The 143,269-nt window shown below is 48.2% G+C and overlaps 3 protein-coding genes across 3 annotated transcripts; 1 reads left to right on the top strand and 2 right to left on the bottom strand.

Annotated features, from left to right (window-relative positions):
* Nucleotides 1–7,455: 7,455 nt before the first annotated feature.
* Nucleotides 7,456–57,264, top strand: XDH (xanthine dehydrogenase; the record flags this gene model as incomplete). The annotated part of the gene is made up of 36 exons (XM_084235834.1): nucleotides 7,456–7,497; nucleotides 12,271–12,328; nucleotides 14,776–14,872; nucleotides 16,050–16,158; nucleotides 19,545–19,671; nucleotides 20,586–20,647; nucleotides 23,369–23,437; nucleotides 23,747–23,833; nucleotides 24,324–24,465; nucleotides 27,164–27,256; nucleotides 27,776–27,927; nucleotides 29,189–29,282; nucleotides 30,597–30,706; nucleotides 32,739–32,923; nucleotides 34,306–34,480; nucleotides 35,046–35,129; nucleotides 36,525–36,694; nucleotides 37,183–37,306; nucleotides 39,078–39,197; nucleotides 39,638–39,734; nucleotides 40,551–40,675; nucleotides 41,395–41,528; nucleotides 41,921–42,008; nucleotides 43,134–43,220; nucleotides 44,032–44,223; nucleotides 44,422–44,567; nucleotides 45,374–45,455; nucleotides 45,945–46,040; nucleotides 46,612–46,740; nucleotides 47,380–47,454; nucleotides 49,951–50,003; nucleotides 51,655–51,769; nucleotides 52,813–52,878; nucleotides 54,144–54,332; nucleotides 55,493–55,669; nucleotides 57,214–57,264. The coding sequence occupies 36 exons, from the start codon at nucleotides 7,456–7,458 to the stop codon at nucleotides 57,262–57,264; spliced, it is 4,002 nt and encodes a 1,333-aa protein (XP_084091960.1).
* A 28,609-nt stretch (nucleotides 57,265–85,873) lies between these two features.
* LOC311172318 (small ribosomal subunit protein eS1-like) lies at nucleotides 85,874–87,428 on the bottom strand. The gene is given in 3 exon segments (XM_084235648.1): nucleotides 85,874–86,361; nucleotides 86,663–86,877; nucleotides 86,880–87,428. Coding segments are annotated over 3 exon segments (792 nt in total). The 5' UTR covers nucleotides 87,352–87,428; the 3' UTR covers nucleotides 85,874–86,256.
* A 9,186-nt stretch (nucleotides 87,429–96,614) lies between these two features.
* On the bottom strand, nucleotides 96,615–125,121 carry EHD3 (EH domain containing 3; the record flags this gene model as incomplete). Its single annotated transcript, XM_084235187.1, has 6 exons — nucleotides 96,615–97,142; nucleotides 99,686–99,850; nucleotides 100,585–100,997; nucleotides 109,448–109,545; nucleotides 115,295–115,471; nucleotides 124,895–125,121. The coding sequence occupies 6 exons, from the start codon at nucleotides 125,119–125,121 to the stop codon at nucleotides 96,615–96,617; spliced, it is 1,608 nt and encodes a 535-aa protein (XP_084091313.1).
* Between the last annotated feature and the right edge of the window lie 18,148 nt (nucleotides 125,122–143,269).

The following is a 143,269-nucleotide window of genomic DNA, read 5'->3' as shown; positions in this document are numbered from 1 at the left end:
GCATTAAGTGAGACCTCTGTCAATGAGGTGGTTTCTCCTTGGCCTCCAACCCCTGTAATGGGTAAAAGCATCTTCCTGGGTGGCACCTAGCCAGGGAAATCTATTCTCTGCTCTCTGTTCCTATGAGAAGATTCTTGAGTCAGAGGGGCTCAGGTTCAAGTCCTGGTTCCCCCTTACTAGCTGATTTTGTGTGAATCAGCTAATCTCTCTGCACCCACACAGCATCCTAATATATAAAGCAAGAAATTACACCTATTTCATAGGGGTATAATAGAAGGGAAATGATATCTATGGAGAATGCCCAGCTTAGGACTCTGGCACATATTAGCATCTTCATCAGTCTCTGTCATCTTCAGAATGTCTTCCACTTAGAGGTCATTTAACCTTGGCCAGTAGATTAGCCTCAGAATTGGAGCATTTATTGCAGCATTTATAGAACTCTAAACTCTCTTAAGAGTGCTTAAAGTTACTTGGCAGATCAGTAGGGAGATGTGATTGTTTTAGTTTTCCCATCATGACAAAATGCACTGAAATAAAGCTGACAGTAGAAGCAGTCCCTTTAAATCACTGCATGAGAATTAATCCCCCTACTGTGATCATGTGCATGTGGGTGCATGTGGGTGCTGCTCATGAGATTGAAACTCATGCTTTAGATAGATGACAAATATTACACCATAACACTTTGGGATTGCTCAAGAATGGCTAACATCCAAAAACCAACTGGCCTGCAAGGCTCTGGAAGGAGGGATAGACCTCTTCGACAGCTATGACCAAGGAAGGACAGGATGGTTCTATCAGCAGAGGACAGCACTTTTCAGACACGGACCAGATCACCTACAAGGGACTCATATTGGAGGGAAGACTATGCATTCTAGTTCATTCTAGTTCCCATGGTTCAAGGACAAATTTGTAGTTCTGGTTCAAGGACAAATTTAGAGTGGAAATATCAGGTGATTTTCCTGTAGACTTTCACACCCTGAATGGATTTCCCAGAGGTTATTATCAACCCTGGTAGGTCTGAAGGAAGCTCTCCAGTTTCCATAGATTAACTATTTTAAAGATATCACTGTGGAAGCCATAATATGAGTCTGAAATACACATCCTCACTCTGATAGTCATACTTAGGAGGGCAGGTAGTGTGCTTGGTTCAGTTGCATTGGCTCAGGGGTCATGGATTACCTATAAGGTACAGTGAGGATGTTCTTTAAGCCTCTTTGACCCTCTAGTTAATCATTGCCTGGCACAGTGTCTGATTCATGGCAGAGCCTTATTAAAGCAGATAAGTGAATGGACATGAGGATGGGGACACTTCAGGCTGAGGACCTTGAGATGAGACCAAAGCTGCCTTTGCTTGCAAGAGCCCATGATTCTCAGTGACGCATTTGCACATGCAACTTTGCATGTGGGTTAAACCAAACATGTGAGCAATGCTTCCTTTTCTTTAACTAAAACCAGGCTCTGTCATTGCTGTTATTCATTCATTTGTCAATAAATAGCTTTTGAATAAATGTCTCTACTATGTCCATGCAGTGCCTTGCCCTTTGGACACTTGCTCTGATAGTGAATGTGATACTCCAGTAATGCTTCTAAGACTTAGTCTACTAGATGCCTCAATGGACAAACCAGAAATCTCAGAGTAGGCCTTTCTATTCCTTGAGTTTTTGTGTGCTTGCTGTACTGACCCAGACTGAAGTTCACACCCTTTTTTTTTTTTTAAAGATTTTATTTTATTTATACAAGAGCTGGGGTACAAACCAGATGCACAGGAGGGTGAGAGGATTCACCAGAGACAGAGCAGGGAACAAAACAGGCAGACTGATGAAATACATTGCTGAGGGGAGCAGCGGGCGAGACAGGAGAGGTCTCTGCTGCACCATGTGGGATTCTCGCTGGCCAGCCAGCATTGAACCCGCGCTGCAGAGGCTGTGAACAGCTTCACAGTGCGGTGCTCAACCGCCTGCGCCACCAGGGAGGCCCTGAAGTTCACACACTTTTAGTTTTGACATTGTGTCTTCTTTTGGATAATCCTACTTTCTTGATTCTAAAAGGATTGACTTCCCAGATGTGGGTAGAAAGTCAGAGGTTAATATACTCAGAGTGGCCTTTATGCTGAGGAATCCTACTAGCTCATTACTTCACATGGTTTAGAAGATTATTTGGGAAGGAGCTGATGAAGGAAATTGAATGATGCTAAGAATATATAGAATTATGGAAAAAAGTTGGTGATAGGTAGAGAAGGTTTAGGCATTTTTGAAAACTCAACTCACTCCTTACATCATGGGCTCAATTTAATGAACTTTGATTGATTCTTTTTTTAATAAATTCAAAAAAATATTTACTTATGTATATAAGAACTGAGGTACAGGCCAGAGGTGTGGGGGGTGAGAGGATTCACCAGAGACAGAGCGGGGAACAGAACAGGTGGATAAACTGAAATACATTGGTGAGAGGAGCAGAGCAGCGGGCCAGTCAGGAGAGGTCTGCTGTGCCATGTGGGTAGCTCCCTGGCTGGGGATCACTCGTGCTGCAGTGGCTGTGGGTAGTTTCATAGGTTGCATCTTAATCCCTTGCGCCATAGGGAGGACCAACTTTGATTGATTCTTAAAGACCTGGCCCTGTGCTAGGCACCAAAGATAAAGCAGTGAGTAGCTCTGCTCCTGGTCTGAGGGCTTCACTGTGCAAGCATGAGAGAGAGACTTTATGAAGCAGAAGGTTGGAGTTCTGCTGGACGGCGAAGATCCACAAGTGCTATGCCAGCAACCCTGGGCTTTGTGCCCCCAAGTTGTTGAAGAACCATCAAAGAGAAGTCTTCTCTGCTGGCGAGTAGGTGACAGATGTAGAAATTGGCACTTGCTGTGAGACAGTGGCAAGCCAAACTTTCTGATCCTCATTCTCTCTGATGGAAAGGAAAGATGATCATAATGTCCCTTCCCATCTCTCAGGGCTTTTAGAAGATCAAAAGAGATCTTACTATGTGAAAGAAACACTCTTCAGGTGTTAAGAACACTTATTAGGACTGGTTAGTAATCTAGATGTCTAGGAGAACAAGGCAGGACTTGGGTGCTGGGCAGAGGTGCGCTGAGAATATAGTGACGTCTTTCATTCAGATTGAGTCTACATAGGAGGGACACTAGTTTTAGAAAATACAAACAAATCTCAGTTAAAAAATGTGAGCAGTGAAATATTTTGAAAGGAAAATGTTTTCCTTTTTAGGTAAAGTTTGTTGTGAGGAACATAAACAAGGGATGCCTGCAGGGGACAGACAAGAACACACATCTAGATGCACAGAGAGGGCGTGAGCTGCCTGGAGGCACAGCTGCAGAGTTGGCTTCAGGGCTGGTAGGAGGCTGCTTCAGGGAGCACTGACTTCCCAAGCTCTGAGATGCTGAGCTGCCCAGGGGTATGTGCTCAAAGCAGTAGAGGTCTCCCAGCTGTCAGCACAGCCCTGACCAGGCATTCCGAGAACCAGCGAAAGCTCCCCCCCAAGACCTCTTCCTCCAAGGAGCACTTGTCCTTGAGAGAGCTCACTCTATTTTCACTTTTCAGTCTTGTGATCTGGAAGTGCTTGTCCAAGAGGAAGGTGCTGTGTCCTGGAGGCCTCTGGGTTTACCTGGCTTACCTGTGGAATTTGGGACCTCACATGCCTCCTCAATGCAGTTTATAGACCAAGGTGTTCCTCAGGACAGTGGAGTAAGTTAATGGAGTGCAATGAAATTGTAAGTCAGTCTATTTCAAGACCATAAAATCCCAGGAATTCAGTCTATTTTTGAGAATTCCTGCCAGTATTGAAAGCATATATGGGAAGTTTTCTTCAGCCTGGAAAAAAAAAACAAACCCTGCTTATTTTGACTGTTACCTGTTGTGCCCAGCGTCGACCAGTGCAGCCCCCAAGGACGCACAGACAACCGCTGTAAGAGCACAAAGGAGTTTATTACGGGCTCGAGACCGGGCCCTCGACACGCACCGATGTAACGGTGGAGGTCGGGAGCCCTGAACAAAGGAGACAGGGATTTTATATAGGGATACAAGTAGACTTCTAAAAATTAAATCATGTTGGCAGTCATTCATTAGTTACATAGGTGTATCATTCATTGATTACACAGGTGCATTTCTTAATAATGGTGGGTACACAGTTATTTTATGGCTAGTTTGACCCCATCAGTGGCCTGCATTGCTCAGTTCTATTTTATGGCCAATTAGACCCATTACTGGGCTCCACTGTGGCTGCCCATCAGAGATAAGACCAGAGTGGGGTGGGGGTCATAAACCCTCTTTGGAATGCAGGCTAATTAGTCTTGAGTAAGCAAAACTTGAAATACCAAGATGGCGGTTATACACAAGATGGAGGAATAGTGGCTAAGTCTCACATTACCCCCCACTTTATAACATCTTGAAAAATTCACCAAGAAATAGTTGTCAATATTTGGCTGAGTAAGAAGTAATCACACTCAGTCAAAGTTTTTGTCAAATCTCAATACCAAGGAAATAACAAGCAAGTGGTAACAGAAATAAAATCTGATGACAGCTTAAGCCCTTACTGAAAAATTATCACTTTCATTTTTCTTTCTTTTTTTTTTTTTTTATAGAGGCATGCTTTATTTATTTGTTTGCTGGTTTGTTTGTTTGTTTGTTTGTTTTTTTTTTATACATGCACTGGGTACAGTCAGAAGCGCGGGAGGGTGAGAGAATTCACCAGAGCCAGAGCGGGGAGCAGAGCAGGCAGGAGGACCGAAGTACACTGCTGAGGGGAGCAGCGGGCGGCAGGAGAGGTCTGCGCGCCTTGTGGGACCCTTCTCCGGTGGCCGGGGAGCAGCCAGGGATCGAACCGGCGCCGCAGAGGCCGCGGGCAGCTTCGCAACCCAGCGCTCAACCGCTGCGCCACTGGGGAGGCCCATCACTTTCATTTTTCAAAGGTCCACAGTAACAGAGGAATTTCACCTCCAGATTAGAGGAGGCGGCTGAAGATTGGCCAAGTGGGGAGAAATAAATCATGTACATTGGACAGCATGTCTCACCTGTCTCGTTTAATTCCCACCAAAATAGATTCTTACAAAGTAGGTGAGTCACCCCTATTTCGGAGATGAGGATACTGAGATCAAGAAAGTAATTTTTGCCAAAGGTCCCATAGACATGGGGTAACTTGTATTCACGCCTAACCCCCAAGCCTGAGCCTTTTCCTCAGCCTTCCCCTTTATCTTGAGGACTTCCTGGGACTTTGGCCAGACACTGGAAAGGAAGCAGTGATGGGCTTGCAGAGCCCAGTAAATCAGTGGCTTGAGGAACAGCTCACCAGGGAGAAAGGAACCCACCCCAGGCCAGCTCCTCTCCCTCCCGCACCTCCTTCCTTCTCTGGCGGGGTTTCCCAGTCTTGGCTGTGTTGGCATTTAAACCAGATTAGCCTTCACCATGGAGGGCAGTCCTGTGCATTGGAAGGCTCTTAGCAGCGCCCTGGCTCTGTCTACCAGATGCCAGTAGCGCCTCCTGTTCATGGCAGTCAAACATACGCAGCCATGGCCAAATGGTTTCTAGGTGGAAAGACCCCCTAATTGTTAAGAACCACCATTTTGGGGCCTCCCTGGTGGTGCAAGGGGTTAAGATGCAACCTATGAAGCTGTCTGCAACCACTGCAGCACGAGTTTGATCCCCGGCCGGCCAGGGAGCTACCCACATGGCGCAGCAGACCTCTCCTGACTCGCCCGCTGCTCCCCTCAGCAGTGTGCTTTGGTCAATCCGCCTGTTCTGTTCCCCACTCTGTCTCTGGTGAATCCTCTCAACCCCCCACACCTCTGGCCTGTACCCCAGTTCTTGCATGTATAAATAAATACATCTTTTTTTTTTTTTTTAAAGATTTATTTATTTATTTATACAAGCACTGGGTACAGTCAGAAGCACGGGAGGGTGAGAGAATTCACCAGAGCCAGAGCAGGGAGCAGAGCAGGCAGAAGGACCGAAGCACACTGCTGAGGGGAGCAGCGGGCGGCAGGAGAGGTCTGCGCGCCATGCGGGACCCTCCTCTGGTGGCCGGGGAGCAGCCGGGGATCGAACCAGTGCTGCAGAGGCTGCGGGCAGCGTCGCAACCCAGCGCTCAACCGCTGCGCCACTGGGGAGGCCCAAATAAATACATCTTTAAAAAAAAAAAAGAACTGCCATTTTATGGTGACGAACCTTTGCCATAGATGGAAAGATTTGGTAGAGATTTAGTGCTAAAACTAGTATCACAGGGACCCAATTGGGGTGATTGGTCACCCTGCAAGTGGAATTTCATTTCCTGCTTGAGTAGAGACTGCGGTGGAGAGGGGTATTGTATTGATAACAGGTTGGTCCCGGGAGTCTGCATTTTTTCTTAAGCTACTGCTTTACCAAGCTCATCTGCCTGATGCCCTTATCTTCCCTCATATCCCCCAGGGGTCAGGGGAAGTGACCAGCTTCAGAGAGGCTGGCTGGATAATTGTGTGTGTCCTTATAGGCTGAGGAAGCTGAGAGAGAATGCTGGGGTGTGTCGGGGGTGGGTAGGATGGGTCGCTGTGTATAGGTCTATAGAGATCTCACCGGTGCTCGTGTGGGCAATGTGCTTATGTCTTTAGGCCGGGAGTAGTGGATACAGGATGAGGGAAGGTTTTCAGCTGTTTTTATTGGTGCATGTTTTAATGTAGTTGGGATTTTGCAATATTGTTATGAGTCATTCCGACAACTTATCAAGGACAAATAAAAAAACCTCAAAAATAGTTTATTATCATGTTGTTGGGGATACATTTGTAATAGCAATAAATATCTTGGTTCTTTGCAAGTTTACAAAGCTCTTCTGAGGTTTATCATTTGTCCCACAGCCATCTGCTCTTGCTGAATTCTTATTTCCAGCGTGGTGTTTGCATGCTCTTTCCCAGCTGAGTTCTGGGGGTGATAGTGACATGCTGACATCAAATGCTCTGCTTTGCTTGGGCACTTTGCATCCTGTGGCCTTGGTATCCCCCGGGCTGTGGGAGAAAGTGTCCGTTGTGCCATCGCAGAGTCTGGCTGCATCAGACCTGAAGGGTTAACGACAAGTGGAGACGTGGCCCATGTGAATCAGCTCTGCTGCTGGATTCGGCAGTGGCCCTACCCTCTTCTCCGCCTTCAGCAAGTGGGAGGACGAACCAGGCTCAGGAGGGCAGTGCCTAAAACACACAGCTACCTGGTGCCCAGGTCCGCTGGCTCATACATGCAGGTTCCTTCCTCTGTGCTCTTTGACACAGGGCTGCGGGTTTGATTTGCTGTGTGTGGTGGTTTCTTTTTCTTGATTATGCAAACTGGTGGCTTTTGCCAAGAACTCTCTGTGCCCTGAAGCTCTCAGCTCTCCCATTGGTCCACTTAGTTTCACTATATTGAGAGGCATATTTTCAAGTTGCAGAGCAGTGGTAACTGCCAGTGTCTCTTGGGAGCCAGGTGCCTCGTGTTCGGGGACCTCAGCCGGTGACAATGACAGCTGACGAGTTGGTTTTCTTTGTGAATGGCAAAAAGGTAAGCAGGAGCTGACATTTACCTTGGGCTGGCTTCTCTGTGCCCTGGGAAGAGATGTGTGGCCATTCTTGTCTTCTCTCATTGTTTTCTCTCCACTCTTACTTGTATTTCTCTCTCTTCTTTCAGAGGTGTCACTTTCAGAGGTGCATTTGGGGTAACACAGGGTGGGGAGAAGGAAGACTTCTTGGGGTTAGGACACAGTCCAGATACTCAAGGGGCAAAGGAATATGGAGAAGGAAAGAGAGGAGGGGTGTCAGTGGCTCCCTGACTCCTTACCATGCCAACTCCCTGCAGTGGGAGAGACCCTGGCCTGAAGCTGAGAACGCGGGCAGGGCTCCAGGTGAGATTGAAGGTCACCCACCAACCTCTATTTATGTGTTTAATTCTAAGGCTTGTGTTGCTGTCTTTATTGAGAGAGGAAACAGAAACACATTTTTCTTGCTAATATCAGTGTATAAGTTGTACACAGCCTTTGCTTGTGATATTTCATACATAGAATTGTAATAGCTAATTTGTGTGAGGAAATACACTGACATCTTGTGGCAAGCCATGATTTTGCTTTTCACAGAGAACCTGCTTGCCTTCCCCAATTTAGACACGTAAATACTGCAAATCTCTCACTATGATAAAAAATTGTCCAACTTCATTGGTGTACAGGGATCTGGGGGGCAGAGTGGCGTGGAAAGGTGCAGAGGGGACTTGTGATCTGCTCCAGTCCTTGCAGCCCACACTGGAAAGGTGAAAATCTTCTTAAATTTTAAGGCAAGTGCAAGGAGAGAGGGTGCAACCACATCACACTGTCTCCTTCCTCCACTTGCTGCCTTCCCCCCACCCCCTCTCTCCAGCACCCCTGCTGCTCCAGCTTCCCATTAGGGAATAAAGGGGATTTAAAGGGTAATCAGGCTTGCACATTGTAAATGGCCACAGGGCACAGCATGAGTGACAGAAGTGCCTGTGGGACCCCAAAGAAGGGCTATTTTCTTTTGAAATTTTGGCATTTGTAAGTGGAGAAACTGGGTGATTTTTTTTTAAAGATTTATTTATTTATACAAGAACTGGGGTACAGGCCCGAGGTGTGGGGAGTGAGAGGATTCACCAGAGCCAGAGCGGGGACCAGAACAGGCAGACTGATGAAATACACTGCTGAGGGGAGCAGCGGGCACGGCAGGAGTGGTCTGTCGCTCCATGTGGGACCCTCACCCGTGGCCGGGGATTGCACCGGCACTCCAGAGGCTGCGGGCAGCTTCGCAGCCCAGTGCTCAACCGCTGCGCCACCAGGGGAGGCCTGAAACTGGGTGAATTTTGAGGCAATTTTCAGGAACTAAAATGTACTTCATAGGACAGCTAATACATCACTTGTCAGGGTTGTGCTGTTGATTGGTGAGAGACCGCATGAGCCAGCGCACATCAGCACTACAAGCTGGTTTTTTTTGCACTACAAGCTATTGGACTCAGTTTGAATGGAGTCACCAGAGGCACTGGGGTCAGCCACACTCTTCTGGTTCACAGCTATTTCTCTATGCCAGTTAATCTTCAGGATTGACATCTGGCCCCTAACCAAGAGGCAGGGCACAGCTTGCGTTGGTAGTAAGACTTTTGCATTGAACATTGCAAATAACTGTCTTGCATTCAGCCATTACATCACACGCATTTAAGAAACAGTCTTTGAATTAGCTTTCTAGAAGTGTTACTCGAAGGTATCGTCTGTGGAATTTTTCTAAGCAATTATTACGTTGGGTGAGCACTTGGATTCAGTGACTTCCAAGGCCACATTGTACACTATGGTCAAATTGTTTATTAAGTCATCAATTTGTGCATAACAGTATAAGGTTCTGCCCTCTTCGAGATGGGTATGATGTATTGTATCTAGAAAAGAGCATTTTAAGGTAAATCTGGTGAAGGTTATTTTCCAATGTATTTTATTTATACTTTAGGAAAGCAATCCTATACCTCTAAATCTATCATTTACATCATTGGTGTTGTAAACCAATGTTACCTCAATAAAAAATTTAAAAAAAGAAAATAAAAATTGTAGATGGCATGATCATGTCTAACCCTAATTTCTCTGGAAGCTTCTACTCCTGCCAGTTCCAGTGATGAATTGCGTGCTTGCAATTTAAGGCAGGCAATCTCTTGAGAAACTACAGAAAATTGGAGAGACAATGTGGAGAGTGATGAGTTAAAAGTAGAGCTATAAAACCACCACTAATCAAGGAAGACTGAGCAAGGGAATTCCCAGTCAAGTCGAGGCAGCTATGAGTAGGTTTGTCCCGTTTCTATTCCAAGATGATCTGGATGTTTTGCAAGGATATTATGCAAGGAAGTTATGAAAGAACTGTTGGAAATCAGTGACTCCCTCCTAACCGTGTGCCTCCTACACTCCTGTTTCAGTAGTTCAGGACTTTGTCTTCTCAGTGGGGACCTGGAGGGGACCCTGTGGAGGTCACGGGCCTTGGTGACCTTTTCAATTAATTAATTAATTAATTAATACAGGAACTGGAGTACAGGTCAGAAAATCTAAGTCGTATTTTCACTTGAGTCTGAAAACCAGCTTGGCAGAGAAGTAGGAGGGGGAGAGACTGAAAATGAAGAGTAGGTACGTATTGAAAGGGCTTGAAAGGTAACGTGTAGGACTTGGATTTTGTCTCCAAGATAACCCTGAAGACACTGAGCAAGGCACTCTGGTGAGGTGACTGGAGGGCTGCAAGACCGGGGAAAGACAACTTAGGGGGAGGTGGTGAGCTCAGAGGGCCTTCCTGCCATCTACAAGAAAGGTGATAAGGACCTTTATTTTGTACCTTTATGATTTCTTCTCCAAGAGAAGGAAAAAAAAGGCTCCTGGGTGAACTTTATAACCAGGACTTTGAGCTGGCTTGTTGGAGTATAATCATAAAAGCAAAAAAAAAAAAAAATAATAATCTTCCATTGTGTTTTAAACTTTATTCAGGAAGCAAAATCTGGCAATTTCTGACCTTCTTGTTGGCTCTGAGTCAATAAGAAAAAAATCCCATGGCCATTTCTAAATTGCCAAATGCAGTCTCCATTTGGGACTAAAAGGTGAGAGCAGCAAGAAAGTTCTCATTTAATTGGTGCTGATGTAAGAAGAATCCCCAACCCCAGGAAGGTTCAGTTGACAGAGATGCACTATTCCTGCTGCTCTTCCTTGGCCTCTGGTGTGAGGTGGTCCACTCCAGAGACTGGTGTGCCATCAACCCCTGCACTCAGTCTCCCTAACTATTTGAGTGCCTTCTGGCCAGCTCGCTCTCAGGCATGGCCAACCTGAGGCCCTTGGTCAGCTCATCACAGCTTTAGTTCTCCTAAACTCTGGGTCATGCCCAGTCCCACCACCATGTCCAGTTCTTCAATGTGTGTGCCCAGCCTACCGCTAGCTGCTTGGGGGGGCTGGAGCACAACATCCCCTGCAGTCACTAGTGTGTGGCAGGAGCCCCCTTCACAGTTTGAGAAGTGGTAAGAAACTGTTACAGGGCAGGGAGAGGGGCAGCCCAGACCCTGCAAACCTGCCTGCTCTAAATAGGTTCTGCCATCTGCCACATCAACACAAAACATATGAGACTTTAATGGGAAGGAACTTTAATACAATTAGGAGACAATACAGGAAAGGCATGGAATCTAGTTTCTAAATCAAGCACCCAAAGTTACTCGTCCCCTCGTGGGTAAAAGTCCACCCAAGCAGGATGGGCCCAGAGCAAGGCCCCAAAGCCTGCCACAAGTCTAAAGCATCTTCTAGTGGGGACCCACAGAAAAGGCTCCGATACAACCAGACAAGCTTGGATGGAAAAGAGCAAAATCAACATCAAGATAAAAGCTGCCATTGTCACCTCCCCACGGGTCTCACCCACATCTGTGTCACCCAGTCCACGACCAAAAGACAAGCGCAGTTTCTTCACGTGTCTCTAGGCTCCATGCGCCTCCTCCAGGTCTCCTTCTGGCTCCATCCCGCTTCCTTCCTTCCTCAGTCTCCTTTGCAGCTTCTCCTCTCCCTGCTCAGATCCACCCTCCATTTGGGTGGGGCAGGGAACCTGGAACCTCCCCCTTTCCTGGGGACCACCCTGTTACAACACCTCCTCCTCCCTCTTTAGGAAGGTGTGGAACTCACTGTAAGTTCTTCCTAAAGGAACCTTTACCACAAATTCCCTCCCTTTTTCCGGCCCAGTCATCTGAACTTTTTACTCTGGATGATGCGTGAGGCGTGAAAGCAGTTTTCATAGACTTCCTTTGACGACATGCATGGGGAGCTGGCGCCTGGCTTTGCAGGCAAGCTTCTCCAGCTGATTGAACGCCCATTCAGGGGCCCTGGGTTGAGATTCTCCTCCCTTTCGGACATGGGTCAACAACGTGCAGCCTGTGCAGTACTCTGGGAGCACAGGGCAACGGAGGGCTCCCCACTGTCTGAGGGTGGACCAAACCAGGGATCTGCAGGCCGCTTCTCTCTGCTCTCCTGGCTCTCAGGTGTGGTCAGGCAGCCAGAAATGAGAGGACCTGTTTGATTTGAAGAGGAATTAGGCCAGCATGGTGGTGCAGCACCAGATGCTTCTTGGTGGGTCCTGGGCTGAACACTCATGTAGAACTTCAGAGCTGAAGGATGTCAGCACAGCCATAGTTTGCAGTTGATATGGTTATTCTTCTGCAGTTATGAAGACAAGTGCCATAATTTTCATAATTTATGTAGCACATCCCCATTAACTCTACAAATTCTTGGGTAGGCCAGGGTTAAGTAGATCTATATTTTTGTCTTTGTTTTTGTCTTTGTAGGTGGTGGAGAAAAATGCGGATCCAGAAACGACCCTTTTGACCTATCTGAGAAGAAAGTGTATCCTGCCTTTGCAGGGGGGTGAGGGAAAGGCCCATTCTCTGGACCTCTGTCACTTTCTAGTGACCTGTAGGGAGGCTGTGAGGTGAGCGCCGGACTCAGGCTCTGGCTGCCTGCCCTTTAGTTGCGGCTCTGGCGCTCAGCAGTTGTGGGACTTGAGAAGTCATTTGAATTGTCTGGGTTTGAAATTCTTGCCATTGAAGGAAGAATTGTTCCTGATGATCCTTGAGTTCTTTTCCAGCTCAGACTTTAGTAATGTCAATGTCTAGAACTAGGGCTGTAAGATAAGCTCCAAAGGCCCTCTTTGGCCCTGGTCTCTGTCACCCCCAATTAGCAGGGGTGGGGCCCTTCCACACCTTCCCCAAATGACTTATTGCTTAAGAGGTAAATGGCCTTCCTAGGGAATGTTTCTAGCTCTTCCACTGGGGAGGAAAAGTCAGGGGAAGGGGTGTTTGTCGGGAAGGGGCTGCCTGAGGTGGGCCTGCGTGTGGGAGTGCCATCTGCTGCGGAAATGGCGGATGCTGAGAGGCAGGCGGGGTGATCTCACTGATCCCACAGCGGCCCCATTGACAGAGGAGGAAGTGAGATCTGCACAAGGGGCCTACTTCTCACTGTATATTCAGATCCTGGACTCAAGCCCAAAGCCAAGCACTGAAGTTCCTACCCATTCTGGAAACTCTGTAGGGGTCCTTGTCAAGACAAGGCTCAGCCTGACCTCTGTCAACAAGCCCTTCTCATGCCCAGAGGCAGGGATGTCCCATGGCTCATTCCAGTGACATATTTTGGATTGTTTCAACGCCCACAGAAGCCAGCCTGAAATCCATGTCCTTACTGCTTGTTTGCTCACTTTCTGCCAGACAGTGGCTGGTGTTGGTATACTTTGTCCTCCTCCTGTCCGAGGAGGCAGACCTGGAGCCTCACAGCATACGAACCTGGTGGCTTCTTTGTAGAGGGAGAGTCACTCAGTAGAATCGGGGAACTGAGTGGAACTCCATTTCCAACCCATCTACCTGGGAGGTCTGGGAAGAGAGGCTCATTCTCAGAGACCCTTAACAACCATATTAGTTTTCTAATAAAGTATCTGAATGTCTTAGAAGTTCCTAATCATAGCAGCTGACTTGTTTAGAGGTCAAACCTCAAATGAAATCCAAAACTGAAAGCTGGCACATAGGAAATTCTTTGGTTTCTTGCATCCTGTGCTGGGAATTTTGTGTAAGAGACAATACATCATGACTTCCAGAAAGCTCTACAGGTTGGGAGACCTCACTCAACATTGGGTTGTTACCATTTGCCTTTCTTCATCTGCCCCTAGAGTTGTCAGAACAGCTGATAACTGCCTTTGTCTTGACGGATGAAAAGAACATTGAGGACCCAGAAAGCCCTCCAGGCAGGTATTGAGAGAGGCAGCCGCACAGTGGTGGAGGAGCCCTGAATTTGGAGTCAGATGACTGTGTTTGGTAACAAAACCATTACCTCATATGACTCACATTACCATAGGGGTCATTTTGTTTAATCTGCAGGGATATAGTTCTTGCCCCAACTGCTGATCAGATTACTGAAAGATGAAGTGGGCCTGTGGGTATAAGTGCTCTGCAAGCATAGGGTTCTATACCATTGTGAGTTACTAATTTCATCTTGAAATTGAAGGAAGTGACCAGCTGATAATGACCTTCATTACCTCTGTCTTCAGTTGGCAGCTGCTTGGAGGCCTGTAGGCTGAGGGAAAAGCAGCAATGGAGCCCGGTCATCTCAGGGAAAGGGGCGACCATGATCACTCTCGAATAACCCATTAAGAAGCATTTTTACAGGCACAAAGGATCAGATTTCTTTTTTCTGCAATTAAATGAAGAGAAGGCGCCAATACTGGTCCCCAGTCTCAAAAATGTCTTCATTTTCATTTCCACTGTCATATTCTCTGGGCTAGATATTCAAAGGTCCCGATATAGCCCTAATTTTGATCCCAGGGATCTTATCAGCCCAAGAGGGTCGGGGGGAAAGCTGACTTAGCAAGTCCCAGAGCAGGTGCAAGTCTCATGTTAGTCTGAGAGCTTCATTGTATTCTCTGCAGGGGTGGGATGGGAGCTGCCCTCATGCTCAGTCTGTAAGGTGCCTGATTCAGCAGCCCATGTGGCAAAGGGGCCTATAAGACTATGCCTGGAAGACCCCTCCCCAAGAAAAGTCTCCAGGACTGGAGAGCAGAACTTCAGTCCCAAGGGAAGATGCTTGGGTGATGTTCAAGGGGAGTCAGTCCATGCCTTTTCTATCTGTACGGTGGAGATGACCCTGCTCCCTGCCTCCCTGGGTTGCAGTGCAGCCTCTCAGATAAGGAGGTGAGGGGCTCGAGTTTTCAGGGGTGGTGTTACTTGCAGCTCAGTGCATGCACTTCCCAGGAGGCCAGCAGAGACCCTTTTCTATGAGTTCATAATCCTTAACCCTTGACCATACAGTGGGACTCCGTGGGACCAAGCTGGGTTGTGGAGAAGGAGGCTGCGGGGCTTGCACGGTGATGCTTTCCAAGTATGACGTTTTCCAGAACAAGATTGTGTATCCTTTGCCTGCTGGCTGATTGTTCATGTGGGGACTCTGAGGCAGGGCTTAGCTTGTGAGTGAGTGGATGATGTATGTGTGCGTGTGTGTGCACATAGGACCTTCATGATATCCAGGCTCAATTCACACCCCATGAAATCCTTCACGAGGTCTCCAGTGCATCCCAACTGACGTCCAATCTTTCCGCTTTGCACATGAGGCCTTTCACAATACATCCCACATTTTCTACCGGTTTTCTTTCTCTTCATGGGCACGGTACTCCATTTATGCAGCAATAATTGTGCACTTCTGTTGATCCATACCCACCAATTTCTAAGTCTTTGCACAAGCCATTTCCCAAGTCTTGAATGTCTTTTCTTCTAGGAATTTTCTACCTAGCTAACTTTTATTCACTCTTTAGGACAGGGCAAAATATCACCCCTTCTGGGAAACTTCTTTGACCTCCCAAGATTGGGTTAGGTGCCTCTTGCCTCTGTTGGTCCCATAGTGCTCTACACACTTGCCATAAGATATTTAAATTGCATCTTCACACTGGCTTCTGTTTTCCTGGATTGACTACAAGCTATTAAAACACCTTATTCACATTTATTCACCTTTATTTCCTCAGTCCTTAGCAGGGTGCCTGGCATATGGTTTGCACAATAACAGATATTGATGGTGTAAGTGAATGAGTGATGGATAAAGGAGTGGAGCAAGGAAGCTCTGTCTACGAGGATAGTGCCTATGTGTCCAGGGTCTCCCTCTCTCCCCCGGAGGAATGGGAGACATGAGTGAAAGCAGGGAAGCAAAAGTGACAGGAGGTTCTGAAATTGAAGAGGCTAAGGAAGGGGATAAAGGTGGGGATAAAGGTGCACCTGTTGAATCTGGAACCTGCTAGAAACTCTTGACTCAGCCCCAGGGTAAGGCCAAGTAGGAGGTGGCTGATAGTGATCTGGTTCTAGCTGAAAGAACTAGGGTTCACTGCTGCCTGAAGAGACTGGAGCCTCGCCTAGGGGGTGAGCTTCCCTTGTCCTTAGCCCAGAGTCTTGGGTGGAGAGGTGAAGACACCTGTGGAAGAGATAGAACATAAACTAGAGTGAAATGACACAAGCATCTGAAGTCTCCCGCATCCTGCACTTGGGTTGCCTCTAATGACCCGAGTGGACAATGGAATGACCTTAATCTGGGGTTCCAGTCACTTTTCTGCCAATGCCTGCCTGGCCCCCATCTGTTCCTTGCACCATGTTGCCGTGACGACTGTGGAAGGAATAGGAAATACCAAGACCAGGTTGCATCCTGTGCAGGTAAGGTGGGAGGGGAGGCTCAGACCAAGGCTGCATATTTGTGTGGGCTGTTGGGGGCTGAGCATCCTTGCCTGGGCCAAGGAGGCATTGAGACATGACCACAGCCCCCTTCCTCCCAGTGCTTTGAAGGGGAAAATGAAGGTCCCCAAGCTCGGAGCTCCATCCTGTGGTCCAATTGGATCAGGGACCTGGGCAGTCCAGCTGCATAGGAACTGGAGGGAATTGGTGGGAGAAGGTCCTCTTCTTGGTCCACAGTGTCCTTAGGAGCTCTGCCCTCAAGACTCCAGGTGCTCTGTGCTCCTGGTGAAAAAGCCCACCTACTCCTTGCTCTCCCTCAAATGGTAATTCCATTGTATCTTTTACCTTCTACCTACAGACAATATAAAAGTAGGAGGTGAGGCCTCCACCCTCATTAAAATAGTGGTTAGCAAGGGCCGAAGAAGAAACTAGAAACACATGAGTGTCCGACTAAGGCTTGATGGCATCAGGCCACCTGAGGATGCACTGAAAATGACAACCCTGAGGGGAATCTTAGGGGCTTGTGGAAAAAATCAGAATATTCTTAGGCAAGCGGAATGGAGCCCACACGTGAGCCGAGCACCTTGGGAAGGAAAGGCCAGGGCTTCCCTGCAGCAGGAGGTCTTGGGGAGATTATAATCACAGAAGGTGCCAGCCAGGCCCAGGCCTGACTCCTCTCTCGGCCATTTGCCCATCCTCTCGGAGCAGGGCCTCTGGTTGAGCAAGCTGCTGGTGTTCCCTGGGAGGAGAACCTTTTTGGCTACGTGAGGCCAGAGCAGGGTGGGGTGGCATTGCATCACGAGGGTTTCATTTCTGAGCCAGGAAAAGAGGAAATTACAAAACTTGTCCAACCTGCAAGAGATGTGAGAGGATTAATTAGGGCTGGTAATTTCCTTTAAAACAATTAGATGACAGAAAGAATGAGCAGTTTAAACACAGAGATCATGTCTGAATAATTGGGCTAAAACCCTCCCTTTCTAGTGGCACAGACCGTTCCTCCCGATGTTCCTAATTGGACTTCAAATAAGCTGTGAACCTGATTCCACTTCTGATCCACTATCTGTTGGCTCTTGGTTCCTGTGACACTACGCTTTCCTCTCTGCATGAGCACCTCTGGGGCTCCTCCTAGCCTCCCCAGTGCCCAGCATGCTGACCCTGGCTCCTTCCCTTGCCCATCATCACGCTCTTCCCTGTCACGTGAATACTATCCACATGCAAATGCACTTACATGTACACCTTTGGCTTTGACCTCTCAGAGGTGAATAAGCATTTCCAGTTGCCTACTTGACATCACTATATGGTCGTCAAATTTCAAACTCAACAAAGTCTAAGTTTTTGGCTAAATTTTTTTTCTTCTCTTGTCTTCCTCCATCTGAGTCAGTGGGAAAAGCATCTACCTAATTGCTCAAGACAAAAATCTAGGAGTCACTTTTAATTCTTTCATATAGGACAACTCATCCACCCAGAGGTAGTGCCTCTTCTACCTCCAAAACCCTCAACAAATCTTCATTTTCTCTCAGTTTCCCCTCCCATTGCATGGTACACCAAATGGTGGTCCAACCAACTTTGCCTCTTGCCTGGACCCTGGTCCCCTACTTCTGCTCTTGCCCCCTGCAACCCATTCCCCAGCCAACAGCTGGAGTGATTCTTTAAAAACATAGATCAGGGTCTCCCAGGTGGCACAGTGGGTTGAGCGCAGCGCTATGAAGCTGTCCACAGCCTCTGCAGCACTGGTTTGATTCCCGGCCGGCCAGGGAGATGCCCACATGGCAGGGCAGACCTCTCCTGTCTCGCCCGCTGTTCCCCTCAGCAGTGTCTTCGGTCTGTCTGCCTGTTCTGCTCCCTGCTCTGTCTCTGGTGAATTCTCTCACCTGCCCCGTGTCTCTGGCCTGTACCCCAGATCTTGTATAAATAAATAAATCTTAAAAAACAAACAAACATAGATCATATGTCCTGTTATAAGTCCCCTGGAGGCTTCCCATCACACCCAGGATCAAAATCCAGACCCTACCCTGGATTCTGAATTGCTGTAGGACCTGGCTGCTGCCTCTCCCCCAGGCCAGCTCTTCATCCCACTAGGTTTCACCTCACTCACCTTTTTGCAGCTCAACAGGCTTTTGTACCTGCTGTGCTCAGAGGGTTTGCACTTGCTCTTCTCTCTTCCTAGAATACACCTTTCCCTGCTCCAATTCACATTACTAAATTCAACTTCAGGACTACCTTTTCAGAGTGGCCATTTCTGCCAACTCTAAGTGGCCACAGATAGCTCCGGGTCAGGTCACCCTACACTAACTCTCTACAGAGCACCAATCCCCACCTGGAACTTTCTTGTCTTTTATTGTCAGTATTTTAGTATTTTCCCTACAGGACTTGAGCTTCATGAGACTCATGAGGGTCTTCTTCCCTGCTCTGTGCCTGTTGTCTTTACCCTGCCTGGCATATAAGAGGTTCTCAGTAAATATTTGTATATTGAATGAGTATAAATCAGTTCTTGAATAATTTCAATTAAAATAAAAACATCTTCAGTCCAGAAAAAAATAATTCTGGATTGGCATCGATCAAAACACATTACTTGAGGCCCTGCTTTCCTTATGCATTGTTTCACTTAACAGTGACAATTTCCAAGAGGCTATTTATAAGGGACTTATTGTATATGCTGAGCATTGGGGAGATGATATTCTAGCAAATTATTTAATGTAAGAAGAAACAAACAGCAAAGTAATGTAGATGAGGAGAATCTCCCTGTAACAAAAATTTTGCAGGTTTGAATGAAAATTCTGTGACATTCACTGCAAAGCAAATTCTTTATGACACATTTCCCAATTCTTATATCCTCACTGGACTTAAAGCATTGCCTTCACCGAAGAATACATGATATTCTAGTTTGGAATAAAATACATCCAGTGGTTCTTAAATATTGTTTGATTTTGGATTGTGTGGTAGCATGGTTAAAAGAATATGACCCATCTCTTACATCACTTTGTGTGATCTTGGGTAAATGACTTAAGTTTCCAGCCCTATGTGCTCACTGTTCAGTGAAGGGAATGAGGGCAGAAGCCCCATCTGTCTAAGGGTTGCGGTTCTTTGAAGGGACCTTCCTATTGAGAATTGGCACTGGTTGCCTGCCTACTGTATGCGAGGAACAATATTAAGTTACAACTCAGTGGATTCACTATCTCATTGGAACCTCACTACAGTTCTAGATATAAGTACAAGGGTGGTCCTTATACAGACGAAACTTGGCTCAGGGGAGCTAGGTAACCTGGCTCAAGGGTTTGACTGTGACTCCACAGTGTTAGCAGAGACTGGCTGCAGGTGCACCCTGTGGGGAGCTTTGCCATCACAGGTGCCTATGTTATCTGTGTTAGGAGCGAATTGCCAAAAGCCATGGCTCTCAGTGTGGCTTCTGCACCCCTGGCATCGTCATGAGCATGTACACGCTGCTCCGGAACCAGCCTCAACCCAGCATGGAGGAGATTGAGGACGCCTTCCAAGGTATGAGCGCTGGGCACAGCCTTAGAGACAGGACGGCAGCCTCTGTTTCAGTACAGGGGATTTGCTGAGGTCGGGGCAGGGCTGGAGTGGAAGAGTTACTGTTCTTTGGAGGAAAAGCTCAGGCCATCCCAATGTGCTGGCTGAGCTCTGCAGGAATGTGGGTCTTCTCTTTGCTTGGAGAACACTGGATGGTTTGGGGACCTCTTGGGGTTTCCTTGCTTTGGATCCCCTGGTGTTTCCCTGCCCTCCCCCAGTGCTGGCTTGGGGAGCATGGGTGGCTGGTTCAAAAGGAGGTCATTTGGAAGCTCCGCAGAGACTAGTGACATGTCTCCTTCCCTCTCAGCTGTCACCTGCACAGGAATCTGCCGGCATGAGGAAGGTGGTCATGAGTCTGAGCCTGGGCCAGGAAGGAGCTTCCTACTTTACCTTTTGTTCAGGGACCTAGGAATCTAGATCTGGTGTCTGTTCCTCTGAATTGAATAGAAAAGACTCTCCCACCATTCAACATTTCAATCGATCATTTATTCCATCAGTTATATCGGGTCTTGCTGGATGTCAGGCGCTATGGAGGGCACAGGGGACTTGGCTGAATGTATCATCCCTATTATCAAGGAATTCACTGTGTAGGGAAAGAGAGTTTATAATGTGGTTTAATAAGCTCACTGCTAAAGCTATGACTAGGCACCCTGGGAGCACTTAGGAGGGCCACCTGTTTCAGTACAGGTATTCTAGGAAGACTTCCTGGAAGAAGTGATAGATGTTTTGCAGTCAGGAATACAAAGAGGAAGGGGATAGTCAAGCACAGGAAATAGAATGTGTAAATAGAGCATCTAATTGAGCCAGAAGGAAAGCCACAAACCCCTCACCTACCCTGGACCTGTGCTGACATGGTCATTTTCCTTTTCACCCCCCAGGAAATCTGTGCCGCTGCACAGGCTACAGGTCCATCCTCCAGGGCTTCCGGACCTTCGCCAGGGTAAGAGGATGCTCAGGACAACAGCAGCCCTGCTCCTAAAGCAGTAACACCTGGGAATCACAGTCGGGAGGGGTGCCAGGTGCCTTTGGATTACAGAGAAGAAAGACAAGGGGTCAATTGGTAGATCTCCCCGTAGCAGGTACCTGGCACGGCGGTGGGTTCTGCATGGGAACTTGCCTTCCAGGAAAGGCCTGAAGAGCCAGTTTCTGGAAGAGCATGTTGCCTAAGAGCTATCTTCCTCCAGGACATCTGACTTGGCAATTGTCCTTGGAAATTGGCTCACTCAGACATGGGTCATCAGGTGGCATTTAATAACAGCCCAGCCCGACTTGGCATTCACGCTCCTCCTGCTTCCCTTTCCCGCTGCCGCTTGCAGTTGGCATTCTGCTGGGCTTATGAAACTGTTAATTAGATCTCCAATTAGTGTGTGAATCCCTGCAGTGTTCGTGTAATGCTGGGTGAGAAACCGCAGCTGGCGTGCTGGTGTTGATTATATAAACAGACGCATACCTGCCGTCTGCAAGGACGGTGGACTGCCCTTTCCTTTTTTGCCTTAATCTCCCCAAATTTTACCCGATTCCTCAACTGGGCTGATCCTGACTTCAGTCAAAAGGTCTCATCTTAATTGGATTTGGGTTTGGGTGAGAGTCACACTCCTGTTCACTGACTTTAGGGACTTTGAGAGAGTGTCCAAATTACCCCAAAGGGGTGGAGATGGGTCTGTAAAGATGCCACACCCTGGCAAATGTGGTTGAGAATGAGGTACTTGGAGGTGTGGGTTTAAATGAAAATGACTGAAAATTCACGTTTGGAGTCTGCGGATCTGGGTTCAAATCCCATCTCTTCACTTAATAGATGCATGACCTTGGACAAATTTCCTTGTTTCTAAACTGGGGATTATAATAATACCCATGTTACAGTGTTTGATGCTCCTTCCCAGGGTCAGAGTCTTGTCATAGAAATGGTCCTACTGGGTGGCAATCCCCCATCTGGTGGTGGGCCAGGGTAGAGCAGAGCCGAGCAGAGTGCTGGTCACCCCTACGTCTGCTTCTCTAGAGTGCCCTGGGCTGTGCCTGGGAGTTTGCTTCGCTTTTGTTCCTCAACACAACTCCAGATTCTGGGGTGTTTCCCAAGGACTTGAGTTGACATTCCAGCCTTTTTGAGCAGCTCAGTCAGGCCAACAGACCCCCTCAATGCCTTGTTCTGAGAGGCACCACTGGGGCACTATGCTATGCTTTGCCACTGGTACCCTGAGAGGTCCTGAGCCAGTCCTGTTCCCATAGGTGATGGCTCTTCAGCCCTGTATGCAGATCAGGCCACAGTGAGGGATGAAAAGTGGTCGCTTTCTGGAAAGAAGTGCTGGTGAGGCCATCAGGCCTGCTGGCCAACACTGTCTGGACCCAGCATTGGTCTTGATATTGATTATATTGATTATATATTGATTATACCCCAGAGACCCCAGCTGGGGAGGTACCCAGTCAGGCCCCACAGGACTTGACTGATTAGGAAGTAGAGGCCCTTGAGCGTGGAGAGGGCCAATGGGAGCAACTCTGAAGGAGGAGAAGGGGCACAAGGATATGTTTTGATAAAGTAGGGCCTAGCTTTCATGGAGAAATTTTCTTAAAATTAAATTTCTCTGCTGCTTCCAGGATGTTCTATTGTTTCTTTTTTTAAAATGATCAATTCTGTGTTTATTTTATATGATTTCTAACTTTCTACTATTACAGATAATTACATATATAAATAAAAAATTGCATATATTGTTATCTTAAATCCCTTTCATCTGTCATTAATGTATTTGGTTAGCATAGTGTAAATCTTTACACACACACACACAAACACATACAGGAAAAGTTTAGGTTCTTGGTAAATTGATTTCTTATAAGATTCCCTGATTATAATTTATATTGGCCATGTTCAAGAGTACTCTCTCACTTACACCATCTCGTCATTGAGTTTTCACATTTAAAAATCTTTGTCAGTTTACACATTTTTTTCAATGGTTTCAAATTGCTTACAAAATGCAATTATGTGATTTCTTTTTATTTATTTATTTATTTATTATTTTTTAAATTTTATGTATTTTTTACATCATTTTTCATTTTTGCACAATGTATGCATTTTCATCTTGGTTATAGTCTCCATACAATTCCCACCCTCCCACTTGTTTTGATCCTACTCCCCCACTCCCCCCCATAGTGTGTCTCTGGTTTATAGTTGCTTGTTGGTTTTGATTTTTACTTTATTATAATTAGTCTTTTTCCTGGTCCCTTATTTAGGTTTTCTAAATTCCTGCTATGAGTGAGGCCATCTGGTATTTTTCTTTTTCTTTCTGGCTTATTTCACTGAACATGATCCCTTCCAGATCCATCCATGTTGCTGCAAATTGCATGAGTTTATCATTTTTGATTGCTGAGTAATATTCCATTGTGTATATGTACCACATCTTCTTGTTCTATTGTTCCTTTACAAGTTATTTAATCTACATTTCGTTTTACAATTCCTGAGTTATTTTACTTAAACCAAGTGAGAGAAAGTCATTAAAGCAGAGGTCCTAACCCTATCTGTGGGCTGGTGGGGGCAGGTGGGGAATCTGCTGTTCCTGTAGATCTAGGATGGGTGTCGGATTTAGGTTTCACAGGATGTTCATGATCCAGATTCTTTAGCTCCTGGGAAAACTCTTTGAAAATATTTTTGTGCAAATGTTGGTCATCTCTCTAGGATGGTGGATGCTGCGGTGGAAATGGGAGCAACCCAAACTGCTGCATGAACCAGAAGAAAGACGACACGGTAAGTGGCCCTTTTCTGCCTGGGAGCCCAGGAGCCAACCTCAGGTCCAAGGAGCCCATGAGCTCCCTGTACTCACAACAGTGGTGGCCACAAGCAGAAGCAGTTCCCTCCAGACAAGGAGGCAGTGAATGTGCACAAAAGCCTGTGGGCCACTAGCCAGTCCTCCTTGTCCCTGCTGCCCAGGAGCGGCCTGCCCTCCACCTGTCTGCGGAGGGTTGGAAACCAGCTCGCTGGACAGAGGGCTGGGTTGGGCCCACAGTGTTTTCAGGAGGAAATACTACACCATCGATCTGTTCCCTTTTCCAGCAGATCACTCTCTCGCCATCTTTATTCAACCCAGAGGAGTTCATGCCCTTGGATCCCACCCAGGAGCCCATCTTCCCCCCAGAGCTGCTGGTAGGTGATGCCCCAGGGAAGGACACAGCCAAGTTTCTGTGCTGTGAGTCTTGGAAACCTGCTTTATTTCATACCCACCAGGACCCGATGTCCTCCTTGTCCATTAGGGTTCAACCTGCACTTCCTTCCTTTCTGTCATGCCCAGAGGTTCAAAGAACCTGGACAGCTCAGGTCACCTTGTGGTGGGTGACCTTCAGCAGGTCTTATAACCTTGATCCTCAGGCTCGTTTGCCTGTAAGAAACGAGGTTGCTAGTGCCTTCTCTACCCAGGTCTTTCAAAAGTGAAGTGCAGTCATGCTACGTCAGCTGCACTGTAATTCCTGCCTTGGGGCAGAGGGTTTCCCCTCACTCTGGCCGGACCATGTACCGTCATTCTGAATTCAGTACTAAAGCAGCAGAAGAGTTGGTCCCATTCTGGACTTCAAGCAGTTTATCAAGGAAAGATGGTGGGAAGGAGGAGACAGGGCAATGAGAAAACTGTCTTTTCCAGAGGCTGAAAGACACTCCTCAGAAGCGGCTGTGCTTTAAAGGAGAGCGTGTGACCTGGATCCAGGTTTCAATGCTGAAGGAGCTGCTGGATCTCAAAGCGCAGCACCCCGAGGCCAAGCTGGTGGTGGGGAACACGGAGATTGGTAAGAGCTGGGGTGGCTCTGGGCCTGCAGGGAGCCTGGGGACCCCAGGGGAACCCTGACTTGATTTCCTGCAAAGACCCCTGACTTCGGAGTCACAGAGACTTGGCTTAATCCCTTGCCAGCTGTGTGAATTCAGAAAAGTCACCTCTAGTGTGGGGATGTGACATGCTTTTAAACAGCTAAGCTTGGGGGAGACCCCTGACTCTGGTACAAGAGGGAGCCCCTAAGCCCTGGGTTCTGTTGGATCTTCAGCCACAGAGAGAGGGCCTCTACCTGTCATTCTGGTAGAACCCAGAGCTGGCCCAGCTCATACAAGTACAGGTATGGCCAGAGTCCCCAGCCTCAGTTTTGTGACACTGTGAAAGATACTTCAGGTGATGTGCTCCTGGTGGCCCGACAGTCTAGGGAAGCATGAGTTATGGTGGAGAAGGACTGCCTAGAGGAACCTTTCATATGTGACATGTTTCTCATCGTGAGTCATACAATGTCCTGAACCCAGTTAGAGTCCCAGAGGAAGGAATTCAAAGATTTTTTTTTAAAAGATTTATTTATTCATGCATACAAGAACTGGGGTACAGGCCAGATGCGCGGGAGGGTGAGAGGATTCACCAGAGACAGAGCTGGGAACAGAACAGGCAGACTGACGGAAAGACACTGTTGCGGGGAGCAGTGGGTGCCACAGGAGAGGTCTGCCGCGCCATGTGGGTCGCTCTGCAGCTGGTGGGGATCTTACAGGCACTTCAGAGGCTGTGGACAGCTTCACAGCATTGCACTCAACTGCCTGCACCACTGGGGGGGGGCCCTCAAAAGATTTTTTTTTTAAGATTTATTTATTTATTTATTTATGCAAGCACTGGGTACAGTCAGAAGCGCGGGAGGGTGAGAGAATTCACCAGAGCCAGAGCGGGGAGCAGAGCAGGCAGAAGGACCGAAGTACACTGCTGAGGGGAGCAGCGGGCGGCAGGAGAGGTCTGCGCGCCATGTGGGACCCTCACCCGGTGGCCGGGGAGCAGCCAGGGATCGAACAGACGCCGCAGAGGCTGCGGGCAGCTTCGCAACCCAGCGCTCAACCGCTGCACCACTGGGGAGGCCCGCTCAAAAGATTTTTAAAGCTCCAACTTAGAAATAATTTCAGACCAGTCCGTGAGCTCTGCCCCCTCCTCCCTGACCCGCCCAGGGCAGGGGCAGCGGGTGTGGGGAGAACAAGGTCAGGATGAGTCCTGACAGCCCCCATCTGAGTTCTTTGTCCTGTGAGCTGGTGTTTGATCCAGCCAGACCCCTTCAAGCCTGGGCTGTCCTTCAGAGCCCCCACAGTACAGGAGAGGGCAGGGGAGGATGTGCTGATACTTTTTTTATTTGTTTATTTATTTATTTATCTATCTATTTATTTATTTATTTATCTTACATTGTTGTTAATTTTTTTTTATAGAAGCATGTTTTTTATTTATTTATTTGTTTGTTTGCTTTGTTTTTATACAAGCACTGGGTACAGTCAGAAGTGCAGGAGGGTGAGAGAATTCACCAGAGCCAGAGCAGGGAGCAGAACAGGCAGAAGGACCGAAGTACACTGCTGAGGGCAGCAGCGGGCGGCAGGAGAGGTCTACACGCCATGCGGGACCCTCCTCCGGTGGCCAGGGGAGCAGCCGGGGATCGAACTGGCGGTGCAGAGGCCGCGGGCAGCTTCGCAACCCAGCGCTCAACCGCTGCGCCACTGGGGAGGCCCTAGTGTTCATTTTTGACAGTATTTGATTTCTCCCCTTAGGTGTAGTCCCTGTGGTTCTCCCACCACCATAGCACCCGTGATGTTCCCTTCTATATATTTTATGGTTTCTGGCCTTACATCCCAGTCTGTTGTACATTTTGAGCTGGTTTTTGCGCATGGTGTGAGTGGACTAGTTTCATTCTATTGCACGAGGCAGTCCAGTTTTCCCAGCGCTGTTTATTGAAGAGACTTTCCTTGTTCCAGTGGATATTCTTTGCTCCTGTGTCACAGACGAGTTGACCACATATGACATTTCTTCTTCACGGTTCTCCTTCTACAGCACTGTGGGGGGGGGGGGCAGGGGAAGGGCTGTGTCGCTGTGTCTGAGGGGTCTTCTAACTTCATTAGCCGGGGCAGGGAGGGGGAGGGGCAGAAACAGTCGTGATGGAGACGAATATTGGGGGCTGGGAGGCAGATTTGGAGTTCTCTCAATTTTCCTTTTTGTCTGAATGTTCCTCTTTCACATGATTATTACTATTATACACCAACTTCTATATCAGCTCAAGTACCGAAATGTGTCCATTGTCAGCTGTGTGATGTGGGTGAGAAGCTCAACCTCTCTGAGCCTGTCTGTAAACAGAGGGAGTCTCTGTGTAGAGGGCTCCCGGACATATCTTCATACCTGTGTTTTCTAATAGTTATTAAAAACATACACACACACACAACCACACGCACACGAGTGAATTCAGGTTCATCTCATTTGAATTCTGATAGGTTCTTTTGAGAGGAAAAGACAGTTTTCCAGGTGATGGTAGGGTAAGGTGGTGGGGTAATTAGTCCCTCATCTTGTTCATGATGCCTCTGGGTCCCGAGACACCCCAGAGCATGAGAGTGTGAACAAATCACACATCCAGTGTGTGGTGGTGCAAAACACCCAGGCCTGCCCTGGTGATAGGAGAACAGACCTCTGACCTCAAGCTTCTTGTTTCTCTCCAGGCATTGAGATGAAGTTTAAGAATAAGCTGTTTCCTACGATTGTCTGCCCAGCCTGGATCCCAGAGCTCAATTCAGTGGAGCATGGGCCTGACGGTAAGAGGCTGAGGGGAGGCTCATCTGGAGCCCAGGAGGGACTGGGGTATACAGGGGGGTGGCAGGTGCCAGGGCAGCCTCCTGTTAGGCCCTCACTGCTGCCTGCTCCTCCTGGAGGGGGTGTTCTTCACTGCCTTCCTGCATGGAGCATCCTCATAGGTCCAGTGGGCACGGGCCACGAAATCTTTGCTTCCTCTTACTGCTGGCTATACTCATAGGAGTAAGGGGAAAGTGGGGTGGGGGAGTGCTTTACACATAAAAAAATGCCAGGACCTTCCCCTCGATATCTGATTTTATGAGTAGAGGGCCACTGGTTGTGGGATCAAGAGGCCTGGCATTTTTATTAGCTGTGTGGCATCGGGCAAGTCACTGAACCTCTCTGTGCCTTAATGTCTCATCCACATAAGGACAGGAGTCCCGCTCAGTCTCACTCAGGTTGTTATAAAGCTTCACAGAAGTTCTATATGAAGTTCTGCAGGCTGGAGGGGGATTGTTGTTACTCTGTGTGTGTGTTCCCAGGAATCTCCTTTGGAGCTGCTTGTTCCCTGAACCTCATGGAACAGACACTGTATGAAGCAGTTGACAAGCTGCCTGCCTACAAAACAGAGGTGTTCAAAGGGGTCCTGGAGCAGCTGCGCTGGTTTGCGGGGAAGCAGGTCAAGTCTGTGGCGGTGAGTCCTGTTTGGGGGCCCCCAAGGCTCAGGGGACGGCCCTGCAACACAAGGAGGGGGCTTGTCTGGCCTCTGCCACAGACCCAGAGGTCCTCACCCCAGGGCTTAGCCCCACCTGGGGTGTTGCTGAAATGCAGATTCCTGTCTCTGCCGTAGGGTGGACTGGGATGGGGCCCCACAGGGGCTCCTGATGAAGGGGGATGGAGTCACCCCAGACACTCGCTCTGTGACTCAGTCTTTATCTATGCGGTTGGAGAGATGGAGCTTTCTTTTCCTGAACTTTGCTGAGCCTATCAGCAAGGGGTTGAAAGCTGGATTAGGGAGAAGCCAAAATGGGAAGAGGGTAGTTTCAGGGTTTTGGGGAGAGCCAGAGGTAGATCGCCTGAGAGAAGAGTTGGGTCCACCTGTTGACGATGCTCATCAGCCTTCAGATTAGCCCCCAAATTCTCAGTTGGCACAGGTGCCACCTGAAGCTCAGAGCAGTTGATGGTGTTAGGAGGAAAGCCAACCTTTCCCTTCCACTTTTTGTTTTTAAGTTAAGACAAAAAGCAGAACAAAGTAAAGTAAAACAGCCTCTCCCGTTCCCTTCCCCCACCCCCTGCACAGGACACACTTTTTTTTGAAAATCAAATGAAAACACTATTCACAGAAAAAATATCTAAATATGGACAGTGCATTATTTAACCTCAATGTTTGATTGCAGATGAGACAGACTTGAGAGGCTCTGCTGAGTTTTCAGTTCATCTAGAGGCCACTTCCAAGAAGGATTTTGTTTTTATTGTGCAACTGGTTTTCTTCCTCTTTGCTAGTAACGAAACCCTGTACTTGACTTTTCTTACATTTTTGGCTAAATTGCCAGGAATCAGATTTATTTAGAGCAAACTGTTCATCCTGAAGATTTCCTCTTTTTCTTCCTTCATGTTTATCTTCTATTTCTTTGTGCGAACTCTCATTGGTCTCTGTGATGAGTCTCTTCAACCCGTTCAGGAAAAGGTTGGGTGAAATTGAAAGAACACACCAGCTGGAAAGGGCTGGGTCTGGTTTCCTGGCTGGTAAATGTCCAAGCCCAAGCACTCTCAGCTCATCCAACATCATTCTGAATGCCCGGGTTCTTGCTGTGCCCGTCTTATGTCTACAAGGGGTGCAGGTCCTCCAGGTGCTCCTTTCAGCAGGTCTCTCTCATCTGCCCTGTGTCTGGGCCCAGCTATGGACCAGGGGTTTCCTGCGAGGCCTCTCACCTACACTCTCTTGCTTTTCCTAGTCCATCGGCGGGAACATCATCAATGCTAGCCCCATCTCCGACCTCAATCCTGTGTTCATGGCCAGCAGGGCCAAGCTGACCATCGTGTCCAGAGGTGAGCTGCCGCACGCAGAGGTCGGGGCAGAAGGCCTTGGGGGAATAAAAGTCTCACAAGCAAGGTCACTTTCTGGAGAAACCAGACCCAAAGCTCCATGACCCAACTGTCTGGGCTTGGATCCCTGGAGGCTTCAAGGGAGATGCACGCAGGAGAGCTGAGCCATTCTTTATGAGGCATTCACAACAGGTTCTGTCACCCAGATGCCTTACTTAGCATTGTGCTGGAGCCAACATGCACTGAAGCTTCAGGGAATCTGTGAGCATTTATTCAAAGTGACCATTATGAACAATCAACTTACATAAACTTATGAGGAAACAAATCATATTAAAAACAAAGGTCAAAAATACTCAGGATTCATCACTTCCAAATTATTTCACTTCATTTGATTACAGTCTGTGCTCCTGAAGTTATTTCTACCCCTTGTCTCTGTAGAGCAGGGTGCTCTGTAATAGTGTGCTATTGTGCATCTTTCCTGGTCAGAGGGACCCCAAGATCTGCCCCGGGTTTGGTGACTGGACAGTAAGACTCACAGGACTGAGCATGTAGTCACGACCGTGGCTATGACTTATCACAGCAGGAGGAAATGAAGCAGAATCAGCAAAGGGAAAAGGTGCAGGGGACAAAGTCCAGAGGAAACCAGGCACAGGGCTCCAGAATCTTCTTCCAGGGGAGTCACACAGACATGCTTAGTCCCCTCAGCAACAAGTTGAGTTGTGAGGACACAGGTGAAGTGCTGTTCCCCAGGGGAGCTCCTTGAGGAGTCCACACCTGGGGCTCTTACTGGGGGCGGTCACATCCCTCTGCCTGGCAAGAACCGAAAGTTCAGACTCCCAGAATGCAGCAGTGTCAATAGAAACCACATTGTCTGTGCCCAGTGCAGGCTAGTGAACCATGCTCATGCAGGAGCCTGCGAATCCTCCTGACATCCACGTTCTCGAGGACAGGAAGGTCCAGCTGCAAGCAGACCTTCTGGGGCCTAGCAGGCCTGCTGCGTCCACTCTTGCTACCCGTCTCCAACTTTATACCTAGTGTTGTCACTATGGTAGCTTGAAATTGGCTAGGGTGGGAGTATTTATATGCTAGAAACTAGCAACTGCTAGGAACCAGGGCTTTTTTTTTTTTCCACTTTCAAAGAACCAACTGTTAAATATTCACCAGCACATGGTTGCTGAAGGATTTTAGAGAAAGAGGACCTTGGCCCCAACTGTGCAGCCACTCCCTCTGTCTGTGCACAGCAGACACTGGGGGGAACCTTGATGGGGGGTATTCTTTGTTGCTCATATGGTCCCTCTTCATCTTGCCTTTGTATAGGCACCAAGAAGACACTTCAGATGGACCACAACTTCTTCCCTGGCTACAGAAAGACCCTCTTGAAAGAAGAGGAGATACTTCTTTCCATTGAAATCCCATACAGCAGGGAGGTGAGATGCTGTGCCCTAATCCCTGCTATTCCTGCTGGATAAGTAGCCCAGAGTTGGCCTTGGGGACCATCTTAGCATCTCCAGCTTTAGATGGATATTCTTGCTGCTTAACTTTGCCTTTAACCAGCTAGATCCCTTTCCGGATGAAGAGAAGTCTCAGGGCTGGGGCAGAGGGCCCAGATTATGAAACCAGACAGCTAGATGTGTGACCCTGAGTTAGTCATTTGCCTTCCTGAGCCCCAGCTTCCTTGTCTGCAAAATGGCGCTACCTGCTGTTCAGGTTGTCATCAGGACTGAACAGAAGTAATTCATCAGGTTTCTGGCCACTGTCTTGAGCCAGTGGTCACTGCCCACATCATAATTCTAAGGACACATCCTGCTGGCAAGTGTCCCTGTCCCAGGCCAGAGGAGTTTGCATTTTGAGTGCAGGAGCTCAGAGTAAGTCACACTCTGACCTTCTGACCTTGGGCTCCAAGAGGGGTCAGATTGCTGCCCTTGCTCTGGGTGGCTCGGGTGCAGCCACCCTCCACTAGTGGGGCTTCTGTTCGGGCAGGCTGGGAGCCCCTGGCTGCCTTGCTCTTGTTCCGTGGGGCCTGTGGTGGCTTGACCTGGTGCAATTTTCTCATCTCTCAGCAGCTCCACATTACACGGTGGCCTTTTAGAGAAGCAATCTGTGAGAGGCTGGGAACCACCTCTAAAGAAGAGGGAGAAGGATTTGCCAGAGCTTGGGCGTTATCGAGTGTTGCAAGGCATGCTTGGCCCTTGCTAATTTTGACCTGCTTAATGAACATGTTAATTGAATTAGAGTAATTACATCCCTGAGGTGGTTTCTTAATGATCTCCTAGCTTGTCCTTATAGGCCATTTGAGCCATGATTCCCGGAGTTTTGTATTTCACAGATCAGTGAAAAAAATTGGAAACCTATGAGATAGGGAGAGGAGGCAGGCATGGCACTGCTTCTTGGCCGGGTAGGACCATAAACATGAAAAGTCACCTCAAAAGATTTGAGTACTTGACGTTAGAAGGCCTTCTCAAGAGAGAGCAATTGACCACCTGGCACTCACATTTCCGGGCACCCCAGTCAGACATCACCGTGGACTGGCACGTCCTGGAAACTGAAATCTCTTTTCCAGAACTGAGTTCAAACTCAGAGTTCAGTGCCCACCGGGTATTGAACCCAGCGGGAACCTTCAGAGCACAGAAGCAGCTCGTGTTCCACAGTGTGACTCTTTCAGGAAACAAGATTTATTTTTGACTTTAAATTAAATTATTTTGGGGGGTAACATTGGTTTACAGCACTGTATGATTTAGGGGTACAGGCACCTTTCAGGTGTGTGTTGCCATACCACACCCACCAGCAGAGCACCCATTGTCTTTCCCTGGACTGTTGGGCCCCTCCTACCTTGCTCCCACACCCTATTTCCCCCTCTGGTAGTCACAGTTCTGTAGTCAGATTTCCAGGGTTTGTTTCGGTTTGGTGTCACCTGTTCCTTTGTTTTTTTGTAGTCTATACACATGTGAACTTATCCAGCCTGGGGGGGTGGGAGAGAGGTCAGTGAGCAGCTGTGGAAGCTGAGTGTTGAGGTGTGTTTTCAGACACCCACTGACATCTCATTGTATCTGCTTGCAAAGCAGCCAGGCCAGGAGAGGTCTCTGTACCACCCCTGTCCTGCCCACACCCACCCTCCAGGCGGACCCATGGGGGCCCAGCATGGGTCTCTGAAGAGCTTCTGTGAGCCCCTTTCTTCCCCTGGCTGTTTGGCTGGAAGCACCCAGCTCTTTGTCCCTGTCTTTCAGTTTTTCTGGTCAATGGGCAGAAGTCCTCTTTCCTAGCTCTGAGAATGTCCTCTGGCACTTCTTCTGAGAGTGAGTTGGCCAGGGGTGCCTGGGTCTTTGACCCGGCCTCCTTGCCAAGCTGCGAGGGGATCATCACCCCATCTTCTGTGACTGCGCACTCCATGCCTGGGTCGGCTTCACCAGCTGCAGACACTGCAAACCATGATAAAGACGGGGCCTTTCTGTTCTCTTGCAGGGTGAGTTTTTCTCAGCATTCAAGCAGGCCTCCCGGAGGGAAGACGACATAGCCAAGGTGACCTGCGGCATGAGGGTCCTTTTCCAGCCAGGAAGCACAAAGGTCGAGGAGCTGGCCCTGTGCTATGGCGGGATGGCCGACAGGACCATCGCGGCCTGTAAGACCACGGAGAAGCAGCTGTCCAAGTGAGAGCAAGAACAGCATTCAGAGGCTGCGGCTGCTGCTCCTGCCATGACCACTTCACTGTTGCTGCTACTGCTAATACCTCTGTTGCTGCTCTCGCTGCTCTCTGCTGCTGTTGCTGCTCCTTGTCCTTCTCCTCTTGCTACCAGGAGGCTTACTACCAGTAGTATTACAGCTGCTGTACTATTACTAGCTACTACTTTTACTACTGCTATTGCTACTACTACCCCAGATACAACCACTATTACAATACTATTTCTGTGACTGCTGCTGCTTCTGCAGTTACTACTGCACTCATTACTATGCTGCTATCTTTACTGCTCCTGCTGCTATTGCTATGGCTACTATCACTGCTGCAATTTCTGCCTGAATGATGAGTATTACTGCTGGGCTACTGCTGCTGTTACAATTGCTACCTGTTGTCTCTATCCTACTACAACTGGATGCTATTGGTGTTACTTGTAGGGTTATTATTGTGGCTACTCTTCCTGCTACTGCTATTAGTGCTATTACTACTGCAAATACTATTACTAGTACTGCTATGAACACTATAACTACTGCTACTGCTGCCACTATTGCTATTAATAGTAGTATCACTGCTGCTATTACTTTTACTACTATTGGTGCTTTTACTACTACTAACACAACTGCTTCTACTGATACTGCTATTATTACTTTGGCTTTTAGTGCTATATTACTGTTGCTTCTATTATTACTGCTTCTGCCACAGCTAATATTCTGCTAGCATTGCTGCTACAATTATTACTATTGCTAGGAGTACTTTTGCTACTGCTATTGTTGTGGTTACTATAGTTCCTACTATTACTATACATCCCACATTATTATGGCCACTGTAAAGCAGCAGTGGTAACAGGCAGTTCACAGGCACTATCCTTTTTAATCTTCGCAATAACTGCATAGGATAGAAAAGTTTAACTTTGAGGTTTGGCTCTTTGGTTCCAATTCCTGGCTCTAATGCTAATCAAATGGGTAACATAGGTCATATTATTTAATCTTCGTGCCTCAGTTTTTTCATCAGTAAAATGAATATAAAAATTTCCCTACTGCACTTCTAATTTCATATTAAAAATGTTGATTCACATAAAGCACTTAGGACATTGCTTAGCTCATTACAAGGACTCAGTAGATTGAATGCATTATCTTTGTGGTCTGTCTTACTGTTTCTACTTCTAAACATTTGGCTTAGGGAGGCCAGGTAACTTGCCAAGCTTCTCAAGGAGGTAAGTCACATAATTATAAGTATCTAAGCCAAATTTTGACTTGAGGTTCACATGACTCTGAGGCCCTGAACATGACCCCGCATGCAAGCAGTCCTGAGGGCTGTGGGGTGCTCTCCAGTGACCTGCTCTCTGCTCTCTGGCAGGTTCTGGAATGAGCAGTTGCTAGAGGACGTGTGTGCAGGCCTGGCGGAGGAGCTGTATCTGTCCCCCGACGCCCCTGGTGGCATGGTGAACTTCCGGCGCACTCTCACTGTTAGCTTCTTCTTCAAGTTCTACCTGACGGTGCTTCAGAAGCTGGGCAAACAGGATGCTGATGATGTGAGTGTGGGGGTCTGGGCAAGGAACATTCTTCACAGCACTCTTGTTTGGGAATTTGGGAGAGTGCTATGGACGAGGAGGTAAACATGCTCTTCTCCCCTGGACATCTAAAGACAGAGGAGCAGGGATCAGAGGGAGCCCAGGGAGCCACCCAGAAATGGGAGTCAAACTGTGAAGCAGAGCCTTGGACTTGGAGTCAGGGAAGTGGGTTCTTTGTCATTGCCTCACATGGACACTTGAATAGGTCATGACTCTAAGTCTCAGTTATAAGATCTACAAAATGGGGTGGCATCAGTGTGGGAAGGAGGGAAGCTGTTGGGGTGCTGGAGGAATATAAACCACTCAGGTGCAGGCTGCAGTGGAGGTGGGATGGGAGCTGAGGCCATTAGGTACAGTGAGCTCTCAGAGCCACACTGGGCTGTTGAGATGGATACAGCCAGTACTAGAAGGAGAATAAGATGAAGAGGAGAGAGACACAGATGATGCTTTCATCACTTGGGAAAAATCAAGGATAGGATTAAGGATAGAAATAGTCCTAATCCCCTCTGTTATCTTGCCTCTGCAGAAGTGTGGTAAACTGGACCCCACCTTTGCCAGCGCTACTTCACTCTTTCAGAAAGACCCTCCGACCAATGTCCAGCTTTTCCAAGTGAGTACAGTGGGTGTGTGGCTAATGTCAGGGGAGCTTGCAGGCCATATCAGAGGGTGCTGACCTCTGCTGAATGACTAATCCCAACTATATGTAGATGGCTACAGCTCCTTACCATTATGCGTGAATATTCAGGAAGAAAATGACACTATATTAATGTCAATGAAGTTATTTTCCCCTTGCCACCTAAATTTCTATCTTGGGATTACTCTCTATCTGCCCTTTAATGAAATTCCCCCTCCCCGTTTTGTCTTTTCTGTCTCTGCTGTGGGGCTAATGTATAAAACCAAGGGTTCTCTTGGGCTTAAAAAAAAAACAAAACAATAATTTTCTATCAATATCAATACTAAAGAGTCAGCTTTTCCTATAAACATATAAGGTTTTGTGGGCCATATAGTCTCTGTTGCAACTCCTCAGCTCTGTCATTATAGACAAAAGCATCCAGAGATGGTACATGAGTGAATGTGTGTGGCTGTGTTCCAACAAAACTTTATTTATAAAAACAGGAAGCAGGCCGGATTTGGCCCTTGTGCCACAGTGTGGACCCCTACCCCAGACTGTTATGGTCCAGGAGTGTTAAGGTCCAAGGCATAAACTCTGGGTCCTGCCTGCCGGTCTTGAATCCAAACTATTTTATTACTGTGTAACCTTGGATGATTTCCTTACCCATGATTTCCTTACCCACGATTTCCTTACCCACGATTTCCTTACCCTCTTACAATTTCCTTGCCTCTTGGACAAGTTGATAACACTCACCTACATGTGGATAATGGTGGCCCCGGTTTCATAAGATCCTTTGAGAATTAAGTGTGTTTATAAAATATTTTAGATAGGTCCTGGCATATAGAAAACATTCAATAAATAAAAAGAACAATATAAAGGACAAAATAAAAATCATCTAAATCCTACCTCCAAGAGAAAAATTATTATATTTTTGCTTTTTTTCCCTTATGCATCTATGGGTGTGTATATATTTCTAATATTTCTGCTTTTTCCTGTGGAATCTGAATCATTACACACAGAGACACACACAGACACATATAATGTTTTATGTCCTGTTTTTCCTTCTAATTTCAATTCTTCAAAAGTGTGTTTTCATAGTTGCATGGTATTCCATGATGTGAGCAGTCTGTTTACCTGCTCCCCAGGGAATGGACATTCCATTTCCTCTCTTTGCGCTTCTGTTCCTGTGCACAGTGACACATGACCACCCTTCAGTCATTTCTTATGGACCTTTCTGTTTCTGTCACCCCTGCTCCCCTCACACCCATTCCTGCTCTGTTCTTGCTCCTCATGTTTGCACTGTCAGCGGGCAGAAACTCTCCGTGCTTTTCCTGGGCCTAGGGGAACTGTGTCCTTGGCAACTCAGCCTGACTGGCCACTGTGTTGTTCCAGGAAGTGCCCAAGGGTCAGTCTAAGGAAGATATGGTGGGCCGGCCCCTGCCCCACCTGGCTGCCAACCTGCAGGCAACTGGGGAGGCTGTGTACTGTGATGACATTCCTTGCTATGAAAATGAGCTGTCCCTCCGGATGGTCACCAGCACCCGGGCTCATGCCAAGATCAAGTGAGTGTAGAAATGCTCTTGGGGGAGGAGGGTATAGGGAGCACCCTGAAAGACACTGGAGACATGCAGATAGTGGGCTCATCCCATGCCTCTCAGTCTAGAGGGACAGGTGGGGGTTCACCCTAAAACCATTGTGATTCTGGCTGGGTGTTACCTGAGATGTGGGTTTTAGCTGTAGTTCTCCAGAATGGACACTGTTCACCATGATTGGATGCCCTTGGATTTGGAGACCAGAGCAGGGCCTAATACAAGGTCCATGAGCCTGGCCTGTTCATCTTGTATCCTCAGCAACACTGGGCCCATAGCCTTCATATAGTAAGCACTTAACTGTTTGTAGGACAGGATAGCATAGGACAGAATGTAGATAAGAGAGGGATGCGAGTAGAAGAAAAACTGTGAAAATGAGGACAGGGTTGTTCAATCTGGTGACTTGGCATGTCTTCTGCTCTAGCTTTCTGGCCTGGCCCCTCACCCCCTCCTTCTTGCAGGTCTATAGATTTGTCAGAAGCTAAGAAGGTGCCAGGATTTGAGTGCTTTCTCTCTGCTGATGATATTCCTGGGAGTAGAAAAACTGGAATTTGTGGTGATGAATCAGTCTTTGAGAAGGATGAGGTATGTCTTGAATTTTCTTTATATGAAGTTATTCAGTGGTCGGAAAAGTCATGACACATTTTTTTTTTTCTGTTTTCTATGCAAAAATGCGTCGTGACTTTTCCAACCACCCAATTGTAGCGTGAGACTTTTAAGTTTTGATTTCTGTTTGTTCCTCCAAATCCCTAATCTTGAACAATTGTGCATTTTCACATACTGTGGCCATAGTGCCATTGGCCAGGATTTAGTGCAATCAGTAAAGGTATATATTTGCCTGGTAGCACTTTTAATTTTAACTTAATGTTTACTTGTTTATTTAATTGATGACTGTTGTTTGTTCCTAGTAAAAAGTGACTCCAGGCCAAATGACATTAAAACAAGACTGGAGATTATATTTGAACTAATAATTGTGTTAAGGGTAAAAGATTAAGATCCTTTATTAAAAGGAAATAAAAATACATTCACAACCTAATGAGAAAAGAAGTCACAATACTACTAGTCTGTGCATTGATAATTCACTTACATGGAGTTTCTTCTATTGATTTCAACTGTATATAGAGTTCAGCCAAAATTACAAAGTTTCTAAACATTCAATACAGCTGCTATAAAAATCCATATTCTTACTGGATATTTCTTAGACAGTAATTTATAATTTTAATACAAGTCCAGTGTTCCAAAATAGAGGTGAGTAGGAGTTTCTGAAGGGCAAATTCACTTTATTACTGATGTAAAAGTGATGGAGAGAATAAAAATTATAACCATGAGACACAAGGACTCCACAAGAAAGAGTATTTGGTAGAACAAAATGCTCACAGACTTTTAGAGCTCCCAGAAGCATTGTTAGAATTGTGGTTAGAGAGACTCAGCCAGGTTCATCAACCACTACGTGAACTAATTAAGTCAATAATTTGATTGGATCCTCAAGAGATAATTATCAGAGATAGAACTGCTAAGTATTGCTTCCTATTGTCAGAAACCTCATATTCCAAATTGATAAGTAAGACTTTTCATTTGAGGCAGGACAGGGTGGGGGGTGGTGGGGAGATGCTGGGAAAAAAATATCCCTGGAGAAAATCCATTAAGCTTTTATTAGAATTGAATTATTAAATAAAAATGAGACAATCATCATTAATGCTATAGATCTAACAACCACAAAAACACTGGTTCATGAGCAAGGCTCAGAACTAGCATTTGGAAGCTATTTTTGGGCATCCAATGAAATATAAGACATATTGCCATCTTTGAGAAGCTTCAGGTATACTTCGGAAAAGAGAAGATAGGACAGTGAGGTGGTGGAAAGTAAATAAAAATGGCTATTAGAGTCTCAGACTGTAGTCATGATCTAGGAATTAGCCAATTGTGACCTTGCTGTCTGGGTCTCCATCTCTTCATATGAAGGACGGGTGTTGGAGCAGATCCGAGTGACAGATGTTGTTCAAGGTGCCAAAACTCCCATTCTGCTGTTCATGGCAGACATCACTAATCAATCACCACAGTGTATCCTGGGCATTTTCTCAACAGGCTGCCATTAAATCATCAGCATTGGCTCCTGAGATGAAACAAGTTTGTGATCTCCAAGTTATACTCCATTTCTGCTGATTCTAAATACTTATGAAGAAGTACATAATCCAAAATAGTAGGATAAGGAAATGCAAAGACCCCAGGGCTCTCCTAAAATGTGCCTTAATGGGAAATAATTGGGACAGGACTTCCTTTGCCTGTTTTGAACAACAAAATAACCTGCTTCATGAGGAACATGTTATGTGCTTTAACGGTTTGGCTCTGTTCCTAGGTGACTTGTGTGGGGCACATCATTGGTGCTGTGGTTGCTGACACCCCAGAACATGCACAGAGAGCTGCTCTAGGGGTAAAAATCACCTATGAAGATCTCCCAGCTATCATCACAATGGAGGTAATTGAGAATGGGCTGAGAGAGGGGTGAGCTCTCTGTCCCTGAAGCCAACTTTATGTGAGATTAGAACAGCAGGTGGGATTTGACCAGATAGATGTTTAAATCTCCAGATAGATGTGTGGTCCTATGAAATCTCCCCCATCGTGATCCTGGATTCAGACCTCTAACAGCCAGATTGAATTTTGCCTCCCATTTTTTCAGTTCCATTTTGTTCCTGGAGGACTTTGCTTTTCTTCAAATCCAGGGTTGTCCACCTATATCTGGGGAAATGGAGGAATAGGACACTCTGGCTACATATGAGCTTCCTTTAAGTCTAAGCTTAAAGAGATGCATGTGCAAAGAGACAACAATTCCAAGAGCTTCTCTTCCCCCCCATTGGAAATCACCTTCCCCTGCCTCCTGCCAAAGCCAAGTCATTGAAGCTTCTTTTTGACCCTCAGGATGCTATAAAAAACAACTCCTTCTATGGATCCGAGCTGAAGATTGAAAAAGGGGACCTCAAGAAGGGATTTTCAGAAGCAGATAACATTGTTTCAGGTACAGCTGCACCATGCTGCAGTGCGCATGGGGTGGCCCTGGTTTGTGAATGAAATTCAAGAGCCATATCTTGAGTCCCGGGCAGGAAAATGATTTCCTGACAGAGGATAACAGAATAATACATGGCTGACTGGGAAAGAACTTCAGGCATTTCAGTCTCTACTCACCGTCTCTAGGCTCTAAATACCTAAGTAATTCTAGGGAGAAGATAGTTTGTTGGATTTGGGAGACTCTAGGGAAGATAATGGCCACAGTCAGTGGGCCTTGGGTCTGCCGGCCTCTAATCATACAAACTCCTGGCTTCCCCATAGGTCTCAGTCCTCACTTGTCCTCAGCTAGTGCTCTGTCCCCTCCTCCCTTCTCTGCTTCCCATCTCAGTGTGAAAATAGGTGCATAGCTCTCACCCCAGGACGAAGATTTTGTACATCACTAAGTTACTAAGTCCCTCCAACAGGTCTGGTAGCTTCTGGAAGATTCTCTTGTTTTCAGCTTGCAAATCACATCTGCTAATTCCTTCTTACTTTTTCTAACATTTTACAATGATAGTTTGAAAATCTTTGATTTCTACTGGTTGCAGTGCAAAGAGAACTTCATACCTGATGCAGTCAGTGTTGTTCTGGTTTCTTTATTGGGGTAGTAGGAGTGGTGGTTCAGATAGCTAAGAATGAGAGTCACTTCTTAGCCCACTTGGAGAACCACTGGGTTCCTTGACAGCAGTGGTTTCTATGCAGGGCATGGGCTACTATACTCTCTCCTTAAAGCCACCTTGACCTCTCTGAGCAGGGGATCACTGTGGGGGTCTTACCACTTTCCCAGGTGAGCTGTACATCGGTGGCCAAGAACACTTCTACCTGGAGACTCACTGCAGCATTGCCGTCCCAAAAAGAGAGTCAGGGGAGATGGAACTCTTTGTGTCTACACAGAACCCCACAAAGACCCAGGCAAGTGTCCTGTGGAGCACGAGGAAGGTCATGGCAAGACAGGAATGGTGGTGTGGGAAATGGGAAGAGGGAGATCTGGGCTTATCCAGAGGTGATCTGAGGGTTGTAGTCCTGGAGTCAGACCATCTTAGCCCCCGTGTCCTATCTATAAGCTCGTACCTGGTGAGGTGGTGGTAATGAGCTGAGTGTTGACACTTGGTCAGAGCCAAGTGAGTGCTAGCTTCCTTCAGTCTGGTGCTCTATGGCCTTGATCAAATCATACCTGGCTTCAGTGTCCTCACCTGTAAATTGAAGGGGTTGGACTAATCGATCGTCACAGGGACCACTAAATTATCTCTAGCAGCTCGAAGATTCCCCATTTCTCTACTGTCTGTAATGGGAGAGTGGTTGCTAACGTTTATGGCAGTTGGCCCCACTCACATGACCTTCCAGCTCCTGGCCAGATGAAATGAGTTTTGGCTCTGAAATTGTGCTGTGACCTGCTGCTTGTCCCTCTGGTTAAAAACAGTGTCTAAATTCAACCTGCATTGACTGGTGAGCGCTAGCTCCAGGACCACTACCCAGGGCTGGATGGGGGTGTGTGTGTATTCTCAAATCAGGGCATTTCAGAATTCACAGCTGCACTTAGGCTGTGTGTGTTGGGCAGGCTCCAAGTCAGGCCCGAAGAGGGCCCAGATGACTCATTCAGTGCAAGTTTTTTTTTTTTCTTTTGCCCACAGACGTTTGTTGCAAACCTGTTAGGGGTTCCAGAAAATCGGATTGTGGTGCGAGTAAAGAGAATGGGAGGAGGCTTTGGAGGGAAGGAGTCCCGGAGCACGCTGGTGTCCACAGCTGTGGCCCTGGCTGCACACAAGTGAGTCCTCCCAGTGGGCTGTGGGAAGAATAGGTGGTCTCTGCCAAGGAGGCCTTCTCGATTCCCCGCTTTGGGAAGTAGATTCCTGTTGCTTTGAATTTTCTCTGGCCTCTGATTTTAGATCTCTTTGGCATGGGGGTAAGGGTAACATCACCTGGTTCTTTGTGCTCTCATGTTTGTGTCAATGTTTTATCTCCCCTACCCGACACTGAGGCCCCTAAAGGCAAGGCCACACCTCACAGGTGGACCCACTAGACAGTGGAGCAGGGCAGGTTGGGGCTGCTCGGTGTGTGGGTGGAGAAGGAGGTGTCCTTGCAGCTTTCATTCCTGAGCCTGACAGAGCTGGGATGCTCTCTAAACTCCCAGCTTTCTTACCTCTGTGTCTCCCTCAGGACTGGCCGCCCCGTGCGCTGCATGCTGGACCGTGATGAGGACATGCTGATAACTGGCGGCAGGCATCCCTTCTTGGCCAGATACAAGGTTCTAGATATCAGGGGACTGTGCAGGGCGGGCATCTCACTGAGGAAACCTGGGACAAAGATCCAGATGTCCTGACTTTTCCCAAGACTACCTGCAGAAATTCAAATGGGCCAACAGCAAAACAGAAGGGGCAGCTGGCAGGCCGCCTCCCGAGTGATGTCACAGAATGATGGCCACGCCTTGTCTGATTTGACTGTGGTCATGATCTCATCCTTGTCTAATCCGGCTCAGAAACAATATTTGTCAGCAGATCTGGGGCCAATTCAGCCTATAGGATGGCTCCTGTTACTGTGTTCACAGCCTGACGTAAACATCAGAAGAATTGCTTAATAAAACTTCCCAGAGCCTGGACAGGCATGAATTGTTAGGACAGGCACCAGCTCTGCCAGACGATCTCCCTGTGGGACAATCCCTTTTCTGGGCATCTTGGGATAACCGCTTCCTGTTCGGATTGTGTGTCCATTTCCTGTCTCCCTGGCTGCTTTGGCACATCTCCCCTTTGACCTCTCCTGACTGTGTTTCATGCTTGACCTCCCAAAGGGATTGTATGTCTCTCATTCCCAAATCCTTGTGGGCTCCAAGAAAGTAACTTGGTCTTTTCAGGTCCCAGTTTCCTTACTTGTAATTGGCCTATAAGGGTTTGTTTTGATGATTACATAAGGTTTAGGATGTTGAAGCCCCTCATGTGGGTGCAGAATGTAACTGTATTATTTGCTGATCAAAAAAATCTGTGAGTAGAGTCTCCGATACTCTCCCTGTTTCTCTTCCCAGCTCTCTTCTCCTGGCCTCTCTTGACCAATGTTCTCCTTTCTCCTGCTGGTGAAGGTGGAAGCTGGGAGCAGGTGTAAGGAAGGGGTTCTGTGGGGAGGTTGAGAAGCCAAGGGCTGTCACTGGGGAGATGTTAGCTCTTCTCTTTCTTACCATCTTGGTCCTGAGATCCCTTGGTCCTGTGATCCCTTGGTCCTGAGATCCCTTGGTCCTGTGATCCCTTGGTCCTGTGATACCTTTTCTTCATTGTCTGTTCTTGATCTTTCCATTTCCTCCAGGTAGAAAATGGAAGGGGAGAGTTAGAGCTAGTCAGAGAAAGAGGGCTGCTGAGAAATCTCTCTCTTTTTTTTTTATCAGGTTGGCTTCATGAAGACAGGGAAGGTTGTGGCCTTGGAGGTGGAACACTACAGCAATGCCGGGAACACCATAGATCTGTCCGAGAGTGTAAGCCGGACCTGCCCACTACATCCCAGGGGTGGCTGGGAGGTCACAGGCATGCCCCTCTGCCATCCACACACGCAAGCACAGGCGTCCACAGCTCTTGTCAATTGCCTCCTAATTGGCTTGTACCTTCAGGTTCTCCACCCTGGGTTAATCTCCAAAGCCCAGAGATCATCATATTACTTCTGATTAGAAATGCATCCTTTTTGCTTGAGATATTTTGGCAAGCAAGCAAAATAAAATTGAGTTTTGCACAGCAAGTAAAAATTTAGTTACCCAGCTTTATGCAGGGTTTGGAGGTATGGTGTGTGTGTCATGTAAATGTGTGCGTGTGCGTGTGGGAGTGTGATGATATGTGATGGGAAAACTCGGAAAGAACACATACTTGGCAGGGATTGGATGGGATTAAAGGCGCACCACTGTCATTTTCTATATTACACACTTCTGCGATGTTGACTTTAAATAAGTTTACTCTTTAAAACAATTTCACTGATGTATAGTTTACAGATCAAAGTCCATCTACTTGAAGTATATCATTTTATGTTTTTCACTGAACTTCAAGTGTCATGCCACTGTGATCACGATCTAATGTTTTAACATTTCCATCACCCCAAATTATCTGGAAGGCTGGGTGTGTAGTAAGGAGGCCATTATGATAGGTCAGGGAGGAATTGTTTTGACCTGAGGAAGAGCAGTTGTCAGTGGACTGGGAAAGCTGGAGGGTGGGGTGGAGAGGGTAGCCCCTGAAATCCATTTTTGGAGACACCCATGAAATCAATACTTTCCTCTCCCACTTTGATTTCCTATGTTTCAGATCATGGAACGTGCTCTGTTCCACATGGACAACTGCTATAAAATCCCCAACATCCGGGGCACTGGGCGGCTGTGCAAGACCAACCTGCCTTCCAACACTGCCTTCCGGGGCTTTGGGGGCCCGCAGGGGATGCTCATCGCTGAGTATTGGATGTCTGAAGTCGCAGAGACCTGTGGGCTGCCTGCAGAGGAAGTAAGCTGGCACAAGTCAGAGCGGCTCAGCCCACTTGGAGGGGCCAGGGGGCTTGTATCTTGGGTATCTCCCTCCTGGGGCAAAAGCTGAGGACAGGCAAGTGCTGTTGGGGGGCTGAAAGCTTAACTTTAGTTTATGCCTCTCATACCCCTTGTCTCTCGTCACCTGCAATGCCTCAGTGTCTCTCTTCTTGGGAAGGTGCGGAGGAAGAACATGTACAAAGAAGGGGACGTGACTCACTTCAACCAGAAGCTTGAGGGGTTCACCTTGCTCAGGTGCTGGGATGAATGCCTGGCGAATTCTCAGTATCAGGCTCGGAGGAGCGAGGTGGAGAAGTTCAACAAGTAAGTGCCCAAGGATGGCGTTCTGATAGCGCCTTGCTTTTCATAATCTACAGTCTTATTGCTCAACTCAAAAGACAAAGCTAATCATTTAAAGCATAACCTATGAGGCTGCTGAATTTGCCAAACCATCAGCAGCCACCATCTCTTTAAGAGATGACATGATCTTTAGTTGGGCGTCTGGGGGGCCTACAGCCTGTACTCTGCATCAGAGCCCGACAGCAAGGTTCATCTTCACACATTTGTCTGTCTTCTGGGCACTTCATGTTCTGGAGAACAGCTGCCAGGACTAAGAGCACATGGGATGAGCCTACCTCTGCCTGTCTAAGGTGACCTTGGCAGTACCTCTATCCTTGGGCCTCAGTGTCATCATCTGCAAAGCAGGGATAATTCTGTGGTTCTGTCTTCTCAGAGCTGCTCAGATAACCAAATAAGATGCCCAGGGTGTTGTCATTCTCCCTGGGTGAATGACCACCACTCCTCCCTGGGATGTCCCCAGTGCAATGTCACCTGGTCACGCCAACCCAGAATAGAGTGGAATCCAAATTTCATTCAGGGAAGGAGAGACAGATGTTCAAGTGCAGCCTCTCAGGGTTGGGCCCTGTTCCAGCTGCACTGGATGACCCAGAACCCAAATTCTCCCCTTTCTCATTTTGCTTACACAACGGGACACAACTCAGTTATGACAACTATATGGGAAGCTGCCAGGATGCCTTATTCTGAGTTTATAAAGATACTGGCTGGAAATATGTCTAAGCTGTCCTAAATATGGCCAAAAAGCTCCTATAAGAATGTTCCTTTTCCTCCAGGGAGAATTGTTGGAAAAAGAGAGGATTGAGCATAATTCCTACCAAGTTTGGAATAAGCTTCACACTTCCTTTTCTGAATCAGGTAATTGCTTTGTATAATTTTGTCCACTTCTGCTGAAATGACATCCATTTTCCCCCTCTGTTTGCCACAAGGGGGAACTGCTGGTCACTGGTAACAGAGCTGGCTGGAGGAGCTCTTTGCCGTTTCAATGAAGTTGATCTTGCATGTTCCTATTTGTCCAACGTTACGGGATGGACATGGAGGTCTAGGATCACCTGCTGGTTCTTACCCTCCTGGTTGTAGAACCAGGAGCAGGTTCTCTGCTGTAGCAGAGTAGAAGACAAAGATATTTGACCTACCTTCCTTTGAGGATGGGAGAGAGAGAAAAAAAATTGGCAAAGTATTGAAGTTTTATATAATTAAATCTTGAGATTTATACTGCTTTAATTTTTGTCTAGGATTTCTATCCCAAATGTTGTTGCTCTTTTTCTTTTTCCTGGGCTCTGGTGCTCAAGTCTTGAACTGAATTGGAATTTATCAAATTTTGTCTCTGCTAACCTCTTCCCTTAGGCCGGAGCCCTGATCCATGTGTACACAGATGGCTCTGTGCTGCTGACCCACGGGGGCACTGAGATGGGCCAGGGCCTCCACACCAAGATGATCCAGGTGAGCAGCCAGAGACAAGGTGTCTCTCTCCAGCCCCACAGTGTCTGCAGGAGGGAAGAAGATATGAGAAACTGAGTGGCGGGACATTCCAGAAGCAGAAGCATATCTAGCCTTCAGCCGTGGCTCTGTGCCATGGTGCACTCACACGTCACCTTGGGCAAATCTTTCCCACCCCTCCTTGGCCTCAGTTTCCTTATCTGTGCAAAGGGGTTGGTCAGGTGGTCATTGAGGTCACTTCGTTCCCCCCACACAGTGGGGGTAGCATGATCGAGCTGGACAGAGTCAGCATACCTGCTTGGCCTATGGGACTGGCCAAAGTGGATTCTTTACAAATTCAGAGTTAGCTTTAAAAGGCACTTTTGTCATCACTGGCAGTGTGAATTTCTCTTATCCAACCAAACTATTCCAAAGTGCTGCTTCAAATTCAGACATCCGGTCTCAACAGGATTATAGTTTACAAAATTGTTTTCTTATAACAGTAAACAGTGAACCTGAATCCTATCTTGGGGAGAAGGCAGCTGAACCCCTTGCCAATTGCTGTCCTCGAGGGTGATAGTGTCTCTTTCCTCAGGTGGCTAGCAAAGCTCTGCACATCCCCACTTCTGATATTTTCATCAGTGAGACAAGCACTAACACCGTGCCCAACACCTCTCCCACAGCTGCCTCCGTCAGCGCGGACATCAACGGCCAGGCTGTCTATGTAAGGAGACTTGGGAGGTGGGGCCAGAGGTCCCTGGGTGGGAGCTAGAATGTCTCCTTACAGGAACCATTTGATGATAGCCTTGTCTTCAGCTGCGTTACCCAGGGGAATCCTGTTTCTCCAAATGCAAAGCCAAAAAACAGGCCTAAGAATAGTCACTTCCGTCAAGGCCAGGAGGACAAGAGCAGGAAGGGACAAGTGCTGGAGGCACACAGGGCATTCTGGGAAGACATCCTCCCTTGTGTTTCACTGGTCACAGGACAGTGGACTTGAACTGGCCATGAGACAATGGAACTGAGTCTGGAATCTGATTATGGGGTCACATGCTTCTCCTCCCATGTTGGGCTGTAATCACAAGTTTAATGGGAGAAGCCACCTCCTTGGGCGACCCTCAGACATATCACCCTTGTTAGCCCACGCACGGGCCAGGAAGTGGTCTCCAAGCAAAGGCCAGAGCTGGTCTCTTTGGCCAGGTCCAGTGGCTTCCAACCTAGACTGTCATTCCTGAGAGGGTGGCCAGCCTGGAGTGGCACCTGAGCACAGCACCAGTGGAGCTGGCCTTGCTGAGTCTCTCGGGGTTTTACCTGGAGGAGTTGCAGAGGATTGATGTGTCTGGTATGTGTGGGATGTCTTCTTTAGGAAGCTTGTCAGACGATCCTGAAAAGACTGGAACCCTTCAAGAAAAAGAATCCTAGTGGCTCCTGGAAAGACTGGGTAAGTCTGAGTGGATCCAAGTTGCTTCTGTAAATGAGAGAGAAATGTAGAGCAGGGCCTCTGCCTGTACTCTGAGTCGGAGCGGGAGATGATGACCTAGTCACAGGCAGAGAGCAGCTGAGGTGGCTGTATGATTCCACCTTAGCTCTGTCCCTTTCTCTGGCTTTTATAGCTGAGAAAAAGTTTTAAGGAGTTTTCAAATTCATTTTGAGGAAACTTTTCTTTTTCATTTTTTAAAAAATTTATTTATTTATGCATATAAGAGCTGGGGTGCAGGCCAGAGACGCGGGGGTTGAGTGAGACAGAGACAGAGACAGAGTGGGGAACAAAACTGGCAGATCTACTGAAATACACTGCTGAGGGGAGCAGTGGGTGAGTCAGGAGAGGTCTGCTGCGCCATGTGGGTAGCTCCCTGGCCAGGGATCGAACTCATGCTGCAGTGGCTGCAGATAGCTTCATAGTGCTGTGTCTTAACCCCTTGCGCCACCAGGGAGGTCCCCATTTTGAGGAAATTTTTTGTTCCAGGATCTTGACAGTCTTGTGGGAATTGGGGAGTTGACTGCTCTGAGCCTGAGAAGATGGGGTGACTGTTGCATATGCTTCACTGCAAAGTCTTGGCTCACTGGGGACACACACCTCGCTGATCCCAGTCTTCTTTAACCTCCTCCTCTTCCAGCTGTCTCTCCCCTTAACTGGATCTGGAGTCTGGGTCCTCCGAGATTCCATCTGTGAGGAGGGAAGGAAAATATAACCCAAGAGTTCATGTTACTCCTGTGATTTTTAGGGGTGACAGAGCAAACACTCATAACAAGAATAAACCCAGTTCTCTGTTTCTGGAGCAGAGGCCAGTATATCAGAAACCCTCAGAGCTCGGTCTGTGGCAGCCCTTCTTCACCACCCCTGGTATTGGAATGGGACAAATAGGTGCAATAGGAACACATAAAATCTAACTTCATGCAGTATAGTCTCCCCCCATAGAGGAGTCACAGAAAACAGGTAATTCTTCTCTGACCACTTATTTTTCAAAGCTTCACATGACCTCTCCTTCCCTTCCCATGCTCAGATACCACACACGAACACCAAGTGAATGCAGGTGGATTCAGGTCATTTGGATTTTAACATGGGTTTGCCTGGCAAGGTTCATGTTTTCAACAACAGCTTTTATAATCTGTTGACCTGAGCTCTGACCACATTGTCTGGCATTTGAAAAACTCCAATGAAGGTCATTATTAAAGGGTGTGATCAGGAGATGACAGGCAGCAAATCTCTTGGGTGTCTGTACTGTAGTGAAAAACAAATCATTACAACTCTACCACCGTATATATTTATATACATGTATGCATATATGTGTATATACTATATACACATATGTATATACTATACTGTGTGTATACTATACTATATAGACTATATACATGTATGTATGTATGTATGTATTTGTTTTGTAAAGATTTATTTATTTATACAAGCACTGGGTACAGTCAGAAGCGCGGGAGGGTGAGAGAATTCACCAGAGCCAGAGCGGGGAGCAGAACAGGAGACTGATGGAATACACTGGTGAGGGGAGCAGTGGTTGGCAGGAGAGGTCTGTGCACCATGTGGGACCCTCCTGGCGGCCGGGGATCGAACCGGCGCAGCAGAGGCTGTGGGCAGCTTTGCAACCCAGCGCTCAACTGCTGCGCCACCGGGGAGGCCCTATACATGTATTTATGATAAGGATCCTAGAGAAAATCTTTCTCTAAACCTTAGTTTTTTCATCTGCAGGGTGCTAATAGTACTGATAGTATAAGGTTGTACTGACTCTTTAGTGAGATAATGTATGCTAAGTACTCGGTGGCATCTGGCACACGATAAAGGGGTAGCTGATGATGATTATTATGCTAATCACATCAACAACAAATTAAATCTTAGTGTTGGGCTAGTGCTGGGCATACCAAAAACGTATCCTGTAGTTAAGGAGATAAGATAGACGGCTTGATGGGTGGATGGTTTTGTTAATAGAAACATTTAAATAAAGCACAAAGTTAACATGTTAAGTCTCAGATGTGCACTCTGGAGGGCAGCTGGCCAGGGTGGAGAGTGATCACAGAGGACAGGCGGCTGCAGAGATGAGCTTGAGGGGTCACTGGGAGGAGCCAGCCCAGTGAGGGCACAGAGGCATGGGGCCGTGGGGCGGCAACACTCGGATTGGCCTGAGCGGCATTGATGTATGACACTCCAGGGCAGGGCGGCGTGGTGTGTTAAGAGGACCACACACAAGACAGGAGGATGAGGTGAGGCTCAGAGACCAGCTAGGGGGCCGTCACACTCCAGGTTTTGGAGATGAGGACGTGGTGCAGGGGGTGAGGGTGTGAGGAGAGGTGTGCACCTGAGTCCCTAGTAGGGAGAGTGAACTGACTTCCCGATGAGGAGGACAGGGTCCTGAAAGCTTGGAGCTGGGTCAGAGTTTCTGGAAACCATGTTCACGCCTTCCTGGTGACCCTTTCTTCTCCTCAGGTCATAGCTGCCTACACGAATGCGGTGAGCTTGTCTGCTACTGGCTTTTACAAGTAAGTATGGAGCCCATCTCCTATGTCTCACGGTGCTGTCATCCTGACCCCCCAGCGTCCTCCACACTTAGTTCTGTAGCCTGTGATCAGGAGAGAGCAATTTCACCACAATCCTTCTTTCGTCATAGGACTTACACTAATTTGAAATGAAAGACGTCTTAAAATTTGGGATCACTAGACTCGGTGCCAAGGAGGCGAAAGCATGAGCTGCCCTGTCAGAAGACCCGTGTGCTAGTTCTGCTTGCACAGGGCACTGTTTCATGTGGGGACATCTGAGCTTCTCTCTGACCCTGCAGCCTCATTTATGACACATGGCGGCAAATGCCTGCCATTTATCCCCCAGCGTGCCCCTGTGGGCACCAGGGGCCCGAGTTCTGAGTTATGGTTTTGGGTCACTTTGTACTGACAGGAGATTTCTCTACAGAGGTTTTCCTTCCAAAGAGTGAGAGGAGGGTCAAGATGGAGCATGTGGTCTTGTCAAAAAATGCAGAATTCAGAAGAATTTAGAGTGAGAGTTAGAAAAGAGCACCTATTTTCCACAACTTGCAAATTTGGTAGCTGCAGGAAGCTGTAAAAAGATACCATCATCTTTGCTGTCAGCTAGGATGCTTTAGCTTGCTCAGGGAAATTTAACAAATACCTTTTTTTCACAGGCAGTGGATTGGGAAAATAACACAATATTCATCTTAATAAGCCCATGTGAGAAAAATACATGGACATAGACTGTTTGCCAGTCTCCCTGCAACACTTGACCTACACAAACACAGGCTAGTGCATAAGTTCTCTTAAGTTCCTACCTCATTTTTTTTTGGAGTTGATAAAACTGGAGTTACATAAAGAACCCGGCTGAAGATGGTGAAGTCAAAGGCCAGAGGAGATGGTGATTTCTTCTGGGAGAGACCTTTTCTCTCAGGATTATATTGATTTTTTTTCAATGCAGATTCTGGTCATATCAGCTCACGCTCTTTCTGTGTAACATGTAGAATAACATAGATACAGAGTATAATAAGCTCTGGGTGGTTGCATACACACACACACACACACACACACACTCATGCAAAATTAGATTGTATAAGATACTCGGTATTGAAAAAGAAAAAAATGAACAAGGAAGCATCTGCTTCTACTTTCCTCAAAGCATTTCTGAAGGGCAGTGATGAGGACCGATGCAGGCAGGGGGCAGCTTGGAGACCCACCAGGCTGGCATGAGATACTGATCTTGTTAACTTTCACCTTGGGAAAGAAGAGCTTTCTGTGAGCAGGTAAACTTGTGCGACCTTCCTGGGAGCCAGCACAGGTGAAGACTTCCGGTCTAAAGGCCTTGAATTCTGATTCAGTAGTGACGTGGAGTGCGGCTTTCATATACCTTGGGAGCCCAGGAAAATCTGTCACCTCTGTGTCATGTAGGCCTAGCTTGCTGCCACTAAGCACGACTCGGCTTACAGAAGGACTCGCAGCAGGACCACTGGCGGCTAGACAACAAGGGGTGACGTGTGGCCGACACCTGGGTTTCTTTAACAGGTTCAAAATATTCGAAACACATGGAAAACAACTGAGTGAAAAAAAATCTTTAGTATGTTTAGATTCTGTGGAACAAGCTGTGCGTGTGTGCAAGGGGAGTATTCATGGGCATGTTCTCCTTTTGCTCCAGAACATCCAACCTTGGCTACAGCTTTGAAACCAACACAGGGAATCCCTTCCACTACTTCAGCTATGGGGTGGCTTGTTCCGAGGTGGAAATTGACTGCTTAACAGGAGATCATAAGGTAAGAAGTTTGTAAAATTCAGTGGTAGGAGGAGGGGGAGAGAAAAGAGAAGTAACTGAATTATAATACCAGTAGTTGATAGAGGCAGACCTTCTAGTGGGCAAAATAATGCCTTACATTTGGGCTTAGTAAATGTCCTAGAAAGTACCAGAGAACAGATATTTTAGGCTTCTGAGGCCACAAAGACTCTGCCTCAACTACTCAGCTCTATCACTGTAGCACAAAAATAGCCAAAGACTGTAGGATAGAAGTGAGCAAAAGTGAGTGTGACTGTGTTCCAGTAAAACACTGTTTATTTGTGCACACTTAAAGCAAATTTCATTAATTTTCACTGGTTACAACATATTCTTTTTTTCCCCGGTTATTTAGAAGGTAAAGTCATTATTAACTGCAGGTCCTACAAAAACAGGGGGTGGGTTGGGCTCAGCCCAGGCAGAGAGGTGCCCCTTCTTTACACTATCTTTTTTTTTAAGATTTATTTATGCATACAAGAACTGGGGTATAAGCCAGAGGTGTGTGTGGGGGGGTGGTGGGGGTGGTGAGAGCATTCACCAGAGAGTGGGGAGTCTAACAGGCAGATCTACTGAAATACACTGCTGAGGGGAGCAGTGGACAAGACAGGAGAGGACTGCTGAGCCATGTGGGTTAGCTCCCTAGCCAGCTGGGGATCGAACTCATGCTGCAGTGGCTGGTGATAGCTTGATAGTGCTGTCTCTAATCTCTGTGCCACCAGGGAGACCCTACACTATCTTTTTAGACTGAGGTTTGAATCTGGCCTTGCTACTCACATGGGGTGGGGGGCTATTTCCAATGACGGGGAGCTCTGCTGCTCCCTACCCTTCCCAGCTGCTAAGATGGCAGACTCCAGTAGTGACGGTGGTGGGGACTTGGAGGGAGCACGCATGAGCCTGCCTGAATGGCTCTGGCTGCTCCACAGTGAAGTACTGTTTTGGTTGGCATAAAGTAGTCGAAGAGTCACCAAGACCCGGCTGCCATTCTACCCACCCCTTTCTTCACAAACTCTCTTGTGTTGTCCACTTCAGAACCTCCGCACAGACATCGTCATGGACGTTGGGACCAGTCTGAACCCTGCCATCGATATTGGACAGGTGAGGCTCATGGGCATCCAGAGTGGTGATGGACTAGTGCCCCATCCCTCCCTGAGGGCCACCAGCCACAGCTTCTGGCCCCATGTCACTGTTAAGCAGACCTGAATGTGGTACCAAGTGAGTGTCCCTTGGAGGGGGACTTAGACAGACGAGAACCCATCCTGCTCGCCAGGGAAAAGACCAGTCAGTGCGGGCTAGCGTGGAAGGGCATGCATACAGACCTCCAGGACACGATGATGAGCTCAGCGTGAGAGGGAGCAGAGTGGGGAACAGAGACTGAATTTGGGGTGTATGGCCAGACAGGGGCGTCTGAAGTCAGAAGTTTTCTCACTAGTCCTCTTCTACCCGGGTCAGCCTTTGTGCTCTAGGAAGTAAATCAGCCCAACCTGGGGTGGTGAAGGGCAGTGGGGGGAAGACATGGGTGTGAGCAGGAGGAGTAAAGGGCTGGACCAAAGAAAGTCATTTGGAAAATAGGAGATTGTTAGGCAGAGCAGGTGGTACAGGAGGAGACGGAGGGAGGAACTGAGGACTCCATGGAGGCTGAGCATCCGCTGGAAGGTGACCATTATGTGGACAACAGCCCTTTGTCGCTCTGTCCGTTGGTTCATTCAGCCACCATTTGGGGGAAGGGCTGCAATGGGCAGATGCGGAGCTACACCTGCGACACAGGGACGCCTGGGCACTGGCCTCCCCTCTGAGTGTGCTTGTTGCCCTGTGGCCCACATATCATGGGTGGACCAGCAGGCATGGCATGGCAGGTGTGGACCAGCAGGCATCTCTGAAAGAGATCTGTGACCTCTTCCACCCAGACGGCAGGCGGGTTGGGGGTTCAAGGACTGGAATCTACTATCTTCAAAATTCTTCCTTTTTTGTGGGGCTGCTCAGAAGTGCAGTCCTGGTCAGCACCCAGGTGGAACCCCCATGACTCTTAGCCCTTAGCTTGCTTCTCACCTGGGGGGGATCCCGTTTCTCCAGGGGCAACGTGGAGGGACACTCCACCTACCCTGCAGCAGGTTTTAATGGGGAATTACATTCCTGCACTTGGCCCTTCTGGAATGGCTCACCAGGCCTGAAGCTGCCTTCCCTGTTTATGCCTTTGTTTTGCTGCCTTCAATGCCTGGAGAGAGACCAGATGGGTTATTGGCCAGGCAGGGGTCAGAGATGCGGTGGAGACATCCAGGTAGGGGTTGGTGCCCGTTGTGGGAAGCAGTGCCCGTCTGTGGTGGAGGAGGGCAGGGTAACCATGGTCTCCATCCACCCTGCAGGTGGAAGGGGCATTTGTCCAGGGCCTTGGCCTCTTCACCCTGGAGGAGCTGCACTACTCCCCTGAGGGGAGCCTGCTCACCCGTGGCCCCGGCACCTACAAGATTCCTGCATTTGGCAGCATCCCCACTGAGTTCCGGGTGTCCCTGCTCCGGGATTGCCCCAACAAGAAGGCCATCTATGCATCCAAGGTACCACTGCCCTGGGCCCGAACTGCCTTCTGGTCTGCTCCGTGGGAGGCTGTGGAGGGTGAAGGGGGCTCCATCCACCAGCCATGTGGGTTCTGGGGGCCTGTCTGGAAGAGAAGAGAGGGCTCAATGTGGGCCTAGGGGAACATGGTAGGCAGCCTGCCCGGGAACCAGGTGGGTTCAGGACACCAGCGTTTCCATGTGGCTGAAAGGCTCTCCTTTGGGTGCTCTCAGAGGGATTTCTTAACTCAGTCCTGCGGGGCAGACCCTGACCTCTGCCGTGTCTCAGGCGTCTTCCCTGACGCTTGGTCCTAGGTGTGCTTTCAGCACAGCACCCTGTCGCCCTCACTGCGGTTCACCTTCTTCACTGCCACCACCTTAAGACTTGCTCAGCCTACCTGTAGGATTATATTTGTGTTCCATTTCCTTCCTGTCCCCAATACGTATGAAAACAAGGGTTGAACGTGAACAAAGCGGGTTGCTAGAAGGAAGACAAGTAGTCACTTGTAGTCTGCGCAACACACACATCCGCTCATCTCATGGTGACTATGCTGTGGGATCTTTGCCACTGGCTTCCACACTTCAGCTTGCTGGGTGTCACCAGGGCTCAGACACAAAGACAGCTCAGGGGCCCCACCTTAGAAATGAGGATTCAGTAGATCTGGGGTCGGGCCTTGCAACATGCATTTTTCACAAGTGTCCATAGTGCTCCTGATACAGGAGGCCTCTAATTTACACTCTGGGGGACAAACCTGCCTGTGCTAGAAAGTGTTTCAGTTCCTGCCTGTCATCACGTCTCTGTTCCAGCAGATGCTGTGAGCATAAGTGTGGTGCCTAGAATGTTGGGAGGGTTGCAGTTAGCTTATTCCCCCAGCCTTATAACTGTGAGGAAAGTGACATGACAGACTCATGTCAGACTTGTTTGTCTGTAAAATATAGTCATTCAGTGTAACTTCTAACCCAAAATTCTATTTGCATGGTGTCATCAGAGAAAATGACAGAGAATTAAAGGACAGATACAAAGGAGGTGGAGACATTGGCTGGGTCATTTTGATTGCCTTTCTGCCTGGTTTGGTGCCCTACCAGCACTGGTGGAGTTGCTGGAATCACCAGCCCTCCCGGGCGCTCCGCCTGATGTCCTGTCCTGTGCTCTGTCCTTTCAGGCTGTTGGGGAGCCGCCCCTTTTCCTGGCCTCCTCCATCTTCTTTGCCATCCAAGATGCTATCCGTGCAGCTCGATCTCAGCACAACGATTGTAATACCAAGAAATCTTTCCGGCTAGACAGCCCTGCCACCCCGGAGAAGATCCGCAATGCCTGCGGGGACAAGTTCACCACCTTGGTATGAGCCTCTGTGCACCCACTCAGTCAGGGGCAGTGCCCTGGCCAGAGAACTGCAGGGGCAGTTCTGCAGGGAGGAAAGTGGACTTGGGCTGAAGCAATCTCCCTCCGCTCCTCCCCCACATTTCTATGCAGCGAAGCACTTCTTCAAACTTGAAGAATAACAAGAGACACCTTAAAGCTGCAGCTGGTCGCTGGGCCTCCATAGGGGAAAAGTGCTCTTGCATGTGGTTTTCCCCACAGATTTCATTACTTGCCACAAACATAAGGGTGATGGGTAAAACCCCCAAAGTGCCTAGCCTTTAGAGCCCATTGCTGGCATTTTCGAGACCCTTGTTTGTTAAACACGCTGCGAGAGTTACTTTGCAAAGGAGGTAAAAGGGCTGAGTGAACTAGCTGGCTCATATTTGTTCTGTGATTACTATGGGCCATGCCGGGGCTGAGGACAAGTAGGGGCCCTGGGTCCTTCTAGGAAGCCAGCTGATTGTGTTATATGTGGTGAATGGGACTACCTTGGAGCTATATGTAGCAAAATGGAATTCCTTTGGGCAGCCACTGTGAGAAGGGGCTGGCAAGGGATGGTCATGCTGAGACAGGCCTTCCATGTTGGACCCGAGAACCAGCCAGCACTGCACACACACTCAGCTCTGCCGTTGCCTTTGCAAGGCAGCCTCTGTTGAGTTGGCAGAACCAGTTCTTCCTGAGACCTAGCTGCATTTCCTCCTGCGTATTTGATATAAAATGTAATAGGCCTTTGGGTTTAGAGGTGAAATAGGTACTCATGGGCTCAAAGTGTTTCAGGATTGGGGAGGGTACATAGAGCCCCCAGGACCTCAGTATTGAGGATGAGGCAGTGGTGGGTCCCCAGTCAGGCTAGCCCAAGTCTGCTAGTAGCTTTAGCTATGGAGTGAGAAGCACACAGACCATGTGTGGGGGTCTCAGCCCAGGAGGATGCCCACAGCCCTGTAGCACCATAGCCCAGAACCTTCCCTGCGTGGCCTTCATGCAGACAGTCCCCCAAAACCTAGTCCCTGACAGGAGGGTTGCTGCCTGGCTCCTATTAAACTTGCACAGATTGCAGAATTCACTCCTTGAAACCATCTGATGCAGAGCTCGATGATTTAACAAGCCCCTCCGAGTCCCCAGACCTAAAGCAAAGATTCTAATCCAAGCTCCATTGCTATGTCACAACACGCCAGTGATTTAAAATCCCTGCAGCAGATTAGCATGACAGCTGACTGCATCAAGCAGCAGTGCTTTTAAAGGACTCTGCGTCCCATGTGGGAAGGGACCATGTCTGCCTGGTCTCCTCTTCTGTCCAGAGCCTGCCGCACAGGAAGTGCGCAACAGGAATAAGCCAATGACTAGGACATGAAGGGGCCCTTCCCTGGGGGCAGCCCCGGTAGCTGCCACCACAGAGTGGTGCTTGGTCTTGGAATGGTGGTTGGCAGTGGTGGGAGGAGGTATGTCAGAGGAGGTGAAAGGGGCATTATATCCCTTGCTCTGGGGAGACCCTGCAGTGAGTTTTCTCTCTTTCCTTCCTAGTGTGATACTCCTGTGCCAGAAAATTGTAAACCTTGGTCTCTGAGGGTCTGAAGAGAAAGCCTTCAATGGAGCCTTCTTGTGTTACCCTGGAGCTTCCTTCCATGGAGCAGGGAGCATGCCTTGCAGAACACGAATCTATAATGTTGAAGGATGAGAATACTATGATTTGTCAAGATGGCAGTTGGGAGAACATTGAATGCATTGGGAGATTTTGATCAAAAATGTGATTTGCAAGCATAATGATGAACAAATTCAGAACTTTTAGGCCTAAGTGGCTTATATGCAATAAGGATCATTTCATGTCTGTTTTAATCGTGTATTTGAGATAGATTTAGGAAGTGCTTGTTCTGTGTCCCTACTCTGTGGACAGCCTGCAAACCTTAAGTGTTCATGGGGTCTGTGCTTCCAAGAGGATTCCCACAAACCTCCAGAGCCTTAAACCAAAGTTACTCTCAATCTGTGTGCCTTCCTCCAAGAGCCTTGTCTGTGGCAGCTCCTGCCTCCATGGTTGGCAATGCCACTGTTGCCACCATTGCTCGCCAGTAATTGGATGAAATAAAGAGTGGCTGTACTGTGGATGCTCACAAATAGAGTACGTAAGACCCTCTTCCCCTGTGCGCTGGACTGGACAGTCAATGACGGGTAAGATCGGGGCCAGACTAAAGAAAGCACTGGCCAGCCTCATGTCTGTGACTCCTGACGACCTAAGACAGGCGCAGTCCCCGAGGGGCTTCATCATAATAAACTTTGGCGTTCAGATCAAACAAGGCCTACAAGCCTATAAGCCCAATCTAGGCAATAAGCTTGCAGTAAAAAACCCCTTCTTTGCTTGAAAACAAGGCTGCTAAGAGCGTTGCCTACAAACAAGCCTGATGGAATTACCTACAAAGCAGTTTAACCATTAACCAGTTAATCATTGTTTCTGAATAAGTAGTAACTTAGCAACTTGTCCATAATTAATTTTCTTACCTGACTTTTTCTATATATGTAAAATTCAGTTTCAGGAAATGTAACCACATATGCTTAGCAACTTGTAAACTATTAGCTAGAAAATTGTATTCTATGCCTAGGTAACAAGAAACATTGTTATGCTGGGAAAATAGATTTTGTGTGACCTAATGCCTTTTGAAAATGTATAAATATGCGTAATGATTTGAGCAAATTACACTCAGATTTTCACTCTCCCTTGAGTGTGTCTGTGTGTCATTCTTTCTTGTCCCCCGCCCTAATTCCTTTGACCACCTTTTGCTCGTTCTCACTCAACCCTGAGACTGTCTCGATCTCCCGCCACCGCTGAGCTGGTCTGCGGCACTTGTCTTCAAACCAATGAGCATATTATCACCTCAGATCCATACACAAAATTTATAGTGAGACAATGGGATGTGATTCAGCCCTCGAACCACCTTTGCATCATTGGAGAGAATGCAGAATGAAACAAATCAAGGTTAATTGGATCCTGTCTTGTGAAGCTGCATAAAATGAGATTATTCTGTAACACCAAAAGCCAACCAACCAAATGATTGAGCAACTACAATGGGCAAGATTTCTCCCTCTTCCACCTTTGTGCATTAAAAAAAAAAAAATTAAAAAAAGTTTAGTTAAGAAACCTTAATTTAAGGGCAGAGTAATTTCCAGCTGGAAATGATGCTAACCCAATCAAGATCAGGCAGGAGATAAATAGGTGCGGAGCCTGGGGTTTCGCCCCTGCTATGTCTCTATCTTGTAACCTTGGGCTGCCACTTTCCTCTTCTGAGCTTCATTTTACTAGAATAATCTTTAAAGTCTTCTCTGGCACTAAAAGTCTATAAATACATGACCTGGAAACTCCAGTTATATAAGGGATCTGCAGCCGTCAGGCTTGGCTCCCGTCTACGCTGTGAGGTCTGAGCTCATGATCTCTGCTTTGATTTCCCCCAATTTCCAGAGGTTGGGGTAGAGAACAGGAGAAAGACAAATGTCCCTTCTCGGTGCTCCCTCTGGTGAGTTTGTCACTGTGTAGTGTTGGGTGGATGATGTAAAATTGTTATGCAATTTCGCTGTATAAATCACCCAGCTATTACTGGACAGGTCCAAGGTTCTGGTCACAAAAGAAGGATAGTGAAACAATGTGGTTGAGTTCGACGCTTAATGTCACTAATAAATGGAACTGTCACCTGTCTGGCATGTGAGACATGCTTATTAATGATCTCACTAAATGCTAATACCTGCCTGTAATGGCAGGAAGACATGGAGCAGGATCTCTATGATCCGAGCAGACGGTGTAAAGGAGGAGAGAGTCCTAGAGAGCCCTCAGTGGCTTTTGCAGGCTTTTATTGGGATTTACCAGGTACACAGCAGGCAGGGTTGCCAGCAAGTCTTCACTCTTTCTGGCTTCTCTCGCCTCTCTGGCCTTCTCTCGTGTTCTCTCTGCTTCTCTGTTCTCTGCTCTCTCATTCTGCTTCTGTTCCTCTGGCATCCCCGTGATGCCACCCTAAAAGCCCAGTATCTCAGCACAGATGAATCCCACCTACATATGCCACACCCTACATCAGGCATGTATACAGGACCACAAGGATCCATCATCAATCCTAATGGTGGGAGGCAAAAAAGCCTGATACCTTTTCACTTAACCTACACTGCCATATCTTAGCCAGTCTTCATTTTGAGAGACCATGAAGACCAAACATTCAGACCCTCACACTGTAACACACATGCATGTGCATGCGTACACACACACACACACACTCCCTATGCATATTCTAGATAAGCTGACTGTTTTCAGTATGAATAAAGCTGAAGGGCCTTAGACACACTAAGGGGGTGCAGGGGGGGAAGGAGGGGCAGGGAGAGGAAGGACTAGAGTCAAAATAAAGGGGGGGGGGTGCAATTGTATGGGGAATATAACCATAAAGAAAATGCATGCATTGTGCAAAGATGAAAAATGATGTAAGAATTATATAAAATAAAATATTAAAAAAAAAAGCTGAAGGGCCTTAGAAATCGGATCAGAATTTACACGGACATATACACAGATCTCTTTAATTGATTTTCTGGAATATTCTGGGGCATAGTACAACATTGGGACCTAACCTGTTTTTTCAGTGAGGACCTAAGGGCTGAGCAATGACTGCGAATTCCCTTCTGAGTTTGGTACAGTGGCAAGGCCGAGTGGTTATGAAAATTAAAGTGCTTTGTGGACAGGTATATCACTGTGTTATTCCGTGGTGATGTCCTCCTCAGATACCAGGCCTTGTCCTGCTGTCTTTTCATCTGTAAACTGCCTCATCTCTAGAGGGGCCCTGGGCCTGGTGTGCCAACGGGACGCCGCTGAGGCCTGCAGGTTTGCACTGGAACCTGCAGAGGGCGGTGGAGGACTAGACATGAGCCGATCTTCTGCGCGCCCAGCTGCCCTGCATCTGTGGTCAGCGAGGGGAGCTGACACAGGATCTGAGCATACCCAGTGCCTTCAAAGCTCTCTCCAAGAGCTGGGTTTGAAGCTGGCTTTCAAATAAATGCCTCTTTTTTTTTTTTTTAAAGATTTATTCATTCATTTGTTTATTTGTTTATACATACAAACATACATACAAGCACTGGGTACAGTCAGAAGCACGGGAGGGTGAGAGAATTCACCAGAGCCAGAGCGGGGAGCAGAGCAGGCAGAGTGACGAAGTACACTGCTGAGGGGAGCAGCGGGTGGCAGGAGAGGTCTGCGCGCCATGTGGGACCCTCCTCTGGTGGCCGGGGAGCAGCTGGGGATCAAACCGGCGCCGCAGACAGCTTCGCAACCCAGCGCTCAACCGCTGTGCTACCGGGGAGGCCCTGAAGCTGGCTTTCAGATTGACAAAAATCTGTCTCAATGGAGCTCTCTGAAGACATGGGTGAGCCATGGGAGTCTAAGCTGCAGATAAATTGCCTGGGGTGGGGCTGGTGCTGGAGTGAGTAGGGAGAAGCCAAGTCTTATTTTCTGAGCATGTGCAACTTGCCAGTTGCTAAATTTAGCATTTTGCTTACAGGTTCTCATTTAATTCTCTCTGTGGCCTTAAAAGTAGCATTTTAGTCTTTGTAGCCAGGAAGGACAAGCCCTCCTCACGGCCTACGGATGACCACTAGGCTGTGCAGGTGACACCTGTGTACACCCCAGTCCACCAGCCTGTCATAGGGGACACCGCCGAAGCAGGTTCACCCAGGCTGGAGGAGGCACCAGAGTGCCCATCTCTTCACCGTAAGCAGGATTAGGATTCTCACATTGGCGTGGACAAGCTGCTGACCCTCACCCTGCTCCAGAGCTGAGGTGGCTGGGAGGCCAAGATGAGGACAGGATGGATGCAGATGGTGGGAGGAGCCCCAGGAAGGGGAGAGGACCGAAATAGTCCTAGCTGATTGATTCATGACTGGAACATCCCTCAGCTGGGTTATTTTTAGCTCTAGCCCAGGGGAAGCCTGAAAACCACTCCATTTGTGCCTATTTTGGATCCCGGGGATAAGGCTATTCTGAATGTGCAGCTTCCTTGACCCGTTAGGCTTGAGGTCTCCCTGGAAGCCCCGAGGCCCTTATTTCCTCTCTGTTCTGAGTTGTGGGAGCACATGTTGTTAAGCAGGGGTCAGAGCCTCTGACAATCTTGCCACCTGAAACAAAGCAGCACACCTATGGGAGTGGAAATTCAAGGCCCTTTGGGGTTGGCATTATCTCTGCCCCTGAACCAGCCCTGGCCTTGCATCCCTTCTCCTCAGCCCAACTCAGCATCCCATGGATGCTGGAAGAAACTTGGGGACTATCAAGCTCAAGTTCTTTGTTGTAAAGCTGAGAAACGCAGGTCCAGAGGGGTCACGGATGTGTCTTGGGCCCCACGGCCTATAGTGAGAGAGCTAGGCTTGAAGCAGGAGGCCTGGCCCCTGGTCAGACTTTTTATTTTTTATTTATTATTTTTTTAAGAATTTTTTTTAAAGATTTATTTATTCATTTACACAAGAACTGGAGTACAGGCCAGATGCGTGGGAGGGTGAGAGGATTCACCAGAGACAGAGCGGGGAACAGAACAGGCAGGCTGACGAAATACACTGCTGAGGGGAGCAGTGGCGAGGCAGGAGAGGTCTGCCGCGCCATGCTGGACCCTCGCCGGCTGGCATCGAACTGGTGCTGCAGAGACTGTGGACAGCTTCACAGCGTGGCGCTCAACAGCCTGCGCCACCAGGGGAGGCCCTGGTCAGACTATTTAGACCAAATTATACATCACTGGTCAAGTGAGCCTTCTCTTCTGCAACCTTTGGGTCAGATTCCCCAGGGATATAACAGATACCAAGTTATACCGGTTGGGAAGAAGATATGGAGAGCTGGGAGCCCAAGATGGCGCAGGGGTAAGGAGGGACAGCTGTCTACTCTCCTAGGACGGCGTACTAAAATGGGATTCATTCTTAAGCCCCTGTGTAGGGTAAGGAAAAATGTCAGGCTTTTCTGCCCTCCCACCATCAGGATAGATGAGGGAACCCTGTGATCCAGAATGCATGCCTGATGGCGGGCACCTGAAGTGGGTACACCTGCTCTAAGACTGTGCTTACAAGGGCGGCGTCATGGGGATGCCAACAGAAGCCAAGAAGCCGAAAGAGAAGCAGAGAGAGATCACCGGAGAGCCCAGATAGAGTGAAGACTTGCTGGGGGCTGAGTGGACTGCCAGCCTCCCGGCCCCCCCAGCACCCCTGCCTGCATATGCCTGGTGAACCTCAAATAAAAGACCTGCAAAACCCCTGAGGGCTCTGACTCCTCCTTTACCCGGTCTGCTGGATCAGAAAACCTGCACTGTGCCCCGTTCCTGCCTTTACACCCTGTTAGGTAAATGAAGTTTAAAATCTGACATTCTTCTACTCTCACCAGGGCTGAGAAGCATGAGCACGGGCTAAGGGCGCCTGTAGTTATGGGCACCTGGGCCAGGGAGCAAGGCGCGTGCACATGTAAATGCTTACACCTGTGCCTAGAGCAGAGGGATGGTGGCAGAGGCGGCTGCAGGACCATGGGGGCCACTCTGAGACTGAGAACGTCAGAGAGGTAAGAGCGCAAAGTTTGTGGGGCTGGGAGGCTTGGCTTCCTGCCTGCCGCCCAGACCTCTGCCAGCCCAAGCCTTCCTCCCACCATGCCAGCCTCCCTGCCTGGTAGGCCTGAGCATTAGAGGCCTGAAAAATTTATCGAAGGCTCTGGGACTCTCTTTATTCATGTGGCGAAAGCACAGTGAGGCTACCCTGTGCAGGCTGGCACTACAGCCCCCCTGGGGGGGAATAAGAGGAAATGCAAAACATCTCCTTTTCCAAGGGAGGTGCTAAATCATCTATGCCAGGCTGGTAGAGGGGTGGCTGGAAGCTGATTTTGCCACCTTTCACTCCTATCTCAGGGGGGAAACAGCCTTGAAATACAGATTTGGAGAGATTGGAGAGATGATTTCTTTGAAGATAACAAGCTGTACATACGCCCTGCTAAAGAGGAGATCTATGTATACAGAGAGAGAGAATAGGCTTGTACCCAATTTGGTGGCTTTCCACCCACCAGGGCAGGGGGCACGGGAGCTTCAAGTGGGCCACGTAGAGACCCAGTCTCTGAGAGCTGCCTGAGAAGCTGTGGTTAGATCAGCCTGAGGCAGCAGGGCAGTAATAGGAAGGGGGAAGAGAAAACTGCTTTCCAAAGCACAGGGGGTGGGAAGATGCAGGAATGAGTCAAACTTGACCTTAAGAGGACGTGGGACATGGGGGTACATGGGGGACAGGGACCTGGTTGGTCACAGGTAGTGGGTCTTAAGCCAGGTGGGGCCAGCGCCTGTTATTCCATCTTGGCAGGGAGACAAAAATGATTGATGAGAGACCGAGAGCCCAGGGAAGTGCCTCCAGATGCGCCATATTTAAGACAGGGAGCTCTGCCTCCAGACCTCACCAAAGCTGTGTGGAACTGAGAAAGGGCCGACCCCACAGCCATAGGTGAGCTGAAAACCCACACAAGCCAGGCCCCAACACTAGCTGCTGGTTGGAACCCAGAGGGGGGATCCAGCGATTGGGAACCCAGGGGGAAATCTAGACCAAGGGCACAGGGAAGTGCCCCCCCAGTAGCGCTACATCTAAGACAGGGAGATTTGTGTCCGGACCTCGCCAAAACTGTGTGGAACTGAGAAAGGTCTGTCCCCACAGTCAGAGGTGAGCTGAAAGCCCACACGAGCCAGGCCCCACATCTGGCCTTGAGTTGGAACCCAGCAGGGGATCCAGCAATTAGGTGCCCAGGGTTGATACAGCCACTGCCAGAGCAGTCTGAGGGACCTCAAGACCCACCTCTGGTATGAAATAAATACAGAGGGAGTGGATTTCCAGGGGTAGTGCCCATCAACATATCCTTGGTACCACGCCTTACTGGAATTCTGGCGTAACAGTATTGGACTTGATTGGGCCACTAGTTTCTGACATCCCAGAGGAGCACACCAAAGAGATGCCAGCCAGCACCAATGACACAGTGTCCCAACAAATAGGACAAATTAGAAAACAAGCAGCAGGAAGAAGAAAAACTACAAGCAACCAAGCAATCCCTCAGGGAAAAGAAACACCACAAAAAGAAAATCGCCCACTGGATTGCAACAACAGTGACTTGGAAGAACTTCTGAGCCTTCCAGATAGAGAATTTAAAATGGCCATGATTAAAAAACTGAAAGAAGTCATAAAGGAAAACAATGATAAGGGAAAAATAATCAATGATCAGAAGAATGAAATTGAGTCTCCCTAAAGAGGGACGTGAAAGAAACGCAGGAGATCAAAGGATTAATGGAGGAGCTAAAGAACTCAGGGATGGAAATCCTCTTACTGGAGATTCCTTCTCCATAACGACGTGTGCTGGGGGTCCTCTACTTACTGTGACCTGAGACTCAGTCTAACAAGGTCCAGGGTATGCGATTGGTTGAACTTGACAATACCTTGGCTTTCTCCTGACTCTCAATCCTCATCCACGGCCATTTGTTCCACCCTCACAATAATGGGTCCAAGTGTCCCCAGTCTCCTGTACTGTTCCCTTGAATGTCCTCTTTTCCTAAGGCAGCAATTGGGCACAAGAGTGGCCAGAGTTGCCTGCCATTGTTGGGGTCTTATACTTTAATGTTTCACCTGGGCTCTAAAAAAATGATCTATTTTGTTCAGATAGTAGAACTGAAACAACATTTTAGAACTGGAAGGGGCACTCAGGGCCTTCCCAGCTCCGTGGTCCTCAGCTGGGGAGTGATCGACCCTGAGGGCTGTGTTCTTTTCTGGAGGCTCTGGATGTGGCTCTGCTCCCAAGCTCATTCAGATCCTTGTGGGGGTAGGACTGAGGTCTGGTTTCCTGCTGGCTGTCAGAAGGGGTCTGTCTTTGCTCCTAGAGGTTGTCCATATTCTGCCTCATTTTTTCCATGTGGCCCCTCCAACAGTGGGAGCTGAGCCTCTCCCATGCTTTGAATCACTCTGAATTCCATTGCCTCTGACTCCAGCTGGAGAAAGCTCTCTACTTCTAAGGACCTGTGCCATTAGTTTGGGCCCACCTGCATCATCCTGGGAATTCTTCCTGCTTTCAAATCTGTAACCTACATTACACCTGCAAGTACCTTTTGCCACGAAATCTAACATACTTGCAGGACCCAGGGATTAGCAAGGGGACATCTCTGGAGAGACAGCCTCCTGCTTGCCAACGATGAGTCGAGCTAACATCTGCTGAGACAGGCCAGAGGGCTCTTTGGGCAGGGAGATAGAAAGAGCAAGACCAGGGGGGCAGGAAGCCCTGTGCAAGTGAGACTAGCCAGGCTTGCTTAAGATGTAAACTGTCCAGTTTCTTTGAAAGGAAGAGAGATGTGTGAGTTCCTGGACAGAACTAGACAGAACTAGACTGAGAGTTAGACATGGGGTGGGCAGTACCGAGCCCCTTGCCTCAGTTCTTGCAAATGCAACTGCTGGTGTAGCATTTCTTGCGTGTACTTTGTTCCTCAAGATTTAACCGCGTAAAGCTGGGCATCGTCAATAAAGAACTTTACATATTGTTGCACAAAGTCCTTAGCAAATCAGAAGACTGTAATAATGATCAACCATAATCCTGTCAACACTTTGTTGTTTTGTGAGATGCTTTTAAAACCTAGCAATATATCCCGTGAGCTTTCCATGTCCATGAATATTTTTCCTCCAAGTTATTTCGAATGGATACATGGTTTTCTGGTGTCAGGATGGCACCAGGGTTTATTTAATCAAGCCTCCAATGGTATTTGGCTCATTTCCAAGTTGTCTTACCCTCATAAACAAGGCTGAGATGAATATAGCTGAGGTTGTTTTTATGGACACGTTGAGCAGGATGTCAGCAGACTCCCAGCAGGAATGCAGAGAGGAGCCTGGTGTAGTCACAGCTGTGAGGGTGCACGGCCCCTGTCCCAGCCTCTGGGGGGGGGGCCTTGCCGCACCCCCTCCATGTATTGCTTTGTTGTTGATTTCATCCAGCTGCACCCCAGGGCTCCACTTGGGACCCTTTTAATCCCAGGGAAAAGGTGCGATGCTGTGGCATGAAGAGGGGGTAGAGGTTGAGGCTGGGGGTGGGGGGGAATGTGGGAACTCAGCTGAGTGCAGGGACCCACAGCATGGGGAGTTCTGGTGAGAGTTGCTGCCAGGAAGATGGGGCTGGAGCTTCCTGGGACCCTCTGTTGGAGGTTGTTTCCTTTGGAAGGAAAGGAAAGGAAGTGGCCAAAGGCATGTTGTTTCAATAGGATGAAGGGAGCGTGAGCACACTACAGGCTACGAGGAGACAATGAAAATATTTGTGTTTTCTCCGCTTTATCCAATTCCTGCTTCTCTGGTTTCACCTCAACACTTCATCCCCTGCGTCCAGCTCTGAACTAACAGGAAACTCTTGAAGCTGAACTCATGCCTCATTACTGGGAACATACAGTCGGTCTGATACCGCTGCCAGTCTGCTTGGGCTCGCTGTGGAGCCACAATAAACTAAATGGACAAGGATGAGCCAACTGTAAGTTTCCGTTAAAGACCAAGATGAGTTTACAAATTTAAAATCGTGACTGACCTAAGACAGTAACGATGGTCCTCTGAGTAGTGACAGCTATGGGGACTCCAGCGACTTTTGCAGACATGTGTCCGGAGGCCCACAGGGTGACTCACTGCGGAGCTGCCTGCCTCTGGAAGGCGACGGAGTGGGATCCACTCTGTGTAAACTTTTAATGTGAGTTTGTTCCCCAAATAACAGTTTGCATAATAACTCACTAAGAAGGTATTAGGTAAATAATCTTCAAACATAAAAATGAAGTTTTAAACAGATTAAAGGGAAGCTTGGTGAGGACTTGTCAGAAGAACCCTCCCAACACTCTGTGGGGCTAACTAGTAGACATTGAGGAACCTAGACCTTGAGCAACAAACTCACTTGAGCTGGTTATTAAAATGTAGCCTCCAGGCATGCCCTCTAAGAGATTCCATTAAATGGGTCATGGGTGGGGCCCAGAAATCTGCATTTTAAACAAGCACTGGGGAGAATGCTGATTCAAGGAGTTCACTGATACAAATTGAACAAGAATGCCCTAGAAAGGAGTGGGTGCTCTGCTGCGCACCTGCTGTTAGAGCATTTCCAGAACTGGAGTGTGGCTTTATGAGTTGTGGGGGCAGTCAAGCTGGTTTCTCTAGCCAGGGAAGGGTCCAAACCAGAGAGCTCTTTATGTTGGAGAAATCTTTTGGTTTGACCCTTGAGTTACAGCAGCTTACAGGGTTAAGTCCTCTTAGAGGGGAGGGACTGAGAGACAAGAGATTTAGAGGCCCAGAAAGGCAGTGTGAGAGGACCCCAGAAAAGACCGGAAGGGCATAGGGGGAGTGGTAAAGAAAAAGAAATGCCCATATACCTGGCACCAGGTGTGTACCTAGGGCTAACTTGTCTCATTCACCACTTGCTACAATGCTCTGAGCTAGGCAAGAGCACCCCACTTGCACATGGAGACATAGTGGCATGGGAAGCTTAACTATCTACCTAGATAAGCACTACAGGAGTCAGGATTTCATTCCAGGACCATCTGGCTCCTGAGGTCTTGTTTTTTTGACTCATGCTTTGAAAGGCCAATAATCAATGTGCATCTCCCCATCCATCTATACACATACTCGTTATTTCATTAATTCACCCACCATGAATGAATGAACTACTAAGTGTCAGGCACTGAAATAGGGACCAGGGAATGATCAGCAAACAAAAAAGACACTGTCCTCAGCTTAATAGAAAACATATACATAGGCTACCATACATATCACTATAATTTTGCGAAGAGTTATAAGCACTAAAAAGGAGAATTGCAGGCTTTCTAAGAATGAAAGCAGGGCTCTTAATTTAGACTTGAGGATCAGAAAAGGTCCCTGTGAGAATGTACTATTTTAGCTAAGACTTGAAGGAGGGGTAAGAATTAGCCAAACTTGAGTATGGGGAAGAATGTTCCAGAATTGCATTGTCCAAAAGAAATTTTCTGTGAGGATGGACATTCCATATCTGTGGTGTCCAATATGGCAGCCAAGTCTGGTGAATACTTGAAATAAGTCTATTGTGACTGAGAAGCTCAGTTTTTCATTGTATTTAATTTCCATTATAGTGACCTTGAACAACTCAGGGGTTTATGGGCACCTACCCCTGTGCAGCTGAAAACCCTCATAACTTTTGATTCCCCAAAAGCTAAACTACTATCAGCCTATTGTTGACCAGAAGACTTACCTATAACATAAATTGCCCATTAACACACACTTTATAAGGCATATGGGCTATATACTATATTCTTACGAAAAATAAGCTAGAGGAAACAAATTGTTATTGAGAAAATCATAAGGAAGAGAAAATACATTTATATATTTATTTAAAATATCGGCACATATAAAGCAACCTGCGAAATTTAAACCTGTATTGTTCTAGGGTCAGCTGTAAATTCAAGTAGTGCCTTTTGGACATTGTATTGGACACACAGGCGTGGGGCAAAGGGCATGAACTGGGAAAGGGTTTGGCAGTTCCAGGAGCCTTGAGTGTTGTGGTGCAAGGGGCAAATGGGCACAGCACTTGGAGGCCTCATAAAGGGCTTCTAGTCCAGCAGTGGGGACTTGTTGGAGGGATTTGAGAAGAGCGGTAACTTGGTTAATTTTATGTTTTAAGATCAGTCTGCACTGTGCAAAAGAAAAGGGACATCAAGGGCAGAGGATTGCAGAGGGGGTTCAACCTTGTGGGGAGCTGGGGTCAACAGGGGACAAGCATGTCTGGGGAGAGCCTAGTGAGCAGAATAGACTGTCCTGTGGGACTCGATGGTGTCTGTCCTAAGGAAGGTGCAGGTGATCTCCCTGCTCAGGGGACATTTAGCTGTAATCTTGTCCAGGGCTTACACCTTTTTCTGCCTGTTTCCATGGCTGCCTTCCTGTGTGGTCATATGTGTCCCCAACCCCATAGTCTCACTCCCTCTCTCACATCCCCCCGACCCCCCAGCAGTGGAGTGTAGACTCTGATCATGTTCTACACACACACACACAACACACACACTCACACAACTCACACCTTCACACCACACACACACCACTCACACCCCCCAGCCTGTTCCCCGGGGTAGATGCTTTCCTTTTCACCTCAAGGCCTCCCCAGGGAGGATCCACCCAATATGCAGTCAGGTCCTAGGGTGCTGACAAGCCAAGAAGACCTGGCAAGTCAGTCCTGGAGGATCCACTGGAGAAGAAAATGCAACAACTTTCCCATTTGGTGGTAACAACAGGTTTTCCACTTTTATTTATTTTTTCATTAGTCTTCTCAGCTCTGAGGAAAAACACAACAGACCTTGGTTGGTTTATTTTCTGAGTAAGAATCAACAGCCTGCCTGCATTGTTTTCTTCTGGGGCCTTCCAGGCTCCACAGACAGTGCTACCTCCTGCAGCCCTGACCAGGGCCTCTCAGCGCAGTGGTGTGCAGGCCCATGGCCCGAGCTCAGTGTCCTTGTTCCCTTCTGGGGCTGCTCCAACCTGTCCCAGGGCTGGGGCCTCATGCTCTGATGAGTGCTTGGAGATCGGCCTGGGGCAGGCAAGGTGGGGGCTCCGGTTATCATTTTCTGTTTTAGGACAATCAGTGGGGTGGGAGTTCCTGGCTCTGTGTGTTTATGGAAGGACATAGGGGTTCTGAGAGAGGAAAGTGAGGGGCTGACCTCCATTCTGTGGGCCCTTGGGAGCCTAGAGGTACCTTTCCTCTCCTCTGAGCTTGCCCCAGACCATTATGAAGGAGGGGAGTCTGTGAGCTGTGAGGTTAAGAGACAGGGACCTGGCAGCCTGGCTTCTAATCTGGGCCGCCATCCCTGCTCCTGCCCAATCTGCAAATATTTCCAGAATGTCCTTTGTAGGCACAGCTGTGCTTTCCTCAACCTGGGAAAATTGCTAAGCCCTGGGCCACTTAAGGTGAGAATTGAGAGACAGTGCCAGTCTGGCTCCTGACGCCCAGGAGCACCCCCTAAATGCTTATGAAGTGAACCATCATCCTGGCCCATACCCTGCCCAATCAGTCTGTGGGCTTCTTTCAATCCAGCCACCTGTAATCCCCCAGGCCACGGGCAGCTCCCCCCGTCCCCACAAGGGATGTCCTGGCCATGAGGGCCTTAGGAGGAGGCCTGCGCACGACTGACCATCTCCCTCCCCACCAGTCTCAGGCCTTCTGGATACAAACATTTTTTTTCCTTCTGGATATTTTGGTAGGATACTAGCCCGTCTGGGCACAGCCAAGATATTTTACCCAGTAATCCTGCTCCTGGCAGACAGGTGTGAAAAGAACAGACAGCAGACATCAAGGTCTGCTGATTTAATTACTGCTCTCCAGAGCAGCTGAGTTTTGGTCTGGAAAATGCCTAATGGCAGGTCTTTCTGTGGAGCAAGAGCAGACAGTGTGAGCTGTTAATAGGGGTTGACAGGCTATGGCTGGCAGTCACGTTGGGCCAGCCAGTCGGGACCTGGCAGCCTGGTTTCAGCTCCCTTTCTTGCTTGCCTTAGGCCGGGAGCCCAGCTCCATTGCTACTCAGGAGAGGCCTGCAGCCAGAGTGGATAGGAGGAGGCAGGCTGTAAATTCAAAAGGTGTTTGTGTTTTCCACTTATTCACTCACACCTTTATTAAGCACCTTCTGCTTGCCAAATCTGCTCCCCACTGGGGAGACAGGTGAATGGTGACTGGTGAATCACAACGGTGAGTGGTCAGAAGCCTTCTTCCAGAAATCTCTTCTTTGTTCTTTGCTAGTGCCTGTGCCTGGCCAAGAGTTTATGGAGCAGAGAAAGGCTTTAAAACAAGATTTTCCCTATCATGTAGAATTTAATTCCAGGTTTTGGCCTGGGAGATCCCAGTGAAGAAAAAATGTGTTGGTCCCATCAGTCAGGCAAATCTCAGCAGCTTTGTGTGGCCACAGGGGCCAGTTAAATGGCTGGTGCTTGTGCTACCCCACATGGTCATGTCTGATGTCCTGTGTTCAGTGGGGGAGAGAATCAACTGTTTATCTAAAAAGACTGATAGTTACTTCAGATATTCTCAGGGATACAGAATAAAAAAATCATGGGCAGCCAAGGCCATTCCCTGGGGGGTTTGTAGACTAAACTACAGGAGTGGTGACCTCGCCATTTGCAGATCCACCTGAGTGCGGATCAAGTCTGAGACCTTTGTCCTGGCTCTCAGGGCTGCCATGCTCAGCCCAGGCCATGTTGCCACCCCACCTTCCCCTGAGCTGGCACAAAGTACCCACAGCATCTCCCCACCGCCTGCTCTGGACATGCTTGACTTCCCGCAGCCTTGAGGGTGTTGCTTTTGCTTCTGTAACCAGTCTGCTGTGGCTCAGTGAAGACTTACGAACACAGGGTGTGCTAGCCGCAAAAGGACTCAGGCTGGTGGGGCCTCCCTGGTGGTGTAGGCGGTTGAGCACAGGGCTTTGAAGCTGTCTGCAGCCTCTGCAGCACCGGTTTGACCCCGGCCGGCTAGCGAGAATACCACATGGCGAGCAGACCTCTCCTGTCTCGCCCGCTGCTCCCCTCAGCAGTGTGTTTCGTCAGTCTGCCTGCTCTGTTTCCTGCTCTGGCTCTGGTGAATCCTCTCACCCTCCCACACATCTGGCCTGTACCCCAGCACTTGTAGAAACAAAAAAATAAATCTAAAAAAACAAAAGGACTCAGGCCGGGCACTTGAACGCTGAAGGATCAGGCAAGATACCTTTCTGCTTTGGTTGTGTCAGTCTATTGTCCTCTTTTGTTTCATCACATGCTGTTGCTTAAAGCTGTCCCCTAGGGCTCACTGTGTCAGGCACTGTATTCACTTAGATTGTTTCATTTAATCTTAAAATAGCCTTGTGAAGAAGCATCATGGACTGTTGTCTACACCTGAAGGAAGTGACACTTAGCAACGAAAGACGTCTGCTAGTTACAGGGTTCCACCCCCACGGTCTCACCTCAGAACTCCACTCTCAACTGCTGGACTATGTGGACCCTCCAGGCCAGTGTTGCCCAAGTCATGCTCATCTCATTCATGAGCCAGGTTGAGGTTTGTTCTTTAAACTGTCATTTCATTATTTGAGGAAAGTGACTGCTTTTCTCTAGTCTCTTTTTTTTTTTTTTAGATTTTTTATTTATTTATACAAGAACTGGGGTACAGGCCAGAGGTGCGGGAGGGTGAGAGAATCACCAGAGACAGAATGGGGAGCAGAACAGGCAGACAGACCGAAAGCACTGCTGAGGGGAGCAGCTGGCGAGGCAGGAGAGGTCTGCGGCGCCATGTGAGCATCTCCCTGGCCGGCCGGGAAACAAACCTGCACTGTGGAGGCTGTGGACAGCTTCACAGCGCGGCACTCAACCCGCCTGCGCCACTGGGCCTGCTTTTCTCTAGTCTCTTGCCGTCAATACCTGGGGGTAAGGTCTGCAAAGTCCTGTAGCCACAGGTCCCATGGGAGTCACTTTCTTCTCCTGCTCTACCATCCTAGATACCCCGGATGGGACCACAGAGGAGAGTGAGTAGATCTTTCCCATTGCTGCTCAGGGTGTCCTCTTCAGGGGTGACTCTCTGTGGGATACTGGGCAAATGAACTAATCTCTTTGAGCCTCGGTTCCTCATATGCGAAATGCAAGTAAAATGAGAACCAACCTCCAAGTGCTGTGGGTGGCAGATATGAGGAACTCACAGTAGAGAATCTGGCATATAATAAGCTCTCAGCAATTATTATCTATCACAGGTCCTGGTCTGATACATACAATTCTGAAGTCAAAAAAGCTCTGAAAATTATATGGTTGGTGTCAAATCTCACTTGGAAGCAAAACCTATCCCGAAGTGGCACACAGCTATATTTAGAGACACTAATGAGGTGCTGCTCTGGACGCTGCTGGGGTTCTTACATGATATATCTCACAGGCACCGCCTAACTTCTCTAAAATCTGGAGAATTCTGAATTCTGGAAAAGCTTCTGTTCCAAAAGCTTGGGATGAGGGATGGTGAAGCTGTGTGGCTTTTCAGAGCAAAGTTGATGTTTCCTGATTGCCTTTCAGTAGCAGTGACGGCGGCCTTTAGAACTCTGAGCGCCAAAGCTCTGGAAGGGAAGGGATTGACTCTCTGTTCTCCCAGGGGAAATGGCAGGTTTCTATTTCAGGGCAGAAAGAACTTGCAGTAGTAACGTTAGTTGAAAGGATGTATTTCTTCCCTCATTTGCTCTTGATCATTGGGGAGTTGCTGCAGGAGGTCTGGCCATGACTGAGAATAGTCTTTAAGCACCATTTCAATCCCCAGGTCCCACCCAGGACTTGGTGGTCATTTCCTGCTTTTTCAGTCTTTTATTGGGGAGGGCTAAAGAAAGGGGAGCTGAATGGTGGTTCTCTCTTCAGGAATCTCTGCTTTCATTGAGGATACAAGATATGCATATTTAAACCAATGTTAGATGATAGAAGTTCAGTTATAATATATTAAAAGATTATGAAATCAGTGTTCAAGAGGTAACAGAGCTGGTACACCCGATAACTTTAGGAGTCCAGAAAGGGGCCTCGAATGTGCGGGAGTTAATCTAGGGCCAGCTAATTTTCATAGAGCAAGCCCTAAGGAATGGGAGAAATAAAGGGAACTGAGGTTGGAGTGGAGGAAAAGCAAGCACTTGGATTTCAGTCCATACTCCGTATTTACTAGCTGTGTGGCTTGGCCAATTTGACAAACTTCCTCCTGAACCTCAGTTTCTATATCTTTAACATGAGGTAGAGTTCTCTCTCTCTCTCTCTCTCTCTAATTATTATAAATATGAAATAAAATAATATATGAAAAGTGTTATCAGGACACTCTTCTTTTGACCCTCAGATTCTTAGCTCTCATTAATTCCACGATGCCCATGTTTGACAAAGCATATAAGTCAAAGGGAGCAAGCAAACTTTCAACCACTGAAATCCCCAAACAAGTATCACCCTGCCCTCATGGCAATGCCTGACAACTGTCTCCACTCTGTCCCTCCCACCCCTCTAAATTAAGCCACGTCCTTTGTCCAGCACCAGAGAGGGGACGCCAGTCTGCCCATGGACCTTTACCCTCAAGTTGGAGGTATTTGTTCTCCAGAGATCTCATTCTATCTTCTTGGGACCTTTTGGCCTGTTAACACACAGCACCACCCAAGTTTCCTGAGAGATGGCAATTGTCCTGATATCTTGGCTCCAATGACATTGTCCAGCCTCAAGAGTCATACAAACACCAAAACCATATAAATCTTACATATCAACTAGGGGAGAGGTTAAGGGGAAATGTACAACAAAAGGGAGTAGAGGTTATCATGGTAGACATGCATGAATGAAGGCTGCATCATGTCTAATGCAGGAAGAAAAGGGGCAGAGGACATAGCCACCAAGCAGAACCAATGGTGTAAGCAGGGAGTTCAGGAAGACTGTCCCAGATTTGATGGGACATATCTTCATCTTGATGTAAATAAAACATCTGGGACAGCTGGGACCTATGAGGTTTTGGACTAATGGAAGCTAATAGTAGCAGCAGTAGTAGCACAGGTTGGCAACATTGTCATCTTCACTGTGCCCCTTTATAGAGGATGAAGACCCACAAAGAGGTTCTCTCCTACAAGGGAGGGGGTAAGAGGCAGCATAAGCATCTCAGGGACCAATGACAGGGCTAAAACAGAGGGTTGCTTGGCATTTTCTTTTTATATATTGGAAGATTTTTAAAGATTTATATATGCATACAAGACCTGGGGTATAGGCCAGAGGTGCGGGGGGTGAGAGGATTCACCAGAGACAGAGTGGGGAGCAGAACAGGCAGACTGACTGAAATACACTGCTGAGGGGAGCAGCGGGCGAGACAGGAGAGGTCTGCTGTGCCACGTGGGTTGCTTCCTGGCCAGGGATTGAACTCGTGTTGCAGAGGCTGTGGATAGCTTCACAGTGCTGTGCTTAACCTCTTGTACCACCAGGGAGGCCCAGTCTGGGAGATTCTGCACATCCATCTGAGTCTTCATCTGTAGTCACTGAGTGTCATTGGGCATTCATTCCAAAGAAAGCAAAACATCTCGATTAAAAATGGGGTAAAGGGAGCCCAGTTGTGACATGTGAATGTGAACACTTACATGAGGATGGGAAAGGAGCAGGAGACTAATAGGAATAAAATAGAAGGGATTCGGCCCAAGACATTTGTGTTTTGTTTAAATTATTTTTATTATGTATTGACTTAAGTTTTTAATGTCATTTGTTGAGGTGAGATTCGCATAACTTAGGATTAACCATTTTATTTATTTTTTTAAAGGTTTATTTATGCGTACAAGAGCTGGGATACAGGCCAGAGGTGTGGGGGGTGAGAGGACCCACCAGAGACAGAGTGGGGAGCAGAACAGGCAGACTGACTGAAATACACTGCTGAAGGGAGCAGTGGGCAAGACAGGAAAGGTCTGCTGCGCCATGTGGGTTGCTCCCACAAATAGAATCATACCATATGGGACCTTTTGTGTCTGGCTTCTTTTGTGTGTTAGCATGTTTTCGAGATTCATGCATCTTGTTGCAAAAGCATCCGTACTTCATTCCTTTTAATGACTGAATAATATTTCATTGCGTGGGCATGCCAGATCTGTTTATCCTTTCATCCATTATTGGATATTTGGGCTGTTCCACATTTTGGTTTTGTAAATAATTAGTGGGAGCATGCATGTATAATCCCAGTGATTTTTAAAGATGACTCTGAAGATGTGTTTTATGCATCTTCTGCTTGAATGCTGTGGCAGTCAGGTACCATAAAATATGTTAGGCCCCCACATCTAGACACAGTGGGCCAGCATACAGAATCAGTGGGCAACAAAGACTGAAGATTGGATCACCCCCATCCTGGGGAACAGAACCACTTCCACTCAAGAGCCCTTGGAGAGAGAGTGTATAGCCTGGTGGAGAATGTCCTGGTTGAAGTCAGATGACAGACCCATGTTCAAGGGGGTGGCTCCGCTCTCTCAGGCTGTGCAACAGCAGGGTAGGTCTCTGACCTTGGCTCCTCATTTCTCAAAAGGTGCAAGGATGGCTGCTTGCTTCCCTTACAGAGCTGTTAAAAGGGTGACGGAGCTGTCTTGTGTGGGGCTGCTTTTCTAGCAACCAAGGATCACACATTTGTGCTATGATTATTATTTCCCTGTTAAAAAGCACACAAGTTGACACTTCTGACTCACCATCAACACACTTTGTATTAGTCACAGTGCGTCATTTGCAAGCATTAGAAAATGGAGGTCTTCTGAAGACTGCTGGGTCACCCGCAGAATTTAGAAATTAATAATCATTCTCAAAAAGGCAGGGGTCTTGGGAACCAGGGGGCAAGGGCTGACTCCTGAGGGGAACAAGTGATGGTCATTTTCTGTCTTTATCTCACTCCACTCAAGGCTCAAAACCCCAGGAGAAGGTCTGATTGATAGGCTACGTGGCCAGGGGTGGGCAAAATCCTTGGCCAAAAATTCCATCAGGTCTTCACGTGGTGGGAAGAGATGATTCCCCAAGCAGAAGCCAGGGAACTGTTAACAGAAGGAAGAGGAAGCAGTTGCTGGAGGCCCAAAAGCCTCAAATGCCCACCAGAGACACTCTTTGCATGGATCGTGCAGAAGAAAGCACAGCTGGCTCTGCAGTCAAAGACTCTGGGGCTTCCAAGAGATTTGAGGAGGTGACAGTGGCTGGCACCTGCACACCCCTGCAAGATGCTGGTCTTTGACGCTTGTTCTATAGGTGAGATCCAACAACTCAGCCTGAGAAGTCTGGACTAAACTACATCTGAAAACTAAAAATACCCAGGCACCTGGGACCCAGCAGAAAGAGCTTTTCCAAAGCCAGCCAAGGTCTTCCACGTATGTAGGAAATTATTAATCATGCCCTGTGAGTCTTCCTGGTATGAGCTGTCTTTACACTTTAAAAATAAATAAATGTGAATGGAGGTCCATTCCGCCCCACCTTTCTGTAATCATGTCTCGGAAGTAGTTGGTAACCACTGCTGTCCATGTCCCCCGTGGAGGCTGCCTTGCTCCCAATAAAAACAGGAATTTCTTATCAGATTAACAGGAAATTCTATTTTTACTTGAAGTTGGAATTAAAAATACCACAGGAGAAGGAGGCACTCCTGTATCCAAGCCGGGCATTAAATTTATCCCTCCATGGAGGCACTTCTCCAAAATGGTGACTCCCAGGTTTCCCTCCCTTTGAGGGAGGGTGGTAAGGTGAGACAAAGTCTGGACGTGCCACCTGGTTTTCTGTCTAGCCTCAGGGAGCAGTGTTGCCGTGAGGATCACTTAGGACCATAGGAGGATGATGCTCCTCGTGATGAAGCTCTGGGTGGCCCAGCAACCTGCTCTAGCATCCCCCACCAGGGTGCTGTGAGCCTCACTCTGGAGCTGACTAAGTGGCCCCCAGCGGTCCTCAAACCGGGGGCAGTAAGAATGGATTTTGATGTGCTATAAGGAATCAGCAGGAAGGTCAGAGAAGGAAAATCAACCTTTATCAAGGCCTGACTGTGTGCCAAGCATTTACTAGCAGGCCCAGCCCTTCCATCCTTCCGGAACCACCAATGGAATGTATCAGCATCGACAGCATCTTTCTGTCCTACAGGCCCAGAGCAGCTCAGAGAGGCTACCCAGGCCTGATCCCAGAACTCACTCTTCCCTTCATCACCCACATTCTGTTGAATGTCTTGCAGGCCAGAAGCAAAGCTAATGGGTCGAGCGGCCACTAGTGTGGTGCTGCCAGCTGGATGACTGGCAGCCCCCCAGGACTCCTTGCTCCTGGAAGGAGCATTTGTCTATTAGCAGGGAAGCTGCCTTTGCTCCACTTTAACTGTAGCACAAATTATGACCTCACTCAGCGATACATCCCGTCAATACCTAGCTTGCTTGAACGTGCACGCTGCATGCTCCTTCTTGCAAACCTGCTAATACATCCTTAGCCTTTTGTCTGTGATTTGGGTAAACTGATGCCATTTTGCTCATGGAGTGCTATTTCTGTTTTGTTCTAATAATAGCACTAAGAGAGTCTTATAAATACCTGGGTTTTCACCCTGCCTCTGAAGCTGGGATCGTCTCATCTCAAGGTTTCGGGTTCTTCATCTATAGTAACAAGAGGCTTAACTAGACCTGTGGTCTCAGTACAGAAGCCAATAGATGCAAGTGCTATCGAGCACTTAAAATGTGCCTGTTCCAAACTGGGACATGGTATAAATGTAACTATTCACTGGACTTCAAAGACAGTTCAAGAAAAGATTGTACACTTTCTCATTAGTAATATTTGTATTGATTACATGTTGAAATGATAATTTTCTTTTATATCTAGCTCAATACAACATATTAAAATAAATGTCACCTGCCTATAAGACCCATCAGTTGTTACCAGAAGGGAAGCTGTCTAAGGGGTGGGCAGCTGTAGATAAAGTGGCAAGGATAGAGCTGGACATTTCGTGGTGACTTTGATGTTATATATCCACGTGCTGGTTTTCAATGATGCACATTTGAAACTTATATAATCTCATAATGCAAAAAACAAAACCAGAAGCCATACCTGTGATTTGTGTTCTGTCTCCCATGGACGGGTTGCACCAGATCTGGACTCCTTTCTTTTAGTGATCTGGTCAGTTAACTTGTGCCGTGAGCTAAAAAGGATGCCTGGTGGAAGGCTCAGGGTGCGCTGCCACTGCCTGCCCCACTGTCTCTGCTCTTTCGTCCGTCACAGAGTTGGCCCGAAGTAGAAAGAGGACGCTTACAACTGGTGCTTCCTTGGGGCATGCCTGCGGCAAAGTGTTTGCTCTGAAAAGAGCTTCTCCAGGTCCTGACCTGTCCTCTCTGTCACCTGTATGAGGGCGAGGTCACCCGTACTCTGGGCCTGCCCACTCAGGGGCTGAGCACTCCCTTAAGAATCCTGAGCATGTGCTTGTGCAGAAGGGCAGCCTCTGCTTTGCCATCATGCTCAGGAGTGGGAGGTGAGGTGTCACACTTAAAACCTTGATAAGTAGATTCACTGTTGAAGAACTGGGTCTTTTTATGCAGAGGCGCCTAAGAAAAGATCAAAAGACAGAAATCCTGGACAGAAACCCAATGACAGACTGACAGTTCTGAGGATACTCAAGATTCGGGGTATAATAAGAAACCGAAAAGGAAAGAATCATGCACAGAAAAAACAAACTCTTAGCTCACTTTAGGATCCATTCCAGGCCACGGGCCATTGCAGAGTCTGCTCAGGACTGTGAATGTTCATTGAATGAGCAGCAGTGAAAGGCAGAGCCTGGAGATGAGGTAAGCTCACTGTGAGCATGAATGAACAGCCGGGAGGCGTGAGGATGAGTCCAGCGTGGGCCAGCGCACTGCCTTCGGCCTTTGCTCCACCTAGAGGAGGCAGCAATGGTTGTTCTCTGCCTCAGAGACTCCGCGCAGTGAGCAATAGTGATGGGAGCCTGCTCTGTCCACGCCCAGACTGATGGGGAGGACAGTGCTGCTACCAGGGGAGTGCAGAGCAAGGCAGCTGCAAGGGAATTTCTGGCCTACATTCTCATTCTAGAAGAGGGAAACTGAGGCCTGTGTGTAGGAGTGACTTACCCAGCATCACATAGCTCAGGAGTGGATGGTGTGGGCCAATCCTCAGACTCCTGATGTTAGCTCCTTACCTCAAGGAGCCTACAGGGTGGTGTCATGGAAGAAGCAGTGAGAGGAAGTTAGGGGAATTTAGCTCTAGATCACTAATGTCATCTTGGACAAGTCATTTCTCTTCCTCCTGAGGAAACCTAAGTTTTCTGCACAACAGGGGGTGGGAGTAGATGGTCTCTTAGGTCTCATGAGTAGGACTGTCAGCACAGTTAGATTTTGCTGTGATAACCTCCAAATCCCAGGGGCTTAATAAGCAAACATTTAATTCTCACTCACCTTCTATGGTCACCATGGGTCACAGGGACTCACGCTTCCCCTCGTACTCCTGTTTCACAGGGAAGAAAATGTGGCAAAGTATATACTGACTTAAAACTTCTGACCAGAAACGATACAGGTCCTTTCCACTTACCTTTCTTGGCCAAAGCAAGTCACAATGTCATCCACTGCTTGCCGAAAGGGAGAGGTGCTGAAATGTTTGACAACAACCCTACCACCTACATGGCACTTAACAGTGACAAAGCAGCACAAGAGCTGTGTGGGACAGGGGGTGGGAATGCTGACTTGAATGCACTTGACAGAAGACTACATGGGGGAGGCTGCAACCGAGGCAGATTGGAGAGAGCTGAATCCAGTGGGGGAGGGGATTCAGGAGTAGAAGCAGGGGTGTGACAAGCACCAAAAATGCTGACTTAATGGGTTGGTTGAGGTGTAGAGGCCTGGGAGTTGGAATAAGAGAGAGATCTGAGACCAGATCACGCAGGAGGAGGGGCTGTGCCTTGCTGCTAGGCCCAGGAATTCCTGAGCAGGTCTGTGAGCTTATCAGGTGGCGTGTGGCTGGTGCTAGCTAGAGAAGGGGTGATAAGAATAAGAAGGGGTGAGCCGACCAGGTGGGAGGTGCTGCTGTCTTTGGGGCTGAAGGTGATAAGGCCCTGAGGAAGAAGCAGGGGAAAAACAAATGCAAGCAAGACCATGCATGGAAAAAACAGGTCTTGGCATCCTAGACGAGTGGCTCAAATTTGGTGCTGTTTGATGGATAAGGAGGAAAAGGGAGGGCGAAGGATAAGTAGGGTGTGTTGGGTTCAATCACTGGAAGAAAGAGGTGGCATCGCCAGAAGGTGGTCAGGATGGGGGTGGGGTAGATGTGCACACAGTTCTAGACATAATGAGGGGCCCTCTTGTGGAGTGAGTAGTGGGGCTGGAGCCCTCCTCCTGGGGTGAAATTTCAAGTCTGATTCCCCAGGCCCCCCAGAGAGCCTCACTGAGCTGCCCAGCCTGTGCTTTCTGAGCAATTGCAGATGCTTTAAAGGGGCTACTTACAGTCGTGACAATGTTGCTGCATAGAGGATGGTGGTCCCTACAGGTTGTGCCATACACGCAGGAGTTGACACCATCTAGGTGTGCGCAGTCCCAGCCTCTGATGTTCACACGACAGAATCGCCTACCCACACACTTCTCAGAATAAACGATGAATGACTGCATTTGGGTAGTTACCAGGACCTGCTCCAAGAGGCTCCTGCTTCTAAGGGAACGTCCCAGGAGGGAACAGGATCCCTGGGAGGCGATCAGGTCTCCCCTCTGAACTCTAATTAAGCCAAGTGGCAGGAGGACACTCCTGTCTGGTCTGGAGTCATGGTCAACGGTCTGGGAAAAGTCCAATGGCACAAAGGGGGGACCCCAAGCATCAGCTGTCCTTCTCTGAAGGGTCACTTGTGCGTCTCCTGCTTTTTATGCTGAGGCTGTGCCTCAGAGTCAAGGAGAAGAAGCTAAAGGAGGTGATGAACCCATCAGCTCTGACTGTGATGCCCTCCATGGGTGAGGTTTCTACTGTGGGATGATGGAAGCCCCCAAAACCTGGGTGCTCAGAGCATATACAATGGCCAACTTGGCATCTGAACATTCTTTCTGGTTAGGACTCAGTTCTCAGCTGGTCACTTCATGCATTTTGTCTAGAAGTCAACTTGCGGTTTCTAAAACTGCCCCAACCATCCTGGGTTAATCCAGAAAAGATGATACACCCTCAGCCCCTGCTGCGTACCATCCTCCAAGACTCTGAATATGATTATTTAAAGTAATGATGAAAAGCAAAACAGGAAATTCTTATCTGTTTTGGCAGGAAATTCTTCAGCTTTGTGGAAGGTGCTGCCTTGGGGGTTTGTGCCCTCCAGGAACTGTTTGGAAATGATTTATGGTCCAAGATGGCGCCAGCTCTTCCTCACCCCACAGGGTTATAAGAGGGAGGAATCCGCTGGATCCTGGAAAGTGGGACCTGCATTATCTTGGAATGTGCATTTCTGATGATAACGGAGTCATTGTCTTCACTCCTAACTTATGGCCCTGTTTTTGTCTTGCCTTGGAATGGGAAGCACCATTTTATTTTCAGGGAAAATAAAAATGTTCTATTTCAAGTTTGACAAGCTTAATAGAGTAGCATGCATTATTTTACATGGAGACCTAGGTAATAAGACTCAGGGGAGGAGATTTGCACTCATTACAGAAGTACGAGCTCCACATTTTGGGAGAGATGTCATCTTCTCTAGTTATAGACATTTTCTCCAGCTTACAGATGTAAAAATGGAGGCTTGCTGAGGTTAAACAATCTGTTCTGAATGTGTAACAAGCTGGGCATGATGTCCTCAGATTGGGGACCTGCATATTCTTTTTTTTCAAGGATTTATTTTTATTTATGCATACAAGAACTGGGGTGTAGGCCAGAGGTGCAGGGGTGAGAGGATTCACCAGAGACAGAGTGGGGAGAAGAACAGGCAGATCTACTGAAATACATTGAGGGGAGCAGTGGGCAAGACAGGAGAGGTCTGCTGCACCATGTGGGTATCTCCCTGGCTGGGGATTGAACTCAGGCCGCCGATAGCTTCACAGTGCTGAGACTTTCACCCCTGTGCCACCAGGGAGGCCCTACGTGCTCATTCTTTATCACACTTTTCTCTGGGCAATAGGCCCAGGTAGGTGCTAAGCGTGGGCTGGGGTTCATCTTAAGCTGGGAGTCACGAGCAGATCTGTGTTCAAACTTTGTTCCCCAAAACCGCTCCTCTCTCCCCTCCTGTCCTGAGGATGCATTGCCTTTGGCTAAGAAATATAGATTTCAGTAACAGGGCTACACAAGCTAGCAGGCCCTTCTACTCTCTGAGCTGGGTTCTCCATTTGTATTTTGTTTGACTGTCAGAGGTTTTGTATTTCACCCATTTTTAAATGCCTCTATCCAGAAGAGTGTGTGTTCTCCCGTTCACACGCCAGCACGCTTGTCTCATACCTGCCTTCTTGACCTGTGTATATTTAAGTTTTAAGATTTTCTGGCTCTGTGTGTAAGTGATTCAAGATGGCCTGGCATGCAGTGTGTCCCAGTCGTGGCCTGGGGTTGAGGAGGCATCTCCTGGCAAGTGTCTTCCCTCCACACGAGGCTTCCTCTGAGGCTGTGGCTTTGCACCTGGCATTCATACTTCCTACTTACTTCAAACTTTGGCCTGTGTGAGCCTGGGACCACTCACCCTGGTTTTATACCTAGCTAGCACTGGCTGGATTTTAGGTTCTCTGCAGGTCTAGCTTGGCAAGTCCATGTTCATTCAGCCATTTATGCATTCATTCATTTATTCATTCATTTGACACATACTTAGACTGACTTTCCATTATGAGTTTTTTTTTTTTTTTGAGTGGTTACTTCTGGTGCTGCTAGTCATGTGCCCAAGAATTTACAAACGGTTTTTATTTCTTCTAGTTCAACTACGCTGGCACTGGAAGGTCACTTTATTTTATTTTACAAACAAGAGAATAGAAGCTTAGAGAACTTCAGTTACCCAGAGTCATGGGTAACTACTCTATTTCTTCTATTGCAATAGAAGAAATATCTTGGTGTGCAGATATTTATTCAACAGAATAAATTGGTATAGAGAAAGCATCCACTCGCCTTTTTCAGGTTAACCTTTCAACCACTTCCAGGATCCTGTAAGATCTAGCTCCGTCCCCATACCATCCCTTTGCATTTTATAGAATGACCAACTCATTCCAACTTGCCTGGGTCTCTGCTAGTTTTAATACTGAAAGTCCCATCCCAGGAGACCCTTCAGTCTTGGGCCAACCATGAGAGTAGGTCACCCAAAAGGTGCTGCCTCTACTGACTCCTTCCTAGCCTGTGGACATCCCTGTGACACCTCTTTGCTAAATGGTCTGCTTCCCCTTGAGGACCCATTCCAGTCATTTCTGTCTAGAGATTGCTACATCTCTTCACCTGTAGTCCATGCTTTCACCAGGTCCCCTCACCTTCCGGAGGCTGCTGACCCTTTCCCTATCAAACTTCACTAACTTTCATTCTTGATGGCTTTTCCATTGCATCGAGCACCTCTGTGTTCTGAGATAATTTTCTCCTTGCTCTGAAGCTATTGCTTCTCTTTCTTGAGTATGGTCTCACTGTTCTCTCTGTTTTTTGGGGCACCTCTCGGGGTTCAGATCTTGATCTGCATAAATGCCTCCAAGAGCCAGGCAGGTAATGCAATCCACAAGGTAGACTGAGTAGGAATGGGGTAAACCAGAGAGTGTGGACTCCACCAAGATGGGCTGCCACTTCAGCAGGTTTTCCAAAGAGTTGGCCACCTTTGGTTTGTATGCACAACTTTTAGAGTTCAGTTTTTTTTTTAAGATTTATTTATTTATGCATACAAGAGCTGGGATACAGGCCAGAGATGTGGCGGTGAGAAGATTCACCAGAGACAGAGTGGGGAACAGAACAGGCAGACTGACCGAAGCACACTGCTGAGGGGAGCAGCGGGCGAGTCAGGAGAGCTCTGCTGTGCTATGTGGGTAGCTCCCTGGCTGGCCGGAATCGAACTCATGCTGCAGTGGCTGCAGATAGCTTCATAGGTTGTGTCTTAACCCTTGTGCCACCAGGGAGACAGCCTAGAGTTCAGTTTTTTATATAAAGTAAATTTGCAGGAGGGCCACATGATCCACCCTGGGGGTGGAATATTTCTTTCTAACAGCATGGAGATCACTCTGGATGTACCTTGAGCAAGATTCACTTTTTAGAGCTTTTGGAAATATCCCATCCTTGACTTGGGAGAAGAGCTCTTGGCCTTACATTGGGGTGAGAAGGCTCACTCCTCACCTGATTTGTATCCTCCTTACTCCCAAGCAGTTAATCAACAAGTTCCTCATTACAAGGCTCTCATAGTACAGTGAGAACTTTGATGGGGACAAGTGAGGACCAGCCAGCCAAGTCCTGGGAATGTTGTTAATGTGGAAAAAAATATCCTCCTAACTGATAAGAGCCTTTTCACTCATTGACAGTTCATTCATCTTTCTTTTGCAATTAAGGAGCAGAATGTGGCAATAGAGAGAGTTGCACGAAAATCATCAGCTAATGAACGGGTAGATTATAAGAAACCTCAAGCATGAACAAAGTCAACAACTTGGATATTTAAGTTATTTATAGTATCCTGTGTCACAAGTCTAAATAGAACTCTGAAGAATCATTTGTCTCTCCTAGTGGTCTGTAGAGGAACTGGATGTGGATTATCTCACACCTTTATTTTCTAATTATTACTTCCCTAAAGAGTTTGAGCCCTTTGCCCCTTTTAAAAAATTCCTTTAACCCTTCATTAAACTATTGTTAGTGTTGTTTTTTTCAAATTTGACTTTTTATTTGTCATCATTGAAAGTCTGATTTTTAATATTTATTTATTTATTTTAAAGATTTATTTATACAACACTGGGTACAGTCAGAAGTGCGGGAGGGTGAGAGAATTCACCAGAGCCAGAGCAGGGAACAGAACAGGCAGACCGATGAAATACACTGCTTAGGGGAGCAGAGGGCGTGGCAGGAGAGGTCTGCGCGCCATGTGGGAACTTCACTGGCGGCCAGGGATTGAACCAGCGCTGCAAAGGCTGCAGGCAGCTTCACAGCCCAGCGCTCAACTGCTGTGCCACCAGGGAGGCCCTGAAATTCTGATTTTTAAACAGATTCTTGAAATGGTGGTTCATAGCCATCAGCTCGTTCAACTTTAGCACCTGTCTCATCACCAGTAGCCTTTCCAGAACTACTGCCTTCCCCATGTAGCTCCATGAGTTTTCTTTTCTTTTTTTTTTAAAGATTTATTTGTTTATTTATTTATACAAGGGCTGGGTACAGTCAGAAGCGCGGGAGGGTGAGAGAATTCACCAGAGCCAGAGCGGGGAGCAGAGCAGGCAGAAGGACCAAAGTACACTGCTGAGGGGAGCAGCGGGCGGCAGGAGAGGTCTGCACGCCATGTGGGACCCTCCTCTGGTGGCTGGGGAACAGCCGGGGATCGAACCTGTGCCGCAGAGGCTGCAGGCAGCTTCGCAACCCAGCGCTCAACTGCTGCGCCACCGGGGAGGCCCTCCATGAGTTTTCTTAATTCAAACTTGAGCTTCTTCAGCATTTTTACTTTTCTAACAAAGACATCATGGAGTGGGTAGATAGACTGGCAAGCCTTTTCTATGTCTTTTCCAATGCTGTCTGGAATCAATTTATTGACCACCTCTTTTAAGTCATTTGTCTGCACCTTTTGGGTCATGATTTCCATCATCTTTTCCCTGATTTGGTGGACCTGTGATGATGATCGTAAGAGGTCTTCCGAATCTGATTGTTGTGTTTTTTAGTAAAACCAACACAGAAAAGATGAAGCAAATACCCATCCATATTCTTGACATTAACATGAGCTTCAATCATGGTCTGCCATTTTTTGACCGTGGAGCACATTTTATCTCGGGTAAGATCCATGCCATGAAAGTCAGTCAGGCAGCTCTTGCCCTGAACATCCTCAGTAATTAGCTTGAATTTTCTAAATGCAACTTCATCATTGCGCAGATCTGCAAGACTCACTTCAAAAACACGACCTTTGAGGTCATCAGAGGCTATTTTGGTTCCTTGCGTTCTCATGACTAACGTTTTTCCAATATTGCTTATATTGAACATTGCTGGTGCTTTCACATCATACCAGTCTTTCTTAGAAAATGGATCAACCACTTTCTTCTTGGCTCCCTTTTTGTCACCTTTCAAAAGGCGCTTGTTTTTGCTGACTGCCATGGTGCTGCTCGGAGAGCCCAAAGGGTATTGTTAGTGTTTTTAAAGGCTATCAAACAAGTAGAAAATGTATCTCTAGCCATAAAAAGTCCCCAGTTAGAGACAGAAGACAAGAGGCAGGTAAGAACAGCAGCCCTTAAGAAGTTCACCTGTTGCTAGTCCTTGCCGGCGACCTCGGGCCAGTGCTTTATCTCTCAAGTGTCATCTCAGTCTTAACTCTTTTAAGTTTCTCATCTGTCAACAGCTCTTACCTTAGAGGGGTCCTTTTGCTGGGGTCTAAATGAAATGTCAGTAAGGAGACCAGCCTGGTATGCAGTTAAGTAGCACATGGCAGCAATCATCAGTAACCTCAATCCTCATACAAGTTCTGGTAGTAGAGGCATGATTACCTTTATAGTACAGGAGAAGAAACTGATGTTCAGTCACCCAAGGCTACACCTGGTAGATTTGGGGTTTCCACTTGAAACTGCTGACTTGCTAGAATAAGCATGTCCTGCTGGATGCCTTCATCTCCTGCACAAGGCAAAAGTGTCCCGGAGATACTAAGTTTCTGGAATACAAACTGAAGGCTTTAGTACTCACAGAGGTAAATCTCACAACCGATCTGAAAGTAAGTGATGGTCATAGAAGTTGAGGTTTATGAGGTCTCTGGGGGTCTAGTGCGCATAGGGGAGCTCCAGGTGGGAAAAGAGTCTTAAAGGTAAACGGTTGCCATCATTTGCTTTCCAAAGTTTGTCCTTGTCACCACTTTATGCCTCAATTTCAGAGGACAGAGGAGCACACGCTTTGGGTATGGGGTGCTGGAGAATCTCCTCTGATCCCCAGGCTGAGCCTCAGGCTCCTCGGCTGGGCTGCAATCCACCCAGTTGTGCGAGGCTGGCGGCTGCCCTTCAGGGACCCCACTCACTGGCCTGGGCCGATGTGCCAATGCACCCAGTGCCAGGAGCTCGCCTGTGGTTAGTTGATGGGTGGACTCTGGGAGGAAACAACAGGGATGGGGAACTCAAGCCTGCCCCCCTGTAGCTGAGAGTTTCACAGGTAGACAAAACAAAGGCACCTGAAACCAGTAATAGGGAGCCAGGTCGCATCTTATTAGGCACTGAATATGTGGGTACAATCAAGGGGGAGGCCAATTGGACTTGTGGCCAGGGCTGAAAGGGGGAGCAGTGACGCCAAGTGGGCTCGATCCCTAGCTGCCTTCTGTAGCAGTGTGTCAGCAGGCAGCCCCAGGAGGAGGGATGTCCACAGGCCTTCACCCATGTGCCAGGGGAAGGTAGAGGAAGGTGCCTCTTCTGTGCTAGGTCATTTTAGACAATGTCTCATTTCATTCTCATTACAGTGCGTTTAATTAGCTGCATTTTACAAATGTGATTCAAAGGGGTGCTCAGTTACCTGCCCAGGTGATATGCCAGAGGTGCTAGCCATGGGCTTGATGGCTGAAAGAGCTAACTGTGTGATAATATGTAAGCCTTCCCCAAATCTTCAAATTGCTCTGCTGGAGGCACTTTTCAAGGTCAACTTTGCAAAGCTGGAGCAGCTTAAGAGAAACTTGATAGGAAAGATTGGGTATGGGGTTTTGCAAAATTGTTCTCAGGTACATTCCATACACTCCACAATGAAACACCACTGGAGAGACAGCACAAAACCAGGTATCAACAAATACACAAGAACACACACACACACACATACACACACACGGATGCTAAAACCCTAGAGACACTTCATTGCTCCCAAGATATGCTTTGACAAAAACATTGGATTAAGGCCAGAAACCACAATAACTGAAATAACTTTGTAAGAAATCTTTGCAGGCGATAGGAAGAGCTGGGGGAAGGGCAGTGGATGGATTATCTTACCTTTCATCCTGGTTTAATTAATATTCACAGGGAAGGAGGTAGGCTGAAATGGATCATTTCCCCCCTCTCCATCCATGTTTTATTAAAAAAGTGACAATGGCTTAGGACACACACGTATGACACATTTGGTTTTCAAGGGAGATTTTAGTTTTGCATTGGAAGAAAATGAAAGAGTTCATTTTTTAAGACTTATCTAAAGACTTGCATTTCCTGAGCTGCAAAAAAAAAAAAACCTTCTTTCCCTTCTTGTGGCTTATCTGCTTTTCTTTCAACAATAAGTCATCTGGGTTATATTTTTTCCATGTGTGGATCAAGTGAACCCAGCAACAGAGGGAAATGATGGGACATGATGATCTCAAAGCTTGGCTATGGTGGGAGGGAGGCCCTCAACAAGAGAACTGAAATGGGGGGCTGAGAAGGGGATTTGGGGATAAGGGAAACCAAGTGCTTCCAGATGAGCTAAAGATGAGGAAACTGTAGATCTGGTCTCCAACTCAGAACAACCCCTCATAATGCCCCGTGCTCATTGATTTCATTTTGTCTAAAAGAGAAAAGACAGAAGGAGCCAGAAGGCCCAAGCCAGCGACCCCTGAGCTTGTGCTGATGACACTTCCTTTCCGGCTGCGTACAGATGCAGAGCTTCGTGTATTCAGAGAGTGCCTTGATCTCTTTCTTTTCTAATTAAAAAGATTTATTTTTAGATTTTTTGATTCACAGCAAAGTTAAGAGGACATACAGACTCCCCAGTGAAACCCTGCCCCTCCCCTACCCCGATCAAACTCCAGCTCCAAAATGGTACATTTGTTACCATGGATGAGCCTCCCTGACATGTCATTACCACTCACAGCCACACTGGGGTTCAGTCTTAGTGTTGTATATTCTCTGGGGACTGACTCATGTTAGAATGGCTCTAATATGTTTACAGGTGCAAGTCTTTGTAGAGGTGCATGAGGCACAGTGGTGCAGTAACTAGATAGCTATCACTTGAAGAGGCTGTGTCCAGAAGGTAGGTCTGGACATAAGGCTGTCCAGGGACAGTCACAGCAGGACAGAACCCAGGTGGGTGTCTCAGGCTGGGTGGACGTGATTTCCGGGGTCTGGAATTCTGCATTTCTATAACGTAGGCCAGACACAGTCATGAATAGGTTTTAGGAAGCTCATTCCATGAGGGGCACTGCTTGCCTGTTCTGCTCTCTAGACAGCAGGGTCCTTCAGGGTTCCTGGCAGCTGTGACCAGTGCATGGCCACTTGGATGTGGACACCAGCTGTGGGTCACCTGACCCCATCAGACCTTCTTTTGTTGCCCTGGTTCTTTGTCACCCGCTGATCTTCTTTTATATCCTCCAAATCTGCAACAGCAAAAAAATATCTCATCCTATCACTGGGGCTTTGCTAGGAAGTATAGTGAAGCTGCCAAGAAGGGGCTGAGCCATGTGGCACTTACATGGCCAGGTCATTGCTCCCGTCTGTCTCATTAACTAACCTGGACCCCACAGGCTGCCAGTTTTGCCAGTGACTTTTCATCTAGCAGCACTCACTGGCCAGGTCCTCTACGGAGCGTTGGGCTTCCTGGGAAGCAGCCTCAGAGGTGGAGTTTAGCATGCAGGAAGTTTATTAGAGACAGCTGTAGGGTTAATACTTGTGGAGGGGAAGGCCTGAGTAGGCGGAGGGAGCAGTTGGCTGCAATGCACCCAGCAGAGCTCAGCTGAGCCCCGGAGCTGGGCGGATCCTTCACAAGAGTTCCAGGTTGAGGCAAGGGGCCAGGCCTTCAGCGTCCAGTCCAGCTCTGCGCTGAGTACATTCTGTGCCCTTAAGGAACTTGTTATCCGGATGGCAGAATTCAACAAGCGTGTGAATGACAATGTTATATGGTGACAGCAGAAGGGAGACCCCCAAAGTCTTAGGGATTTGCAGATGGAGGGGATGATGGTGGAGGCATTACATTTGCTTGGGTGGAGTATTTAAGTTGGGGGTTGGAAATCTTAGCTTGAGGGTTTTTGTTATTACCCGGTCAAGGTAGGTTGGTGTGGCTTGTGGACTTCTTTTACCCAGGCCTGGATGCCAACTGGAGACTAAGCCAATCCCTGGGGCTGAGGAGTGACACATGGTCAAGGGGTGCAGCTCAGAGCCCACTTGCTTATTTTCTCTTCATCTTGAGAAGTTTCAGGAAATGTCACTGCTGAGTTCAGGGCTACTGTTATCTCAGGCCTCACTTCCTGTGGCCTTGAACACGTCAGGTCATCAGGAGGACAAGCTGCAGATGCTCAGCTGGACAGTTACTCTGCTCGGGGTGAGAAGCATCAGCTGACTTCCATGCAGTGGACTCTCCAGTTTCATGCCAGGGTCTGATCCCTAGGAAGAGGATTTTCTGGAATGAGGAGAATTGCCTCATCTGGCCAAGGAAGCCCCGGAGGCATTTAGGGTGAAGATATGATCCAGAGGGCAAGCTGTCCTGCAGAGGGGCTGCCTGGTGAGGAGGGGGGCGGGAGAGGAGGAGAGCCACCTCTTAGGAAACGCTAAAGAAGGTACTAGAACTGCTGTATTTAACATTTCCTTATTTTATGGTCTCAAGTGGTCTAAGTGTACAGACGTATGCTCTGGATTCCTAGAAAGGAATTATTACTTTGAAAATTCCCCAGCCATCATTCTCTCTGGAAAGCTCTCCCTCTTCACTTACCCAGCAAGAATGGCTTCAGTGTCTCCTACACACACACACACACACACACACACACACACACACCCTCCCTCCAGGAAGCCCCTGCTGCACCCGGGTTGCTCTGCATGCCTCAGCAGTGCTGAGCGCCCTGGTTTTGTGGGCACTCAGAAACATGTGGTCACTTCCAGGGCTGCCCACTAGCACAGGTTCTGCTCCACCCACCACACAGGCAAGGCCTCCAGCTTCTTAAGCTTAGAGAGAAAGTCAAAAAGCTAGGATGGTGCTGTAATACCTGCTGGGTCTGCCTCTGGTGTGATCTGCTTCAGCAAATGCCCCATGAGCATATTAGGCTGATTTATTGTTAATAACTAATCACTGGGCCTCCCCGGTGGCGTAGCGGTTGAGCGCTGAGTTGTGAAGCTGCCCGCAGCCTCTGCAGTGCCAGTTCGATCCCCGGCTGCTCCCCGGCCACGGGAGGAGGGTCCCACATGGCGCGCAGACCTCTCCTGCCGCCCGCTGCTCCCCTCAGCAGTGTACTTGGGTCCTTCTGCCTGCTCTGCTCCCCGCTCTGGCTCTGGTGAATTCTCTCACCCTCCCGCGCTTCTGACTGTGCCCAGTGCTTGTATAGACAAAACAAACAAATAAGTAAATAATAATAAAAAAAAAAAAAAACTAATCACTGACTAGAACACTAGGGGTAAGATGTCCTGTTGGCAGAACCTAAAATCACATCACGTCCTAAACCTGGCTTCAAGGGAGTCTGGGATTCCTGTTTTCTCTCTTTCCAACCCATACACCCTCTGTTTAGCTCTGGGTATACACACGCCTAGTTTCTTCCCAGTGTTGATGATGGAAGACACGTCCTAGCACTGTTGGACTCCATGAGTGCAAATTTCTTCAACTTAAAAAGTGTTGTCTACAATAATTAGAAGTTATTTCATACCACTGAACTTTGCACTCAAAAATGGCTAAGATGGGAACTTTTATGTCATATGTATTTTATTGCAATTACAAAAAAGTGAGGTTGAACAGTTGGGGTCTGGGACATTGCAGGAGATGGTTGAGACACTAAATGGCTTTGTGCACATCACCCACACCTTCAGCTTCAGGTGATCTTGGTGTACGAAAAGCTAGGAACTCAGTCTCCTCGGCAACTTCCTCCCCATGACACTTGCTCAGCAGACAAGTATTGTAGGAACCTGCCAGGTGTGTTGCTCATGATGGTCTCAGGGTAGTTCATGCTGGGTAACTAATAGCCCATAACATTAAAGTAACTAGGATTTATATCTTGTTCATGCCACCTGTTCAGTGCAGTCTGGTGGGGATTTCAGTGTTTCAGGGACTTGGGCTGACCAAACCTCTTCCTTCACACTTGCTCACACAGGCAGGCCCAGCAAGGGGGGAAATGTAGAATGTGACTAACGACACACTTGTTTCTGCAGGGAAGGGACTAGGGGCTACCACTCATGTTTCACTAGCCCAAGTAAGTCATGTCCTTGTCCAACATCAGCGGGTAGAAAGTTTGGCCTTCACCTGTGCCAGAAGGACCAGAAAACCAAACTTGGTGGACAGTCCTGGTGACCTCCAGCGGTCCAGGGGCAGGGAGAGGGAGAGCTGAGTTCCCTACACCACCAGGGCCCTCATCACGCAGCTGGGATAATTTACATTCCCCGCTCACCATTTTTCTCTTCCTTGGGACACTAAAAATTTCAACTTTAGACACTGATAAAAAATTTTACTAAAAATGGCCTGTGAAAAACCAGCACAGTCCCCAGAGACAAAAATTCTGATCATGCTTTTCTTGAATACATCAGTGCTTCTTGGTTTATCAGGATTTTATGGGCTGCGGAGGCTGTGCATTTACTTTTGCATAAAAATTTTGCTTTTGGATTGGGGAGCAAGACCATAGGCACAAGGGGCAGACCTGGGTTTCTCTGGCTAAGCTCAAGCATCCACCCTGACCCTCTCCCCTACTGGAAGCCATTTCTGCCTTTCATGAACCCCTGCTGTGCCTGTTTTGGGCCCCTTATTATGTTATAAATGTTTGTATAAATGCCTCACTGCCCAGCTAGGCTGTGAGCTCTTTGAGAGCCAGAACTTGATTTGATCAGTCTATATGGACTTGCCCCAAATAGTATTTATTAAGTAATTTTGAATGGCACAATGAATGAAAGTCTGTTGCCACCTAGGGCCTTTTCTGTAGATTCTCAGTATCTTCTGAGTAAAAGAAAGGATGGATGGATGGTGGATGGGTGAGTGGGTGGGCCAACAGGGCCCCTGCATGAGACTACCTTTGCTTATGCTATAGTTTCTAGGCACCAGGGACAAGCTTCCCTGGCCAGAGGTGCAGTGTTGTACTTCCCACCTGGTGATTTCCATGGCCCAGGCTGAGGGTGGGGAAGTCTGTCACTCGACAGGACAGTGGGTGTCTAGGAAGCCTTGCCTGCTCACCTTCTCTGACATGTCTGATTTCCATAAATGGTCCCCAGGCTGAGGCATGGGATACCCCAGATCCCTGAAGACTGCAGATCAGTAATCTGAGGCAGCTGCAGTCAGAGCTGGGCCAGGGGCCATGAAGCAAGCTAAGGGTAAGGGCGCTGAGTTGTAGGGATTCTCCAAGGACACTGCAGAGTCACAGGGGGGCCTGTAGGAAACCCCAGCCCCATAGAAGTGTCCCTTAATTGCCTGCTGCCCCTTGGAGAGGTATCTCATTTCCTCTTCCACGGAGGTGGGGAGAGAGCTGGCCTGGAACACCCATGCTTACAGATCTGCTCTGGATGTGGTCTTGAGGAGGAAGCGGTGGGAGAGGTAGAGAGGAGGAAGGTAGAGATTGTGTCCAGTGGTGGGTGAGAGGGGACTCCGACATGGCCCTTTCTTCTAAAATACAGACACTGCCTCCTTCTGCTGTCCCCGTCCCAGCTCCTCCAGCTCACAGATAGGTGGCCTTGGCAGTCGGGAATTAGAGATTAGACCTCATTGCCTTGCCCCTCATTGTATGTGAAAGAGAAGTGTGGATGCAGAGGGCAGCCCCAAAAGTTTGGGGACCACCTCCATGCCAGAGTGGCGGGTCGGCCTGGGCAATCACTGGACCAGATGATGCTGCACATGGACACTGCTTATGGGCGGCTCCATCTGCTGCCAGGACACCACCCGGATCCCCAGGTAACAGCCAAGCAGGTACCAAAGGATAAATGCGCTGTATTAACATGAATACTAGTGACGAACGCTCTGCAGTAGTAAGCACATCAGAGATACATAGAATATTCTCTATAGTCTGACCATAGATATAAAATAAGTTATACTTGATTTTGTTTTCCACCACAGTTGGGGCATAGCAAAGAAAGTGACTGGGCCAGGGGCCATGAAGCAAGCCAAGGGGCAGGGCTCTGAGTGTAGGGATTCTCCAGGGACACTGCAGAGTCACAGGGGGGCCTGCAGGAAACCCCACCTCACACCTCTCTGGTTGGCCTTCTGAGAATAAGCATGAGGTCTCGCTTGTAGGAGTCAGTGGCTGACACCGAGCTAGGATGAGTCAAGCTACTGGGGGGGAGGCGGAGCAGGGACAGGCACGAACAACATCCAGTAGGCTGACCCACTCTCCGCTGGGGTGCCAGACTTCTGTGGCTTGGGAACACGGGGCACAGAGCCAGAAGGCACAGGTTGCTTCTGTGATGTGACAGATGCTGGCCCATCCAATGCTGACCACCCTTCCCCTGGCCAGCCGGCTTTGGGAGGGGGTGGGGGGGGCGGGGTTGATGCCCCGGGGAAACTGCACACCTGAGGCCCTGCACTGAGTCCCCGTCCATCACAGGTGACCTCCGTGACTTTGAGAAGGTCACCTAAACTCCTCTGAGTGTCAGTCTGCTTGTCTGCAAAATGGGAGGCGGGAGAGCTGTGCATACTTCTGTGGGGGTTGAGCTTGAGGGCCATGTGGGACGACATATATAATGTGCCGGACACAGGAGTGGCTGGTAAAAGTGAATGGAGAATGAGCATGAACACCAGAGGCCAGGTAGAAAAACACGAATCTCAGAAAATGTGCAATGAAACCACCCTGATGACTTTGAGGAGAGGAGAGCAGTTTCTTTGCTTTCTTTCCCGCAGAAAGATTCTCTTTTCTCCCTGGTTCTGGGATTCTCTGAAATGAAGTGCCCGCTGAGTTCAAAGCCAGGCTTGCGCAGGAAGACAAAGTCCAAGGTTGACAGCCCAGAGCTCAGCATCCATGTCTCTTCAAGTATGAGGTCCGGTTCCCCCAGAGAATTTGGCTTTGCCCTCCCCTCCCTGCAGCTGCCCCCTTCCCTCACATCTCTTAGTCCTGGACCAGATCTCACATTGGGAAGCCAAAGCACAGAAAACAAGGGGAATTGCTTATTAAGTGAAAAGCCTTTCCATCTGCTCAGATTCAGAGCCACTAGGGGAGCTGGGGTGGGTGGACCATCTGCGGCCTGTGCACAGCCTCCTCCGAGGGAGAAGGCAAGTCTCTGGGTAGCAGGGATGGGAGGGAGACAGGGGTGAGACCTGGGCTTGAAACCTGGGCCAGGAGTGCTCGTGTGCTTCTACCAATGCTGAGAACTTGCGGATGTGTCCAAACAAAGAGCAGCCTGGAATGCTGGGGGCTCACTGTCCCCTCAGCTGCAGTGCGATTCTTAAGGTCTGTGTGCGTGTGTATGTGAGTGTGTGCGAGTGTGTTTCACTGCCTCTCCCCACCCCTCTAACTCCTGCCTGCTCGGTGCCCCCTCCCCTCCCACCCCCCATCACTCGGCCACTTTCCTCTTGGAGGGGGGCAGGAGGTGGGCGGGCAGCTCATTGGGCAGCTCGTGTCCCTCCAGCTTGACCTTGATGAGGTGATTGGCCAGCGCAAACTCCTCGTCGTCCAGCATTCCGTCCTTGTCGATGTCCGCCAGCTTCCAGATCTTGCCCAGCACGCTGTTGGGCAGCTTGGAGCGCACCATCTCCTTCTTGGCATTGGCGCCCGTGATCTTGCCATCCACCGGCGAGAGGGTGTAGAAGATCTCATCGTACATGGGCTTGTCCCTGGCCACCACCCACTCGGCGTCATCGATGCCCTCCCCCGCCCCCTCCCCGTAGCCGTGCCCGAAGGGGCCCTGCAGGGTGCCCTCGAAGGCGCCGCCCTTGACCATCTGCACGGGCCGCTGTATCTCCTCCTGCCGCACTAGCACCATGAGCTGGGCGATGTCATGGGCCAGCATGTCATCCACCACCTCCAGCAGCTTGCTTTTCAGTGGCTGGAATTTGCTGAAGTCCTGGGCCTGCAGCTGGTCCTGGGAAGAAGGAGGGAAAAGAGGCTGAGGACAGCAGACAGTGGAAGGAGCTCCTGCACCTGGTGAAGGAAGCTGCCTTCTACTGACACTGGAGTGCTCGCAGCCCTGGGCCTGGAGGCTAAGAGCCACACACAAAATAATAAAAGATGTAAGAAAAGGGGAGGAAAAGGCACATTGGGTGATGGTGGAAGTTGTCAGGAGAGAGAACAGTGGTAGGGGCCAGAGAAGGAAGGGGATTGAACAAATGATCCATTTATTTGGATTTCCTTTAATGTTGTTCTAGAAACTTCTCTTTAAATTCTTTGTGGCTGTTGAATGGTGGTTCTGGAATGTTCCACCTCCCTGGGACTGGCCATGGAGGTCTCAACATCAATAAGGATGGAGATGTGGAAGGAGTTTTGATGGCATTAATGACCCTACTCACTCCCAGGGCCCCTCTGAGAGGTGAATCACAGCCTCTCATTTAGGAAAGGAATCACTGAGGCACAGGCAACAAAAAGCAAGTCATAACAGAGGCTAACGGTTCTCTCCAACCAGGGGTTCTTTGTCAGGATGCTTATGGGAATTAACCTGCAGTGAATTTTCAAGTATCAGCTTCTCCCACCAAGGGTTCTGGTGTGGTAGACACGAACAGGCGTGTCGATTTTGTGAAAGCCACCCTCCTTGCCTTCCTGACACCCACCCCACTTGGTAAAATGTGCTCCATTTTGCATGTCTTTGTGATTTTAAAAGATTCTGAGTCTAGAATATCCAGCTTCTCGTGGGCCTCTAGAGTGACAGGGGTGAATTATAGGGGTGACTGGCTTTGGCCATAGCAATGTTAGGACCCTGGGCAGAGGCCAGTACACAGGAGCCGGTCTCAGGGACATGCAGCTCATTGATGAAAACTTCAGAAAACACCCACAGCTACACGTCAAGAGCAAGTATTAGCTTGGACATTTCTCGCCTCCCTTCCAGGGCAGGGAGGAATGTGAGAGAGTGTGGAGAGCAGTCAGGCCCTTTCTACTCCTCCCTCTTCTGTCTGCCTGCTCACTTCTAGCTCCGTTTGGTGGGCTTCTAACAAGGAGTGCCACTATCTTCCAGGGGGCCTGGTGGGTGCTCCCATCTCTGTACACATATGCTTCCCCCCAACCCCTACTCATAAGACACCGTTTACACGATTTGTTTGGCACACCCAAAACAGACCCAGACGTCACACTGGTAAACCAATGAATGAAAAGGTGAAACGTTTTTATGTTGCAAAAGGATCCCTCACCTTAAAAAGGGGGTGAATGTTTCATTTCAACTGTCCTCTTTCCAAATGTTTGCTTACAGGTGGAACTCAAAGTTGAGGAGCTTCAGGTCAGGCTGACTGAGAAGCCCAAACTGCACTGAAGCAATTCTGAAATGACTGACGGCTCTTGGTTAAGTGCTTACAGGAATGAATGGCTACATGAAAAATGCAGATTTTAAATGTCTGTATATTTTCCTTTTTCTTTTATCATATAAGAAACTTAAAATGTCTATTTGGGACTATAGCGAGGTTCTGAAACTCTCATCTTCACCTGAGAAACTGCTACATCAGCAAGAGTATCACGACCACGTGTGCTGCTATTTTTTGTCTTTGACTCCCTTATTTAAAAACAAAATCACAACACTTGTATTTTGAAATAACTAAAGAATCACAAGTAGTTAGAAAATTGTACAGGAGGTAGATCCCTTGTGTTCATCACCCAGCTTCTGGATGGTGACTGGATTGCTATATGTGTATGGCTGAGTCAGGCTGTGCCTTCAAATATTACCTCATCCTAATGACATAACAACATCCTTGCAAAGCGTGTGCTTTGGCAGCCTCCGTTTAGAGAAGACAAGATGGGTTCAGAGAGGATCCAGTTAGCATGATATAGCGCGTTCTTGCTAGGACCTTGGGCAGAGCTCCTGGCTTTCCTACCCACAGCCCATGTGAACATTGCACTCAGAAAACCATAGGTAGGTTCGTTAGCTGCCTTGTAAACTTTGGTTTCCTCATCTGTACAGGAGGACAAGGCCTCCCTCAGAGGATGCCTTTGGGGAATAACATGAGAAACCACAGGAGTGGATCCTAATCCAAGAGAAGGTCCCTCAGTGCGCGCCCGAGATGGCAAGCTCCTGCATGGACTTCTCTGTGGCTGTGTCCCAAGCTGCTCCCAAGGGGGAATCGAGAGGCAAACTTAAGCCCTGAAAGGCCTTTGTCAGGCAACTTGTCCCATTTTATGTGACATGGTGGGAATTCCAAGCCTCATGGTGGCTGTAACTGGGGATGGTCAAAAACTGGAGGTATCAGACCCCCAAATATCACGTAACACCTCTCCTAAGGGAGCACTGGGACTCTGTGTTCTTCCCAGGCCCAAATATGGCACCTGTGGGACCAGCGACAGCCTGGCTGGAAGGGCAGACCCAGGCCAGTTCCTTGCCTTCTGATTCTGGGTTGAGTTTTCAACATGGGCATCCCAGGTGGACTCCGCCATGTTCAAACTGCTTGGCTACTTGGAGTCTTTTGTCCTGGAGTCCTAGGCCCTGCTTACCTGCATCCTCTTCAGGTTGGGAAAGTCCCCAGGTGAGATCTGGTGCTCCCGCTCAATCCGGCCATAAATCTCAGCCAGATTGTTCACCAGCTCCTTCTTCTTGTTATCCTTTCCAAAAACAGAGGGCATCTCCTTCTTCAGAGAACTGATGATGTAGGCGTGGACCTGAGAAATAGGGGCAGAGAAACCTTTGGATCTAGACCCATGATTCATTCCTGTCTTTTAGGGTGGCTCGTACCCATCTCTCCCCATCACTCCCCTCCTCCTGCTCCTCCTTCTGACTCAATGTCTACTTCCACTCTCCAGCTCTCATGTTACTTGCAGTGCTAAGCTATTTTTCTAGATCACACAGGAAAGGTGAGATTGCAGAGCCATTGTGGTCAAAGCAATAATAGAGATGGTAATGTTGGCATGGTGTTGATGATGATAGGGGGACAGTAACAATAGCTGACATTTCCGAGCACATCAGAAGATGTCGGGCACTATGATGAGGCTTTTTACTTTCATCCTACTTTATCATCCAACCTTTTATAGATGAGGAAACAGACAGTGAGACTAAGGGCCTGGCTGGGGTTGGGGATCAAACAGTTAGCAAATGGAAGAGCCAGGCTCCAACCTGGCCATCTGATGTCAGGGCCTGTGCTCACCACCACCACATAATCCTGTCCCCAGTCCCAGAGTTGGCAAGGAGGACCTTCGTGAGACAGTAGCCACAGAAAATTCTCATGTGGGCAGGCAATAGCGAGGAGGGCTGCAGATGGAAACTCAACCCAGAATCAGAAGGCTGAGAGATGATCTGGGACTGTCTTTCCTGCTGGGCTGTCATCTTAGCTCTGGAGCTGACCCTTCCCCAACTGTGACCCCACCCAGGGTGTCCATCTACCCGGAGGTAGCCTTACCTTGGCCAGTCTGGCTCTCTTGATGAGGTCGTTGAGCTTCCGCAGGGCAGCATTTCGGGGCAGGCTCTGGATGTCTCTGAACAGGTCCTGCTCCTCAGCCTCAAAGAGCTTCCGGTTGTCAGGGATGAGAAGGGGGTGAGACCAGAAGGAGCCAATATAGACTCGGATCACCTCTGGGGTGTTCACGATCTTCCCCAGGGACCACATGAGGGCCCCATACACCCGCATCAGCTGCTGCGTCTCGATCTGGTCGGCCTTGTTGAGCACAACCCTCATCTTGTCCTCATGGTTCTTGAGGGCCTTGATGACTTCTGAGAACTCGTCGGAGATGTCCAGCTTGTGGGCATCAAAGAGCAGGATGATGCGGTCTACCCGCTCGGCGAACCACTCGAGGACAGCCGCAAAGTCATACCCTGTGGAGAGGGACAGTCAAGGGAGGGGCCTTTGGGGCTCAGAGTAAGGGTTTCGGGAGAGGCAGCTAGGTGCAGTAGAGATCATATGGTCTTGGGAGTTAGATCCCAGCTCCTTCATTTTCACTTTTTGGCTGTGAGCAAATTACTCAATGTCTTCAAATAAACAGTTTTTCATCTATAAATGGACATAATAACAGTACCTAATTAATAGAATGATAAAACTAAGAAACTTGGAAGGTAGCACATAGTAGCTGCTCAGTAAATGCTAGTTATTATAATTAGCATCTTTATTCCCATAAAGCACACCCACTATACAGCTCCCTTAGCCTTGCTTATTATAGTTAATAGCCAAGTCCTTTTGGAAAAAAAAAAAAAGACTCTAGATACATTTTGAATGAAGACCCAGAAATTTTTTGCAAACAACAAAACAGCTAAATGTAAGCCATTGATGGCTCAGCCATGTTCATTACTGGTCTGGAAGAATTCTTATTATAATAACACATGATTTGTTCTCACACCTCCTCAAGAGCTCACTTTTTTCCTTACTGGTCATCTGTAGCCCCAATTCCCCAATTCTTAAACCACAGGGGTTTATCCCTTTGGATGTGACAGACTCTGGTTGCAGACCTTGGTCACCTGGCACTGAGCAGTGTCAGGTCAGGCTGGTTCCAGGAGCCCTAGAACACCTGTTCTGCTAAACCTCAAGTAAGCATAGATCTGGGAGGTGCTCAAGAGTCTGAATATTTAACTTCACCTGTCTAGGTGCCAGTATCTTCCATAAAATAGGAACACAGATAAAGGAAGCAAGGCTCGGGGAGGTAAAGTGACTTGCTTGAAAACACACAGACCTTGAGAACACAGCTCTGGGATGAGAACATAAGTACCAGCTCCTCTGTCTGCCATTCCTCCATGGAATATCTCTAGTCTGGAGGTAGGCCTTGCCTGGCTCCCAGCACCACAAGAGGATTACCCTGAGGCCCTGAGGCTAGTTGCCCCCGTTCAGTGGGAAACCAAGGCATCAGGAGGATCCAGCACTTCGTGCCCTGCCTCTCAGGGGGATGCTAGCAACCAGGGCAAGGGCACTAGCAAACCTCACACAAATGAGTTGGACTTAAGAGGCTCTGATTGTCTGTAATATCCATAACAGTTGTCCTTAACTTGAACCTGTATCGGAATCTCCCAGTGGGCTTGTTAAAAGCCAATTGGCTGGGCCATAATCCCAGAGTTCCTGACTCAACTTATGTTTGGACTTCATTTTACCCTTATTGCATTCTGTGAAGCAGGTAGGATGAGGAGCATCAGCTGGCTAGGTGTGTGGTGAAGACTGGACTTGGTGTCTGGGCCCTGGGCCCTCTGTACACGCTCCTCCGGCAGCCTTCCTGCACCTGCTACCTTCCTTACCGCTCTCACTGCTCTCCTCCATCCTCTCCCCTCCCTGGCTCTCAGGCCCAGCCAGCAGCTTCCAGAGCTCTGAGACTCATGCATTCCTGCCCCAGGTGGGCTCTTCTTCCCTCCTCCAGAGATGGCCCCAGGCTATTTTAAAATTTCCCTTCAGCACAGCTCTAGGAGGGCCTCACCTCAGAAAGGTGGTCCCTCAGAGCAGTGGGCAGGAAGGGGCCCAAGGGCTCAGAAAATCAGGGCAAGCTGATCCCCTGCCCAACCCCCACTATGGAAAGCAGGTCACAACAGCTGCTCTGTGCCTGGAATGAGCAAGCTTGCTCTCAGCAGTGGGAGTGAGGGCAGCAGGCCTCAGAGGCCTCAGACAGTGCTGAGACCTATTCTCAAATCTGGCTTGAGCAACCTTGCAGGCCACATGGGGTAGGGCAGCTGGGAAGGCAGGTTGCTGCTCCCTCCCACCTGGTCACTGTGAATTTCAGCTCCCAGAGATCTTGCATGTGTGCTTGTGTGTACACACACACACATACACACACTCCTCTCAGCTAGGCAGCTGGCACTGGGCACTTGACTGTCTGGGACATGGAGGCTCAGACAGGGAAGGGGCATGTCCAGGGCCATGTAGCAGTAGGGGTCGGAGCCAGGGTCTGAACTCAGAGCTTCCTGGTCTTCCAACCCCAAGGTGCACGCTCTAGCCAGCCCTCCCTGTGGCAGGGGAAGCAAAGGGGCAGAAAGGTTGCAGAGAAGAGGCTCTGGCCCCTCCAACTGTCCTCTGGTCCTTGATGGAAAGAGGAGGTTGGATTGAAAGGTTTGGTGGAGGGTAGGGGCAAATTTGATTACCCCTCTGCCCCCACCTGGGGGTGGGGTGGGTGCTTCCAGAACAGGGGATTTCCGCTGGGTCATATGCCCCTCCTACTCTCCAGTACTTAGGCCTGTCCCTCTGCTGACCCATGGAAATGCCAGGATGAGGATCCCCCCTCCCCACTGTAGTCAGACCTGGGCAGGGCAGGGGCCAAGCTTGTCCTTCTCCCTAGTCCCCTGCCCCCAGCACCGTGCCTGACACACAGTAGGTGCTATATCGTATTTGCCAAGCAGAATTGAAATTTACCCCTTTTTCCCTTTTACATGTAGAGCACTGTAAGTCCTCTCTGGGTCCCAGTTTTCTGTTCTCCAAATTGGAACCCACCAGACCCTGCCAAAGGGTCTCTGTGAGGATCCAATCAAAGAAGACACAGTGAAACCATTTGTGTGACCTTGAGACTCATGACCTTCCAAATCCCAGTTTCCATAGATGGATGTGCTCCTGAGGGTCACTCAGGGAGCGCTGGCCCTGGCAAGCCCACCTCTAGTTTTCTGTTCTCTTATTAACTTGCGGTGTATCCTTGGGCAAGCAGACTTCTGTCTCTGGTCCTTGATCTCTTTGTCTGTCAAGCTGGGGAGGACGGATTGGCCAAGTTCTGAGCTCCCTTTATCAGTTCCCTGCTTGTAAGACTGGAGGTGTGAGGGTGAGTTGTACAGCAGGACTGATGGAGGCTAGACACAGTAAGTCCTTGGAGGAAAGGCAGAAAGAAGAATGGCAGCCACTGTGTTCAACTCCTCAGTGCCTCCATGATGTCTCTGTGAGGTCTGCTCCTGCCTGAGGGCTTGGGGAAGCATTTCTAGGATTTTATAAGCACAAAGGCCTCCTGTCATCCTTTTGCAAATTCTGCAGGTTCTGGCAAACTGCTTTCAAATGAAAAACTCAGTAATGCCAGATACTTCCTTCCCCAGGGGTGGCTGTGAGGACCTTGAACTTTAAGCCATGACACCGTAGGTTTCCTCAGAAGCTCAGCCTCCCTGCTCCTGGCTATTGGGAGCCTAGCAGCCTCCAATCCAGCAGGGGTATTTAATTGTTTCCTGGAAGGCTTAAGGGAATCCAGGAACATGAGCATCTGAAAGGCATGGACTGGACATATTAAGGCAAAGGGAATGGACTAGCTCTCTCATTTATTTTCTGTGTGGCCTTGGACAAGTCTGAGCCTTAGTTTTCTCAGCATTGAATTGGGTTAATAATGACTGTCTGGTGAGATGTCAGTGGTAGAGCCTTGACAACAGGCTCCCACAGAGCAGGGAGGGCCTGGACTCAGTCCAGGGGCTCTGTCCTAACATCTGGAGTGATGAGATACCCAGAGAGAATCCCCCTTCCCTCACTGGTCCCAGGAATGGCTGAGACCCACAGCAGAAGGGTAGAGGTCTTGAGCACCTGCAGGAGCCCAGGGGCTCATGGACTAGTAGGGGGTGGGGTGGGGAGTCAAACCCCCAGAGACCCAGTGGCTCACTGTGCTTGCTGGCTCTGCAGGCACCAGGCCCGGCTTCTGGGCAGCCTACAGAGATCTGGGGCCCTCTCCACTGCTGTCTCCCCTTCACCCCTTAATCCCTCTCACACCTTACTCCCCCTCCCCAGACTCCAGAATGCTGGAAAGAAAGCATTTCTAAGTATTGCCAGGCGGGAGGAAATCAACGAGACAAACACAATAAGCAAGACGACTCCTTCATTACCCACTGGCTTCCTTCTTGGTGACGTGCATCATAGGGGCACTAATGGGCGGCCACACGAACTCATTTGATCCTCATAATTCTCCACATGCTGGGAGGTAATGAGGCACATACATCTTACAGGAATGGGAGAGGGAGCAGAGAGGTGGGGGGCTGCCCCAGCTCACAAGGCCAGGTGGTGGCAAACACAGGCCTAGAGCTCCGACCACTGACCCCCAGCCCACGCTCCCCTCACAGCACAGAGTCGTGAGCAAGCTGGATTGAGCCCTAAAACTAGGTACTTACTTGTGGTGGAATCTAAAAGGTCCAAGTCCTTGCCACCAACCCCCACCAAAAAAAAAAAAAAAAAAACAAACAAAAAACAACTCAAGTTGTAAAGACATTTTGGCAAATAAAAAGGCAGCTGTTTCTAAAGTGTAGGGAAGAGTTGAGATGACACTGGTGACCCAAGGCCATCCCAGATGCCTGGCAGAAGTAAACTTGAATGTGGACTCACAGAGTCACAGGACTCCCATGACCTTGAGGGTGTCAGGGAGCCTCAGGAAGGGCGTCAGGCCCCCCTTGCTCTGCCCAGTGATGCCCACGTGGGCATGTATGTGCAGCCCCTCTATGCAGGTGTCGGGGGCAGACCAGGGGTAGGGAGTGGTGAAGATCAGCCTAGACCCTCCAGGGCCCCAGGGGAAACTCATAGATGAGAGTCTGCCCGTGTTCCTGCTCCCCAGCTCTTCCTGGCAGGCGCTAACAGGCTGGAAGACCCTGGGCTGGGAGACAGGAGACCAGAGGCCCATCTCTAGGGTTGGGACCTGGGCCAAGTTCTACCTGCCCTGGCCCCACTGACTCACCTGTACAGGAAAGGGGCTACTGGGAGTGCTGTGAACACCACACCCATGGGGTTGCTTTTCCAGGGTGGAGTGTGTGGACATTTCTAGCTGAGAAGCAGCAGGAAATGTGGTTCCCAAGTGTGAGGACACTCAGATTTCCGGAGCCCTCCCACTTCTGCTGCATCCTTACTCCTTCCCAGTAATGAGCCCTGGGCTGGGGACATCCTGTCGCTTCCAGGAACTGCCTCCCTGGCCCTCTGTTGCCCACCCCAGTGCGTCTGCAGCCAGAGACAGGCCTGGAACTTCCCAGGTCCGGGTTCCCACATGTCTCCTGCACCACCTCTTCCCTCTTCCCCCAAGACACTCCCACCCCCAAGTCCTGGCAGAGAGGCCACACCCCAAACAAGGACCATGCTTTGCCCAGGCCTGGGTGCCTGAGTGTGCCTCATACAGCTTCTGAGGCCTGGGGAGCCCTTTGGAACAGCTGGGTTTTCAGATGGTACCCAGGGCCCCCCACAGACACAGCCCTGTGCCCGGCAGACTTGGATGTGGGCTGGATTTTAGGCTCTACCTGCTCCTCAGCCAGGTGGCCTCAGGGAGGGGATGGTTCTCAGAACTGTCCATGGGGATTCTGTTTAGCCCTGGGCTGTCTGGAGGAAGGGGAGAAGCTCCAGATATGAGCTGCAGCCAGATCCAGAGTCTGGAAAACCCCAGGAAGCGGTGCCATGAAGTGTGTGTGTTTCTGTGCATACCCATGCCTGGAAGTGAGGTGTGTGTGGAGGGAGGTGTGTGTGTGTGTGTGTGTGTGTATGTCGGTGTACAGGTGTAAACTGCAACTAGCAGGTGCTATGGCTGATTAGGAAGGATGGGAAGGGACTGGATACCATATACTGAAAACTTATCTGATAGCTAAGAGTGTCTGATGCCCTTCTCCCAATTTCCCTGGTCACCTTGCAAGGCTGTTGTCAGCACTGCCAAGGCTGGTGATGCGATACCGGCAGCCCAGTTTCCAGCTCTGGTTATTATCTCAGCCTGCTTTTACAGTAGCTGCATTTAGTCTGGACTCAGGAAAGCAGAGAACAAACTGATCTGTGTAGCCACTCATGGGGCCATTGCTTCTTCCAGAAGTGGGGTGGGATCTGGTGCTTAGGCTGGGGTGGAGGGTGGATAGGAAGAGCAGCAAGAAAACCAAGCACCCAAATGGCAAAGGGCAGTCTGAGGTCCAAAGATGAAAGCAGGAGAGAAGGCAGAGGAACAGGCAAAGAATGGAAAGGGACAGGGACCAAGGAAGGCAGGAGTCCCAGGAGCAGGATTGCCACATACAGCTGCACGGGCTGTGCACTGCACAACTGCGAGAAGCCCACTCACATAGTCAGTCACATAGTTAGTCTGGGGGGGCTCTGGGGGGCCTGGCTGGCAGATAAGGGTGAAAGATGGACTGTGATTAAGACTCAGAGTTGGGGTCTGTACAAAGTTGGACCATACAAAGTCGTGTGATGGGTACCATTGCCCCTGCTATACCTGGGCACATGGAGGCTCAAGGAAAAAGAGTGACCTATTGAGATCCACGCAGGATCTACAGCCCAGGCCTCTGAGCTCCCTACCCAGGGTTCTTGGGACCCCAGAGACTGAAGCTATCTGGACTGACCTGTCAGGCTGCAGCAGCCTCGCAGGTACAGGTGCCACCTCCTTCACCTCCAGGTAGAACAGATTGGGAAGCTCTGGCTCTCCTGAACCTTTCCTGAGGAGATACAGGCTGCCCTTGTGGAACAGCAAATCCCCTGTAGGCCCACACTCAGGATGAGCCCCGATGTTAGGGAACAAATAGAAGGAAGCAGAGAGCCACCCAGGCTACCCCTCCACGGGGCTACCCCTGGACAGGGCCGTAGGGGAGTTACAAAGGGAGGTAGGCTGAAGAGAGAAGTGGTGGCGACATCCCTATATTCCCATGGCCTTGGGTTCTATGGTTGCAGAACCTCAACCCCTGTACCACCAAGGGCCCAGTGGTAGGGAGTCTGGGGCCCAGGTTGCCCAGACCCCCTTCACATGGAACCTTCCACGGACATCCCACTTTCATGGGTGGGTCACCAATTGCATGGAATGCTAACACAGCTCCCAAGGCCCCTCCTGCCTCCCTGCCTTCTCTCCCCTCTTCTTGCCAGGTCTCCCCCTCAGCGAAAGGGGAGATAGTAAGGGTCAGGGCTGTCCTGCTGAAGCCTCCAGCCCAAATCCACATCCCCCTGCTCACCCCAGGAAGAGAAGGTTCTGTTTTCTCTTCAGAACAGACTGCAGGACAGACCTGAGCAGCCTGCTGACCTGGGGGCCTCTCCCACAGCCACGCCTCCTCTCTACCTCCAGCCAGGGCTGGCTCATATACTAGCCCCAGCAGCCCCCAAAGAGCCCAGTCTGTTCTGTCACCTGCCGCTTGCCCTCGTGAGAGAGCTATCTGCAAGAGACAAGCAATCTTCTCAGAGAAGCCAAGGCAGCTGGCAGGGGTTCTGGACAGAGGCCCAATTCTGGCACTAGTGGCCTGCACCTGGGCCAGTCCTGCAGCCCCAGGGCCCCTCAGCACCCCACTTGGGAGCCCTGGCCTGTCGCCTATGAGGCTTTGGGCTCCCCTCAGGGCTTGGGGGTGAATGGATGCCAATCTGTGCAGGCCATGCCCTTCATGGAGGATTTTTCTGCCCACCCCCCCACCCGCCGCCACCCATGTAGCAGAGGCCCACGGGCCACGGAGCACTGGGGCTGAGGAGCATGTGGAGGGAAGCAGGCACCTAAGGTCATTCAGGTGACAGTCCCAGCCACTAGCCAGAGAACCCTTGCCAGTCTAAAGCCTTTTCTTCCTGGAGGCTGACATCTGAGTGCTGATTTGGCTCTACCCCAGCTCCAGTATTGGGGCGGGTATGGTTCCATCTGCATTTTTTGCCAGTGATACAGCACATGGCACAGAGGGTAGGGAGGCTTCCCAGGGCACACAGCAGGCTGGGCTAGGGCTGGGGCAGGGGCAGAAGCAGGTTTTTAGTTTTTATAGCATCAGTCTAGCATTCCAGTGCTAGAAAAAAAAATGAGGATGATGGTGGATTACACTGAATGTTTGCTGGGCACTTGCTATGTGCTAGGAAGAAGGTGTTTTACCTGTACCATTTCTTTCAGTCCTCAAACAACCTCATAAAGAAGGTAGAATTATTTTTCCTTATTTACAGATGAACCAACTAAAGCAAAGAATGCTGCAGCGTTCACTCTGCTAGGAAGGCGCAGAGGCAGCACAGAATCCTGGCAGTCAGGCTCCAGCATTCTCTCTCCCAACCACCAGCTGGGACCTCCCTTGAGCAAATACCTATTCTCTGTCTGCAGCGAACAGTTTTCAAAGCCTTTTGACATACCCAGCTGCTCTTGTATGCTCTGGAGTATACACAGAACTGAAGTTTGCTCCCTGGGGGACAGCAAGCCCCCCGGGAACTGCAGGGACTTCAGAAGCAGGGTCTGGCTGGTGAATGAGGAAGAAAGGCAGACACTGATGTCTGCATTTTATAGGTGAGAAGACTGAGGCCAGCTGTCTCCTGCAGCAGACCGAAACCCAGCACACGAGGCAGTGCTGGCTTGTCACAGGAAGCAAGGCCCTGGGATATGGCAGCAAGAGAACACACTGAAAGGAAAGTAGTATGAAGCTACAGCCAATCTGGCAGGTGCTGCGCTTACCTCGGCTGATCCTCTGCTTCTCCCCAGAGAGGATGCCCGGCGTGTCGATGACACTGATGCTCTCCAGCACGGGGTTGGGCAGCTGGGCACACACGAACCTGCGCCGTGAAAGGAAACCTGCTGTGAGCCACTGTCCTCTCGTGCTGCTCACACACCCTCGTCTCAGTCCCCCACCAACTTTTCCTGCCCCAGGGCAGAAGTTCAGAAGCCAGCTGCCTTCCAGGGCAGACTCCCAGCCTGGCCCTGGCAGAGGGCTCAGCTCAGAGGAGGCTCCCTGCAGGGTCTTGAGGTTCACATTTTCGAACCCCGGCTGTCGGGGCACCAAGATGTCCAGACTTCTATCCCTGCCCCCAAAGTGTGGGGAAGAGGCCTGCTCATGAGCAGCCACAGGATGAGGTGCAAGGGGACCAGCACCCCATGGGAGGTCAGAGGAAGGACTTGGGAGATCACAGGTGGAGAGATGGCTTCCTGGAGGAGGCAGCACTGGTGCTGGTCTTGAAGAATGGATCAGATCACCCTGGAACATTTCTCTGGGTTTCTAAAGGACCATCCGAATACCAACCATTGTATTTAGGAGTGAAGTCAAGTGTTATTCAAGAAAGTATTCTTATTGTTACATCCCTAAGTCTCAAAATACCAATTGGTAAACTATGATCCTTCTTACCCCAAATCTCAATTACATTTTTGATGGGAGGCAACAAGGTATCTTACTATCACAACTACCCTAAGCCTCTGCTACCCAGTGACATGGCGACAGCCATGCAGAAGAATTTGAAGCACCCTGACAGCATCTAAGACTTCAAAAGATGACCACAATTTATCAGGCAGATGTTGGGGTATTAGCAGGTGCCAGGGTGTGTGTGTGTGTATGTGAGTTTGTGTGTGTGTTGGGAGTGGCAGAGAAGGCAGCATTCTAGATTGAGATAAGGGGTGAAAGACAGTATTAATAGGTTTAATTGTGTCCCCCAGAGATATGTTGACATCTTAACTCCCAGTAAACTTATTTGGAACAAGCAACCTTATGTGGAACAAGGGTTGTTAGAGTTACACTTAGCATGAGGTCATACAAGAGTAGGGTGGGCCCCTAATCTGATAGGACTGGTGTCTTCATAATGCAGGAGAACACCATGTGAAGACACACACACAGAGGAAAGATGGTCTCATGAAGATGGAGGCAGAGATGGAGGGATGTTGCCACAAGCCAAGGAATGCCTGGAACCACCAAGAAGCTGCAAGGAGCAAGCAAGGTAACCCCCTAGATACTTCACAGGAGCATGGCCCAGCTAGTACTTTGGCTCTGGACATCTGGCCTCCAGAACTGTGAGACAGTAGTTGTTTTAGGCCACCCACTTTGTGATGATAGGTTATGGTGACTCTAGGAAAGCACAACAAGCTGGTGGAAATGTGGCAGGGGGTGGGGGTGGGGAGATGCACCACTGCACATCGCTGGGCAAGAATGGGAAGACTGGATTGGCCAGATATGGATGGACAGGGAGGTAGCGCTAAATCACTGAAGTCGTCAAAGCCACATTAACAGATCTGGATTGTATATTGAGAGCAGTAGAAACTCACCGGAACAGTTACAGGGAACTGTTCAGCAGGTCAGTTCAGCAGGTCCAGTTCAGGTCAGCAAATATTTATGTAGTGTCCATTATGTGCCTGGCACTGTGCTAGAGGCTAAGAGACTGAGGCCAAGAGAATAATGAGGCTAAGAGAAGTATGCGGCCTAGTTCTCTCCTGTTGAAGCATGAGGTGTCTGAGGCCCAAGCACACTCAGTCCTCAGGGTGAAGGCACACCCAGTTTTCTAAAACAGATCCCACACTGGGCTAAAGCCAGCTTGAGCAGGCTTCTGTCACTTGGTGACCAGGTGGCCCTGTGCTGGGGCTGGGGATTGAGGCTGGGGTGGAGGCATCAGGCAGGCTGAGCCCATGGAAAGAGAAGGGCCAGGAACTGAAGGTGGGCCAGACTGAAGGAGACCTCAGGTCATAGAAATGAGAGAAAAAAGGCACCAGAGAGAGGAGAGGCTGGAGAGCGCCTGGCCAGGGGGCGCAGGAGCACCATTGTGGACTTCTAGTGAGTCCGACCCTGACCCGTGACGGTGAAGGAAATCAGACATGGGGGACTGTCATGTCCAGCATGCAGTAAATCTTTATTGTCTTAGTGCTCATTATATACTATTTTAATTGCAGCAGGTGTAACATCAAAGCATACCACATAATGATAACATGCATGAATGATTAGTCTATTTTCTTACTATTATCTATTTACTTCAGACAGTAGGGTACTGGGTGGTTAGTTCTCACACACATAATCTTATCGCCTCCTAGCCTGAGCCTGGGAAGTTCGCTCATTATTTGTTGTTGTCAATCTGTGGAGATGTACACAGTTCACTTCCAGGCTCTCAACACCAAGTCCTGTCACCTAGAGGTTTTCCTCCGAGACGCATGTGTTTTCACATGCCTTAGGGACTCAGGTCAAGGCCCTTCTGCTTACTGCACAGGATCTCTCCATTTTATTATTCTCAGGCTGTGGAGATGTAGAAGCCCGACTCCACGCAGGTCACTTTCCAGGCTCTCAACACCAAGTCCTGTCACTCAGAGGTTTTCCTCCAAGACGCATGTGTTTTCACATGCCTTAGGGACTCGGGTCAAGGCCCTTCTGCTCACTACGCAGGGTGGCCGCCTCCAACACACCATCAGTGAACTGAGGGGTCAGTGGTTGAGAGACAAGAACCAGAGAAGGAGGGAAGGTCAGTGTCCCCTCTTACGGTCACTAAGAGGTCACCTTCACAATGACCTTCGCAGGCAGCTGTCCGGGAAGCTGTGTGGAGGTGGGACCAAGAAGCTTGACTGTGAAAGGAAAGGGATAGGGAGGGGGGAGTAGGGCTCCCTGTAAGTTTTTCAGAGGAGATATTTCCACGTGGAAGGGAAGGCGCCAAGGGGGTGGAGTTGTCAGAAGGAAAGGAATAATTGATGGAGCCGGAGCTGTCCCTGAGAAGTTGGCCCCAAGCACAGCATGGGGGAGGGAGGAGCTAGACCTGGAGGAAAGGAAGTCCTGGCTGTCTGCAGTCGGGGGCAGGGAATGAGGACAGAAGTAAATGAAGCCCATTGATGAACAGATTGGAAAAAAACAACTAGAAGGGATCCAGGAGCACGGGCTTCATTTTCTCTAGACTAGGAAGCAGGGTCATCTGCGGAGTGACAGGAGGTGGCCTGGAGCGCCCAGAGGACAAGGAGGGGGGACAGGAAATGGGGGCTCTTGGCAGTGCTGGGAGGGAGACCCACATCTGGGTACAGTCTCTCCGTGCCTGGCTGCAATGAAGCTGGGGGCACACAGCAGGGGGACTGTCTCCCCTTCCCTGCTGTTCTTCCAATAGCCCCTGCGAGAGCCAGTCTGGAAAGCCGCCTTCCCGGCTGGCTGTCGAGAGCTCCTGCAGGAAACCAGACCTCAGATTCCTTCCTTGTCCTGGTCAGAGGGCTCCCGCATGAAGCAGCATTCTCCCATTCCTCTCTGCTTGTTTTAATTTTCCAGTTGTCTCTGCCTGGAATGTCCTTTTTTTTTTTTAACCCTGTCAGTGTCATCTCGCTCGTCATTGAACACGGGTGCCGATCTCACATGCCAATTTTCCACCAAGGCCATGTCAGGCCTCCTGCCCTGGGTCCTGGCCTGTTCTCCAGGCCTCTGACCCTGCTCAGCCCCACATCCCCCTCAGAGCTAGGCCCAAGGCCAGCGGGGCTGATGTCTGCTGAAGTAAAACATGGATTCTCTCCCTCAGCAAGACCCTGGGAGGGAGTCACGGTTCTTTCTTTACCAAAGTTGGTCTCTGGCCAGAGGCAGAGATAGGTCCTTCTGGAAAGTCAGGATCTTGCTTGAGTCGGTTTCAGGTTGAACACTTTATTCATTGATATCACAGCTGAATAGTGTCACCTTCTCTGTTTATATTGTTCTTTTCCTAATACCTTCATATACAATTTTTTAAATGAATCAAATAGTATGCAAATGGCAAAAAAAGCAGTTCAGCAAAGTGCAAAAAGAAATAGGAGGGTCTCCCTCATTCTTCGCCCCTGAACCCCACTCCCTAAAGGCAGCCACTGTAAACAACTCCAGGGACCACTCGAAATTCGTTTTCCTAGCACCTGTGCTCAGATTTTCTTTACGCAGTATTTGTGGGAGATTACAGCATAGATGACTTGTTTTCTATTATTTGTGGATAAAGAGACTAAGACTCAAAGAGGTTAACTGTTTCTGCCCTGGGTAAGGCACTCCTGCTCCACCTTACACACACCTTCTGATTTTAATATGTTCAAAAATAGACTTGGCAAGACTTGCTGGGTTTAATTAATGACAGAAAGCTCAGCTCTTAAGAACGCACCGGGTGTATGATGGCAATTACAGAGATTCTGTTGTCATAATAGACTATACGCTATCACACAAAATACCATATACTGTTGTGATTATTATGAGCACAATTATTTTAAAATGGGGTTAACTGCCAAACCTTTTCCCTGTCTTCCAATGAGCCCCACCGCTCTTAGGCCCAGTTCTTTCTCTCCTCTCACCTGGGATCCTGCTCCTCATAGCTACCCTCAGATGGATTAATGCTACTCAGTGGACTCCAGGTCACTGCAAGCTCAAGTGTTCAAAGTCAAATTCATCAGCCACAACCCTGGTAGGCTCCCCTGGACCTACCAGCCTCCGCTCACTCATGCTGACTCATCCTCCATCATGTTCTTCACATATTAGAGACACAACTCAGGGCTACATGTCTCACCGCACCTTGACATCATCGCCACCTTAATCTTCTTATTTTAGACGCACAATTTAGTTTCCTAAGTAAATCATGTCAAACTCCTGAGGACGCTCTACCTCCAGGCCAATTTCCCAAGATTCATCAGCACGACCCTCCCCAGGCATCACTATTTTGGAGCACCCCCTTCCCATGCACAATTCCACACACTCCCCATGCAGCCTCTCTCCCGTAGACCCTCCCCATCCTGTGTAGGAGAGCTACAGAGCCTGCGCTCCTAGACGAAAGATGAGGGACAAGCACAAAGCTTGATACTAAACATCCTGCAGGATAAGACATGTTGAGAATCCTTTGGGCAATAAGCCTCAACTTTGACAACAAGTGGCAACAGGGGCTTACCTAGGCCCCTTGGTGGATAACACATGGAGGTGAATGAAACAATACATGATAATACTAGACAGTCATTTTAAAAAAATGTTAAGTGTGATCCACATGCAAACACTGGATCTATTTAACAAGTTTGGTGGGGACAGTCTGCAATCTTGTGAGTCATGATGGAAAGGCCTGGGTCAGCTTGACCCTAAAGTTTCCTCCATTCAAATCTTCACAACCACCCCAGTGTCTGTAGACTTAGATTCTTCTTAGGGGAGAAGAGTGGACTTGTTCAAGGTCACATAGTGAGTCTATAGGAGAATCAGTGCTCAAACTCAAGGCTTCTACTTTAAGTCCTGGGTCTTTTCCACAGAGTAAGAACAATGTCCTCTGCCTCCTTTCAGTTGTATGCAAGCCCCCCCACCCCCACCCCACCCCCAATGCTGGGGGATTAGCCAGCCAGAGTAGTCCCTCAGGCTTTTATTGCAAAGAGGTACAGATTGGGTGTGATTTAACTCCAGGCGCTTCCCTGCTCCATGCCCAGGAGTCAGCCCAGATTACAGCTACCTCATCCCTGATCATTGGTGATTCACTCAGTTACACGCCTAGCAAGAGAAGAACACTCAAGAGATACCTTGAGCGTGCAAAAAGCATTGAGCGTCCCCAAATCCTGCCTCCACCTTTTGCTTCTCATCCTCCGGGAAGAAAAGGGAACACCTGCACTCACCTGTTCAAGAAGGCATTGCCAAAGGCATTCAGTTTCCGGAAGGGCTTCTTAGGATCCACCACCAGGGCGTTGCCAGGGACAATTCCCTCCACCTCTCCCTGCATCACCGCGATGAAGGAGTCGGTGGTGGGCTCGGGCCCAATCCTCATGCCGGGGAAGTCCTGTTCCAGCAGGTACCTGGCAGAAGGGAGCACAGTCACAATGCAGGGCTCCTGTCTCCATGGGCAGACGAGGGTCACACAGGGGCAGGCCCGGAGCTTGGGCTTTCATGGCAGGGAGAGAGGCTGCCCTCTCAGATAAGACCCCAAATAACTGCGTGGAGGAGGTGGGGTTGCAACTGATCTTAATATAGCAAATCTGTCCTTTTTGGTCCTTATCTTTTTCCCTCCTTGAGCCAGGACAAAAAAAAACAAACAAACAAAAAAAAAACACAACAAAACAACAACAACAACAAAACCCAACAATATCTGAGCTCAGAAACAAAGCATGGCTTGAAGCTGACTCCTAGGCCAAGTTTTGAAGACCCCACAACTCGAGGCTGTGAGGGCAGCTGACATGCCCTCAGAAGGCATGGCCAATCCATGCGGTCTGCTCACTTTCCTATTAATTTACCTGGTTAGTCAGTCATTCAATGAAAAAACTGCACTTATGTGACACAGTGTGAAGTGGATTCCCATCCCATCCTGGACTCTTGGCCCCTCTCTGCACCAGCTGTGACCTGAGGTGGCAGGTTCTCTCTGGCTCTCCTCCTGGGCAGTGAGTCCAAGGCCACATGTCCTTCTCCACAGCCCCCTTTAGAAGCCAAGATCAATATCACATATGAGCCAGAGAATGAAGGGCAGAGCCTGTGAGGACAACCAGGCCCTTTGGAAGGAGCTCAGAACAGCTTTGAACCCAAACAGTGTGAGTCTGTTCCCAGGAGAGAGCCCAGAACTGCTGGCTTGGGACTGGCCAGGGGAGAGTCCCCAGGGCCTCTTCCCAAGCCAGCATGGACCAGGAGCTAAGGGGTGACCCCTGAGATGAGCCTCCATCGTGTGCTGGGAATCTCCTCCTTAACCAAGAGGGCCCGTATTCACTCTTGGAGGGAGAAACCAGGAAGCCCTCAGGGAAGAGGTCAAGTCAGAGTCTGTGAGGTTGGGAAGGGAACCAGGCGATGTCCCGGACCAGTGGTCCTCAGCCCTGGGGCCCCCTGCAGCTCTGGTGGGTGGTGCCTTGGCCTCACCCTAGGTTCTGATCTATTTGCTCAGGGGTGGGCCTTGGCAGCTGGTACTTTTTAGGACTTTTCCTACTGATCTGAATATGCAGGCAGGGTTGACAAACTGCTCTGAACCAATGTTCTCATTTTACTGATAATCATCCCTGACAGGAGCATTTCCACATGTCAGATGTTATACTGATCACTTCGGGAACATTGCTTCCTTCAGCTTCACAGCAGGCATTATTGAGAAATCCAAGACTGAGAAGGGTTATGTGTCTTTCTCCAGCTGGAGTGGACCCAGAATCTACATCCATAACAGCCTAACATCTGTCCTTCAACTGTCTTCTACTCTGAAGAAATGCCTGCCAGAGAGAGGGGGGTCACGGCCCCACTGAAGGCCTGGGCAGAGCTGGGACCTCAGGCCATGTCTGCAGGGCCCACACTCTGCCTGCCAGAGGTGGGCCTGGAGCAGTAACCAGCTCAGCCTGACAAAGTGGTGGCTGGGGAGACTTGCTGGAGTTTCTTCCAGCTTGTCGACATCTGCTTGTGCCTTGGAGAAGAGCTCCCAGCTGCTAGCTTCTCTGAAGTTCCAGGGCAGGGTTGCCATGGGCTCCCTCCCCAAGGAGCCTGCCTCCTGCCTTAGAGCTGCTGCTCAGCCCAGGAGGCCACCCCGCAGGCACAGGAGGGTTTCAGGTTGCCTCAGGAAAACCCTCATCTCCCTTTGGGATCCAGGCCCAACAATCTGGGTGTGAAGGCAGGATTTCCTCCTGTTGGAAGATCATTTTAAAAACTATCACTTGGGGGTGTGAAGAGAATAAATCCCAACAGCTGCACACTTGAATGGGACTTCCTGCTTCCTTATGCCTTCTCCTTCAGGCCTCCACGAGGGGCGGGAACAGGCAGATCTGGCGTCTCTAAGCATGAGGCACTGGACTTCTGTGGGCCCTACACCCTTCACTTTCACAGGGGAGGTGACAGTTGCAGTGCACCGGGTGCTGTTCTGGACTTCGCATGGATTATCTCCTTTTATCTTCATGTCTCCTCTGATGTGGACACTACACCCTTATCATCAAATGGGCCTAGTAAGAAAACACACCTCCTAGGATCAAACTAGTTACAGAGCTTAAGACTTAAACCAGCATCAAATTAGTTACAGCCTTTAAGTACTTACAACACTCTTTGATACCCAGATTACTATCCCATTGTATTTGTTATTCATTTTTTAAAGATTTATTTTATTATGCATACAAGAACTGGGGTACAGGCTAGAGGTGTGGGGATGAAAGGATTTATCAGAGACAGAGTGGGGAACAGAACAGGCAGATCTACTGAAATACACTGCTGAGGGGAGCAGCGGGTGAAATAGGAGAGGTCTGCTGCACCATGTGGGTAGCTCCCTGGCTGGGGATCCTGCGGATAGCTTCATAGTGCTGCATCTTAACCCCTTGCGCCACCAGGGAGGCCTTACTATCCCATTTTAAAGAGGAGGAAAGGCTAAACGAGCTGCCCCACGTTATGCCATCAGTAACGGGCAGGGCTTCTGAATTTGAACTTGGCACCTAGACTGAGAATTCAGGCTCCGAGCCACTACATTCACTGTCTCCTTTCCTGCCTTGACCAAGAAATGCAGCCACTTCTGGGCACAGGCCAAAGCACTGAGGTCCACATGGGCCTGGAAGAAGGAAAGACAAGAAAGCCACAAAGGAACATGGTTTGGCAAGAGGCTGGCCAGGGGTCAAACTTGAGGGAGAGGTTAGGATGTGGGACCCACAAGCCCAGGAACGCACTCATCTATATGAACATCCACCCTTGGGCTCACAGCTCCACAGCAATGAGTGGGGTGTTGTATGCAAAAGCTGTAGCTATCAGGTGAAGAGAGCAGACCCCAGGCCCACAGGCTCCAAGAGGACATTTTGGGGACTTAACCTCAGTAGGGCCAGATTCTCCTGGGAAGTACTTTCATGTCAATCAACACCTTGATGGGAAACCCATCTATTTTGCCCGTGTGTGGGAACACTTGCCTGAAAGGACACCTGAGTGAGAAGCCCTATGCAGGACCACGCTGGGGATGGTGGGTGGAGGAGCAAGTGTGAATTCTGGGCAGATGCTGGCTGTGGTTCTCATCAAAGTCTTCGGGGCAGCTGACATAGGAAGCTGAGTTGGAAAGAGACAGTTCTGAGCAGCTTTAAGAAGGCCCAGCCTGAACAGGCCACATGGCAGGGATGAAGTGTCTTTCTGACACAGGCGTCTCAGATTTCATCCCTGAGAGGGAGACTCTAAGTATCAGCAGATGGGCCAGTATGACGCCTCCCAGCAGAGCAGGGCCACTTCCCCAGATGTCCTGGAGCTGCAGTCCAAGGCTACCATCAAGGGCCTGCTGTCCTGCCCTCTCAGCTAAACCCACAGGACCCCAAAACTTGCTGACCACACATAGGTCTGGAGAAACACAGAGTCTAGTAAAGCCACCAGCAAATCCAGGGACACGGTCCAACCAGAGGACCCTGGAGCGGGGTAAATTTGCAGGGACATTCGGGTATGGCTGGCAGCACTGAGTGCCCCCTGAACAAAGCAGTCACTGTGTCCAGAAAGGAAAACTTATTGAGGGAGCTCATCACTGCTTCTCTATGGGAAGTGATACAGATCGCCTTTGTTGCCAGGCAAAAACGTTCCCACAGAGGCATAAACAAAGAAAAATTAGTGCAAGCCTAGGCGGGAAGGGCAGAGAGGGGTACCCACATGAATAAGGGGGGACAGGTGCTGTTTTGGAACATTTACTCAAATTATTCCACTGAGTCAGTCCTATAAATACTGTGGGACAGCAGCTTTATTGCGGTCTTGCAGCTCCCTACATTGAGATAGAGGCGATCCAAGTTCAGGGCCAGATGAGAAAAGTGAGAGGATTTAAGGGCGGAAAAGATTTTGCCATCCAATGCAAAATAATAAGCACTGAATCCTAAAGCAGTGCAAGGAAGTCCAGTGCAATGCCGACTTGCCCCCTGAGAATGAGTTTTCTGCATATTCTTCTTAAGTAAATTATTTCATAACATTTTCCTCATGTTTTTGTGGCCTGCTTTAGTGGTGACCTAAGCACCCAGGGCAAGGCACGGAGCCAAGAATCTTATATTCTGCCTCCAAAGTACCCATCTCTGCCACAGTGGGGCCAGACCTCAGGCTGCAGACCTCAGGCTGCTGCGGAAGGCACCCAGCCAGGGCAGGGGGGCGGGGGAAGAGAGGGGAAGGCCCCACAACAGTGCTGGGGTTGGGGGAGGAAGCAACTTCATGGGTGGTGGTTTGAGCAGATATGGCCTTGGACACAGCCCTAAAGGCCACTGCCTCACTGTCCCTGGTTTATAAAATGGAGATAATAGTTGTTTTCTAGTGAGGTCAGAAGAATAGAATGAAGGTTTTGAGATGATATATGTGAGGTTGGGAAAAACAAAGATTACATGCCCAGACAGGCAGAGAGAATAATTGGGGAAAAGGGACACCTCAGAGTTGCCGCTAAGAACTCAGCACATTGCTACCTAATCTCCAAACCAGCCCCAGCGCACCTCCCTGCCTCCTCCTCCCAAGCCTTAACTGATTCATTACCACCTCACTCTCTTCCCTGAAAATCACATAGCTATTAATTTGTGTATCTTCGGGGAATGCTACTTTCTGGCTTGTATTATTATAGACATTTGCTTATATAGCTACATCTTCAGTCTCACTAAGCACTGGGGACTCTAGCTTTAAAAAGGGGTTCAGACAGTAATTTCCACCCTATTGGCCTCACAGGACTTTAGAGAGACCCTGAAGCACCCCACAGACACGTAGGGAGGGAGCAGATGGGAGCTACTACCCAGCACTGCCTGTAGAGTTTCCCAACTCCACAGCCAGTTGAGGTCTGAGTCAGCTCAGTGCTCCTGGGAGCAGCCTACCCCATGGGGTAAAATGGCCCCACACAAAGTCCAGCGGCCAGATGGAAGTTTTCCCTGGAGCCTCAGGTTGTCTGCCCCTGCCCTGTGGCAAGCCCTGTTTTGTCCCTGCTCTGCCCCTGCCCCGCCCGGCCTCCCCAGTTCTGTTTCATGCTCCTCCTCCCACCCTGGGAGGTGGGAGCCAGGCTCCTTCAGGCTGTACATACTGCCTCCTTCTCTTCTCCCTGCTTCCCACACTGGGTGTTGTGCCCATAGGGCTTCCCACCTTCCTGAGGGCCAGCCTGGAAGTTAAGAGAATCCACTAGAAAAAGAGGGCCAGGCACAGCCTCAAGTCCAGTGCGAGGAACAGAACAGCGCTCCTGCGAACAAGCCTGAGAATGTGCTTTCTAGTCACGTTAGAGACAAGGAAACTGAGGCTCAGAGCAGTTAGGCCTTGATCACGAGGCCTCTTGGCTGCTACCTGTGTGGCCTGGACTCTGCTGAGCCAGTCTGTGTTCTTTCCAAGGTCCCACCACACTGGCAATAGGACCAGAAAGGAGTCTGTCTTCCAGAGGCCCTTCTCGCAGAAAATCTTCTGCCGAGGACTGCAGACAGCTGATTTTCAAGGAAGATCGTAAGCTGGGCCTGAGGCAGGGTGACATAGTTCCTCCATTCAAGGGCCGTCTGGTTCCTTGAGTAAAACTTAGGCCTTGAAAAAGGCCCCAGCCCCACTCAGGGACCAGGTCAGAATCCTCAAGTCCTTTAACCCCAGAGGTCAGACAGGGGAGAGCTGGTACAGGGATTGTGGCTGGCAGGATGGACTTTGCAGAGGTCAGTGGGTTTATCTGGAGTCAGGGGGTTCTTTGTCAGCTTTTTTTCAGCTTTCCAGAAATCATCTTCTTTTATGGGGTGATAATACTGTAATGCTCAGGGTAAGGCCTGGCTGACGGGGATGCCAGGGAGGTGACCATATGGTGCAGCCACAAGCAAATGCCAACTCACTGTTGGAGGAGGACATAACAAGGCCCCTGAAGAAATTGAGGAGGTCAAAAGGACCTGCTGAATAGCCTCCCACCATACCTCCACAACCCTTTCTCCAAGTATTCATACTTCGGGATCCAAGTCATGCTATAGAAAGCCCACATGGTCCTTAAGACCAGCCAGGCATCCTTGAGAATATAGCCAGACCAGGCCCCACACCCGATTCTCCTGTCCCTGCTCCATGGCCCACTAGGCCTGCCTTACCACCTGTGGGTACTCTGGCCTTCTTCAGTCCCTGAAACTGGTGCCAGGGAGGAGGGACTTGAGGCTGCAGGCCAGCCAGAGGAGGAGAGAGAGGAGAAAAATAGCAGAGGCAGGAGGAAAGGCAGCCAGCCACAGGGACACAGGGCTACTGTACTCCAAAGATGCAGCCCGCGTGGGAAGGAGGGCCACCAGGCCAATTTATTGTTTATTTTATTACTCTGGGTTGCTGGGCCTTAGGCCAGGGGAGTTATTTCAGGCAGAGATCATAGCACATTAATTAGTTATTAGAAGAATGTTCTTTTCTGCATGTTCTTTCTGAGACAAGAAATAGATCCTGTAGCAAGTACATATAACTGAACGTGGACACTCAGGAGGCAAAAGGCCCAGCGATGGGGACTGAAGAAGGAAGTCTTTGTCCCTGAGGGAAAGGTCTTTCCCAGGTTCCAGCCAGGGATGGGGCTGAAACTCCCCTGCTTAGGGTAGGAAATGGGAGGTGGGGTAAGGTGCGGGGACTGACAACTTAGCTTCTTGGACAGCACCTCAAGAATCTAATTCTTAATAACTTAAAAAGTAAGTAAATTAAAAAAAACAAAACAAAACACAGAACTCTGCACAACCTTTGACCAAGTGATTTCATGTCTGGGAATCTGAGAAAACAGTCCCATATGTGCAGAAATATCATTTGCAGAGATGTTCAGAGTGATGTTACAATAGAAAAAAAAAAAAACTAGAACAATCTAAAACATTCAAGAGACTGGTTAAATGAATATTTGTCTATGTACACAGTGAAATATCATGAAGTTCTTAAAATAATGCTTGTAGAGATTTTTTTAATGTACCTGGGAAGCACTCAGGCTATAAGCAAGAAACCCGCATACAAAATCACAGCAAGAGCTCAACTGTTATAAAATAACCAAAAATGCCAGGAAGATAAATATATATGATATTTAAAATGGTTTCCCCTGAGACGTGGGAGTATGGGTAAATTTTTTCTTCTTCGAATTTATTCTTGTCTGCATTTTCCAATTTAAAAACATGTTCAGTAGGTTTAATGAGAAGGAAGGAAAATGTGTCATGTGGCTGTGGAGGGTTTCTCTGTGCTATGACCCCTCCTACCCTGCTGGGGGCCTCTCCCTCAAGGGTAGACAGCTTTAGATGTAGAAGCTAAATTCAGTTACAGACAGAAGTGGGGAGGGAGAACTCTTGTACTTGGAGGATAAGAAAAAGCTGGGACCTCTCTCTTCCGGCCTTCCTGTCTTCTTCAGATAAGGAATAATCTATGGTAACTCCACTCTGCCCCTTTCTCAGACCCTGTTAAAAAGGCCAGGCCAGGGTGACTCAGGCAAAGCCAGGGAGTGTCTCAGACAAGAGGCACTTAAATCCAACAGCGCATTCTGCCCCAGGGACACTGGCTTTACCCCACCTTCCCTCCCTTTCTGCAAAAGTCAGAACCTCCATAACTGAGACCTGCTGTGGGTAAGCCCCTGGGGAGCTAAGCCACCCTTGCAAGTGTTGGTGCTACAGGAAGGAAAAGCTCCAAATAATGTACAGAGCTAAACACAGGGAGTGTCCAGAGGGCCAGGGAAGGCTGAGCAGCAGCAGGAGTCATCTGTGAATAGCCTGCCCATCCCTTTGGCTGGGGGATATGGAATCCAAAGGAAACCTTGCACAGAGCGTGGGAGCTCTGAAGGCCCTTGGGCAGCAATGTGTATTCAATAAAATAAAGGAGATGAATTGGGCCAGGCAGTCTCATCCTCAAAATTAGATGTAAATTTGGGATGTATATGCATTTTTCTAAATAGAGATCCACAGTTTTCATCAGCTTTTTAAAGGACCTTTTAAAAAGTTGGGAAGCAATGGGTTACATTAATCACTGTAGTTCTAACAGTACACAATATCCAAAAGCTATCAGGCTCATCCACCACCCCCTTTCTTCAGAGATCATTCAGCTCCTCAAAACTGATGAGTCTAAGGCTGTCCACCCCTACAAGGGCAAATTTGATCTGGTTTTCTGTCCAGACACATGTCACTGAGGGGCATGCTGCCAGAGGATGTGTTAGGGGCTCAGCCTTAGACAAAATTAGTACCTAGAAAATCAATAACCAGATTCTTAACTTCTCTGCCTTCAGTAAACAAAGCGCTTCAGCAGCGCTTTGCATGTGGCAGGTGCTCAGTCAGTGAAGGGAAAAAGAGAACCTCTACTTTGAAACCTTCCACAGGAGATGAGCACCATTGATTTTGGGGGACCATGGCTCTCATCACCACTCTGTGGGAGCCTGACTCTCAACACAGAGGGCTACGAGGACCCTTATGAATGTGGTGATGACTACCCATGAGATCAAGAAAAATGGCCTGCTCTCGAAGGGCTGTGGACTGAGGAACAGAGAGAAGCCTGTCCTTTAAGGAGAGGGGGGAGCCTTATCACTCTGGGGGGGCAGTATGTGGACCTCTCTGAATCAAGGTAGACAAGTTGACTTCTTAGATCCCTCCAGCCCAAGGAATGGATGACTCACACCCTCCACAGTGACAGGCATTTAGCCAACGATCTCCTCCCATGCGTCTAGAACCTGCGTCCTGCCTGGTTCTATGGTTTTGGACAATTCATTCAACCTCTAAGTCTGGGCGGTGCACTTGCCAAGTAAAGGGCTGGAGGACAAAATTGCCAGTGTCCTTTCCTCCTCCAGGAGATTTTAATATTATTACTGAGCCATTAAGATTAAAAAAAGGGAAAAGAAAAATGCATTCTGCTTCTGGACAGTTCTTGCCTGGTGTTGGGGAGCTGTATGTTGGAGCTCTGCTCAGAAGGAAATAGATGAAAGGCACTAGCAGGTGGAGGGCCGCCTGGTCCCTGGCCCTCCTCTTCAGCTGCAGCTGTAAAGCCCTCCTGTGAGTGGCTGAGCCAGGGAGTGGTCCCCTGAGGGAGGGTATGTGGGTGGAAGACTCCCCCACCCACATAAAGTCCTCTTGCCCCCAGGAGCTGAGTTTCTCACTTCCCTCCAGGGCCTCAGCCTCACCAAAATGACAATAGGGATAGCTCTGAACTTCAAACCGACCTCCTTAGCAAATGCTGAGCTCATCAGGGAGGCACTTGGTAGGATGGGGTCGGCGGACAGAAATGCAATTGTGGGGAGAACTTTGGACACAAGCGCACCGAGGGTTTCTTGTGAAAATGGTTCCCAAGCAGGAGGGGACAGGGAGCGGGAGTGGACGAGGCCTCAGCGCTGGGCGCGGGCGCCCTGGCAGGGCCCGGGGCCGGCTCACCTGATGAAGGTGGTCTTCCCGGTGGAGTACTGGCCCACCAGCAGGACCATGGGCTTGTTGTCGAAATCCGCATCCTCCAGGGCAGGCGAGTGAAACTCGTGGAAGCGGTAATGCTCTTCCAGGGGCAGAAGCTTGCTCTTGTAGAGTTTCTTGAGCCCGTCGCTCACTGTCTGGAAGACCTCGGGGTCCTTCCTGCGGCGGTCGTCGGAACCCAGCCAGCTGAACATCGCGGCCACCGCAGGGCCCCGCGCGGAGCCCCAGCAGGAGCGCGCGCAGCACCAGGTCCGGGCGCCCTGGGCTCCGGGGGGAAGGTGCCCTGCAGGGCGGGCCCGCTGGGCTCGGAGGGGCGCCGCCGCCTTACAGGAGCGCCGGGCTCAGTCGCACCATGACCCGGGAGCGCGGCTCGGGAGTCCCTGGGGCGGCGGCGTGGGGCCGGGGACGCGCTCTGGTCCTGCGTCTGGGACCGAGTCCAGCCGCCGCCTCATCCAGGAACCAGGCCGGAGAGAGAAAAAATATCTGAGCTGGGCAGGAGGGTTGCGATCTCGGAAATTAAAGTCAAGCTTGCAATTAAACTGCCCGATGCCGGGGTCGGAGGCGTGCGCTCCCGAGCTCTCGCCAGCCCTGTCCTGCTCGTCCCCGGTGCGGTTAAGGGATGCTTGTGGCTTCTGCCGGGAGGCTCTGGAGAGGCGGCGGTGCTGCTCGGCCGTCAGACAGCTCGGCATCCGCAGGGCAGCCCGCAGCCCCAGGCGCTGGTTTAAATGCCAGCGGTGCAGGAAGCCGGCGGGCGGAGGAAGTCCCCGAGTACTGGCAAGGCCGGCCCGGCCCGCGGGTCCCGGCGAGCCGAAGCCGAGCAGGGCGCCGCCATGTTTGTGGGCAGGCTCTGCGCTCCAGACCTGCGGCCGCTGCCTGGGAAGGGATGCTGAGGCCGGTGGGAACGCGGTGGCATTTCATCCCCGGCCCCTGGAGGTTGCGTTTGGGAACAGCGCCCTCTCAGGGATGCCTGCGAAGGCCGGGTTGACCTCATCCCTCTTTGCTTTTAAATACTTGCCTTTAGTTGCTGCGCCCAATTCCTTCGGAAGACAAACACTAAGATCTGGGAATATTTTTCTTGGGGTGTGGAAGGAAGGGTCCAAGATCTGGTTACACAAAATGACCAAAATTGCTACTAAAACTTTTTGCCAGATCTCGGGTGAAGTTAAGTGAGTCATCCCTACTCATTCATTCTTTCCCCTAGAACAAAACAAGCAAACAAGAAAAAAAACCCACAAGTGTTAAGAATTAAGTGGCAGACACAGTTTTAGTGACCGTGGATATAAAATTGATCACAAAGATAAGCGCAGGCTGACTTTCCCTTCCAGGAGCGCTGGTTGAGGACGGCTTTAGTCAGGTTATCTGTCTAGAGAGCGATCAGCACGCAGGGAAACAGTTCATCATCTGGGGAGCTTGAGGATGACTTCATAGAAAACATGACTGTGGACCTGAAATGATTAAATGGTGAATCTATAGAGAAGGAGGGGACATATTCAGGAAGAGTAATGGGCATTTGCAGAAGTGTGGGAACACAGGAAAACCTGGTCTGCTCAAGGCAGGGTAAATGATGTAATAGGTGATCTAGAATATGGGGCACAAGGAGGTGAAAGAGGGTTCCTGAGGCCAGGTGTGAAGGATTTGTTGGCCAAAACAGAACTCATATAGGAAGTAGGAACTGATACTAGTGTTCTGACTAATAACTGTTAACATTAACTCAGTGCTCACCCATGCAGGGGCTAGCAAAGTTCTCAGTGGGTGCTGTTTCATTTAACCTTCACAGAGGCTCAATAGGTAGATTATGCTATCTCTGGTACAGGTGGGGATATTTGGCCAGGTGTAAGCAAAAAGGGGGGCATCGTCTGTTGAGAATTTGAATGCAATAATAAAACCAACTCAGAGTCAATCTGATTTATATTAGCATCGTTCTAAACAATGTCAGTGATAAAATACTCCTGTCAAGGCAGATGGCTCCCATACATGCCCTTCTACCAAAAGATGGGTGGTCCAGGAAGGACTGCTCATACTAGCAGCATTAGAGGGAGGGGCTTGTGGAGCAAAGAGGCTGGGAGGCCAAGAAACCAGTTAGGAAACAATGCAAAAATGTAGGAGAGAGCAGTAATGAGGATGACGAAGAGGCTGTCTTGAAGAGTTTTTTTTTTTTTTTTCTGTGATCTAGAATTGACAGATCTTGGTGAGCAATATGAGAGCAGAAATGAGAATTAAGGCTGGGTCTAGAATGATGTTGAGTCTTCTGTTATAGGGGACAAGATGGTTAGGGATACTGTTCCAATAATTAGGGCACTCAGGAATAGGGCAGGTTGAGCATCAGAGATGATTCAATTAGTCTGAAACACATCAAGGTTGATATGCTTGTGGAACTGCAGGTGAAACAGTAGGGTGAAGATTGGGGGTGTCGGAGGTGGCACTGGCTAGAATCTTCTTAGTTATGCCTTTAGGTCTGTTTCTCTCCTTGACCCCTAAAGCTGATGGTCTCTTTTTGAGCAAGCTGGTTCTTGGATGAGGAACCACTAAGACTGATATTTTGCCCTTGGTATTTATAGTAGCACCAGCAGATGTGCCTAAGAGGTAATAGTCAACCTATTTACTGGGCTAACCATGCCATGGGAATGGAGTAGCCTTATAGTCCTGTGTCCCCCACCCCCCACCGAGTATCAGCTCTGAATATCTAATTTACTAATTTCGTGACTATTAACACATCTAGTCTGGGTCTCTCATTCCTGAAGAGCTGTAAACCTATCTCTAAAAAAGGAGTTGAATAATAGTGCAATACTTCTTCTTTTTTTTAAAGATTTATTTATTTATGCATACAAGAGCAGGGGTACAGGCCAGAGATGCGGGGGTGAGAGCATTCACCAGAGACAGAGTGGGGAACAGAACAGGCAGATTGACAGAAGTACACTGCTGAGGGGAGCAGCGGGCGAGTCAGGAGACGTCAACTGTGCCATGTGGGTTGCTCCCTAGCTGGCCAGGGATCGAACTCATGCTACAGAGGCTGCAGACTGCTTTATAGAGTGGTGCTTAACCCCTTGTGCCACCAGGGAGACCCAAAAGTGTAATATTTTTATACGCTAGTGGTAATAAGCTTTAAAAGGGAATTTTTAAAAATAATACCATTTATAAAAACCAAAAAGCAAACCTAGGAAAAATCTAATGAAGGCTTTATGTGGAAAATGTTGAAATTGTATGGAAAGACATTCAAGAAGTTCTAAATAAATGGGAATGATATATCATGTTCAGTCATGCCACAAAGATACAAATTCTTTACAAAAATTGCTAGATTCAATAATTGATTGAGTTCAAATTAAAATTTGAACAGTGTTTTCCATGGAAATTATCAAGGTGATTCTAAAATGCAGATAGAACAGTGATACAAGAAGAGCTAAGATATTCTAGAAGAAAGAAGATGAGGAAAAGGGGGGTGAGGAAGAAAATGAGGACATGGAAGAGGAGGGAAAAAGACAAAAAAATAATAATAACTAAGTAAAGGGAATTACTGGTTATTCACAGAAGGAAATAACTAGTGAACACGATTGTCAAGCTGCCGGGATTAAGATGGTGTGATTTCGGCACAGAGATACACCAACAGAACAACACAGTAAAATAACCAGCAGATGCCTATACATTTATAAGAAAAAGACAATACTTCCAAGGAGGAAAAAAAAAAGGGGGGCAAAAGACACACCAATACCTGTATAAAAGAGGCCACAAAATTATCCTATAAACATAAGATGTTGAACCTCATTAGGAATTAGTGTCAAGTGACAGCTAGAGGGCATGCACACCTCATCAAAATGACCAAATCTGCAGCTGGATGAGACCAGGTGGTGGCCAGGATGCGGAGTAGGGGAACTTCACACATCACTGGTGGATGTGTAGATTGGCACAAACTCTCTGGGCAACAATCTGGTATTCATTACCCAGCAAAGCTGAAGATGCTTGTGTCCTCTGCCCTCTGATTCCATTCCTAGGCATTCTCTCCAGAATGTCTCTTGCACACGTACTTGGAAGATGAATATAAGAATGTTGATGGCAGCCTTATGTGCAGCAGCAAAATATTATAAACAACCAACTTTCTTTCACCAAGAAAATGGATAAATAAATTGCTGCATGTCTATATAACAGAACAAATTTCATATAATAAAATAAACACTAGAAAAATGAGAAAATGAGGGAGTTGAATGGACTGATACCAAAAAAGTGTTGACCAGATAAAGCCAGAGTGAGACTATTATGCATAATGCAGTACCGTTGTTCTGAAGTTTTAAATCATGCAAAAGCAACTCTGTGGCTCATGGACGCATATAGACAGAGAAGCTTTTAAGAAGAGATGAAGGGAATATAAAAACAATCAGAAAGTGGTGTCCTCTGGGGACTAAGAAGGGAAATGGAATTAGGGATGGGTACACAGAGGCCCTGGTTGTATTTGCAGTGCTTTATGTCTTAAATTTGGAAATGGGTACTTGGCTATTTCTTTATTATTTCCCCTACTCTTTATTAAAAAAATCTGATCCTTAGATGCACAAATTAGATTTCTTTTTTTCATAATTGTGATTCAAAACAAGCTCTTTATGCCTGACTTTTAAAAAAAAATTTATTTATTTATGCATACAAGAGCTGGGGTACAGGCCAGAGATGTGGGGGGTGAGAGGATCCACCAGAGACAGAGTGGGGAAAAGAACAGGCAGATGGACTGAAACACACTGCTGAGGGGAGCAGCGGGCGAGTCAGGAGAGGTCTGCTACACCATGTGGGTAGCTCCCTGGCTGGCCGGGGATCGAACTTGTGCTGCAGAGTCTCAGATTGCTTCATAGTGCTGTGCTTAACCCCTTGTGCCACCAGGGAGGCCCTATGCCTGACTTTTTAATTATATTTTTTTCTTCTTTTACTTGGCACCTTTAAAAATAATGAAATCAATCCCTGGTGAACCTAGCATCTAAACCAAGGACTAGCAAAATTAGCAATAATTTGCACCTGCTTGTGTGTTCCTCCCTTGTATCCTGTTCCTGCCTCCTCCTCACCTCCAGAGGGAACCTCTACAGGTAAATTTAATGTGTCATTCCTTTGTTTTAATATTATGTTAATATTAATGTCATCACCTGTATTTGGGAGCTGAAGCAACACACTACTGAGGTTTGGTGCTTTGGAACCTTATAGAAAGCCTATTCTGCTGCAGGCGGCCCTCTGGAACCTGACGTTTCCCTTACTTAACTTTTGTCACTGGCATCTGTTTTTCAGCTCCCTCTTACTCCTCAGTGCCTCTCTCCAGTCACTGCCTCTCCCACTCGCAGCATGAGGCTCCTATTCTGTCATCCTGATGGCTTAGGGGGGTTCACAGTCAGGCAACTTGATGTAGACAGAGACCTGGCACCCCAACAGCCTTGCAGTGAGACCCCAGAGAAGCAGCTTCCCTCTCCAAGCCACAGCCCCATATAAGGCAGGGTGCTTTTTTATTTTTATTTATTAAAGAGTTTATTTATTTTTGCAACGAAGAACTGGGGTGTAGGCCAGAAGTGCATGGGGTGAGAGGATTCACCAGAGTCAGAGTGGGGAGCAGAATTACTGCTACCTAGTCGGGCCTACTGAAATACACTGTTGGGATTAAGGGAGCTGCAGGGAGACAGGACAGGTCTGCTGCGCCCTGTGGGTCAGCTCCCTGGTTGGGGCTTGAACTCAAGATATCTTGGTGATAGCACTGAGACTTAACCCCTAGGCCACCAGGCCCTACTTTTTAAATTTTAAAGAACACAGTCCATGTAGTGTGCTTAGTGCAGTGCCTGGTATCCGTTAACAGCACCCACTACACATTCTTAGCTCTTAATATGTGGCTACTACTCTTTTTATTCAGTCTGTGGATACTGCTCCGTGTTCTGGACCTGGGCCTCTCATCACCGGCTGACATATAACTTCATCCTTAGGTGTCCCAGGAGCAGAGCTAACTGAAAAGTCCAACCTTGCCAAGAGGCAGTGGTGTCTGGTGTTATTAAACTGCCTGCTTGATGAACCTCCACAGCTTAGCTTTTTCTCTCAGAGCCTCGTCTCCAAAGGCAAGCCATTTGTGACTCATGAGAGGAAAGCTGTAATTAGAAAACCTCCCCACTGCCCGTGTCATCATCAGCCGCTGCTTTCCCAGCACACGTGACTCCAGAGAGCATGAAGCTAGGGGTGCTCTCAGGGAGGGAAACTCAAGCACAGAGAGACTGAAAGCTTGCCCGCATGGGCATCCAGCATCCGCTATGGAACCGTCTATCATGTGACCTACTTGCTCCTCCTCCCACAAAAGGTGCGAGGAAGTCGATATGAGTGGGATATGCAGGTGGTGATAGTGTCAGGAAGGGGTAACATCCTCAGTCCCTGAAGGTGAGGAGCAACTCTTTTGCAACAAAGCCAGAAACACGCTCTTGGTTCTAATCCCAGATATATCAGTCTGTCACTGAAAGCAGTATCTTGATTGCACCACCCCCCTAATAAACTTGCATAGGAAAAGTGACAAAACTGTGTAACACCAAAAGCAGGAGAAGCCAGAACTGAAGGGCCCTGGAGCCAGCCCTGAGAATCTTTCTAGGTTGTAAATTCTGTCTCCCCACTAGGGGGAGGTAGAGGAAGGTCCCTGAGTACCCTAGCACAGGGCTAATATAGGGGTCCCCAAACCTGACTCATTACTGAGGTTGCTCTGGAGGAGCAGAGGCTGGAAAAATGAATTTCCTGCTGTTAAGCTAACGATTTCAAAACAATAATGAAATGTCTCTGAACAGAGGGAACCCAATAAAGGCAGAAGATAGGAACTGGCATTATTTAAAAATACAAAAGCCAAGTTTGGAAATGGAACCTACTAATGTCTTTGTCTTGAGAAGTTGGCTACTGGGCAGCTGCATCTTGCTCTCATTCTAGTTTAAAATTATATTTATTTTATTTTATTTTTTAATTTTAATTATAGTATGTCTTTTTACTTACTGAAGTTTAAAATTGTGTTATAGCCAAAGTCGTTGATTTTGTTCTCCATGATTTCTTACATTATTGCACTAAACTTAGAAAGAATGCCCCTGTTCAGAAATTTGGGACTGTATTTTCTCAAAGATTTCCTTTAGTTTAAAATTTTTATATATGACTAAACTTAGCATCATCTTTCTTTTTGGTATAAAGCTGTAGGGTGGTGATGTATTCAGAATTATTCCCAACTTCTCTACCAGTTCTCTGTTGAAAAACTTCTATTCTCCAATGATTTAACTGAAAATCTTCTAAAGAGAAAAGTTAAATCTTCTAAAGAGAAATTATAAATTATTGGCTAATGTAAATGCTCTTTCAGAATTATCAGAACTGCTCCAGTGAGTTGGTTGTTTATTTTTAGTAACATGCTTTTTAAGTTATTATGATCTTATGATACATTTTAATCACTGGTATGAATAATCATCCTTCCTTACGAATATGTTTTTGAAATTTCTTAGTCTTGCTTGTTCTTGGTATCACAAATTTTCTCCTCTTTTTCTCTCTCAATCTTTTGTTTCTTCTAATTGAAAAGTAATCATGAAAATTTGTGGGCAGTTTTGCTTCAGTTTTTTTTTCCTTCTATTATATATATTTATTTCTCATTTGCTTTTTTCCTAGTCAGATTCACATCATGACTATTTCACATATCCTGAAAAACTATTCAGATAATTTCAATATTCAAGTAAATAATATATTAAAATTCCATAATTGAATGAACCATCTTCAATGATGGACATAGAGGATTCACCAGAGACAGAGTGGGGAGCAGAACAGTCAGGTCTACTGAAATACACTGCTGAGGGGAGAAGCTGGTGAGACAGGAGAGGTCTTCTGTGCCATATGGGTAGCTCCCTGGCTGGCCGGGGATAGAATTCATGATTCAGAGGCTGCAGATAGTTTTATGGTGCTGCGACTTAACCCCTTGCACCACCAGGGTGGCCCAGGATCTTATTTTCTATAGCCTGGCTTACTGGCTATGTTAACCCCTTCTATCCCCACCTTCTTGTGTGAGACAGGTTCCTGACTTTGTGGCATCTCCTTTTCTATTATTTCCTCCATCATGTATCATTACAAAAAAGTCTGACATCTGTAATTTGTTTATAAAACATTTATATTTCTTCTATAATTGTCCTTCATTTTCTTAAAATCATTTAGTACTTTTCTTATCATTTTGGAAACCCCCTTTTTTATAATAAGCACACATCTTTTGCATATTTATCATTCAAATTAATTTTAAAGACGTTTTGTCAATTACTTTTTCCTGTGTCTTCCCTCCTCCACAAAACAGGCCTCCTGGGACTACTTTTTACTCATAACTCATTATAACTGTAAATTACTTCTAGGATTAATATCTTAGATTCTAATCTTTTCATACAAAAACAAGAACATGGTGTGATGTGGATGTAGCATACAAGGCAGGCGCCAGATTGCCCTGGGGCAACACAGATGTGCCTTGCACCCCAGGGTCTGATCAGTGGAATGCCTTGTTAATAAGATTAGAGCCATGGGTGGGAGTCGGGTGAATGCTCACCCTCCCTAAAGTTTATAATCCGGTGTTCAGTTTGACCCACACTTCTGTCAATAAAGAGGCCGGGATCCTACTCTTTTTTTGTGGGACCCTCGCCGGTGGCGGGGGAACGAACCGGTGCTGAAGGCTGCGAGCAGCCTCGCAGGCCGGCGCTCAACTGCTGTGCCACCAGGGGAGGCCCCAGGATCCTACTCTTGGGCTCATCCTGCATCCTACAGCCAGCGCCGCAACTCCTGTTTCTTGAACATGTACATGCTATGTACCCTGAGTGCTCTTTCTTGGGAGCCTGGGTAGATGGTGATGCTAATAATAGCAACAGAGACCACAGGAGGGGCAGAAGGTTTAGGGAATTATCTGTTGAGAGCTGCAAGAACACAAAACACTGTTCCAGTATCTTCTCAAAAGAATTTTCCTTTGCAGGATGGGACAGAATTCATGTTAAGAAGGGAAAAGATTTAATTGACAGACAGAAAAGTCAATGTGAATCAATACTGAGATGTGGTTGCCCAGAATGATTATAAGATTCTAGCTGCATGAACATAGACCTAGAAATGACAACTATCAACATGGGCTGAGAGCTGTTATGTGGCAGGCATCCTGCTAGGTGTTCTCAAATAGATTACTCATTTCATTTTCACAATGACAGTTCAAAGTGTCATTTTTCTTTCAGCTAGAGAAACTTAAGCTGAACACCCAGAATGAGGCAGAGCAGGGCCATGCCACAGTTTGCATGGAGTATAGTATAGGGCTCTGAACTGATTCATATGCCCCAAATGTGGTCTGATATGGCTTGGTTGCAGTGAGGGAAACAGTCACTATGTTGTGCTATGAATAATTAAAGTACTAAAACTTTGAAAGTTATATTTGAAGGACTGTCATGTGGGAGGAAAAAATTATAGATATGAAATAAACCAAAAATAGTCTACTACTATGATATTACCTGCTTGCAAGATTTTAATTTATTCTGTATGCAGATAATCTTAAACATTACTATCTCAGCCTAGACTTCCCCCAAACTTCCTGTAGGCAATGCACACTCAGTTCCAGTGGTTAAGAGTTTCCCAGAGCCCTCTTGGTGAGCACTAAGTCCAGCCATTAAGGAGTAATATTATTATTTTGGTGAAATTTACTGAGTGCTTATTATTACTGAGTGCTTAGCCACTGGAATGAATGTTTTGTATTCACTATGAATAGGAATAATTGAATTCTCCTACTAATCTTTCAGATTGTATACCAATTTTGTAGGTCATAGCCCTGATATCCTTGGTGCCAAGTTAGTGTCTCAAGGCTATTCAACTAGTAAGTGGTGGAGTTGAAGTTAAACTCCAAGTTTTTCTGGCTCCAAACATAAGCTCTTTCTAGGAAACAAACTCCGTGCTGCCAGAGAAGGGCAGATCAAGGTAAAATCCAGCACGTGTTGGGGAGGCCTGGCAACTAAGGGCCCTCTGAATGACTGATGTTTTCATTAGTCATGCTGGAAAGCCTAAATTGTAAGGTTTAGCAGAGATGGGAACTTTTAATTAAGGGGATATTTGGTCTTTTATGTTTTAAAAGACACACAAAGACAAACAAACCCTTCCATGGAACTGTAGGAGGAAACATATTTCATATAAAAGCTTCCATGACAACAAGAAGACAGAAAAGGAATCCAAATTGGGAAAGATATCATTAGCAGATGATATATAGAGAACCTTAAAAATTCCATGTGAAAACTAAAATGATAAACCAGTTCAGTAAAGGAGTAGGTCACAAAATCGATACACAAATATCAGGAGCTTGCCTATATGCAAACAATCATCCTGAAGAGGAAGAAATGAAGAAAACCATCCAATTTACAAATGTACCAAAAATTTTGAATGTCTGGGAATAAATCTAACAAAGGAGATGGAAGACCTATACAAGGAAAATTATAAAGCATTGTTAAAAGAAATAGGAGACACAAAGAAATGGAAAGATATTTCTTACTCCTGGATTGGAAGAATCAACATTATCAAGATGGAAGATGTGGTATACACATAGTGGAATACTACTCAGTGATCAAAAAGATAAACTCATGGCCATTTGTGGCAATATGGGTGGAGCTGAAAGGGATTGTGCTAAGCGAATAAGTCAGAAGGGAAAGGAAAAATATTAGATGGTTGCACTTATATGTGGAATAGAGAGAAACCAAACAAGGGTGATAATGAAATCAAAACTTGCAAGGTGGCCATAGATCTGAGGCATCCAGGAAGGGAGGGAGAGGGGTCAAAATGCGGGAGGGAAGAACACAAGGGACTGTGGTGATGGATCATGGGTACTATGGTGGTGGAAGAACTATAGGGACTATACCTGAAGGGAGAAATCAAATACTGTCCAAAAATTAAAAATGACATAAGGGGAAATAAATGTATTTCATTTAAAAATAAACTAAAACAAAACCAAACAAACCCTGCAACATTCCTACTGCAAACTTTAGCTTACACGGCCCCATTAAAGCGTGTTGTTTTCTGCACATAGAGATTCTGACTTTAAGAAAATGCAAGGATGAAGATGACTATGGAACATCTATTAAGGTAATTTCTTAATTTCTTCCTCCTCTAGTCCATTGTCTGCACATAGGAAGGCAACTGTTTTTTGTGTATTGATTTTGTAACCTGTCACTTGCTGAACTGATTTATTGTTTCAATTAGTTTTTTCATGGAATCTTTAGGTTTCTCCATGTATATTATGTTGCCTGCAAATAATGATAGCTTTATTTCTTCTTTCCACAAATTGGATTTCTTGATTGTGGACCCTGAGATCTCCATCTCCCTGTGGATGGTCACGTGGGAGGAATCTCTCAAGAATTTCTACTGGAGTCATCATCTCTCTACCTGGGATGCTGCTGACTTCAGGATGGTATCTCTTTTTTTGTACCCCCTAAACATTACACACTGTCTTACTCATTCTTGTATTCCTGGGATTACTCATAGTCTATTTCCCATCACAGCTTCTTTCCTAACAGAAATCTTGTCACTACCTCTTGGAAGAAAATATGGAAAGGACACTGTCCTCCCCAGCAATCAATTTTCTGTGGCATGAGTAATACAATGGCAAACAGACTTTCTGCCGAGAAAGATTGGCCATGTCACAAGTCAAAAAGAAAACAAACAGACGAATAAACAAACCAAAACAGACAGATGAGTAGAGGTGAAATTATGAGACACACAGGGAAAATGATATCAGGAACAAAGGAAGAAGAATGTCCCTCAGGTACATATCGATTTGGGCGAGTTTAATAAAGCCAAGAACACAATTAAGACTAGAGGCAGAAAACAAGAGATGTACACTATGAGACTTTGAAAGAAAATCATCCAAACAACATTTTTATCTGTCAGGGGACCAGAGTAGGATCTAAAAAAGTAATGAAAAGCCAAATCAGAGGGTAGGCTTGTTTGGCTTCCTCTCTTTGGATCATGTTTGGGGGAATAGTCTATAACTAAATAAAGGTGTGATTTCTGGGTATACCTTCATGCTGAAAGGCTCCCCCACACCCCAGTGACAGTGTTAATAGATGAACACCCAGGCTTCATCTTTAAATAACTAAACTGTTATTGACATGAATATCTTTTGAGAAAATTAGATGTTTTATACTTTCCAGTGGTCATGGAAAAAAGAGAGACCTGAAATTGAATTATTGGACATGTTGTGAACTTGGTAGAGAAGTGCCAAAATGCACCATTCATCTGAGATGTTATATCCCTGCCAGATATGTGTGTCCCAGGTATTGCCCCAAACCTGTGCTACTAGGCCAATATTGGATTAGAGAAAATGGGATAGAAAAGAAAAGAATGAGAATAGAGGAGACTGGAAGGAGTCTTTTACTTCTACTTTCATTTAACATCTGTGCACCCAAGATTTAGTGAACAATTTTGCCCCTAATCTGGGGAAATATCTTGGGTACAATTTAGATATTTTTGTGGGACCTACATATCTGTTTCAACAACATGGCTCATTTGATTTGCACCCTAATACCACTAAGTACTCCCTGTGTAGTCCACTCTCCTGGGAAACTGAGGTCAGCTGACTTGGCCTCCTTTCTAGGGATCTACTTGTGTTTTGTGGCCAGGTCAACATAGATGTTTTGGACCCTCTCTGATGCTGTCTGCCTACTTAGAAAGTTAGGAAACCTTGAAAGTTAGGAAACCACCAACTTTCCCTCTCATTCTGAACTTGGAGTTTTCTGCATCTCTTTGCCCTCACACCCCTCAGAATTTCATGCCCTGTGCCCACCCAGCCTCCCTGATCAGCATGGCCCACAGTGTATTCCCAAGTCCTTCCCAGATGGAGCACATGTCGTCAATTCAAGTTCAGTTGGGTTAAGGGTTAAAAATAAATGTCCTTGAGATTCTAATTAGCTCTCTGACACCCTCCTGTTGAAGAGCAGCTTGTCTGTTTTTATTTCAAGACTTCACAGTGAAATTCTCATTTTCCTCTGACATTCTGAAAATATTTTGAGTGGGAAGGAATTAATAACTTAGGTCTTAGAATTTGGAACCTTGGAGATGATTTTTAATTTATGAGTTAGCCCACAAAGCCTCTTTTTATTATATTGGATTTTGGATACATAAATGATCCTTCAAAGTTAGGAAACCACCGACTTTCCCTCTTGTTCTGAACTTGTTATGTTCCTCTTTCCCAATCACAAATCAAATCTCTTCTCTTTTCCTTGTTGGATTCTAGTTTTAAAAACATAAGCAACTGAGCAAAATCAAGCAGCAGTAGCCATCAGGTGATAGAACAGTCTTTCAGTTGACTTATGAAGCTTTGGTGCTACCATTACCATAGCACCTGGACTCACTGTCCAGAGGTGATAGTGCACCGCCAACACATATGTCCTTGTCTTACAATAGGGCTGCCAGAGTGGGGAGCAACATGGGTTTTACAGCTTACCCACAGTCTTTTAGCAGTTTGTTCCATTTGTAGTTGTATTGGACACAAAACAGTTTCTTTTTTTTTTTTTTTAAATAGAGGCATGTTTTATTTATTTATTTGTTTGTTTGTTTTGTTTATACGTGCACTGGGTACAGTCAGAAGTGCGGGAGGGTGAGGGAATTCACCAGAGCCAGAGCGGGGAGCAGAACAGGCAGAAGGACTGAAGTACATTGCTGAGGGGAGCAGCGGGCGGCAGGAGAGGTCTGCGCGCCATGTGGGACCCTCCTCTGGTGGCCGGGGAGCAGCCGGGGATCGAACCGGCGTCGCAGAGGCCGCGGGCAGCTTCGCAACCCAGCGCTCAACCGCTGCACCACTGGGGAGGCCCAACAGTTTCTTTTTTAAATACGAATCTAATTACATAATATAAATAACCCATGTGAGTGTGAATGAACACCTGTGAGGGACTGTTTACTATACAAGACACTTGATCTTACTTGTCAACTAGAAATGTTCATTTATTTCACTGACTGGAATTCTAGCAACTAGAGACTCATTTGGGTAAGTTTTCTTCTTTAAAAAATGAAAATACCTAGGGCCTCCCTGGTGGCTCAACGGGATGAGCGCAGTGCTGTGAAGTTGTCCACAGCCTCTGCAGCATGGGTTTGATTCCCGGCCGGCCAGGGAGATTCCCACATGGTGTGGCGGACCTTTCCTGTCTCACCCTCTGCTCCCCTCAGCAGTGTCTTTCAGTGGACCTGCCTGTTCTGCTCTCCACTGTGTCTTTGGTGAATTCTCTCATCCCCGCTTCGAACTTCTGGCCTGTGCCCCAGTTCATGGATGGAGTTAGAAGGGATCATGCTCAGCGAAATAAGTCAAAAAGAAAAATACTGGATGGTCTCACTCATAGCAGGAATTTAGAAAACCTAAATAAGAGACCAGGAAAAAGACTAATCAATACAAAGTAAAAATCAAAATCAACAAGCAACTATAAACCAGAGACACACTGGGGAGGGGGGCGGGTAAGAGGTGGGGAAAGGAAGGACTAGAGTCAAAATAAGGGGGGAGGTGCAAATGTATGGGGAATATAACCAAAATGAAAATGCATACATTGTGCAAAGATGAAAAAAAATGTAAGAATTATATAAAATAAAATACTTTAAAAAATAGATAAAATAAAAATAAAACACTGAGTTTAGTCTCATTTAGTATATGAAACTCGAATTTGACATGAATGTGTCATTGGGGTACTTGAGACCTCTCTTCAGTCACCAACCAATAGTGAGATCCTAGAATGGGGACATTAAAAAAAAAATAAATAAATGTTAAAAAAATAAAATAAAAAATGAAAATACCTATGGAGCTAAAGAAATTGACCTGCGAGCTGCTCTCTGTATATTAATAGACATCGAGGCAGGTTTGACTTCTGTGGAATCAGATGTCACAGACACCTATGCTCACAGAGCAAACTTGTCCCTCACATAATAGTGGTCAGTGTGGTGCTGGGTAGAGGCCCTCATTTAGATGAGAAATCTAGAAATCACCATGATTGGAGCAGTTTGCCAGCGTCTGGACAAGAGGAATCACTCATGGCGGTTGTAGATGACTCTGAAGGAAGAGTCAGCTCTTAGCTCAGCCTTTAACTCTTTCAAAAGGAGGAAGAGCAAGATACTATTTGGGTGGGTTATAGCTTGGTTAAACATTGTGATCCAGACAGAAATGCCATATATAGTCTGCAGGAGCTCAGAGCTGAGCTGTGACGCTAGCTTGAGTCAGTGGTGTGGACCGACGTGTCCTGGCCCAGGGAGATCTTTCAGACCTGGAAGGGTGAGAGGGAATCTTGGGCTTCTAGATCAAGGATTCTTGGCTGCGTGAATATTGACTATGACTCAGAGTGAGCACCTCGCAGTGAAGAGAGAAGGGTGTAGGGTAAGGAAAAATGTCAGGCTTTTCTGCCCTCCTGCCATCAGGATAGATGATGGATCCTTGCGGTCCTGAATGCATGTTTGATGGCGGCCACCTGGAATAGGGTGTGGGCATAGGTAGATGGGATTCACCTGGGCTCAGACTGGGCTTTTAAGGGCAGCGTCATGGGGACGCCAGCAGAAGCCGAAAGAGAAGCCAAAAACGAATAGAAGCCGAAAGAAGAAGAGAAGCAGAGAGAACTCCAGAGAGCCCAGATAGAGTGAGGACTTGCTGGGGGCTGGGAGGCACCCTTGCCTGCTGTGTACTGGGTAAATCCCAATAAAAACCTGCAAAAAAACACTCAGGGCTCTGACTCCTCCTTTACCCGGTCTGCTGGATCAGAAAACCTGCACCATGTCCTTTCCTGCCCCCTACAACTGGTGTAAGTCGGCATGATGATCCATGCAGACCGGTATGGAGCCCTCTGAAGACCTGGAGGGACTAAGGAGTAGCAGACTGTGTTTGGCTGTGACACCTGAGAGGACCAGCCAACAACCCCTGAGGCAGCCAGAATCATTGGCGAAGAGAGGACCACGATTCGCAGCTCGCCGGTGCTGATGCAGGGAGAAACCAACAGACTTGGACTGATGGACTGACAATCCCTCCAGAAGGTGGAGGACCTTGGCCGGTTATGTTTTTTTGAGAATCTCAGAGTGGCCGGTGGGCCTTGATGGCCAAAAGCAGCCTGTGTGTGCCCAGCAGCCAGGCAGAGGAGAAAAACCAACTGAGAAGGCAAAAGCTGGTACTGATGCTGAGTTTGGGAAGCCCTGAGTGGCTGTTAAGCACTAAGTAAGCTGAGGAAGGCCAGTGAGTCTCGTAAAATCACCTGTGGGTGATGCCCTGCTCATGGTCGAGTGAGGGTGAGGAGCTGAGGAACCCATCCTTGGGGGACGATTGGGGAACGTGGCTTGGGGTGGAGCCCAAGCCGAATGTAGAGTTTGTATCCAAGGATCCCCGACCCATGTGCTTGTGCAGTGCGTTGGCCTGAGTGTAGGGGTCTGCGTCTCACATTGGTGGCTATGAAGGCCGAGTATTGGGGCAACCACAGACAGATACCCTGAGGGTTGGCGATTACCCCCAACAGTATAGAATCGCCAATCCCAGAGTGAGTGCATCCTGGGGGTGGATGCGGTGTGTGGCTTGTAGCCGAGACTACAGCCAGAGAAGGCCAGGAAGCCTGACGGCTCCTGGTGTGTTACGTAGATGCCGTGAGTGGTTCCCCTCCCTCGTATGAGCAGTGCCTTCGGCAGCAGATTTGGTGGCTCATCTGCTGGTACCAATAATTGTCTTTTGCCACTAGGTTGGGGCCCTGCCTGGATTTATTTGTGTTCTGTTGTATTTTGTTGTTATATTGTGATGTATTTGCTTTTGTGGGCCATGGCTGCATTGTTTATGTTTGCTAAGAAAATTGTATATATGAAGACTATATGGCAGAAAACCCTGAGGGGGTGGACTGTAGGGTAAGGAAAAATAGGCTTTTCTGCTCTCCTGCCATCAGGATAGATGATGGATCCTTGCGGTCCTGAATGCATGCCTGATGGCAGACACATGGAGTAGGGTGTGGGCCTAGGTAGATGGGATTCACCTGGGCTGACTGGGCTTTTAAGGGCGGCATAACGGGGACGCCAGCAGAAGCCGAAAGAGAAGCCAAGAACAAACAGAAGCCAAAAGAAGAAGAGAAGCAGAGAGAACTCCAGAGAGCCCAGATAGTGAAGACTTGCTGGGGGCTGGGAGGTCTGCCAGCCTCCTGCCCCCCCCAGCACTCTTGCCTGCCATGTACTGGGTAAATCCCAATAAAAACCTGCAAAAAACCACTGAGGGCTCTGACTCCTCCTTTACCCGGTCTGCTGGATCAGAAAACCTGCACCGTGTCTATTCCTGCCCCTTACAAAGGGCATCTCCAGAGTGCAAGCTCAGGGAGTGACTTCCTCAAGGGCAGAAATTCTAATTCATCCCTGTACTCCTGTCACCTAGGGCAGTGCCTGGCACACGGAGAAGCGCTCAACAAGCCTAATTTAAATGAGTTGAATCTACTACTTTACAATCTGCAATTTAAATCTCTTTCCTATCCCTCAAAACAAGCAATAGGAAGGAGGTGAATCGATTTAACTATTAGGAATATAATTGGTTTTGTGATAAATCTCTGGGTGAGGGAAAGCTGATTTCTAATACAGACAGGGTGAGGATTCATACCTAGGTAACCCCCATTTCCCTTGGGGTTGCCCTGTAACTCTTGTGCATAAAATTAAGCATTTCTGTGGGGTGATACCTAGGAATTGTGTCACAGATTAGATATACGTTTTTGTAGTGCCAGGAAGACACAGAGCAGGATCTCTATGATCTCAGCAGACGAGTAAAGGAGAGTCCTGGAGCCCTCGGTGGCTTTTTCAAGCTTTTTTTGAGCTTTTACCATGTACATGGCAGGCAGGCAGGGGTGCTGGGAGGCTGGCAGGCCACCCAGCCCCTCATGAGTCTTCTTTCTGGGCTCTCTGGTGTTCCCTCTGCTCTCTGCTTCTCCTTTGCTGCTCTGCTGGTTCTGCTACTCTCGTTCTGTCTTGTTTCTGCTGGCGTCCCTGTGACCCTGCCCTTATAACCCCAGTATCTCAGCCCAGGTGTGCCCACCTAAGCATGCCCACACCCTACTCCGTGTGCCCGCCATCAGCCATGCATGTAGAAGCGCGGGATCCATCATTAATGCTAATGGCAGGAGGGCGGAGAAGACATAAATTTTCGCTTACCCTACAGTTTTGTTTTAATATTTACTACCAAATAGTTTTCCCAGAGATGTTATTGATTGACTTACCTTTTCCAAAATTTTGCTTGTTTTTCTCATGGTATAGCTTGATATTGTGGAGAAGCCAGAATATGAGGACATCCATTCCTCAATCTAGGATGGAGCTTTTGGGGATTAGTGAGGGAGAAGGTGTGTACTTTTACCCAGTTTCCTCCTCCCCAGT

Source organism: Talpa europaea (genome assembly GCF_964194135.1).
Source record: "Talpa europaea genome assembly, chromosome: 6".
NCBI lineage: Eukaryota > Metazoa > Chordata > Mammalia > Eulipotyphla > Talpidae > Talpa > Talpa europaea.
This window is presented reverse-complemented; position numbering and strand designations above follow the sequence as displayed.